Raw genomic sequence first — 112321 nt, 5'->3', positions numbered from 1 at the left:
TCTAGATGCAGCTTCCTGTAACTCGGCCCTGTTTTAAATTCTTTTCTGATGACCACCCCAGGCCTATTGTTGAGATCAGCTGTTTTTGCCTTACAGACCCTTTGACCCTGAGAATACTCAATGCCCATCAGCACAGCTGTTCAAGCTGTTGTTACAGAAAATGGCCGCAAGTCAGCAGCATTACTCAGTCCCATGCATTTCCCACATCCCTGTCATTTCTGTGTGGTTTTATATTGGAATAGAAGTGATTTCTGATTTTATGTGTGTTTCAGGGGTACAGGAACTTGATAGATTCATGGATGAACACTTATCTATTCTCTTTCAAGTTCTTGTTCCCAACTAGGTGATTACAGTGTGTTCAATAAACTTCCACCTGCTATTCAGTAGGTTGTTTTTGATCATCTACTGGATATATATATGAGTGTCTATGTTAATTTAAATCTCTTAATTTACTCCGCCTGTACCTAGAGATTGAGGGCTCCTGCTGAGGGCAAGAGGCACTCCAGGAACGTCGTGGGGTCACACTGCCTGCTGCATCCTCCCAGGACCCTAAGCCCAAAAAAAATCCAGCCTTGGGACCCAAGCCTGCCTGGTCTCTAGAGATATGATACCAGCCAAAGTGACCATGGGATGAGGGAAATAGAGTCAGCATATGTTTCTACATTTATTGTGTTTATCCAGTTATTTGAACCTGCGTATATAGGTGAATTACAAGGCAGTGGGTGGTTGTTTTTTTTTTAATTCATAGTCACTTGATTCACTCACACATTGATGTGTATATGCTATATTTCAGGGACTGTTCCTATACACATTATGACCAAAAATGGAGTGTCATTCCTAGTGTTACCCAGTAGGTCCTTGTGGCTTATGTTCTGAATAGTAATGTGCATATATTAGCCAAGTAGCTTATTTCTATGTGCCCAACACCCTTCTTCTCTGCTAACAGTAAGTGAGATGAGTTTTTTCTAATTCTTTGAACTTTTTATCTTGACTCAAAAAGCTCCTGTGTATCCATTTTTAGATTCCACATAGAAGTGACATCACACTCTGTTTCTCACTCCTTGTCTCTCTTACTTCACTTGCTATGATCATCTCTACCTTCTTGCCTGTGCCTGAACGTGGCATTGTTTCAGTCTTCCTTATGGTTGATTCATGTACCATTGTATATATAGAACCCATTTTATTTATTCATTTCTGTGTCCTTGTACACTTAGGTTGCAGCGGTGTCTTTCCTTTGGAAATCGGTCCAGCAGGGATGGCATGGGTACCCTGTCTTCTATAATGTTTCTTTTCCCAGACTGTGTGCCCAGGCACGTGACTGCTGTTTCCTCAGGCACCTCCATGGTTCGTTTTCTAAAGATCCTCCATATTGTTCTTTCTAGTGGATGAACCAATGGAGATTTTTAGTAATCCATCCAAATTAATTTCTTTTTTTTTTTTCAAATTAATTTCTTGATGGGAATTTCTATTCCTCAACTTTTCCCATTTTTATTTTGCTAACCTTTATTCTTGATTATTATTTCTTGTGTTTGTAGCCATCTATCCACTCCTTCTTTTTCAGTTGAGGTACAGTTGATTCACATTACTCTATTTGCTTTGGGATACAACAGAGTGATTCAGTATTCACATGGAGTGAAGTGAAGTGAAGTGACAGTTGCTCAGTCGTGCCCGACTCTTTGCGACCCCATGGACTATACAGTCCATGGAATTCTCCAGGCCAGAATATTGGAGTGAGTAGCCTTTCCCTTCTCCAGGGGATCTTCCCAACCCAGGGATCGAACCCAGGTCTCCCTCATTGCGGGTGGATTCTTTACCAGCTGAGCTCATGGAATATATACCATTTAAAGATATTTCAAAATCACGGCTCTGTTTCTCTCTGCTGCATAATATATCCTATTGTTTTTATTACATTATACATAGTGATTTTTATTTCTTAATTTCTTCTTCAATCTGGCGACACCCACAACCAAATCCCCACAGGTATCCAGGTATTAGTTTCTGGATTTGTGAGCCTCTTTCTGTTTCACAGATAAGTCCATTTGTGTCTTATTTGAGATGGAAATTAAATGTGATTTCCTATAGCCGTTTTCTCTATGTTTCTGACAACCTTGCCTTAGATGAGAGTATGTAAATAAATTCTCATGAAAGGAGTATAATTTTCAGGAATAGTATAATGTCAAATGGACTTTTCCCATCTTTCAGCCACAGAGTTTCTGGCCTGAAATATGAACTTTTCCATATTTCAGCCCAGGAACTTGGGGCACAGGGAACTTAACCAAGGTATAGTTTACTTACAGTTACCTGCACAGATCCTAAGTATGATTTGAGGCGTTTAGGCAAATGTGAGAACCCATGTCACCTACACCCCATCAAGACCTGGAATATTTCAGGGACTTAGCTGGTGTTCTAAGGGCTAAGACTCCACACTCCCAACACAAGGGATCTGGGTTCAATCCCTGGTCAGGGAACTAGACCCCACGTGCTGCAAATAAGAGTTCATGTTTTGCAACAAAGATGGAAGATCCTGCGTGCCACAACTAAGACCTGGCACAGCCAAATAAATAAATATATATATTTTAAAAAGACCTAGAACATTCCAGCATCCTAAATAGTTCCCTCCACACCCCAGACAACTGTTTTCCTGATTTCTAGCACTCTAGAAATCACGCCTTTTCTGAAACTTCATTGAGTTGGTCGTACATGAGGTGTCTTCAGGGTCTGGCTAAAGAGCTGTGACTTTACAGATGTACAGTGTGAGGTAAGAAAGTTTGTGTTCAGTGAAATTTAAAACTTTTTTTGTTTTTTACTTGAAACATAAACACCTTTATGGATAGATGTATTGGTATCTTCCTTGGCAGACATGGAAGGGTGAGATGTTTAAAAACTAAAGATCTTGTACTTTATTTCTCAAAAGTAATTTAACCACCTTGACCACCTATGGGTCCTAAAAATGGTGATTTGAAACAGCATCATTGGGACTTACCTGGTGGTCCAGAGGTTAAGGCTTGTGCTTCCACTGCAGGGAGTATGGGTTCCGTTTGGGGAACTAAGATGCCACAGGCTGCATGAAAATGTTAGTCACTCAGTCATGTCCAACTCTTTGTGACCCCATGGACTGTAGCCCGCCAGGCTCCTCTGTCCATGGGATTCTCCAAGCAAGAATACTGAAGTGTGTTGCCATTTCCTCCTCCAGGGAATCTTCCCGACCCAGGGATTGAACCCACGTCTCTTATGTCTCCTGCATTGGCAGGTCCGTCTCTTACCACTGGCTCCACCTGGTCACATCTAGAGGCTTTTATAAAAGGATTTCAGCTTAAAATAAAATGAATAAGATATATTAAAACTGATACTTATTTCTCACATTTCAGAATATTTTCTTATGTGTTGCTAAAAGAAATGTCTCAGGATTTTAGGTTTTGAGTCATCCTTTTAGCAACAGAGTATTAATTACTAGATGCAACCTTGGGGACAAGCAATCACCTATTTCACTTCCTACAAATACTTGTGTTTTTGCATCCATGTTGAAATGGCTAAAGTTTTCTGAATTCTCTACATTTCCTTTAATAAAAACCCTACCAGTAGGTAAACTACTATTCTAAAAAACGTAAAATAAAATGTGACTATGTCGGACACGACTGAGCAACCTCACTTTCACTTTTCACACTCATGCATTGGAGAAGGAAATGGCAACACACTCCAGTGTTCTTGCCTGGAGAATCCCAGGGACTGGGGAGCCTGGTGGGCTGCCGTCTATGGGGTCGCACAGAGTCGGACATGACTGAAGCGACGCAGCAGCAGCATGGCTTTATACAAAAATTTGTTATGATCTAACATAGTGATATCTTTTGAAGCATCATTTGTGAAAACCTTTTTATTGTGAACTTTCTGTCTGGTTTCTTTCTCTCTCTTTCAGAATATTTATTTATTTAGCTGCACCACGTCTTAGTCGCAACACTAGGGCTCTTCAGTCTTCTCATTGTGGTATGCAGAATCTAGTTCCGTGGCCAAGGATCAAACCCTGGTGCCCTGCACTGGGAGTACAGGGTCTTAGCCACTGGACCACCAGGGAATACCTCATGTTTGCTGAGTTTTGACAGATGCACACATCTGTAAAAGAGATCTAGAACCTGCTTGCCATGGCCCTGGTTCAGTCCCTGGTTGGGGAACTGGGATCCCTCAAGCCTCTGGGCAGCCAAGAAGCAAAACAAAACAAAACAAAATATTGTATCAGGTATTATGACTAATCTAGAAATAATATATGTATCATTTGTGTATAAGTTATAGGCCATACTACAACTTATAATACTATGCCATTTTATATAAGGGACTTGAGCATATTTGGATTTTAGTGTGTGCAGGGGTCCTTGAACCAGTCCCCTGCATTATAGGATGACCATGAAAAACCAGAGTGTCAGGGATTATTAAAATAGGTGGAAGAACAAAGTCACATCCATGTCCCTCATTACTAAGAGGTGGCCACCAGGGCCAATTGCACCAATTACCCACCTGTAGCCATGGGTACCCACTCCAGTACTCTTGCCTGGAAAATCCCATGGACGGAGGAGCCTGGTAGGCTGCAGTCCATGGGGTCGCTGGGAGTCAGACACAACTGAGTGACTTCACTTTCACTTTTCACTTTCATGCATTGGAGAAGGAAATGGCAACCCACTCCAGTGTTCTTGCCTGGAGAATCCCAGGGACGGGGGAGTCTGGTGGGCTGCTGTCTATGGGGTTGCACAGAGTCTGACACAATTGAAGTGACTTAGCAGCAGCAGCAGCCATGGGTAACAGAGAAGATGACTCTGCTTGCTTAATTCCACAAACACGTTTATTAGTTTACAGAACAAATAGCCGCAAGCTAGGACAGTCTCCAGGCTCACCCAGCAGGCTTTTCCTCTCTTCTCCTTGGCCAGAACTGGTCATGTATGTGCCTGGTCCCTGAACCAATCAGTGGGCGAGTCACTCACACTCATGCAGATAGCTTCTGTGATCTTAGGTCTTAATTTCCAATTAGCAGTTATTTTATAAACTGTTGATCTTACTTTCATTCCCTGGATTTATATTTTATGTTGACAGATAAAACAAGGCAGAAATTACATAAGTTGTAATAGGATCTTCAGAGACTTACAGTTCATCAAATGATAAGAGTAAAATTATACTTTAGGTAGGGCATTTACAAAGCAGGATTCTGCAAATTTTTTCTGTAAAGGGCCAAAGAGTAAATATTTTTTGACTTTGCTAAGCATAACATCACTGTAGCAACTACTCAAATCTGCCCTGGAAGCTGGGTAGCAGCCGTATTACCCTGTAAATGAGTGTGTGTAGCTGTGTACCAATAAAGCTTTATTTACAACCAGGGGTGATGAGCAGGTTCTGGTCCTCAGGGAGGTTGAAGTTTCGAGGACAGCCATTATGCAGTTGTGTTAGAACTAAATTAGAAATAACAACACAAACTCCCAATCTTTGAAATTTATTATTTCCACCTGACAACTGAAGTAGCCTTTAATGTTTTCCACCACAGATTTATGTGCAAATAGAGAAGAGTCCCAATATTGGCTCAGTGGTAAAGAAACTGACTGCCAAGCAGGAGATGCGGGTTGGATCCCTGGGTTGGGAAGATCCCCTGGAGGAGGGCACGGTAACCCACTCCAGTATTCTTGCCTAGAGAATTCCATGGACAAAGGAGGCTGGTGGGCTACAGTCCACGGGATCGCAGAAGAGTCGGACATGACTGAGCAATTAAATAACAACAGCTTAATATCCCAATGCAGCCTTCAGGATTTTCCCCACCCAGAGGAATAAGGGCTCTTTGGAGACTAGCTGGTTTTATGTTTCAGGGCAGGCCAGGTACATTGTGGGCCTGGGGTATTTCACTGCCAGAAAGAAGGGGTGCTTCTCCAAGTTCTGGGGTGCTGAAGGCACACAGGAGCCCACTTAATGGTATCTCTCATCAATACTGATGAGTTAATGACCAATTCAGCTACTCAAATCTGAATGCCATGAATTCATAATTATCCTCAAAGACAAGAATCAAGATTTTTGTTCTTTTTGAAAAAAAGAGATTTATTTTATTAGGATTTTTGTTCTTTATGAAGCTGCTAGTTCAGTATTCACAGCCTGATTTTATTCTGATGAACCATTTTTAGCATCCCTACATAAAAAGACTGACATCCCTGTACCACATGATCTGTATTCATGATCCAGCTGTATCTAAAGATTTTCTCTATGTGTGTGCTCAGTCGCTCAGTTATGTCTAACTCTCAGTTATGTTTGACTGCATGGACTGTAGCCCACCAGCCTCCTCTGTCCATGGAATTTTCCAGGCAAGAATACTGGAGTTGGTTGCCATTTCCTACTCCTGGGGATCTTGTTGAACCAGGAATCGAACCCATGTCTTCTGGGTCTCCTGCATTAGTAGCTGGATTCCTTACCACTGAGCCACCTGGGAAGCCCATAAAAAGATTCTACTCTTTGTAAAAAACAAACAATAGAACAGATAGTAGATACAGTATTAATATTGGTTAGTTTGGGATTTAATATAATGGATGAAGCACACGTTCTTTTCTTGAAATTTTCTGGCAATTCCAAGTTCTCTCCTTTATTTATATATTATGTTTAGAATGAAAAAATAAATCTTTGCAAAAATTTTATCTACAGGTTCAAGATGCCTTTGTCTATGGTTATCACATGGTTTGCTTGACCTTCAGGAAATGTCTCACCCCAAGGAGCAGAGGATGGTAAAGTGGGATTTTATAAAAACCTAGAGCCCAATGCTGGGAGTACATCCTCTGAAAAGCCACTGGTAAAATCTGTAGTGCTGGGTCCTCAGCCCCCAAGGGTAGAGGTTGTCCTCGGGTAAAGGGGACTGACTTTCAATTGTGGGAAAGATATGGAGGGCTTTAATCATTGCCTACCAGACACCTGGCTTAAGTTGGGAGGAGTCTATATTCTAAAAAGAGTAAGGAAGGTTAGGTGGTTTGGGCTGAGGGTACGGGTTGTCTTGGAGGGGGCTGGGCAGTTTTAGGTAGCCTTGGAGGAGGAGGAGGAGGGACTGGACTACAGTGCAAACTTGGGGCCCCTTGTTAAAAAATTATTATGAATTTCAAGATGGTGACAGCAAGTGCAGGGGCTGCCCGTGAAGCCGGCCCCTGTGGAGACTCAGGGTTCAAAGTCTACTTTGGATGTAAGAACTGGCCGGGATTCTGGCAGAGACTGGACGCTGAGGTGGAATTTCTTGCCTATGGCTCTCCTGGGTGTCCAAGGTCCATGATCCACAGGCAGAAGTCCTTTCTCCATGGGGGAGACCAGGCTCTAGACCCCTGGGGGGTCTCCCAGTCACTTTTTAGATGCTAAATTGCCACAGGTGTTACTGAGGTCTTGTGTTCAGCTAGGGTCTGGCAAAAACACCCTTATGCCTCCCTCTCTACCCAGCCCCTGCCTTCTGGGATATTAAACAGAGTACCCACCCCCGACTCCCCATTCATCTTCCTGACTCCTGAGTCACTGGTCAGCCTCCCTTCCTTTAGGAAGGCCTCCAGGCTCCCCCTGCACCCCTGAAGTCATATCTTCTGTCACATTCTTCAGGCTGCATCTCCAGGTTGTGACCCCCAGGTTGCTCAAGACACCCTGTTTTATGGTCTAGCTGCCTGTGTCTCTTCTTCAAGGCATTAGGGCACTCTGACATTGTGGGTGCAGTTAGCTGTTTGTGGGCTGCAGCTCTGTGGACACCGGGCAACTGAGACCTGGCTCAGAGGAGGGACCTGTATCTCTGTTGATTCTGGGATGCACAGCCCTCCCCTGCATTCAGTACTCCCCCCACTGTGGGGTCCCTTCAGCTGACCACCTGGGGTTGGGGCTAAGGTCCAGGGTCCCAGCTATGGGGTTTGGACTCTGGAGTCGGGTCTGCATTTGTGTTTGGGGGGTCATGGGTCAGAGACTGGGATCTGGGGTTTAGGGACTGGAGTTGGGGTCTGAGTTCTGGCGTCCCGGGTCTGGAATCTGAGGTCTGGAGTTGGAATCCAGAGCCTGGGTTCTGAGGCCCAGGATGTAGGAGTGGAATTACGAGGACTGGGGTCTGAGGTCTGAGGCCCCTGAGGTTGAGGATCTAGGATCTGGGCTAGTGACTCCAAATCTGAGGTCAGGGTTTTGAGGTTTGAGGTCTGGGGTCACAATTTCTGGATCTGGGACATAGAGTCTGAAGTAAGGGGTCTGGGTTTAGTACCCGGGTTCTGAGGTCCAGGATCTGGGATCTGCGGTCTGAGGTACAGGATCTAGAACCTGGGGTCCAGTGTCTGAGGTAACAGATCTATAACCCGGAGTTAGGGGTCTGAAGTACAGGATCTAGAACCCGGGGTTGGGGATCTGAGGTAACAGATCTAGAACCCGAGGTCCAGCGTCTGAGGTAACAGATTTAGAACCTGGGGTTGGGGGTCTGAGGTACAAGATTTAGAGTCTGGGGTCGGGGTCCCAGGACTGAAGTACGAGATCTAGCACGTGGGGGGGTCCCACGTCTGAGGTCGGGTCTCTGGGGTCTAGGCCCAGGGTCTGAGGTACGAAGTCTCCATGGGCCTCTGCTCGCCCCCGCCCCGCCCCTCCCTCTCCCTCTCCCTCTCCCTCTCCATCTCCCTCTCCGGCTCCCCTCCTCTCCCCTCCGTCCCCCATCTCCTCGCTCCTCCCCTCTCCTCCCGCCCCTCCCCCGCCAGGCCCGCCCCGCCGGGCGCCGCACCGACAAGATGGCGGCGGGTGGGAGCGGCGGGCGCGCGTCGTGCCCGCCGGGGGTCGGCCCGGGCGCGGGGGGCGGCCCCGGGCCCAGCGCCAACACCGCCCCGGCCCCCGGCAACGCGGCCGCCGCCGCCGCCGCCCCGGCCCCCGCTGTCCCCGGGCCGCCCCCGCCGGTGTCGGTGTCGGGGCCGGGCGCGCAGGCCGCGGCGGGCGGGGAGCGGGCGGCCGAGGAGCCGGGGGCGGCGGCGCTGCTCCGCGAGCCCGTCTACAACTGGCAGGCCACCAAGCCCACGGTGAAGGAGCGCTTCGCCTTCCTCTTCAACAACGAGGTGCTCTGCGACGTGCACTTCCTGGTGGGCAAGGGGCTCGGCGCGCAGCGCATCCCGGCGCACAGGTGGGCCGCCGTCCGGGACCGCCGCCCGACCCGGGACCGGGTTAGCACCGAGGCCCGCCCCCCGGGACTCCGTCATCCCCCAAGACGCCGCCGCTTCCCGGGACCCGGTCATCCCCAGGACTGGACCCCTACCCCCACCCCCTCCCCAGGATTCAGTCATTCCTGGGATCCCGCTCCCCGCCTCCCCTCAGGAAAACCGCCAGCCCCGGGGACCCAGCACCCGCCATTCCTGGATCCCCTGCTGTCCTGGGGGCCTGCCCTTCCCCACCGCCCCCGGGCCCCAGCACCCTTAAGGCCCTGTGACCCTGCCAGGCCTCCGTCCAGCCCGGACTTCCAGATAACTAGCCATGGTCCGCTCCTGCGACCCCTGCCCCTCCACCCTCATTGGAGTCTCCTGGCTCTATGATCCCTGACCCTGCACTCATGCCCGAAATCTCCCAGGTCCGCAGACCTCTTTCACTTGCTGCATCTCTGTGACCCTTCAACCCCTGCCAGGCTGGCCAGCCTGGCCAGCCGTAGGACCGCCAGAGACCCTATCTCCTTCCGCCTCTTCCATCTCCTTCCCCTCCTCCACTGGGGCCTCACGGGCCCCAGTGATCTTCTCCCCTGAGTGCCCCCTCCTTCTGGGGCTGGGATCCCCCAGAGCCCCGCTAGACTCCCACCTCGTGAACCCCAGACCCTCATAACCCCCGTTCCCTGACACCGTACATCCCAGGTCTCCTCTTGAATGGGGTTTTCCTTGGTGCAGGCCCACACCTCTGCCAGGCTCAGGGGTGCAGCCTCCAGGCTCAGGGGTGCAGCCTCCAGATTCCTAGGTGGGGCGGGGCTGTATCAGAGACCACCCTGCCCACTGCTTGCTGGGGGATGCTGGGAGGGTTCTGTTGGGGAAGGGGGCTGGGGGTTCTTGCAACTCTGCCTGGAGAGTCCCCAGCCCGCTGTGAGGGTTGTCTTCACCATTCAGATGTCTGGCTTTTACTTGGCCTGTGTTTTTGAGATTCTTCTCTCTAGCCCTTTCTTGGTTATTTATGTGCAACTGGGACTAGATTCCTGCCCGAGGGAGCTTCCAGGCCGGTGAGGGGGTCCCCAAGACCTCCTGGGGCTTGTCCCTGCCCTAACCCTCTCCCCTCCCCTGCGAACTCCCCGTAGGGGGCTGGTTGCCTTGTGACCCAGGAGCCCCCAGCCTCCGTCATGCCTTTCTTGTTTCATATTCCTGCTCTGTGGATCCTCTTGATGGAAGGTTCTAGTTCCTTTTCTTTTCAGCCTTTGGGTTGTTATTTCATGTGCATTGTGAAATGTTACCTACCGCGAACAGGTGCATAAGTGACCCTGGGCTCTCCTGGGCCTCAGTTTCCCTCCACCCCTATGACCTGGGACCAACCATTAGACACTTCCTTCCTGGGGCCACTGGGAGGGTGGACCCTGTGACCAACCAACCCTGGGACTAACCAGGTCCTATCACAGTGCCCGGGCTCATTCTCCACACAGGCTGGCCTCACAGGCTGGTGGGGATGTAACCCGGTGCTCCAGGAAACACTGGAGCATTGCTGCTGGAGCACAGACAGGAGTAGGGAGAATTCCTCACAGCCTGTGCCCAGCTCCAGGCTGACCTCACCCCCGCCTCCCTCCTGGATGGGCTGCATTAAGGGACTGGCTTGTAAGGAGCAGATTGAAACCCCACCTTGGGGAAACCCAGCAGATGCCCCCTTAACCATGTGGCTAAGTTGATGGTCCTGGGGGTGTCAACACCCCCAGCAGGAAAGAGTCCTCCCCCTGGTGTGCTCCACCTCCAGCCCTGAGTCCCAGTGTCGTGGGTTGATGGTGGCCCCCAAGTTGTGTCCAAGTCCCAAGGCCCAGAACCCATGAACAGGACCTTATTGGGAAAAGGGTCTTTGCAGATGTGATTAAGAGTTTCAAGAAGAGATCATCCTGGATAATCTGAACGGCACTAAATCCAAGTGTTAAGTGTCCATGTGAGAGACGTGGAGAAGAGGGACCAGACAGAGACTGGAGGGACGTGGCCACAAGCCACAGTCTGCCCGGGGCCCCCAGAAGCTGAGAAGGGCAGAACCTTGCAGGGAGCACGGCCCTGATCTTGCACCTGCAGCCTCCAGAACATGAGATTCTCTCATCACCCAATTTGCAGTAATTTGTTAGAGAAGTCCCAGGAACCAGTCCACCTGGAGAAAATAACCAGATAAACCCAGTGGGGCGTGCCTCAGGACCAAGACACCGGAGGGTCCCCAGGACAGTCCTGGGAGGAGCCCGAGGACACAAGTAAATGCCACGTGGGATCCAGAAACAGTGCCTGGGGTGGGAAGGGTGTTAGTGCAGAGCTGGTGACTGCTGAACCGGACCTGAGCTTACTTCACAAAGCAGACTGAGGGCAGGGCTCGTGCTAACTTCCAGAAAGGCTGTGGGGCCTGCAGCCACCATTTCCCAGGATCCAGGCTTGTGATTTCAGGCTGGGGCTCAGAATGGCGTGGACTCTGGGTGAAGGGCGACCTGGTGCATGGGGCGCAGGAGGGCCTGGCATATGTAATGGCAGAGGGGCCAGCTCTGGCCAGGGCAAGCTCAGGCCTTGTTCAGAGTCTGCCTCCCACCCCCATCCCCTCTCCACTGTACTACTTTTTCATCGCTCTTTTTCCTTCTAACTTTCTCTGTGATGGCTGTCCTTGGCTTGCTGTGAGCAGTGTCTTGCTGCTCTCCCTCCTGCCAAGCCCAGGAAAATGCCTGGCACACTGGGTGCTTAGGAAATGCATCAGTCCAATGTCTATACTCACAGGGCTCCCTCTGAGGAAGCACTGAGCATCTTCAGGGTAGCACTGTACAATTTGATTGCCCCACGTTAATATCTAAAATACCTTTATTCACATATCACTGGAGACTTAGCAGCGCAGAGATGTCCCCAAAGTACAGCAATCTCTGTGTGTGCTTAGCTAAATAGCACGTTTTTTAGTGACTGTGGCTTTATGGTGGATATGACAACTGCTGTGGCTGTTCTTCCCAGTTTTGCTCAAGACTTTTTGTGAAGACTTTTTCAGCTCGTCTCACACATTTAGCTGTTTCAGGATCAGTTACCCATCTGTCTATCCCTTCCTCCTGTCCATCCCTTGCTCAATCAGCAGTCTCTGAAACGGTGCTAACAAAAGACATCTCTTTCCCTGGAATTTACCTTCTAGCACAGTACCAGCAAATTTTTGTAAAGAGCCAGACAATAAGTAGTCTCAGTAGGCCACATGGTCTGTGTTCCAACTGCTTAATTCTGCTGTAGCAGTATGAACACAGCAAAGACAGAAATGAATGTGCATGGCTGTGTGCCAATAAAACTTTATTTACAAAAACAACTGGTGGGCTGGATTGGGTCCAAGAGCTGTATTTGACCAGTCCCTGGCTCAGTGGTTCCCTATAATCTTTTTTTTTTTTTTTTCCCTATAATCTTTAGAATCAGTTTGTCAAATGCTAAAGAAATAACTGGAGGGGTTTGTCTTAGCAAAGATACCAGGTTGGGAGAGCTGACAGTTCAGAATACAAAGTATGGGCACATGTTGTCTCTCCATTTATGTATGGTGCTTTTGTGTTTCCGTAGGGAAGTTTTGTAGTTTTGGGTTTTTTTTTTTGGCCACACTGCCGGATTTTGGGATTTAGTTTCCTCTCTGGGGATTGAACCCAGGCCCCCTCAACAGTGAGAGTATGGAGTCCTAACTACTGGACGACCAGGGAATGCCCAGTTTTATAGTTTCTTCACATAGCTCTTGTGTGCAAGAGCTATGGCACTCCACTCCAGTACTCCTAGCCTGGAAAATCCATGGACGAAGGAGCCTGGAAGGCTGCAGTCCACGGGGTTGCTAAGAGTCGGACACGACTGAGCGACTTCACTTTCACTTTTCACTTTCATGCATTGGAGAAGGAAATGGCAACCCACTCCAGTGTTCTTGCCTGGAGAATCCCAGGGATGGGGGAGTCTGGTGGGCTGCTGTCTATGGGGTCGCACAGAGTCGGGACACGACTGAAGCAACTAAGCAGCACATAGCTCGTAAACATTTATTGCTAGGTGTTGTTTTTGTTGTTGTTGTTTTTTCTGTTGTGAGTAATTTCTCCGTTACATACTTCCTAGCTGGTTCTTGCTGGGAAGCTGTGGGGCCTTGCACATTTATTTTTATCCACTGGAATGATTTCTTTCTGAATCCTCTTTGGTGTTAATAGCTGTTCCATTGATTCCATGGTCCAGTGCTGTCCAGTAGACTTTTCTGTGACAATGGGAATGTTCTAGATCTGTCCTCTCCAGTCCTAGCCTCTAGTCACACATGGCTACTGAGCACTTGAAATGTGGCCCTCACAACTGAGGAACCAAATCTTTTGTTTTCTCAGCTACACCACATGGCTCGAAGCATCTTAGTTCCCTGACCAGTGATTGAACCTTCGACCTCAGCAGTGAAAGCATAGAGTCCTAACCACTGGCCTGCCAGGGAATTCCCAAACTGAATCTTTTTTTTTTTAATCTATTTATTCTTGGCTGCCCTGGGTCTTTGTTGCTGTGTGGGCTTTTCTCTAGTTGCAGCGGGCGGGGGCTACGCTCTAGTTGCCGTGTGCGGGCTTCTCATTGCAGTGGCTTCTCCCGTTGTGGAACACAGGCTCTAGTTTTGCCATTTGTAGAAATCGCATATAATTAAAATGACAGAATGTGTAGGTTTTGATCTGGCTTCTTTCATTCAGTGTCTTATTTGTGAGATCTATCCACATCCTTGAATGGACAGCTCATTTCTTTTTATTGCCAAAGTAATTCATCTTACTGCTGAATCCCATTGCATGGATGGACCACACTTTGTCCATTCACCAGTCATATGGGTTATACGGGCATACAGGTTAAACAGGTTATTTCTAGCTTCTAGCTTTTCATTATAAGGAATAATACTGCTATGAACATTCAACATTTGTGCAGAAATCTGCATATGGAAGTACTACTGTTCCTTTTCTCTTGGGTAAATACCTAAGGGTCAAATGTTGGAACCGCAAAGTAACACTTACATGTGACATTTTAAGAAACCGCCAAACTGGTTTCCAAAGTGGCTTCCCCATTCCCCACCCGCCATGATGCCCAAGGACTCAGTAATGTCTTTGGCCTCATAGGTGAATTGGAAAATGTTCCCTCCTCCTCTGCTTTCTAGAAGAATATGCAGAGGGTTGGTGTTAATTTCTTCTGGGAATGGGCTTTTCCTTGTGGGGAGATTTTTTCTTTTTCTTTTTTTGCTGCACTGTGGAGCTTGTGGGATCTTAGTTCCCTAGCCAGTGATCGAACCTGTGTCCCCTACAGTGGAAGCTCAGAGTCTTAACCGCTGGACCACCGGGAATTCCCTGTGGAAAGATAGTGTGTTTTAATTGGTTGTGTTGGGTCTTCGTTGCTGCATGAGGGCTTTCTCCAGTTGTGGTGAGCAGGGGCTGTTCTTCATTGCGGTGTGTGGGCCTCTCGCTACAGTGGCTTCTCATTGCAGAGCACAGGCTCTAGGCACGTGGGCTCAGTAGTTGCAGTGCATGGTCTTTAGTTGCCCCACGGCATGTGGAATCTTTCTAGATCAGAGATTGAACCCATGTCCCCTGCACTGACAGGCAGATTCTTATCCGCTGTACTACCAAGGAAGTCCCAGATTTTTAGTGACTAGTTCACTTGTTATTTATTTGTTTAGATTTCTCTGTCTTCAGTGAGTGTTGGCAGTTTGTCTTTACAGGAAGTCATCCATTTCCTCTAAGTTGTCTTTGTTGACATAAAGTTGTTTCAAAGTTCTTTTACCATTGGTCTTAGTGATATTCCGTTTTCATTTCTGATTTTGGTAACTTGTGTCTTTTTGCTTGATCAGTCTAGCTAAAATTCTAGCAGTGGTTTAAATTTTTTTTTTCCCCTCAAAGAATGACCTTTTGGTTTCATTGATTTATCTCTATTTTCCCATTCCCAGTTTCATTAACTCCTGCTCCCACTTTACTGTCTTCTTTGTTCTTTGGGCTTGATTTGCTGTTTTCTAGATTCCTGGGATGGAAGATTGCCTTGCTGATTTTATTTTTTATAAATTTTTGATCACTCTGTGTGTGTCTTGTGGGATCTTCATTGCCTGACCAGGGATAGAACCTGGACCCCGGCAGTGAAAGTGCCAAGTCCTAACCACTGGATTCCCAGTTAATTCCCAGAAGCTTAGGTTGCTGATTTTAGATCTTTATTTAATGGATACATAATGTTTACCCCAAGCAGTGTTTTAGCTGCATTCCTTATAGTCTGATGTGCCCTGTGCATTTTTGTTCCGGTCAAGATCTTTTCTCATTCGCCTTGTGTTCCTTCCTTGACCCATGGGTTACTTAGAAGTGTTGTTTCATTTCCAAATGTTTGGGAATTTCTCAGAGGTCTTTCTGTTATTGGTGTATAATTTTAATTCCTCTGTTTGGAGAATAAGCTTTGACTTCTTTCAGTGCCTGTAAGTATATTTGTTTGACCTTGTACTTGGTCTGTCCTGGAGAATATTCCTAGAGCGTGCCTTCTGCCATCACTGGGCTGAGGGTTTTGTTTGGGGAGTTTAAGAAATCCCCAAAAGAAATTTATTTGGCTGTGTCAGGTCTTGTTTGCAGCATGCGGAATCTCTAGTTGTGGCGTGCAAGCTCTGTAGTTGTAACATGGGGGCTCAGTTTCCCCATGGCCTGTGGGATCCTAGTTCCCTGACCAGGGATCCAAACTGAGTTCCCTACACTGGAAGGTGGATTCTTAACCCCTGGACCACTGGGGAAACCCCTGGGCTGAGGGTTTCGTAAAGGTATGTTGGTGGCGTTGTTCAGTCTGGCTGTTTGTCAGTTGTGAAGAGTGAGGTGTTGAAACCTCCGGTGGAAACTGTTGGATTGTCTCTTCCGCCTCTTTATGCTTAGTTTCTCTTTGTGTGGTTTGGGACTCAGTTGTGTGTTTGTTTGCGCTGTTACCTATTCCTGTGTACTGACCCTCTGTTCATAGGAAATGTCCATTTTCCAGTAACATTCCCTGTCTTCACATCTGTCTTGTCTGCTGTCAGGGCAACCACTCCAGCTCACTGGTGCTTTCTGTCTGCAGGGTATGTCTTCCCTCATCTTTCTCCTTTCACCCCCTTCGTGTGTTTAATGTAAAACTTCGGAGCCTGTGCTATCCATCTGTCCCATCTCTGGTGACGTGAGCCTTGGCCGCAGGGCAGGTTTCTCCACTGGGATGTCCCTGCCATCCCCTCGTCATCACCCTTCTCTCCTGAGGGGTGCTCTGTGTAGACATCCCCTTTCCCCTCCTCCTTTGCCCGCTGTTGGAGTATGTGTGGATGGTGGTTCTAGCTGGAAAGAGTTGTTTTACTCTGGCATCTGCCATATGGTGATTTCCTATTTCCATAACTCCTTCTCCATTTGTTAACTGGGATTCTGAAAGGAAAAACTGTCCCTTCCCCCTTGCTCACATACCTCCTCCATTATATATTTATTTCATCATGGACTCACAGTTGTTTATCTTTTGGGTCATTGTCCGGTATGAACGTTACTGTCCCAGATTTGGCCACTGGAAGTCCTTACAGTTAGCTCAATTCCTTTTAACACTGGTGTGTCATGTCGGGAGAATGTCTTTACTTTTTGGCCCCACAGGATACCAAGCTCATCTCATCCTTCCCCTCCCTCAGCCCAGGAATCAACCATTTCTCCATTTAGTGGAAAATGGTATTTAGAAACCAAGATACAGGTGCTGGGTGTGCTCACTGCTGCTGGGGTATTGTTGTTAAGAGACCTTCTTAGCAGATAGAGCGAGGAAATATACCAACACACAACCTCTATTTCTGTGTCTCTGTCTCCATCTGTCCATCTAGTCTGTCCATCCATCCATCCATTCACCCACCTAAAAGCCAGGAGATCAACTTGAGTCCCTCTGACTCTGGCTCAGCCTTGGAGAGTTCATCCCAGCCTCCCTTCCCCTCACCTGTAACTCTCTTCTCCAGTTCTCAGAACCTGGCTTTCATTCTGCACATGTCTGCTTAGTGGCACAACATGTGTAGTTTCAGAGCTGCTTTTCCTCTCCTGTGAAAAATACTTTTTCTGCATAAAGCACAGTATTTGTATGCAGTTCTTTTGGCCTTTAACCTGTTTCCCAAAGCTGCTTAGCTGGTCTTTCTTCCCTGTCCCTTCAGGGTAGTGTGTCATTCTTTCTTTCTTTTTAATTTTTAAGTTGTAAAATACACATACCATAAAATTCACCCTTTTAACCATTTTTAAGCGCACAGCTTGGTGGCACTAAGCATATTCATGTTGTTTGCAACCATCCCACCAAAACTCTGTCCCCATGGAACACTGACTCCCTATCGCCTTCCCCAGCCCCTGGCCCCACCATCTTCTCCCTGTCTCTTGTGGATCTGACTCCTTTAGGGACCTGTGAGTTGAACCAAACTCTGTGTTCTTCTGTGTCTGGCTTCTCTCACTGAGCATCATGTTCTCAACGTCTGTTCGTGTTGTAACATGAGTCCAAATCTCCTTCTTAAGGTAACTAACACCCCTTGTATGGACAGACCACTTTGTATGGATGACGTGCTCACTGCTCGTCTGTCATCTCTTGATGGACACTGGGTCGCTTCCATCTTCAGGAGTCTGTGGATCATGACATGCTGAATACTCATGCACAGGTTTTGTGCGGATGTGTGCGTTCACTTCTCTCAGGCACATACCCTGGGAGTGGCACTGCCGGGTTGACAGGAACTTCATGTTTCGCCCCCTGGTGAACCACTGGCCTGTCTACCACAGCTACACACCTCATGACCCCCGCCCCTGTCACCCTGCTTGAGGACTCTGATTTCTCCACATCCTCAGCAGTTCTCGTCATTGTCTAGGTTTTTTATTCTAGCTGGTGGTCCAAGGGGTAAGGTCATGTCTCATGGTGGGTTTTTTTGTAACTGATGCTTTTGCTTTGATACTGCATTTCCATCATACTTTCTCATTAATTTTTATCTTGCAGAGGCTTTTGACTCTTATCACTGTAAGTGCGTGCGTGCGTGCTCAGTTGTGTCCGACTCTTTGCGACTCTGGACTGTAATGCACCAGGCTCCTCTGTCCATGGAATTTTCCAGGCAAGAATACCGGAGTGGCTCATGGTGGTTTTTTTTTTTTTTAAATTTATTTGGCTGCATCGTATCTTAGTTGCAGCACTCAGGATCTTCATTGCCTCATGTGAGATCTTTGCTTGTGTCGCATGGAATTCTAGTTATGGTGCACGGGCTCACTAGTTGTGGCACGTGGGCTTAGTTGCCTGGGGCGTTCAGTTCAGTTCAGTTGCTCAGTCGGGTCCGACTCTTTGCCACCCCATGAACTGTACACACCAGGCTTCCCTGACCATCACCAACTCCCGGAGCTTGCTCAAACTCAGGTCTGTCGAGTCACTGATGCCATCCAACCATCTCATCCCTTCTCCTGCCTTCAACCTTTCCCAGCATCAGGATCTTTTCAGATGAGTCCTTTCTTCGCATCAGGTGGCCAAAGTATTGGAGCTTCAGCTTCAGCATCAGTCCTTCCAATGAATATTCAGGACTGATTTCCTTTAGGATTGACCGGTTTGATCTCCTTGTTGTCCAAGGGACTCTCAAGAGTCTTCTCCACTACCACAGTTCAGAAGCATAAATTCCTAAGCACTAAGCTTTCTTAATGGTGTAACTCTCACATCTATACATGACTGCTGGAAAAAACCATAGTTTTGACTAGATGGGCTTTTGTCGGCAAACTAATGTCTCTGCTTTTCAGTATGCTATCTAGGTTTGTCATAGGTTTTCTTACAAGGAACAAGCATCTTTTAATTTCATGGCTGCAGTCACCGTCATCTGCAGTGATTTTGGAGCCCCTCAAAATAAAACATGTCACTCTTCTATTGTTTCCCCATCTATTTGCCATAAAGTGATGGGACTAGATGCCATGATCTTTGTTTTTTGACTGTTGAGTTTTAAAGCCAGCTTTTTCACTGTGTTCTTTCACCTTCATCAAGAGGCTCTTTTTAGTTTCTCTTCACTTTCTGCCATAAAGGTGGTGTCATCTGCATATCTGAGGTTATTGCTATTTCTTCTGGCAATCTTGATTCCAGCTTGTGCTTCGTCTAGCGTGGCATTTTACATGATGTACTCTGCATATAAGTTAAATAAGCAAGGTGACAATATACAACCTTGACATACTCCTTTCAATTTGGAACCAGTCTGTTGTTCCATGTCCGGTTTGAAGTGTTGCTTCTTGGCCTGCATACAGATTTCTCAGGAGGCAGGTATGGTGGTCGCTATTCCCATCTCTTTAAGAATTTTCCACAGTTTGTTGTGATCCACACAGTCAAAGGCTTTAGTGTAGTCAATGAAGCAGATGTTTTTCTGTAATTCTCTTGCTTTTTCTATGATCCAAAGGATGTTGGCAATTTGATTCCTGGTTCCTCTGCCTTTTCTAAATCCAGCTTCAACGTCTGGAAGTTCTTGGCTCACATAGTGTTGAAGCCTCGCTTGGAGAATTTTGAGCATTACTTTACTAGCGTGTGAGATGAGTGCAATTGTGTGGTAAACACTCTTTGGCATTGCCTTTCTTTGGGAGTCCTGTGGCCACTGCTGAGGTTTCCAAAGTTGCTGGCCTATTGAGTGCAGCACTTTCACAGCATCATCTTTTAGGATTTGAAATAGCTCAGCTGGAATTCTATCACCTCCACTAGCTTTGTTTGTAGTGATGCTTCCTAAGGCCCACTTGACTTCATACTCCAGGATGTCTGGCTCTAGGTGAGTGATCACACATCGTGGTTATCTGGATCATTAAGATCTTTTTTGTATAGTTCTTCTGTGTATTCTTGCCACCTCTTCTTAATATCTTCTGCTTCTGTTAGGTCCATACTGTTTCTGTCCTTTTTTGTGCCCGTCTTTGCATGAAATGTTCCCTTGGTATCTCTGATTTTCTTGAGGAGATCTCGGGTCTTCCCCATTCTGTTGTTTTCCTCTATTTCTTTGCATTGATCACTGAGGAAGGCTTCCTTACCTCCTTGCTATTCTTTGGAACTCTGCATTTGGATGGATATATCTTTCCTTTTCTCCTTTGTCTTTTACTTCTCTTCTTTTCTCAGCTATTTGTAAGGCCTCCTCAGGTAACCATTTTGCCTTTTTGCATTTCTTCTTCTTGGGGATGGTTTTGATCACCACCTCCTGTACAATGTCATGAACCTCCATCCATAGTTCTTTAGACACTCTATCAGATCTAATCCCTTGAATCTATTTGTCACTTCCACTGTATAATCGTAAGGGATTTGATTTAGGTTATACCTGAATGGTCTATGGTTTTCCCTACTTTCTTCAATTTAAGTCTGAATCTTCCAATAAGGAGTTCAGGATCTGAGCCACAGTCAGCTCCTAGCCTTGTTTTTGTTACTGTTTAGAGCTTCTCCATGTGGGATGAATCAAACCTGCGTCCCCTGCATTGGTGGGTGGATCCTTAACCACTGGACTGCCAGGGAAGTCCACTCATAGTGGTTTTGATTTGCCATATTCATCATCATGGTTTTGAGGATGGACGGAGAGGTGGGGATAGGAGACTCCTGGCAGGAGGCCAGTGAGGGGCCTGGTGGGCAGGGCTGCAGGTGGAGATGATCAGACTCCCCTGGACCCAGTTGCTCTTCCAGGCCTGAAGTTTGTCACCTTGTCCACCAGGAACACTGAGGACATGTATACCCCACCATCCTGGGCCCTGCACAGACACACCAGGCCCGGCTGGTCTGCCTTTTATGTCCTGCCAATGAATTGTCAGGGATGGTTTTCCCCATAGGAGATCAAGATGCTCTGTTGTATCTAGGAGAAAGGAGGAACAGGAAAGCATTGCATATATGGATTGTGTGTGGGGCTGAGGACCCAGATGCCATGATGAATGAGTGGGGCTCCAAGGACACAACAGGGCTGGCAGCTGAACAGGGCATGGGCATCCTGGGGTGGCCAGATGGTGGGGCAAACCACATCAGTTATCCTCTCTTGGAACCCAGAAGTCTACTATGGGGTATGGCAGGGCTGTGCTCCCTCCAGAGGCTCCTCCAGCTTCTGGGGTCCCAGGCATCCTTGGCTCTTCAGTCTCTGCTTCCCTCATCATGTGGCCTCTCCTTGGTGTCTTATTATAAGCCATTGCGTCAGGGCCCAGCCTGGATGAGGGTAGCCTGGGCTTAGCAAGTAACATCCACAAAGACCCTGTTTCCAGACGAGGTCCCATCCTGACATTCCAGGGGGATGTGACTTTGGGGACACTCCTTTCATCCACTGCATTTAGCTTCTCACCTGGCTCCCATCTCTGTCCTGGCCTTTGGAGTGCTGTTAAGCCCTGGGCAGGACTGGGGGCCAGACCAGTGCCTGGCAGAGCTGGGAGCACACATCCACGATGGAGGAGTGGGTAGGAGCAGGGGTGGACGGGCTTCTTTCAGGGAGTGAGGGATGCCTGGGTGGGGTTTTCTGGGCGCTGTGGGGAGCGTCACTGGGCAGAGAGAAGCCGGGGAGTGGGCTGTCACTGCTGAATCCAGAGATTTTGCAAGGGGGTGGGTGCTCGGAGCCCTGCATGGGTCACAGTAGGACCCAGGGAGCAGGTGTGATGCAGGCATGGTGGCTTGCAATCCAGAGAATAGGGCTTTGCAGGGGGCTGTCCTCTTTGGGGGAGGCTGTCATGGGGCAGGCCTGGGGACCGTGAGTACACAACTGGTGGAACCCTGAGGCCCCCGAGGCCACTCACATCCTAACGCTCCCTTGGCCTCGACACCCTTCCCCACAGACTCAGCACGGTCCTAATGTTCTCTCCAGGCCTTCCCTGGCAGCCTGACCCTGGGGGATGTGTGTAGAGCAGTGGAGTGAGTGAGTGGTTGAGCAATGGTTGAACAAGTGAATAAATGAATGAGTGAGAGAATGAGGGAGTGACGTGGTTGAGAGAATGAGGGAGCAAGTGGTTGAATGAATCAGTGAGTGAACGAGTGAGTGAATGAACGATGAGTGAGTGAATGAATGATGGAGGGAGTGAACGAGTTGGGGGGTGCCTGAGCTGCCTGTGGCGTGTGGAACTGGCAGAAAGCTGTCGTCCATGCAGCCCCAGGGAGATGGTTTTGCATCTGTGCCCTCTCACTGTTGATCCACAGGAGCTAACTTCTCAGTCCTCAGGGCCTGCCTTCCAGAAGCATCTAGGGCAGGATGCTCTGGGCAGGGTGTTACTACTGCAGGGATGCTCGCCATCCACATCCCAGGGCCTCAAGAGACCCCAGGCTTGGGCAGTTGGGGACTGGTGGGTCTCACAGAGGGTAACCAGGTCTTCTCTGACTCCCTAGGTTCGTGCTGGCTGTGGGCAGCGCTGTCTTCGATGCCATGTTCAACGGGGGAATGGCCACCACGTCCACCGAGATCGAGCTGCCCGATGTGGAGCCGGCTGCCTTCCTGGCGCTACTCAAGTAAGACCTTCCAGGTCCTTCCCACCCAGGGGTAGGACAGACATACCTGATGGTTAATTAATAGAGCCCTGGGGACATTGCCTCCAGAGTCCCAGAAGCGACTCCCTTGAGATTTCTAGAACTCAGCTTCTCAGTGAGGGGTGGACTCTGGACATCCCCCACCATTTTCATATTTTGCATTTTTTGTGTCAAAATATATTTCACATACTGTTCAACTCACCCTTGAAAGTGTACAGTGTACTATTAGTGGCATTTAGTTTTTCCACAGAGCACGCAGCCACCACCTCTTAATTCCAGAACAGTCCATCCCCAGAACCGCACCTTCCCCAGCCCCTGACAACCAGGAACCCACCCTCTGTGTCTGTGGATCGGCCTGTTCTGGACGTTTCCCACCAGTGGACTCACACCCTGCGTGTCCTGTGTCCGCTTCTCTCACTGAGCATCGTGGTTTCAGGTTCACCCGCGTGTTGGTGAATCTCCCAGTTTTCATTCCTTGTACTCAAAGAGTTTTTAAAGAAATAGCCTAACGTAAGGATTTTTAATTCAACATATATTTTTTCTTTCCGAGTTTCAATTTTTTTTCTCAAGGACTTTAAAACAAATCTAGTGATTTGGGGTAGAGGTGCTACACACAGACTGCAGGAAGCCGAGGAGGCAGCACCCCCAAGGAGGCAGCACCCCCGTGGAGGCAGCACCCCCGTGGAGGCCGGCGAGCTCTGTGGACCACACGTGTAGCCTGAAGGCTATCCTACATGGTCAAACAGCTTTTTAAACGTGGAGTTTCCTTTTTTGCCTTTTTTGTTGTTGGCCTCAGGACATGGGGGACCTTAGGAGTTCCCTGACCGGGGATCAAACCTGGGCCCTCAGCAGTAGAAATGCAGAATCCTAACCTCTGGCTGGCCAGGGAAGTTCTTTTCCCTTCTGATTATAAAAATGGCATTGATTCACACAAAGAGAGAGGGAGGGAGAGAAAGAGAAAAGAAAAAGTGGAAGAAAATGGAGTGGACCTGCCCCGCTCTGAGCACCATGGACAAGGCCTTGCCTGGCCGGTCCCATTCATATCCAGTCCCATCTGTGTTCTGCGCTCCCAGCCGCCTGCCCCAACCGTGTCATCTTCTCCCCTCTGGTATCCACAGTTACCCTCGGATGTAAACCAGTTCCTGTTAGCTCCATCTAACCACGCTGAATTCTGCAGGCTGACCACAAACAACACTTGGTGGAGTAATCTCACTTCTGTCTCTAGGCAGCTTTTCAGACCAGGGTCCACAGGCTGCCTGCGAGAGAGGGCAGGGGGTGCTGCTTCCACTGCTGCCTGCTGATCCTGCAGAAGCGGCCTGGAAGAATCTGTAAACTGTAGGCAGGGCTGAGTGCCAAGAAAAACTTATTTACAAACCAGGTGGTAAAATTACAGTGAGCTGTCACTTCACACCCACCAGGATGGCTATTATCAATATTAAACAAACAAGTTGTCTCGAGGACATGGAGAAATGGGGGCCATGATGCACTTCTGGGGGAATGTGAAATGGGGCAGCCACTGTGGAAACAGTCGGAAGATCCTCACAATCTAAACATAGAGTCACCATATGCTCAGGCAATCCTACTCTGGGTACAGATCCAAAAGAAGGGGATGCAGGGGCTTGAAGAAAGATTTGCACACCCACGTTCACAGCAGCGTGATTCACAACAGCCAGAAGGTGGAAACACCCCAGCTGTCATGAACAGATGAGGGATGAAGAAGGTGTGATCCATCCACATGCTGGAGTATTACTTGGCCTTCAAAAGGATTCTGACACTTGCTCCAACATAGATGGACCTTGAGGACATGATGAAATAAGCCAGATGCAAAAGGACAGGTACCGTCTGATTCCACTAACAGGAGGTCCTAGAGGAGTCAGATCCAGAGACAGAAAGTGGATGGTGGGGCCAGGAGCTGGCGGAGGGGCGGGGAGTCAGTGTTTCGTGGGGACAGAATTCCAGTTTGGGAAGCTGAGAAAGTTCTGGAGATGGATAGTGGGAATGAATGCACAATGAAACGAATGTAACTAATGCTACTGATGGTCAAAATGGTAAATTTTATGTACATATTACCATAATTTTTAAAAATTAGAATGTCTATTTTTTAAAAAGACAAAAAAAGTGATAGATTGCAGTTGGCCAAACCCTCCCTTTAGTCTAAGCTTGGTGAGACATGGGGTGAAAGGCTGTTCTGTCTCGTCTCCATCTCTGTGTCTGTCTTTCTCTGTATATGTTTGCTGTTTCTCTTTCTGTCCCTGGGTTTTGATGACCACGGCTGTTCCCCTGAGAGGGTGGACACTACCTCCGTTGTATGTGAGGGGCTCACCTATCTGCTCCCACATGTCCTGGTCTGTTCCAAGGTCCCCCTCAGCACTGCTGACATTGATGGCCATTCTGTCCCTGACCCCGCCAGATCCCTGCTGCTTCTGTGTAGGCTTCCAGTGCGTTCTGGGGGTGCTGAGTGCCAGGAGAGGGGGCACCTTCCAGGAACTTGCTCTTTGGGCTGTTCCAGTGGGTTGGGCTTCCACCCTTGCTCCCTTGTACTCCCGCTCTGTGCCTGTGGATGACACTCAGGTGGTTTCCTGTGCATTGTGCTGCTGTGAACACACATCATTTCTCCTGCATACCCAGGGCCGCCCTGAGGTGCTTCCACCAGACGGGCCAAGGGCTGCTTTCTCAACTCTCTCCCTGTGGTTTTGTAATCGACCCCACTTCTGACCCACACAAAGAGTTGGCCTGAGGACAGGTGGTCACCTCGGCCACCATATCTGCAATTCCAGCTGGCACTTCTGGTCCCATCAGTGGTTGAGCTTGAGCTGGCTGTGGCTGGGCCAGAGGGTTGTTCAGAGGGTTATGGCCCCAGGGCAAATCCCATGCTGCCCACAGAGGAGTTAGAGGCTGCCTGCTGTGTAGATACGTTCCGTGGGTATCATGTGGGTAGTTTAGCTCCGCTCCTTTTTCCTGGTAACTGCTTTTGAGGGGTCAAGTCCACAGGTCAGAGGGCAACTGGTGCTGGTTTGGATGGTTCCTTGGGCCGGTCTGGAGGGTGAGGGCAGGGAGGCTGTCCTCACACCCGCCTCTGCCCCTAGGTTTCTCTACTCAGATGAAGTTCAGATCGGGCCTGAGACGGTCATGACCACGCTGTATACTGCCAAGAAGTACGCAGTGCCTGCTCTTGAGGCCCACTGTGTGGAGTTCCTGAAAAAGAACCTGCGGGCTGACAACGCGTTCATGCTGCTGACGCAGGTGCAGGGCTGGGATGCAGGGGGCAGGGCAAGGATGTGGGGGAGGGGAAGGCGTGGGACCTGCTGGGGCATAGGTGCGGAGTCTGGACAGCGATATAGGTGGGTGAGGATGCCGCCGCTGGGGCAGGAGAGGTCGGGTTGGTGCATTTGACTTTTAGGTGTCTGCTAAATCTTGTGGAAGGGTAAGTTCCTCCCTCACTGTACCCTGCACCCTGCGGGTGAGTTTCCCTGGTTACTCTTGCGCTCCTGTGGACGTTTTGGTGCCCTTGTGCAGGGCTCAGGTGTGGGGAGAAAGGTATTCCGTTACTAAGTTAGAGGGGCACGTCTGAGGCTGTCTGGTCCCACTGACTGTGGCGGGGCTGGACCACTGAGAGGCCGGCTGGGATAGGGCAGCACCCAAGTGTAGTTGTGGCTCTATGACCCCTCGCTGCCGTGGTGTCTGGGCCCCGGCACATCTGCTGAGTTGCTCTCGAGTGCTAGAGCCTGGGCTGTCATATGGGGACTGTTCCCAACCATTTCCTGAGAGCTGCAGCCACGTGGGGCATCCTGGCCTCCTAGCCCAGCCCCAGGCAGAGCACAGTGCATAGGGGTGTGGGTTTGGGCTGCCCCACAGCTTCCCGGGCATCCCTGGGCCCCACCCTGTGCATGAGTTCTCATATTAGGGGCACATCTCTGCAGTGTCCTGTGGGTCCTTCTCTGCCTTCTCCCCAAGGCTCCTGCCTGACCTGGGGAGGACTGGGCCCACCTCCAGCCTGAACCTCTCAGTATCCTGACTTTTGAGGTGCAAGCCTGCCCTTCCCCCGCCCCCATCCCCAGACAGTGGTTACTGTGAGTCTGGGACCCTGGAAGATGATAATCTCTGGGCTGCTGCTCGGCTCCCAGGACTTGAAATCCATGCCCAGTGTGGAGCCAGGGTTCATGTGACTGGGTGTTGACATGGCTCTTCTCTTACTGCCCTCCCACTCTCCAGGCAAGACTTTTTGATGAACCACAGCTTGCCAGCCTATGTCTGGAGAACATTGACAAGAACACGGCTGATGCCATCACAGCTGAGGGCTTCACGGACATCGACCTAGGTGAGGCACACTGGTCGCTGCCCAGGGGCCATCAGACCTCATCCCCGAGGTGGGGCCGCGCCCGCTGACAGCCCCTCCCTGCAGACACACTGGTGGCGGTGCTGGAGCGGGACACGCTGGGCATCCGAGAGGTGCGCCTGTTCACAGCCGTCGTCCGTTGGTCCGAGGCTGAATGTCAGCGGCAGCAGCTGCAGGTGACACCCGAGAACAAACGGAAGGTTCTGGGCAAGGCGCTGGCCCTCATCCGCTTCCCACTGATGACCATTGAGGAGTTCGCTGCAGGTAACAGGGGCACTGACAAGGAGTGTGACCCCGAGTGTGAGTCATGTGACCCTCAGCCTGGCCACAGTGGGTCAGGCGCCAGCTGTGTCCGTGTGAGAACAGGACTGGGCTTGAGACCCTGATGTTGGAATGACCCCCAGAGGCCAACCATCCTGAGTCCCCACATCTCAAGTGTCCACACACGTGTGTCTTGAGTGTTGCAGATCCCCAACAGGGGCTCATGTCCGGGGGATGGGCTGTGGCCTCCGGGTCTTCCATGAGCCTATGAAGGGCTGAGAGGTGTCTGGAGCCATGCTGCAGGGCTCAGGTTGGGACTCAGGCCTAGGCGGGGTTGGCCCTGGCCCTACCTCCTGCCCCATGGGGACCCTCCAATCCTTTGGGCCGTGTGGCAGTAGCTGCCAACTTGGCACCCTCCCCCAGGGAGGCTGGGCCTCCCCTTTGGGTCATTTTCGTGGCTGATGCCAACCCTGGTCCTGGAGCCACACTGGCCTGGGAGGTTCTGGGTGGAGCTCTAGCCCACAGCAGGTGCACCACGTCCTGTCTCCCAGGTCATGCTGCTCCTATTCCCGCTCTGGTTCAGGGTCTCCAGATTGAACAGCGACAGCAAACAGATCATTTTCCAGTGTGTCTGCCATGCAGTGGCGGGGAGGCACTTCTTCTATGGGTCAGCTCTCTATGATCAGAATCTGACTTGACCAGGTGACCTGTTTTATCTGGCAGTCCCTGGTGGCACAGCAGAACTTGGGTACAGCCTCAGAGGCCGTCTCTGGTACTCTGGGGCTCACTTATCCATCAAATACTTAGCACTTCCTCATACCAGACCCTGGCAGCACCACAGTGACGGGGCCGTCCTGGGTGCTGTGGGGTGTGGAGCAGCCTCCCTAGCCCCACTCCCTCCATGCCAAGAGCCCCGCTTGTCTTCTTTAAGATTTTAATTATTTGGCCGCGTTGTGTCTTAGTTGTGGGACGCAGGATCTTGCATTTCGGTGCATGGACTCTGGTTGTGGTACACAGGCTCTAGGGTGCAGGCTTCAGTAGTTGCAGGACATAGGTTTTCTGGTTGTGGCACTGAGGCTTGGTTGCCCTGTGGCATGTGGGAACTTAGTTCCCCAACCAGGGATTCAACCAGAGTCCCCTGCATTGCACGGCGGGTTCTTAACCACTGGGCTGCTAGGGAAGTCCCACCCTTATCTTGATGATCACGGATATCACAAACATTGCCCAGTGTTCCCTGGGGAGCTGGGACCTCCAGGTGAGAGCCCTCAGCTATAGTGTTGAGCTGTCCCAACCTAAGATGCCTGTGTGAGCCTTGCAGGATTCCTCTTTCTCCAGCCCTGCTTGTCACCCTGAAATAGCTCTCCTCCTGGTCCCTCAGCCCACCTGGTTTCCAAAGCCCCCCAGGGTCTCAGGTCTCCTGGAAGTACCACCCTCCAGCCTTTCTTGGCCCCCTCGCCCCTCCTCCCATGAGGGTCCCCGGGCTGGAGCACCCGCCCCCCACACGCAAGCTCTTGGGGGTGTGTGCCAGACCTGGGCCTTGTCCTTCTGCTATGGGCGGGACCTCTGGGGCTTTGGCTGTTCGTCACTCAATTGTGTTTTGGAGAATTTTCCTGCCTCTTCTATTCCCCTTGAAAATATAGGAAAGTAGAGAGAAGGTTGGGAAAATGTCCCCCAAAGACTACCGTGGCTGTGTGCGTCAGGACTGAGGTCACAGGTGGTTTGCTTTCTGTTTTCTGTGTAGAGATTTAAAGAGCGGTTCCTGTCTGTGTTCAGTTTTGTATCTTATGTGCTCCACAGACATCTCTCCCCTGTTGCTGCAATATGCGTACATGGGGCTACCGGGTCTGTGAGCCAGGCCATGGCTGACCTGCCCCAGAAACGAGCTCAAAGCTGGTGAATGAGCGATTCCTGTAAAGGAGGGCAGTGCCATCTAGGCCTGTTGCAGGCACCTTGTCCTGCCACAGGTGGTGGGCAGGGCGGGTGTAATCCTCCCGCCCTGTGGCCCAGGAGACCCCAGCACACTGGTCTTCCCCACCAGAAGCTCCTCTGAGTTCTTGGGTTGCTGCATCTAGGCTCCCACCTCCAGAGTCTTCCCCAGCTCCAGGACTGTCTTGGGGCCAGCACCCCCGCATCTGTAGGTGCCTGGGGTAGACAGGCAGGGGCATGAGCTCTGTGGACCCATGGTGTTCCCCTAGGTAGTCCCTGAGGAGGTCAGGAGACCCGAGTAGCTGAAAGGGGTTTTGCCCAGTTAGCTAGCACATTGGAGCATTGGCCCCATGTCAACCTGGGACCGCTCCCCAAACGCTCTTGGAAGGGCCATTTCCCCCTCACTAACACTCCCCCCCTGCCCCCCCGCCCAGGGGCTGCCTGGACCCATGACAGTTTGCAGAGAAAAGAGGCTGGGTCTTATGTCTTGCCTTCTGGTGTCTTTGTGCGCTCACGGTTTGCCCCATCCTTCCCAACTCCCTCCTGTGCCCACAGGGCCCGCGCAGTCGGGGATCCTGGTGGACCGTGAGGTGGTCAGCCTCTTCCTGCACTTCACCGTCAATCCCAAGCCACGTGTGGACTTCATTGATCGGCCACGCTGCTGCCTCCGCGGGAAGGAATGCAGCATCAACCGCTTCCAGCAGGTGGAGAGCCGCTGGGGCTACAGCGGCACGAGCGACCGCATCAGGTGGGCGGGGCAAGTCTCATGGGCAGGGCAAGTTGTGGGGCGGGGCCTAGTTGGGGCCTCCCCATGGGGAGGGGCAGGGCCTGGTTGGTGGAGGTCACTCAGCATCTCCTTCCTCCGATGCCCTCAGGTTCTCGGTCAACAAACGCATCTTTGTGGTCGGCTTCGGGCTCTACGGCTCTATCCATGGGCCCACAGATTACCAAGTGAACATCCAGGTCCTGCCCCTACCTCTGGGCCCTGTCCCTCCAGATCACCCCTTCCTCTTCTCGCCCCTTCTTCACATCCCACCCCTCTTCCGCTAGTCAAGGGGGGACCCAGGACCATGCCTCTCTACCCCCACCATTGGCCTCCTCCTTTCAGGTTAGCTTAGTCCTCACATCCAGGCTCCGTGGGGTCCTGTGGGTGGGCACCGGGTTGGGGGCACCGGGGTGAGCTGTGCCCGGCTCTGGCCCTTAGATCATCCACACGGACAGTAACACGGTTCTGGGCCAGAACGACACGGGCTTCAGCTGTGACGGCTCTGCCAGCACCTTCAGAGTCATGTTCAAGGAGCCGGTGGAGGTGCTGCCCAACGTCAACTACACGGCCTGTGCCACGCTCAAGGTGTGCCTGACCCCACCCCACCCAGGCCCCTGACCCCAGAAACCTACCCCAGGACCCCAACCCTGAACCTGACCCCCAGCCCAGACTCAGGGTCTCTGAGCCCCACCCAGGACCTCGCCTCCCAGTTTACTGCCCACCTCTAAGGATGTGAGGCTGGGAGGGCACAACCTTGTGTCCTCCTTTGGAGGCCTGCTGCGCACACTGGGTGGGCCCTGAGCTGTGTTCTTATGCAGCACATCCTTGCGGACCTGCTGGGTCCTCCCCACAGGGCCCAGACTCCCACTATGGCACCAAGGGCCTGCGCAAGGTGACCCACGAGTCGCCCACGACGGGGGCCAAGACCTGCTTCACCTTCTGCTATGCGGCCGGGAACAACAATGGCACATCGGTGGAGGACGGCCAGATTCCAGAAGTCATCTTCTACACCTAGGCCACTGGCCCGGCGCCCCCCAGCCCAGGCAGGCCGCCTGGCCCCACTGCTGTGCCTGCCGCCCACGCTGCTGCCCCCCACAGGGCCAGGAGGGCTCCTCTCTGCGTGCGGTGAGCTGGCTGCCTATTCCAAGGTGATGGAGGGGTGGGCAGGGCGGCAGAGACAATCCCCCTCAGGACTTGGGGGGCAGGGTCAGCCTAACCCCGCCCTGAGCAGAGGGTCCGCCCGCCCACCACCCCTGCAGCCCCACTCAGGGTTGGTGTAGGGTGTTGCCTCCTGTTTGTTTCAGCTGCACATGGCAATGCATCCTGAATTCCTGTTTCTCTGGTAGGAGAGCACGTGCGGGGCCGTAGCTGGCATGGGGGGCTTGTGTGCCTCTGCTCTGTTCACTGGGGAGGCTCAGGCCCCCCAACCTGCCCGAGAATGAGGGCTCAAGCCCTCCCAAGGTCCTGCAGGCCGGCTTCCTGCCAGGCCCAGGCCCTGCCCCTGGGCCCAGTAAAGGACCATCTGTGTCCAGCCTCCCTGGACGCCCCTCCCCGCCCCTGCAGCTGTGGACGCGGGCGGCAGACCGGGTCTGCCTGGGAGGGGCCATGTTGCGGGCCAGCCATGGTGGCCACGTCCCCACTGGCCCGCCTGCCCAACCTGTAGCCCCACTCCCAGCCCCCAGCAAGTACTCTGCCCAAGGTGCTGGAGGGTGCAGCCCCTACCCCACCCCCATGCTTCCATCTGGAGCCTGTGTCCTCCCCGAAGCCATGGAAGGTGTGTCTGCACACCACACCCCAAATGTTTTTGTTTTTTTTTTTAAATAAAGGAAAGAAACGTATAATCCCTGAGACATGTGCTGCTTCCAGTGTGATGGGGTCCTGGCAGTGGAGCCAGACTTCTCACCTTCAGGGCATCCAGATCACATGGGGGCTTGCCCTGGGCTCCTTCTGGAGCAGCCAAGAGTGTCAGGAGCCCCCCCACCCCCACCCCCTGAACCAGGAATCTTGTTGGCAGGGATGTAACCCAGAGTGGCCGTGCTGGCTCTGCCCAGGGGGGTGTCCTCCTGCTTCCACAACCCATCCTGGCCCCTCCTGTCCAGTGAGGACTCTTAGGGATGAACCGGACCCAGGACCAGGCTGGCTGCAGAGACTCTGAGCCCCTGAGCTCCAGCCCTTGGGCTCCTCGTCACTTCCTGAGACCTGCCACACTGTAGGCAGACCCCAAGTGAGGGGTCCATGGGGCAGGGGACCAGGCCTCCCACTGTAGCCCCCAGAGCAGCCTGTCCTGGGGCCACTACAGTTCAGGACAGAAGGACAAATGGTGTCAGCCTGGGGCACCCACAGGTTGTGGGCATGCCAGGAGTAAAGGCTGGGCAACAAGCCGGTGGGCTCATTAGAAGGGGTCCCAAGATGGCTGTGCCCCACTCCCAAGGCGTGTGGCTATTCAGGGTCACAGTGAGCTGCTGTGACTGTCTCCTGCCAATGGAACATGTGGCCTGCACTCTGGAGGAGGACCGCAGTGCAAGCTCCCTACAGCAGTGCACAGATACGAAGCGAGAGACAAAACCGAACAGATCTACATGTACTTCAGAAGCTGGAGTTATCAGCGTTCCTCGACATGATAAAGCCCATATATAACAAGTCCAGAGCTTACACCATACTCAGTGGTGAGAAGCTGAGAGCATTTCCTCTAAGATCAGGAACAAGACAAGGATTCCCACTCTTGCCCACTCTTATCCAAGAAGGTTTTGGAAGTCCTAGCCAGAGCAATCAGAGAAGAAGAAATGAAAGGGATTCATGTTGGAAAAGATGAAGTAAAACTGTCACTATTTGCAGATAACATGACGCTATACATACATTACCAGAAAACTACTAAAGCTCATCAATGAATTTGGTAAAGTTGCAGGATACAAAATTAATTTACAGAAAGCTGTTGCTTTTCTCTAACAATGAAATATCAGAAATTAAGGAAACAATCCCATTTACCACTGCACCAAAGACAAAATACCTAGGAATAAACCTACCTAAGGAAGCAAAGACCTGTAGGCCAAAAACAATGAGAGCCTGATGAAAGAAAATGAACACAGAAACATGCAAAAACATAGCATGTTCTTGCACTGGAAAAATCAATAGTTAAAATGTCCGTATTACCCAAGGCAACCTACAGATTCAGTGCAATCTCTTCCAAATAACCAATTGCATTTTTCATAGAACCAGAAGAAAAAATTTTAAAATTCATATGGAAACACAATCCTGAATAGCCAAAACAATCTTGAGAAAAAAGAACAGTAGAAATCAGAACACACTCATAACTTCACACACTACTACAGAATACAGTCATCAAAACAGTGTAGCACTAACAAAAAGACATGGAGCAACAGAACAGGCTAGAAAGACCAGAGAGACCCATGCACTTACTGTCAATGAATCTATGAGGCAAATGGACTTCCTTGGCAGTCCAGTGGTTAAGACTCTACAATTCCACTGCAGAGGGTATGGATTCAATCCCTGGTTGGGGAACTAAGACCCTGGATGCCATGCAGTGAGACTGAAAAATAAAATATGCTCCCCAGGTGGCTCTAGTGGTAAAGAACCTGCCTGCCAATGCAAGAGACTTAAAGAGACACGGGTTCAGTCCCCAGGTCAGGAAGATCCACTGGAGGAAGGCATGGCAACTCACTCTACTATTCCTGCTTGGAGAATCCCATGGACAAAGGAGCCTGGTGGGTTACAGTCCATAGGGTTGCAAAGAATCAGATGTGACTGAAGCAACTTAGCATGGATGCATATATATATATATATATATATATATATATGTATGTATGTATGTATGTATGTATGTATGTATATGTATGTATGTATGTATGTGAGGCAAGGATATACAATGGAGAAAAGACAGTCTCCACTAGTGATGCTAAGACCTGACAGCTAAATTTAAAAGAATGAAATTAGAACTTTCTCTAACATCACATATAAAATAAACTCAAAATGGATTAAAGACCTAAATGTAAGACTGGATAGTATAAAATCCCTAGAGGAAAACATAGGCATAACACTGACATAAATTGCACCAATAGCTCTTTTGGCTCCCCCTCTTAGAGTAATGGAAACAAAAGTAAAAATAAACAGATGGAAACTAAACTTAAAAGGTTAAGAAAGTCACTCTGTCATGTCCACCTCTTTGTGACCCCATAGTCTGTCCATCTAGTCAAGGCTGTGGTTTTTCCAGTAGTCACGTATGGATGTGAGAGTTGGACTAGAAAGAAAGCTGAGCGCCAAAGAATTGATGCTTTTGAACTGTGGTGTTGGAGAAGACTCTTGAGAGTCCCTTGGATTGCAAGGAGATCCAACCAGTCCATCCTAAAGGAGATCAGTCCTGAATATTCATTGGAAGGACTGATGCTGAAGCTGAAACTCCAATACTTTGGCCACCTGATGCAAAGTACTGACTCATTTGAAAAGACCCTGATGCTGGGAAAGATTGAAGGCAGGAGGAGAAGGGGCTGACAGAGGATGAGATGGTTGGAGGGCATCACAGACTCAATGGGCATGAGTTTGAGTAAACTCCAGGAGTTGGTGATGGACAGGGAGACCTGGAATGCTGCAGTCCATTGAGTCGCAAAGAGTCAGACACGACTTGAGCGACTGAACTGAAGTCTATAGCCCACCAGGCTCTTCTATCCATGGAATTCTCCAGGCAAGAATGCTGGAGTGGGTTGCCATTTCATTCTCCAGGTTAAAAGCTTTAGTACAGCAAAAGAAACCTTGAACAAAATGAATAGGCTGTCTAGCCTATGGATTGAGAGAAAACATTTGCAAACAAGTGACATATAAGGGATTAATTTCCAAAATATGCAAACAGCTCATACAACTCAGTATAAAAGAAAAAAAGGGCCCAATCAAAAAATGGGCAGAAGCTTTAAATAGACATTTCTCCAAAGAAGACATACATATGGCAAAAGGCACATGAAAAGATGCTCAACATCACTAGTTATTAATACTAGGCAAATGAAGATCAAAACTATGAGGTATCACGTCTCTGATCAGAATGGCCATCATCAAAAGGTCTACAAACAGTAAATGCTGGAGAGGGGGTGGAGAGAAGGGAACCCTCCTACACTGTTGGTGGGAATGTAAACTGTTGCAGCCACTATGGAGAACAATATGGAGAGTCTTCAGAAAACTAAAAATAGACAATCCCACCCCTGGTCATCTATCCAGATAAAACCATGCACCCCTATGTTCATAGCAGCACTATTCACAATAGCCAAGATGTGGAAGCAACCTAAATGTCCATCAATAGGTGAGTGGTTAAAGAAAATGTGGTACATGTATGCAATGGAATATCACTCAGCCATAAAAAGAATGAAATAATGTCATTTGCAGCAACAAGGATGGACCTAGAGATTATCATACTAAGTGAAGTAAGAAAGAAAGACAAACATCATTTCACTTATATGTGAAATCTAAAAAATAATACAAATGAACATATTTACAAAACAGAAACAGACTCACAGATGTAGAGAACAAACTTACAGTTACCAAGGGTAAGGATGAGGGGTAGGGATAAATTGGGAGTATGGGATTACCTACTTAAAGCACAGGAAACTATCTAGTATCTGTAATCTATAATAGAATAATCTGAAAAAGAACATAAGTGTAACTGAATCACTTTGCTGTACATCTGAAACTAATACAAAACTGTAAGTCAACTGTACTTCAAGAATAATTTATCTCCTGCAAAGCATGGTCTCTGGCTAAAGTGGAATCACACTGGAATCAATCACAGGATAAAAACAAGAAATCCCCAGATGTTTGTTAACCAACTCCTTGACATAAACATAGGCTGAAACAGAAACTATATGGAAATAAGGAGCTATTTTGAACTGAATGATACTGTGATTATAACATACCACAATTTGATGATCCCACTGAAGCAGAATTGAGAGGGATGTTTATACTTTATGCATAGACTGGAAAAGAAGGTTTATTTTTATTATTGTTGTTTGGTTGCACTGTGTTACTTGTAACATCTCAGTTCCCTAACCAGGGACGGAAACCAGGCCCTGATAGTGAGAGTGCTGAGTCCTGACCACTGAACCAACTGGGACCTCCCAATAATAAAAGTTTAAAATCCACGGTCTAAGCTTTCATCTTAAGACACTAGAGAGTTAACAGCAAGTTCCACTCAAAACAGGAGAAATAACAAAATAATGAGGCTGAAAATGAAGCAGAAAATGAATGAAATACAAACCGTCAGATGGCTCTTTGACAAAAACACAGCAAAATGTTTCTTTTTGTTCATTTTTTGTTGTTGTTCATTTGTTTTTAAAGAGAGATAACACATGACTAATACCAAAAGTGAGAAAGGGCCACCATGACAGATCCTACAGACATTCAGTAGATAGTAGAAGGGGTTCAATTTCTGGACAGGATATAGACTGATGTGGCAGACCACAGCTTTAGCTGGTTATAAAAAAACTAGAAAAAGAACAGACTCACTACAGGAATCATATATATGTACAGCCACAGTGGAAAACAGCATAGAGGTTCCTCAAAAAATTTGAAACAGAATTACATACTCTGGCCACCTGATGCGAAGAGCTGACTCATTGGAAAAGACCCTGATGCTGGGGAAGACTGAAGGCAAGAGGAGAAGGGGGTGACAGAGGATGAGATGGTTGGATGGCATCACCAACTCAACGGACATGAATTTGAACAAACTCTGGGAGATAGTGAAGGATAGGGGAGCCTGGTGTGCTGCAGTCCATGGGGTTGCAAAGAGTTGGACACAACTTAAGTGACTAAACAACACCAACCAGCAATCCCAATTCTGGGTATTTATCCAAAGGAAATAAAATCAGTTGTATTAAAGAGACACTCGCACCCATGTTCGCTGCAGCACTATTTACAACAGCCAAGACATGGAAACAACCTCAGAAACAAAGAAAATATGATATATATGTTGCAGATACATTATAATCACATTATTTAGTTAGAAATCATTCCTAATTTGCATACAGCAGAAATACACACATACGCATTATTCAGCCTTAAAAAGAAGGAAGTCTTCTTGCAATTTGCAACAACTTGGATGAACTTGGATGACATTGAGTGAAGACACAGAAAGATTAACTACCGTCTGATCTTGCTTATGTGTGGGACATATTAAAGGTGAAATCACAGAGTTCAGTTCAGTTGCTCAGTCGTGTCCAACTCTGCGACTCCATGAACCGCAGCACGCCAGGCCTCCCTGTACATCACCAACTCCCGGGGTTCACTCAGACTCAACGTCCATCGAGTCAGTGATGCCATCTAGCCATCTCATCCTCTGTCGTCCCCTCCTCCTCCTGCCCTCAATCTTTCAGGGTCTTTTCAAATGAGTCAGCTCTTTGCATCAGGTGGCCAAAGTATTGGAGTTTCAGCTTTAGCATCAGTCCTTCCAATGAACACCCAGGACTGATCTCCTTTAGGATGGACTGGTTGGATCTCCTTGCAGTCCAAGGGACTCTTAAAGTCTTCTCCAACACCACAGTTCAAAAGCATCAGTTCTTCGGCGCTCAGCCTTCTTCACAGTCCATCTCTCACATCCATACATGACCACTGGAAAAACCATAGCCTTGACTAGACGGACCTTTGTTGGCAAAGTAATGTCTCTGCTTTTGAATATGCTATCTAGGTTGGTCACAACTTTCCTTTCAAGGAGTAAGCATCTTTTAATTTCATGACTGCAGTCACCATCTGCAGTGATTTTGGAGCCCAGAAAAATAAAGTCAGCCACTGTTTCCCCATCTATTTGCCATGAAGTGATGGGACCAGATGCCATGATCTTCGTTTTCTGAATGTTGAGCTTTAAGCCAACATTCCTCTTTTTCATTCCTCTTTAACTTTCACAGAGGCAGAGTGTAAAACAGTGATTGCCAAGGGCTGGGGCTATGGAAAAGGGAGATGCTGGTCAAAGGACACAAACTTTCAGTCATAAAATGAGTAAGTTCAGGGATCTCAACTACAGCATGATGACCGCCGTTGATGATACTGTATTTTACACTTGAAACTGGCCCAGAAAGTAGATCTCTCATCACACACACAAAAAAGTAACCACGTGAGGTGATGGATGTGGTAATTACCTTGACTGTATGCGTCTGTATATTAGATCATCGCATTGTATACCCTACATTATAATAATTATATATAATTTAAAATATATCGATGAAACATGGATGCTAAGAAATCGAGAAGAACTAGATTCCAGTGAGGAAAGAGCCCCTTCCAGGTGAGTGGCCCCCAGCAGCCTCGGAGGAACTGGGCACTGCTGGGGCCGTATGGGCTGGTGGGACAGCCCGGACCCTGGAGGGGCTAGAAGCACTGCCCAGGTTGTCTCCTATGGGACCTTGCCTTGCGCTGGGTGGGGAGTGCGTGGGGGTGAAGAGGCAGAGTGAAAAAAATGTTCTTTTTCTGCTATCACGCAGGAGTCGCAGGTCAAGACAGTGAACGTCAGGACACCTGGACTAGAAAGGAAGCTAACTTGGGGAAGTGCAGCCAGTCAGCCAGCTCAGCTCCTGTAAGGGCCCCACCCCCCACTGCTCTCTGGTGCAGATCTATCTGGCAGATCATCCTCATACAGTGCTTGGGATGTGGTAAAAATTTTGATACAATGAAGGAGGAAAATGTTATCTGAAATGAAGAAGGAACAACAGCTGGTAGGAGCAGACCTACAGGGGACTCAGATGTTGAAGTCAGTTGTCAGGGATTTTAAAAATTTCTGTAATGAATCTGTTAAAGAATATAGAGGAAAACAGCAGGAGGTTGAAAAGATGGAGGATTTCAACAGAGAAATGGAAACTTTACAAAGAAAGAAAAGGAAGTTCTGGGACTAGAAAATACTTAAGCAAGATTTAGAGAATGTGGGCAGCTTACAGGCAGACACAACAGAAGGGGGATGGATGTCTTTGAAGACAGGTCGAAATTACCCAAATGGAAGCCCAGAGGGAAAAATCAGGGGAAACAGGCGGAGTGCGAGAGACCTGTAGGATCACATGGAAGTCCTACATACAGGCAACTGGATTCCTGGGGGGAAAAATAGAAAACATGAGCAAAACAAATATCTGGAGAAATAATCATAAGAAATTTCCCCAAACTGATGAAAAATATCAACCCACAGATCTAAGAAGCTCACCAAATGGTCAGAAGGATAAGTAGAAAACTTGTCATACAGATCAATAAAAAACACACAAACCAATCAAAAAATGGGCAGGAAAAAAAGACCTACGACATTTCTCCAAAGACAACATACAGATGGCCAACAAGCACATGAAAAGATGCTCAACATTCCTAAGTATTCAGTTCAGTTCAGTCGCTCAGTCGTGTCCAACTCTTTGTGACTCCATGAATTGCAGCATGCCAGGCCTCCCTGTCCATCAGCAACTCCCGGAGTTCACTCAGACTCACATCCATTGAGTTGGTGATACCATCCAGCCATCTCATCCTCTGTTGTCCCCTTCTCCTCCTGCCCCCAATCCCTCCCAGCATCAGGGTCTTTTCCAATGAGTCAACTCTTCGCATCAGGTGGTCAAAGTACTGGAGTTTCAGCTTTAGCATCATTCCTTCCAAAGAACACCCAGTACTGATCTCCTTTAGAATGGACTGGTTGGATCTCCTTGCAGTCCAAGGGACTCTCAAGAGTGTTCTCCAACACCACAGTTCAAAAGCATCAATTCTTCGGCGCTCAGCTTTCTTCACAGTCCAACTCACATCCATATGTGACTACTGGAAAAAACATAGCCTTGACTAGACGTCTGGACCTTTGTTGGCAAAGTAATGTCTCTGCTTTTTAATATGCTATCTAGGTTGGTCATAACTTTTCTTCCAAGGAGTAAGCATCTTTTAATTTCATGGCTGCAATCACCATCTGCAGTGATTTTGGAGCCCCCAAAAATAAAGTCTGACACTGTTTCCACTGTTTCCCCATCTATTTCCCATGAAGTGATGGGACCAGATGCCATGATCTTCGTTTTCTGAATGTTGAGCTTTAAGCCAACTTTTTCACTCTCCACTTTCACTGTCATCAAGAGGCTTTTTAGTTCCTCTTCACTTTCTGCATAAGGGTGGTGTCATCTGCATTATCTGAGGTTAGTGATATTTCTCCCGGCAATCCTGATTCCAGCTTGTGCTTCCTCCAGCCCAGTGTTTCTCATGATGTACTCTGCATATAAGTTAAATAAGCAGGGTGACAATATACCACCTTGACGGACTCCTTTTCCTATCTGGAACCAGTCTGTTGTTCCATGTCCAGTTCTAACTGTTGCTTCCTGACCTGCATACAGGTTTCTCAAGAGGCAGGTCAGGTGGTCTGGTATTCCCATCTCTTTCAGAATTTTCCACAGTTTATTGTGATCCACACAGTCAAAGGCTTTGGCATAGTCAATAAAGCAGAATAGATATTTTTCTGGAACTCTCTTGCTTTTCCGATGATCCAGCAGATGTTGGCAATTTGATCACTAGAGAAACACAAATCAAAACTACAATGAGGTACCATCTCATACTAGTCAGAATAACATGAAAATGTCTACAAATAACAAATGATGAAAAGGATCTGGGAACCCTCCTACACTGTTTCTGGGAATGCACATTGGTGCAGCCACTGTGGAGAGCAGTATGGAAGTTCCTTAAAAAAAGAACTTCCCTGGCTGTCTAGTGGTTGGGAATCTACACACCAGTGCAGGGAACACTGGTTCGATCCCTGGTCTGGGAGGATCCCACATGCCAAGGGGCAGCTAAGCCTAAGCACCACAAGTACCGAGTTCAAGCTCTAGAGCCCATGCTCCACAACCAGAGAAGCCACCACACCACAACCAGAGAGCAGCTCCCACTCCCACAACTAGAGGAAGCATGCACAGCCCAATACATAATTAATTAAAAAAAAACTAAAGAAGAGCTGCCATTAGATCCAGCAATTCCACTGCTGGGCGTACCTCCAGACAAAACTCCAATTTGAAACGATACATGTACCCCAATGATCATAGCAGCACTATATAATAGCCAAGCCATGGAAGCAACCTAAATACCCACTGAGAGAGCAACGGATAAATAAGATGTGGTACAACTGGCTATACCCGAATACAAAAAAGTTTTTGGTGTTAAAAAAAAAAAAATGCCATAAAAATAAAGATATGGTACATACATACAGTGGAATACTACTCAGCCATAAAAAGGAATGAAATAATGCCATTTGCAGCAATATGGGTAGACCTAGAGATTATCATAATAATCGAAATAAGTCAGAGAAAGACAAATACCATAAGATGCCACATATATGTGGCATCTAAAATATGACACTGATGAACTTATTTACAAAACAGAAATAGACTCAAAGAAAACAAACTATGTTCATCAAAGGGGATGGAGACTGATGGAGAAATAAGTTAGGAATTTAGTATTAACAGATACACAGTGGGATATATGAAACAGATAACAAGGACCTACAGTATAACACAGGCAACTATATTCAGTATCTTGTAATAAACTATAATGGAAAAGAATCTGAAAAAGAATACTTATGTTTATATATATACACACACACATATAATTGAATCACTTTGCTGGTACATCTGAAACTAACACTAAATCAACTACTCTTTAAGAAAACAACAAACCTCACATCTGAATCAAATAAATTTAAAACTAAGATAAAACGCACACAGGACAAGAAAGGACACATTCCTTTGAAGGAGACAGTGCCCACTCAACTCTCACTGGGAATGATGGAGCAGCATCTTCAAAACGCTGAGGCCAACAAAGTCACACCCAAGCCACCTGCCGAACCAAAGTTCCATTCCCAGCAAAAATACCTCCTGCTGATGCAGGTGAAATAAAGGTATTTTCAGGCCACCAAAAGGTGGGAGAATTTGCTGCCAATGAACTCACACCATGGGCATTTTATAGGAAGCTCTTCAGGAACTCAGAGAGAACCTCTGGTAGATCTGCAGGAAGCCTGACCATGTGGGTAAACACACAAAACTCTTTTAAAAATGTGACTGAAAGACTTGACCATATAAAGCAAATATGACTACAGGGGAATCATGGGCTTATATAATGTCAGAAGTACAATAAATGGTAAACAGCACAAAGCAGGTCTAAGTGGGAATGGGCCAACAGCATACAGGTGGTCTTCTGTTCTGCAGTTGTTCCCTGTTTATAACAAAAACTGCCCTGTGAACCAACGCCTCTAGGGCTCCATCACCACAGGGCTGGGCTGGCCTCCTCTGCCTGCCCTCCTGACAGCACCATTTCCACTTCCCCATGACACAGAGATGGCCTCCATCACCCCACTCCCCCATGCCCAGTCAGGCAGAGCTGACCTTGAGGCCTCAGGGCTGAAGAGACGCCTAGGACACACATGGAAGCCTCGGCTCAGGGTTGTTTCACCAGCTTCCAAAAAGGCTGCAATGCCAGATCTTCCGGCCTGGGAGTACGATGCTACAACTTCGCCCTCAGGCATGATTAGTCGTCACCTTTAAAACCCAGCTGTCTTGTGAGGACATGTCTTGTGGGTGACTGTCCTCTAACTCACAGTGGAGACTCCAGGCTCTACCTGGAAAAGTTCCCTTCAGCAGCAGTTTTTTTTTTAATAATTCATTTTTATTTTCAGCTGTCCTGGGTCTTCAATGCCTTGCGAGGGCTTTCTATAGCTGCAGTGCGTGGGTGCTTTGCATTGCAGTGGCTTCTCTTGTTGCAGAGCGTGAGCTCTAGGGCACATAGGCTTCAGCAGTTGCGGCTCCTGGGCTCTAAAGCACAGGCTCAGCAAGTGTGCTTAGTTTGCAGCTCACAGGCTTAGTTGCTTCAGGGCATGTGGGATCTTCCTGGAGCAGGGATGGAACCCGAGTCCCCTGCATTGGCAGGCAGTTCTCTGGCTGCTCACTGCCAGCGTTCTCTTCACGCCCTTCTTCTCCTCCCCAAGCCTTTTCTCTGATCTTCCTTGGAGCCTCACGCACCTTAACAGTTTACTCTTTGTTTCTAAATGAAAATTTCACTTATTTTTACCTTTGCTTCCCAAATCTGATTGGCTGGTTCTGGGTCCGGTTTTTGTGTCTGTCCTTCATGTTTGAATTTCTGATCCTAGGTGGTTTCACATCTTCCACTGCTAGGAGAGTCTTGTCCGTCTCAGGTCCCATGTTACATTCTGGGGAGCCTAGGGCTCCCGGCTGTGGGGATGCGGGACCTCTACCCATCTTAGCTGGCTGCTCCCAAGGCCCGGCAGGGGTGGGCGGGAGGCCAGGCTCTGGAGAGGCTGGGCACATTACTTATTTCATGGGCAGGACATTGCATGCCTCGGGGCTTCCTCATGTTGTCGTCAGTGACTTGGGGTCCCTGTGAAGCTGCTCCAGGAGCCGCTACAATCTGGGTCAGGCCAGCGTCAGAGGGCAGCATGGCCGGATCTTAGTGAGGGCCCACCTCCTGGCCTGCAGACGGCTGCCTTCCTGCTGTGTCCTCCAGATCAGTGGTCATTCTTCATCTCTGTATAGGGACCCTGGCCCCATCCTGGGGGCCCAATCTCCTAAGACCAACCCCACTGAGGGTTTGGCGCAAACTCTAGGCCCCCAAGAGGGCGTTTCCTCAGCCATCCCAGGGCTCCTTGCTTTACTGCAGGTTTCACTGGAGACCCAGCCATCCAGACACTGGCTGAGGCCCTTCTGCTCCTGGAAGGGAATCCGTCTGAGTGGGGGTTTCAAGTGGACTTGTGTAAACTGGGGCAAAGTTCCCCACTCTTTACGTTTGTATTTGTGGCTCCTCTATTCTCACTGTTATGTAGTTAACTGATTTTCCACTTGCCCCATATAAACCAACCCGGTTCTTATCTCCACTTCAGTTCTCTTACCTTGTTTCCCACCTCCGTTTCTTCTGAGCAGGGCGTTGCTACTCCCTGGCTCCCTCCCCAAGTCGTGCACCTCCTTTCCGGACACCCAGTGGTGCCTGTCCCTTCCCAGACACACCCCTCTGACAGACTGGACACCACGCTGGCAAGTGTTTTCATTTTCCTTTATTTTTTTTAAAAAAGCCCCTAAGTTCTATGGCTTCCAGGAAGCATCAGAGAAACGGAAGTGCCATTTCTGTACACTTTGTAAAGCCAGACCTAGACGCACGCACCGCGAAGACGCCCCAGCTGCTCTGCCCGCAGCTCGCAGCCCCAGGGGACCACTGGGACCGCACTGACGGGGCTGCCCGCTCCACACACACCTGCGGGGCTCAGACGGGCTTTAAGGCGCTTGTCTCCAGGCTCGGCCGGCAACGCGGAGCGACACAAAAAGCCCACACACGCGCCGCCCACGGGCCTCGAGGTGGCTGCCCCCAGCCCAAGTTCAGGCCGGCGGCTCCACCGACAGGTGCACAGGACCCCTGAGGGCCGCGCCTGCCGGCCCAGGCTTTGGTGCAGCATTGTGGTTGGGGGCCGCCCCCACCCCGCCTTCCCTTCCAGTCTGGGGAGGCCCAGGGCGGGCTCACCCCCGGCAGCAACGCCCCGCAGCGCCCCCTCGAGAAAACGGCCTTTGGATCGAGGGAGACAAGCTGGACTTTATGACACTAACGGGCAGGCGGCGGTGCCGGCGGCCGCTCTACTCACTCAGCAGACGCGGGCGGGGGCGCAGGGCAGGGCAGCCGCTGTGGTTTCTCTTTTCCTTGTTTTAAATAGTTAATGCTCTCGGAGGGGAGGACTAGACACAGGTGTAGAAATCTCGGCCAAAGTCTTATGTGAAGGTCGTGACCCGGCGCAGGGGGCAGCAGTGCTGCCGGCCTGCAGTCTGCGTCCGGCTGTGGCCAACGCGGCCATGGACAAGCTGGCCCCGGGGGGCTGCAGCGGGAGGATTCGGGGGTCACTGCCCTGGGGTCACTTGTGTCGCTGTAGCGATTTTCTCTTTCTCCTTTTGAAGAAACAGCAGCACCTGGAAGGGGGACGCAAGGCTGGAAGGGGGCACAAGCTGCGGAAGGGGTGAGGGTGGAGGAGGAGGAGAAGGGTGAGGACCCAGGACATCCCTGCTTCCCGTCCCTGCCTCGGGCCTTACTTTGTGTCGTCAGCCACCTCCACCTCTGCAGGGGCTGTGATGGGGGCGTTGGAGTGCCCGGCGGTGGGGTCGTCGGCATTCAGCTCCCCGTTGGTGGAGTTAAGTGCCTGCGGGGGGCGGGGGTGGGGAGTCATGTAGGCCCCGCCTGACACCCCCACCCCCCTACACACACACACTTTGGTGCGGTCCTTGGCCCGGCACTCACCTGGTTTTTGCTGTAGAGCAAGGCTTTCTCTCGAACCTGAGGCTGCGCGGGCAGGTCAGAGTGAGCCGTGCCGATGGGCGTGGGCTGCAAGGGAGCCAAAGGCAGCTGAGGCTCAGCTGGGGGCCCCTACCAGCCACTCTCACCTGCCAGGGGCCCCTCCCGTGCCAGCCCCCCTCCCTCCACGTACCAGGGGCTTCCCGGCCCAGTCGTACTCGTAGTCAAACACGAAGCCGCTGCGGTCAAAGAGATCGGTGAAGAGCTTGCGCAGGTAGTCGTAGTCCGGCTTCTCGAAGAAGTCTAGGCGCCGCACGTAGCGCAGATAGGTGGCCATCTCCTCTGCAGACACCAACAGGGATAGTGGAGGCCCGGGGCGGGGGCACCGGGCAGGGGTCTGCAGAGCACGGGGGCGGGGGTACGTGGGGAGACGATTCTCACCTGGGAAGCTCTCACAAAGCACCTCGATGGGAGTGGCCCGCTTTGTGTCCCCGATCTTCTGGTAGCGTTCCTTGAGCGTGTCGGCCTGCGGGGGAGTGCAGTCAGCACCTTGGCCCCCCCGCCCACCCGCGGGAGACCTCCCACCTGCCCACCCGGCCTGACCCACCCACCTTGAGCCCCTGCCAGGGTAGGCTGCCGCGCAGGAAGTACATGAACATGTGGCCCAACGCCTCCAGGTCATCACGGCGACTCTGCTCTGCGGGGGACAGCAGGTCAGCTTGGCCCTCCCAACCACCATCCCCTGCCCGGCCCACACTGCATTCACTCACCCTTGCCCAGGTGCGTGTTGATGCTCATGTAGCGTGCCGTGCCTGTCAGGCTCTTGTGCTCACGGTACGGGATGTGCTTCTTGGTCTCGGGGTCGATGTACTCCTTGGCCAAGCCGAAGTCGATGATGTGGATGGCATGCTGCCGCTTCGTGCCCGGCCGCCCCACTAGGAAGTTCTCTGGCTTCACATCGCGGTAGATTAGGCTCTTGGTGTGCACGTACTCCATGCGCGTGATCTGCCGGTGCGCGGGCGGTAGGTGGGCCTCAGCCCGCCCTCTGCGCCCCCCACTTCCGCCCCACCCCGCCCCTTCCGCCCCAGCCCGGCCCGCACCAGCTGGATGGCTATCATGAGCACCGTCTTGAGCGTGAACGTGCGGTCGCACAAGTCGAACAGGTCCTCTAGGCTAGGCCCGAGCAGCTCCAGCACCATGGCGTTGTACTTCCCGCACGGGCCGAAGTAGTAGACCTGAGGGACGCCCTCTGCGGATGGAGGACACAGACTAGCGCGGTGCCCAGGCGGGCTCCCCCGGTTTCCCCACGCCCGGCCCCGGGGTACCTGCGGCGCTGAGCTGCTTGTAGAAGCGGTACTCCAGGTGCAGCTGCGGCGCCCGGGACTTGATGGGCTCCTGGGAGGGACGAGAGGACGCATGGGCGGCACGCAGGGCGCAGGCCTGCCCTCCTCCCGCCCCGACCCTGGCCAGGTCCATCGGGACAGCTGCCGCTTGGGGCTAGGGGCAGGGCTTGGACTCACCAATTTGATAGCTACGTATTCATTTGTATAGAGATTCTTTCCTGTGGGAGAAGCAGCACGTCAGGCCCGCGGGACTTCCAGCCCACGAGACAGCGCACCACCCACCCCTCCAAGGGGCATCTCCTGTTCCCCTCACAGCCCTCCTTATGCTTGTCCCCTCCTTTCCCGGTCTGGGAGGGAAAAGGATGCCCGCAGGGGCTCCCCCCGGCTGTGAGCACCCCCACCCATCCCCGTCCCCAGGCCAACCCTGTATCCGCCCACTGGGGGCTGCTCCCCTGTCCTCAGCGGGATCCTTCCCGCCAGCACGCCCACGCACTCCAATTTCTCCCATCTGGAAGAGTGAACACAGAACAGAGTCCTGGTGACCCCAAGGCCTTCTTTAGCTCCGGAGACCTGGAGGAGACATCCATACCACCCCACGCCCCGTCTCTGTCCCCAGATGCTCTCTGAGCCCCCATCCACCAAGCCATCTGACCAGCACTCTCCCCTCTCAGTTCTAGGGACCCTCGAGGGCGCCCCCCAGCCCGCGCCCTGCCTGTAAGTCCAGACGTCTGTTGGACAAGCCCCACCCCCTCGCCGTGGAGCAAGGGTCCCAGGCCGAGCCCCTTCCCCAGCCTGAGGCTTGCCGCACAAAGCCGATCGGGAGGAAAGTAACCTGTATCCTTGGCTTAGAAACTGACATGCCTGGGGCAGGAGGTCTCTCGTAGCCCCTCACCAGCCACCTGGACCTCCAGGTGTGCATGGAGAACCAGCTACTGTGCTCAACCTCATAAAACTGCAAACACAAAAGCTCCAGAACCCCTGCCCTGGCCAGCTTTTCACCTGCTAGTTCCCATCCTTGGCTGAGCCCCAGACAGCGCCCAGGGGTGGCGGCCTGTGTGCACACCCAGCAACCTGCCGCACCCTCTCTGCCCCTCCCAGCACCAGCCGGCCACCCTCTGGGGCCTGAGTGCTAGCAGGCCCCATGGTGTGCTGCGCCCCCAGGAGACCTCACGCTGAATCCCCCCGCTGCTGCACCTTGCTTCTGAGACGGTCCAGCATGGGAAGAGGCCTCAGCTAACCCTCCATCCCCCTGCAGTGGGACAGTGTGAATGACCAAGGTGCTGGGCCCACCTGCCCCACCCATGGGGTGCGTGAGACACCGGTGTGTAGGACCACACAGGCAGAGGCCAGGGCCCACATGCCTGTCAGTCAGCTCCCTCCTTCCCCCATTCTGGGTCTCTCATCACTGTGGCCCCCGCCTGGGGTCTTCGGCTCAGCCCCTGCTCCTCCAGGGCCTCGGTTTCCGCTATGGTGCACAGTCAGGTGGTCAATTTCCCCAGAGACCTGACAACATGGCCCCCAATTCTGCAGAGGAATCACGCCTTGGGAATTAACGTCACAATGCGTTTAGTGCTCAGCATAGTGCGCATACCACCTTCGTTAGGTTTATCCTGGAGGCACCTGGAGGGTAGATTTTTAAATGTTTCTTTTCCAACTGTTGCTCCAAAGGAGAAATACAGCTGATTCATGCTGGTACACCCAGCAGCCTTACTAAACTCACTCCCTCCTGTTTACTGAGCAGCTACTCTGGCCTCCGCACACGGACAGTCAGGCTGTCTGGATGGGTCATGGTGTTTCTTCCTGTCCCATCTTTCCACATTTGGTCCATTCACTGCTGCTGTCGGGAAAGGGTACCCTCTGGGACCCCTCCTGCAGCCTCTATTCTTCCATTCCGATGAGTAAAAGACACCCGTGGGCAAGGAGAGAAAGCCTCCATCTAGTCCTGTTTGTCAGGTTTTGAGTAAAAAACAGGCATGCCTCATGTCCCCCAACATTTTATTATGAAAGCTTCAAATACAGCAAACTGGAGAGCCGGGTGCGCAAAGCCTGCACCCTTGCCACCAGGCGCATCAGCTCGCGGTCTGTTCCACTCTGCTGCACAGCTGCACGGTTGTCACCTGTTCATTCTCAGATGCGTCTCAAAAGTTGTAGACCTCAGTCCCCCGTTTCCTAAGTACTCCAACCTGCAGGCCACCTTTAGTCTGTACTTAGTCCCTGTCTTTCCCTTGGGAAGCGACATTTATCATTGAAGAGCCCTGCATCTGATGAGCTCTGTGCCACCCCACCCCGTCAGGACAGAGCGCATCCCACTCACCTCCCAGAAGAGGCCTTCCTTCAGCAGCGCATCACTTCCTGGCCAGGTCTGCTGGCTTGCCCTGCCCTCCACACCCCCAGTCGCCTGGCTGCTGGCTCCTGGGAGGTGTCTGTTTGGATCTCACGCCCAGTTTTAATTGTACCACCTGTCTTCTGACTGAGCCATACCCTTTTCCTGTGCCATGGACACTGGCATTTTGTCCAGGGGTGCTCTGCAAACAGCACCTCCCAGTACGCAGCTCACCTGCTCCTGCTCTTAACAACACTTCTGGACGTTTAAACTTCGATGATGTCTAACTGGTCCCTTCCAGTAAATGGTAGTCTTATTCTGTCTTGTGGTAGAAACCTCATGTTTTGCCATTTGTGAGCTCCGGGGTTCAGCTGAGTTGAAGGTGAATGTGTGATCTGTGCACACGCACACATGCATGCGGGCATCTGAAGTCTGTGGTTACAGTCTCCCCATGGACCTCAGGTATTCTGGGCTCGGCAGAGGGTGTGAAGAGTAACAGTCTGAGAGGCATGGTGAAGAACAACTCAGGCGGGACACTGTGAGCAGAAGGGAGATGCCAGGGGCTGCCCAGGGCAGGAACAGGGTGCAGGCACTGCATCCAGGGCATGGAGACTCCCCGAGCTCCCCTGCATTCGGCTGAAAACCCAGAGAGCCCATATATTGGGAGGGGGTGACTCCCGCCCTTAAATAAAGTCTGCTCTTGGGCCAGCCTATCAAAGCTGCAAGCCAGCCCCTCATGGGTTCAAGATGAGTCCCCAGGATGAAGCATAATCCAGACCTCACGGGTGCTATCCACGTTGTCCAACATATGATCAAACATCAGTACACATGTGAAAAACGGGAACAGGACCGTAAGAAGGAAAAACAGAATCAAAGGGACCATAGACACTGGCGTTTAAAATAGACACTGCAGACGGGAACCCTCCTACACTGCTGGTAGAAATGTAAGGTCGTGCAGCCACTGTGGAGAGCAGTATGCAGGTTCTTCAGAAATCTAAAAACAGAGCTGCCGTATGATCCTCCAATTGGGCATATATCTAATGAAAACTCTATAAATTCAAAAAGACACATGCACCCCAATGTTCACAGTGGCACTGTTCACAGTAGCCATGATAGGATGCGGAAGCGACCTAAATGCCACGGACAGATGAGTGGATACAGAAGATGTGGTACATATATACAATGGAATACTATTCAGCCATAGAAAAGAATGAAACAATGCCATTTCCTGGTGGTACAGTAGATAAAAATCCACCTGCCAATGCAGGGAGCACAAGTTCCACCCCTGAGCCACAGTGACTGAAACCATCCGCAACGAGAGACGCCACCACAATGAGGAGCTAGTGCACCGCAAAGAAGAAGAGCCCCCGCCAGCCTCAACTAGAGAAGCCTGAGGCAGCAAGGAAGACCCCACAGGGCCAAAAATAAATTTTTTAAAAAGATGAAAAAAAAATGTCTGTATGTGTAACTAAATCACTCTGCTGTACGGTAGAAGTTAATACAACGTTATAAATCAACTATATGCCAATTAAAAAATGACTACTTTAAGTAAATTCAAGAATTAAAGGAAAAGATGGGCAAAATTAACAGATGGAAATAACAGGAAAAATAAGAGGAATCAAATGGAAGTGAAAAATATCATGTATGAAATGAAAATTTCAGTGGATGTACCTAATATATTACAGATGCTGCAGAAGCAAAAAAAGGGTGAACATACAATAAAGAAATGCAAGCTCTCCAGATTGAAGAAAGAAAACAGACTAGGAAAAAACTCAAAGGAACTTGAGGGACCTGTGGGCTAGCATCAAACACTCCTGACAGGCTTCTCAGGTGGCTCAGTGGTAAAGAATCTGCCTGCCAATGCAGATCCCTGGTCCAGGAGGATCCCACATGCCACAGCAACTGAGCCCATGTGCCACGACTGCTGTAGAGCATGCACCCTGGAGCCCGTGCTCTGCAATAGAAGCCGCTGCAACGAGAAGCTCACACACCGCAACTAGAGTGTAGTCCCAACTCAGTACAAATACAGAAAACCCCACACTGCAAGAAGACCCAACACAACCAAAAAGAAACAATTAAAACAACACTCCTAACCGTATGTGACTGGAGTATGAGAAGGAGAAGAAACTGAAGTAGAAAAAATATTTGCAGAAATAACGGCACTCCTTTCCCAAATTTAATGAAGAAGGAAATGGCAACCCACTCCAGCGTTCTTGCCTGGAGAATCCCAGGGACGGGGGAGCCTGGTGGGCTGCCGTCTATGGGGTCGCACAGAGTCGGACACAACTGAGGCAACTTAGCAGCAGCAGCAGCAGTGCAGATCCTACAAACTCAATCCCAAGCAGGATAAACAGAAAACCATACCTAAACAAGGCAGAATCAAAATCTGAAACCAAAGACAAAAAGAAATCTTTGGGGGCTTCCCTGGTGGTCCACTGGTTGGGACTCCACTCTGCAATGCCGGGGATACCAGTTGATCCCTGATCAGGCAAGATCCCACATGCCACGGGGCGACTAAACCTATGTGCCACAACTACTGAACCCACGATCTCAAGCCTGAGAGTTGCAAATACTGAGCCCTGCACACCCTAGAGCTTGTGCTCTGCAACAAGAAGTCACTGCTACGAGATGCCCATGCACTGCAACTAGAGCAGCGCCTGTTGCAAGAAGAGAAAGCCTGTGCCCAGCTTCCTGAAGACCCAGTGCAGGCCAAAAAAAAAAAAATGAAAACAAGACAAACGATACACAGAACGAGGCTCGGCATCAGTCACTGGGGAAAAGCAAATGAATTCCATATTAGGCACCATTTCACACCCACCGACAAGCTCAGAATGGAAAGCCAGCAACCTGAAGTGCAGAGGCGGCTGTGGGACATCCAGCGCTCTCCTGTGCAGCCTGCAGGGTTTAAAGAGGTTCCCGGCTCCGGAAACCAGTCTGGTGGTCCCTCATAAGCACTTACACTCTAGAAGAGCGCCCTGGGGCGGTTTTATTCACAACACCCCAGATCTGGGCACCGGTCCCTAAGCAGGACGAGAGGAGAGAGGAACCCAGAGTCACTTAGGCAGGCGCAGGCAACCAAGTGACTGAGCAGCAGGGGCGGGCGGGGGTGGGCCCGGGAGCCGCGCTGACACCGCTGGCGCTCCAGCCCCGACCAACCTTTACACACGAAGGGCGCAGCACGCAACACATCGGTGTTCTGTACCTGGGTTTCGGAGCAACAACAGAACCTGGATTCTTAAAAAGCATTTTTCTGCTGAAATTACCCAGACCCGTGCGGTTCAGGCTGCCGCCCCAAATGCCAAGGGCAGGACCCAGGGGTGTGAGTGCATGCGCGTGTCCGTGAGAGCAGGTGCACATGCTCCATGGGCAGCAGGGCTGGGTCTCAGCCCCTGACGGGCAGTGAGCGGTGCAGGCCAGGCTGGGGGGAACCCTTGGGAAGTTGCAGGGGGGGATTCCTGTGTCTCCCCCGCCCACACCCCTGCCATCAGCAGCCTGGCCCCGCCCTTGAACCTGGAGCCCTAGAGCCTAGGCGGCAAGGCTCTGCTGGCCCCACTCCAGCGACCTCGCAATCTGCCAAGGTGCAGACTCTAGCCGGGCCTCCACCCAGCCCCATGGGGCTGCCGGACACATTTGACACTGGCAACAACAGCCACGAGCTGGGCAATGACCACTAGACAGGGACTCGGGATCGCCCAGAGCGATATATCCCAGCATATCCCAGGATATGCCCCTGGTCCTCTGCTCTGCCCCATCGGGTACCATGGGCCAGGAGCCCCCAGCACAACTGCTCCTTCCCAGGGGGGCAGAAGCCCCACGCACTTACCTGTGTCCCATCCCCACGACTCCCACCACCCCTGGGGCCCCAGACGTGATCGCACGGGGCTCACCTAGCCGGAGCTCCCCGAAGTTGCCACAGCCTATCTTCTTCCCGACCCGGAAGTTGGGGCCCACCATCAGGACCCCCGAGCTGGTCCCCGAGCTGCGGACGCTGTGGCTGGCCCGACCGGCGGCCTTGGACATTCTCCGGCCCTCCTCCGACTCCCCTTTCCCTCCTTTCTTGTCAAAATCCATAAGTTTGTGGTACCCTGGCCTCTCCACGGTGACTCAGCTGCCGTGCAAATCTGGCTCCACGGAGACCTGCGGTCGCGGCGGCTCTTCGGGGCTAACACCCCATGGCGCCCGGCGCGCTCCGGCTAGTGGGACGCGGGCGCACACGAGGGCCTGGCCGCAGCGCTCATCTCGGTGGCCTCCGGGTCGCACATGGGGGGAGGACTCATGCTGCTGACGGGTCCCGGGGGCTCAAATCTCGTGGCTCTCGGCTGGAGGAGAAACAGAGGCCCGGGTTAGGAGGACACGTGCCTCCCCATCATGCGCCCCGAGGTCCAGAGCACAGCTTGGCCAGACCTGGGACTGGGCGTTCACTGCTGGTGGAACCTCCTTCTGGAAAGATCTGAGGCACTGGTGCAACCTGGAGCCTTTTGGGGGCTGAGGGGTGGGAGGTTCAGGCCTCTTGAGAATCCCACATGCTGCCTGCCCCTGCCCCCCCAAGGACTGCAGGATGGCTGTGTGGGCAGGGGAGATGCCCAATCGAGTGATTGAGGTGCCACCCCCCGCACGCGGCACTGAGCCCTCAAAAGAGGACAGACGCAGAGCAGTACATGCAGGGGCCTCGGAGACAGGCCCCACCATTGACATGGGACTCCAGAGAGGCCCCTCCCTCCCCCACCCAATGTCCAGGCCTCGTTCCAGGAGCTCGTGACCCTGTGGTTAGGTGGGTGACCCGCTGCTTCGGGACAGAAAGCAGGCAAGGAGGGGCTGTGGAAAGCAACACCAGCCTGGCTTCACTTGGCCCAGCAGCCCCCTGCCTTGACAGGGCTGGCTGGGCACGTGTTGCTGGGGTGAGTCCGACCTGGCCTCGCCAGTACAAAGCTGGGGTTGTGGGTGGGATGGCAGGCACCCCCACAGTCCCCCAGGTTGCAGGAGAAGCAGCCCAAACCAAGGGGTGCAGACACATGGGGCAGGTGCCCTGAAGCAACCCAGGCTGTGTCTGTGGTGTGGGCTCCTCCCCCCGCACCCCTTCCTACAGTGCCCTGCATACCAGTCACCCTGTGTCTCGAGAGAGGAGGGTCTCCTCTGCCAGCCATCCCTTCTCTCAGCCACAATCACTGCACCCTCCAACAGGCCTTCCACCACCTCCTGTTCTCTCACACCAAAGTCACAAAAATCTCTCTAGAAAGAAAACACTAGCATCCTCCTCTAACACCTCCCTAGCCCTCCTAGGGCCCAGACTGGCCACTGTGAGGCTCACACCTGTGCCCCTCCCTACCAGGCACTCAAGGGCGGGCACCTGGTGAAGGCCATGCCCACTTAACAGCCAAGGTGAGGGGAGGCAAGGCCAGAGCCAGCTCCTGCCCAGAGGGTAGGGCGGACCAACACCAGGGCCCTGAGGCTTCAGCAGGATCAGCTCTGTAGAGCCTGGTGCCCCAGCCCCTAAATGGGTGCTCACACAGCCTCCAGCGCTGATACATGGAAGGGCCAGGCAGCCCCCTTGTATCACTGACGGCACAGGTGCCAAGAACAGGCTCCAAAGGGGGGACCCCCTGGCCACGTGCCCAAAGGCAGGACCTACAAGCTGGTAGGGCTGAGGCCAGGGTGCTCACACACACGTGTTACAAGCCCGTCCCCGCTCGGGCACAGCCCAGGAGAGTCCCAGACAGGCAGGAGCCCAGGCTTCAGGCCAAACCTCACTGCTTACAGCCGGCAGCGCCCACGCTTCCCAAACACATGAACAGCGTGTACAGACAATCCGACCCCAGCCAAGACCCGCGCACCCAGCTCCACCACTGCTCGGGTTCCTGGCGGCCACATCCGCCTGTGCTAGGGCCCAGCCTGGGGCCTTGTGAATGCGGCTCTTACCACCAGCAGCATGTGCCGCCGCCTGAGACCAGTGGCCTGGCACCTGTGGACAACACACCCATCACTGGGCTCAGGGGCGCTGGCCTGGCCAAGCAGCTGCTGCTCTGCCTTGACCTCCTATCTCCAATGGTTGCACTGTGGGAGACTGGCCAGAACCACTGCAACGCCAAGGGGGATCAGACAGCCCGGCAGGAGTGACCAGAGGGAGGGAGGGGCCTGACGGAGGAGCTGGGGGCTCAGGACAGAGCAGGCTGCCCAGGACAGAGCAGGCTGCCCACCCCCCTGCTCCACGGGCTGGCCTCCACCTCGAGGGGCCATGCTGAGCCCCATTTGCCCACAGTTCCCTGTGGGGGGAGGATGTTCAACCTCAAGGATCTGGGAGTTAACTGTGAACAGCTGCTACAAACTTATAAGGAAATAACTATATTAAAAACATTAATATGCAGTAGAGAGCAAACGACTAATAGGGACCTACAGTAGAGCACAGAGAACTCTACTCGATACTCTCAATGACCTATATGGGAAAAGAATCTAAAGAAAAGTGGGTATGTGTAAACCTATAAGTGGTTCACTTTACTGTATACCTAAAACTAACACAACATTGTCAATCAACTCTACTCCAATAAAATTTAAAAGCAGACAAAACGGCCAGCAAGCCCACTGGGGTGGAGACTGAATGCTTAGTTCTGAGCCCCTGGGACATCTTTATTCACATCTGGAGACGATGACCACAGGGGGCTTACAACCCCTTCCAGAGAGGACAGATCAAAGGCTCTTACTAGACCTTGGTTTCAGAGAAGGCAATGGCACCCCACTCCAGTACTCTTGCCTGGAAAATCCCATGGATGGAGGAGCCTGGTGGGCTGCAGTCCATGAGGTCACTAGCAGTCAGACACAACTGAGCGACTTCACTTTCACTTTTCACTTTCATGCATTGGAGAAGGAAATGGCAACCCACTCCAGTGTTCTTGCCTGGAGAATCCCAGGGACGGGGGAGCCTGGTGGGCTGCCATCTCTGGGGTCGCACAGAGTAGGACACGATTGACGCGACTTAGCAGCAGCAGACCTTGGTTTATGCTTGCAGAGTTGTGCTACAATCACCTCTGGTTCCAGAATGTTCCATCCCCCAAAAGGAGGCCTGGTCCCATCAGCAGTCACCTGCCTCAGCCCCTGACAACCAGGAACCCACTCTCTGTGTCCGTCTATCAGCCTGTTCTGGATGTTTCCCACCAGTGGGATCACACCCTGCGTGTCCTTCTGTGTCTGCTTCTCTCACTGAGCATCGTGTTCTCAGGGTCTGTCCACGTGGTAGCCATTGTCAGGGCTTCTCTTCTTTCCGTGGCTGAGGGATGCTCCTGGGTGTGGAAGGACACACTCACCCATGGAAGGACACCCAGCTGTGTCCACTCTTGGGCAACAGTGAACAGAGTGGCTACAGTGCTTCTGCACAAGTTTCCAGGAGGCCACGTGCTGTCCCCTCCCAGGCACTACCTACGGCTAGAATGGCAGGGTCAGGTGGAGGCTCTAGCTTAATTGCTGAAGGAACTGGAGGCTGCCTCCCGTCAACTGTCCTGCTCCCACCGGAGCTCTCCACTGCCTCGGGGTGGTTCTGATCTGCATTTCCCCAATGGTCCCGCTCCACCTCCAGATACACGCCTTCCCTAGCACTCCCTGCCCCCATCCAGCACTAGACACACTCCTGTGAATCACTCACTGCCTGTGGGAACAGCACCCGCAGGGGATGGGCTAAAGGGCTGAGGGTCTTCACAGGGAGGCGGGACAAGGGCCTTCCCACCTTGGGAGGAGGTGAGCCCGGAGGCCAGAGTGGAGCCTGGCTCAGAGCAGCTGGACACCTGACTTCATGGGAGCTTGTGCCCATGACTCGGTAACACGCCAGTGTGGGATTCCAGCAGAGCGAGCCCATGCCCTGCAAACATCAGGGTACCTCCTGCTCCCAGATATCACACCTGCATGGGTGACCCTCCTTTCTCTGAAATCCTACCAGATTCCACAAGTGGATACCAAAAGCCCCCTACCCCCGGATGGACACTCAGAGGTGGTTTCCTGCCAGATTTTTTTTCCTGTTGGAAATTAACTAAAACACAGGTCCGTGCATGCACCCCCACCCACAAAGGTGCACCAGAGGGGGCCGGAGAGCCCACGGGAAGCTCAAAGACAGCAAGGAGACACCAGCATTCTCCTGTCTCCTTGCCCGAGGACACTGAGGGCACTGCCACCAGGTGCCCCTGCCCACGAGCGGCAGAGGGAGAGCCAGGGAGTGTATGGCTGGGGCAGGACACTGCAGGCCCTCACCCAGGGGATGGAGGAGCCATGTGTGGAGGTCTGGAGGGACAGCAGCCCAACCAGGAAGACCAAACATGGGAACAAAGTAGGGGAGGGGAGGGCTGGAGACTGGGGCTCGACTTCCTGGCCAACAAGATGTGGGTGCATCCGCGTCGATGGAGGAATGGTGGGCAGGGGCACCCATTCTTGCAGTCCCCATGCTGCTGCTGTGACCTACTCATCCCACACAGGCAGGGACTGAGGTCTGGGTCCCACTTTGTGCAGTTTTTATGGGGCAGCATCACCAAACATCACTCTGCCCCGACAATACACACAAGGAACCCTCCAGGAGACCTCACTTCCCTGTGCCCCAACCCCAACTCTCCCAGAGGCCCTCCCCGGTCAGCAGCACAGGGCACCCAGACCCCTGGTGTCCTGCCCTGAGACTCCATTCTGAGCTGTGACCCCTGGTCCAGGCGGGTCATGCTCTCAGCCCCACCCCGAGATCCAGAGCGGCCTCGGCACCTCTGTCTGGCCTCCAGCTGCAAACCTTTCTGAGCCCACAGAGCTGCCTTCTGAAAGCCGCAAAGCCAGGAGGCCTGTGCCCTCGGGCTGGCTGGGAGGTCTCTGGGTGCAGGACGTGAGGCCCAGGGCAGGGACTCTGCCCCCGCAGCCCCTCCTTCAGCACTGCCTCTGGGGACCCCGGTAAGGCCCAGTGCCTACTGTAAGTGAGCCTTTGCACCAGGAGCGCCATGCTGGCTCCCATGCCGTGTCCCTGGGGTCCGGCGAGCAGCACAGGGACAGCGACCAGGCCTGAAACTAGAAGCTGTGGTGGGTGTGCTGCCCCAGCCCGGCCCCCCAGCCCATATGGCCCTGGCAAGACACCAGAGGCCCGACCCATCCGTCAGGCTCTGGACAACAAGGCAGGCGTGTGGCCACCACAAGGTCACCACCTGCAAGGGACAGTGGCCACCAGGAGACGGGTGAGGAGTCCAGACCCTAACCCTCCCAGAGACAGGACGCCAGTGCCTACTCACCCCGTGAACAGCAGCTACCACCCACCACACCATAGGGGTCTTCCTGGGTCCTCTCTCGGGACCTCAAGGGGGACGGCCAGAGCGAGTCACCCATTGGCCTGACGGGTGCAGGAACGACAGAGTGGACACAGGACTAAAAGTGAGCTAAACGCTGCCAGGAGCCGGAAGTCGGTAGGTGCCCCGGCCCACCTGGTGAACCAGGAAGCGGGTGTGTATGATGTCAGCACAGGCGCTAAAACTCATGGGGGGAGAAAGGGAGCCCAGCCCTACACCTGACCCGAAAGCAAGCCAGTCTCACCCCACCAGCATGGACCCCAGTTCCTCCCTCCCAAGGGCACCCGGACTCACTCCTCGCTCAGGGAAGGCCCCCAGGGGTGTGGACTCTGCTCAGGCCCTCGTGGTCAACTTAAGCCCCAGGCAGGCAGGGCTCCCAGCCCACCCCCAACCCCCCCAGCGACCCCCGGCCTGCCTTCCAGCTCAGGGGGCTTACCTGCTGCGTTCTCCTGGGGGTCCTCCATCTTGTCAGGGCCAGGCCCAGGCCCCCTGGCAGGGGCCCCAGGAACCCCCTTCTCTGACCGTCTCCACCCAGTGATGTCACAGTCCCCACTGACATCATGGGCACAGCCCTGGGCCAGAGTCAGGATGCATCTGGAGCAGTGGCAGCAGCTTCCCTCCTGGGGGTGGCCCCACCACACACTGCGGGCTCTGCCGTGGTAGCCACCCGGGAAGCGCAGGGCTCTGGGACGACCCTGGCCACAGCCTCCCTCAGGCACTTCCAGACACACACGTCCCCCTCCTCAGGCTGAGCCTACTGACTTGTATAGGCAGGGCCTCCCTCCAGGAGTCACCCAGGCCCTGGGCCCGAGAAGCCACGAGAACCCCAAGTGCCAGGTTGTGGCACCTACGCACCACTCCCTGAAAGGGACTCAGGCTCTGGAGATGCGCCAGCCAGGGGGGCCGCAGCCTGGAAGCCTGAGGTCACTGACAGTGTTACAGCAGAAAGAAAGGGACTGGGCCGAGAACGGGGACCAGACCCCAGGACAAGGCCAGCGTCCAAACAGTATCAAGCAGAAACGGTTCACGACATAGGATTTACGACAACGGAACACAACCCTAGATAAATGGGAAAGGAGGGAGCACCCGCCAGGCAGGGGCTGCAGCAAACCTGAGGGAAAGGCCCTGTGCGAGGACATGCAGGGTTCACTGAGAAAGGCAAGGAAGACGGTCAGAGTTCACGCTCGGGGTCATGAAGAGCAGGTGTGGGCAGATGCGCAGGTTCAGCCAAGTTACAGACGAGCCCAGAAGGATGTGGGACTCTGCACTTTCCTGCAGCTTTCCACGGACTTAAACACGTGCATGTCAAACCCCTCGGCCCCTTTCCAGCACGCAGCAGGCGCTTCCATGGTGGGGGCGGGGTTGCTGGACATCAGGAATGGGTGGGGCCAGGCCATGGGCTTGCTGGAGTGACCAACAGCTCGCTCCCTGGGCGCACTTGAAAGCCCCCACAACTGAGAGCTAAGAGAGGGATGTGGAAAAGAGGGATCGGGGAGGGACACAAAAGGCGCTCAAACGACGCATAACGCCTGGTGAGAAGGGACAACTGAAGGCACGGAGCTGGGGCTAGGCGGCCACACGGGCCACAAACGAGAAGACAGGTACACATACAGGAATGGCTGTACTCCCACAGAAGGGCTGGCGACTGGCAGAGCCCGGGGGCCTGGGGCAGAGAGGACGGGGGAAACGCGGACCCTGGCTGAGGACGATGCACCAGGACCAGCCCATCAGCTGCGATGTGAGTGACACTCAATGGAGGTGTGACCCACGGGGACCCCAAACTGACCCACAGACTCGCTATAAACCTAACATTGCTCTGAAACAAGAGTCTATTTAAAAAACAACCTCCACCACCTCTGGCAGCACCCCCCAGACCACCTCTCCCTCTACACGGTGCGAGGTGGGCACACTCCTGCCCAGGACCTTTGCACCCGCAGCCTAGCACCCGCCCAGCCCCTCGGCCTCCACCAGAGCACTCGCCATGCCACCAGTCCAGCAGGCACCCGTCCCAGGGACACAGTGGGCGCCAGGCAGGAGCACAGCTGCTCCTTGGCATCGGGGTCCACAATCCCCAAAGCAGAGCAGGGAGGCCAGGTGACACCCTGGCCAGAGAGAAAGATGGAGCCCCAGCTGAGCACGGGGAGGGGACACAAGCCCTGAAAATGATGGAAACGTGGACTCTGGGGCCAGATGAGGGGGAGACGCCTGATGACCTCTGGAATCCTGGCTGGCCTCTGCTAGCAGGTGCAAACTCTCCTGAGCTCAGAAAGGTGGAGAGGGGAATGGGAGAGCTGGGCTGGACCACCCTCCAGAGTGTGTAGCCTCAGCCCAGGGCAAGGGGCTGTGTGGGCAGACACATTAAAGACATTAAAGGGCCAGAGCACCTGCAGACCCACCAGAAAACCACATGCCCTGTCTCCCCGTCTTACCGGAGCTGGCCGAGCATCACTCATCCACCCAGCTCCCCTGCTGGGGGAGATGGCTCCTTTAGTCTGGACAGGTCCTCAGAGATTGGCACATCCTAGACAAGGACCCAGCCCCTCTGCTCAGGACTGATGGTGGGGGGAGGACCAGCACCCGCCTACCACATGGGATCCCGTGTCCCAACTGGAGCCTCCCCAGACCTGGTGCAGCAGGGAGAGGGCCAGGCCAAGGCACAGGAGCACAAGCCCCCGGGAGGATGGCTTCACTCCTGTGGGGGAAGCTGGAATGGTCTCTCTCCCCAAGAAGGAGGAGACCCACGGCCACTCCCAAAGGGGGTTGCGGAGCACAGCGAGCAGCCAGACCTGCCTGTTACACACCCATGGTGTATGGGGGTTTGGAAGGACGTCACTGACGCGTGAACAGTGCCCACCGCCTGATTCTGAGTGAGTTCTCAAAACTTTCCCACGCTTGGCCGAAACACCCATTTTCCTCAATGTGTGCGTGTCTTTTGCCCCTGAAAAACACCGACGACGGGATGGGATCTACAGTAACACGCGGCCAAGGCACCTGGCCCCGTGGGGCTGCAGTCCCTCCCGGCACCCAACAGGCCTGCTCAGAGGGGCACCAGGATGGAAGACCCCGGGCTGGCCTGGGGGTCTGAGACGCCAAGGGGCAGAGCCGCCCTGGCCCAGGTCCTCTGAAGGGCTGGCGCTCCAGAAACTGCAGGGCAGCGGGAAGACGGTCTTCCAGAAAATGGCCAGGGTTCCCAGGCCTGGAGGAGGCAGAGACACTATGACCAAGGGTCGGACCCTATAACGCAGGACAGGACGCAGAACCTGGAGAGGGAGCCTGCAAGGACGGGGACAATCAGGACCCTCCTCCACAGCAGGTGGCACAGAAGACGAAGCAGCCACTGTGGAAAAGACAGCAATTCCTCACAAGAGTCACCACTCGATCTCCTCAGTATCCACCCGCGGGAACCGAGAACACATCCACACAGACCCGTGTGCACAGCACGCAGGCATCCACAGCCGCTGGACTCACGACTGCTACGCGGCCCACACAACCCAGTGAACACACGTGTCCCTCCACACGGGAGTGTCCTTCAACCAAGAAAAGGGGTGACGCCCTGACATTCATTACCACATGGAGGGACCCTGAGAACACGATGCTCAGTGAGGGCAGCAGACACAGAAGGACCCACAGGGTGTGAGTCCGCTGATGGGAAACATCCAGAACAGGACGATCCACAGACAACATTGTGGGGTAGTGGTTCTCAGGGGCTGTGGTTCTTTTGGGGTGACAGATGTTCTGGAATTGATTCTGGTGATAGTTGCACAACTTGTGAATACACTAAAACCACCGAGGTCTCCTCTCCAGTGAACTTTACGGTCGGTGAGGTGTATCTTAATTAAAGCCAGTGTAGCATGTGGCATCACAATAAAGCTGTCAGGAAGGGCGTGGGGCTGGGCGCGCGGCCCAGAGCAGGGCTCCTCTGTCCAGTGTGGGTCAAAGTCCGACCCTCAGGCAGCTGCCAGAGCCACACCTCCCACTCCTGTGACAGATGCGGTAACCATTTCAGACAGGAATCAAGAGGTGTGCACCCACAGGAAGAGAAGCCAGGGAGAAGGCGGGGAGGGGAGGAAGGAGAGCTTGGTCCTCCCCAGCAGCGCTGGCCCAGGCCGAGGGGACACAGAACTCACCCACTGCTCGCCCAGCGCTCTTCAAACTAGCCAGGGCGGCCACCCGGCTCATGCTTACCCGCACCCACCCCGGGCTGCCCTCCCCACCCGAGCCACCCTGCTGGCCTCTGGCCCGTCTCTATCCATGAGCTGGCAGCACTCCAACCTTGGTCCCCCAGATTGGCCATGAGCTGGGGAAAAACCCCTGGCTGAGAGGCTGCATCACAATCACCAGATGCCCCACCTGCCCCCAGATGCTGGCTGGAAGGACCACCACCGGATCGCAGAGGTTCCACTCCAACCCACCAGCGCCAATGCGGCCCTGAGCCCCAGACGGACGGGAGGAGGACGCCAGCCTACGGTGGCCAGACGCAGATTAAACACCAGACGCCCAGCAGACAACAGAAGGTCAGATAAGCAATGAGTTAACCTTTACTGCAAGTGTGTCCCACATGCCACCCGGGGTAGTTTATGCCAGGCGACTTTCGACCGTTTGTAGGAACTACAATTGCGCCTGGCGCCCCACGCTTTATCAGCAATATCTGGCCACGCCTGACAGCCGTGCCGACAGCCTCCCGGCAGGACTCAATCCCCAGGGCCCTGATGTTTTTCTACTCAAGCTCTGTATTTGTTAAAATAGAGTGTTTCCAATGAAAATTTAAGCTTCCAAATGGTGATAAGCCACACACACCCAAATATGAAGGATGTAAACTATCTCAACAGTAACCTCTCACACCGACGACGTGTTTGACCGTTTCTCAGATACCCCAAACTAAATGAGATAAACAGGTCACCTGTTTCTTTCTACTTTCTAACCAGCATACTGCCCACCATCCACGTAGCTCTCATCCTGTCCGTATTGGGGGCAGGGGCTGTGGGTCTTGACAGATATGTCTGCCTCCAAAAGACTCGGGACCACTTCCCCCCAGGGCACCAGCATGACCATTTCTGACTGGGAAGTCGAGGCCAGGGTGTGAGAGGCGCCAGGCATGCCCTACAGCCTGCCTGGGTTGGGGGCACAAGTTGGGGGCACAAGCCAGGGGCACGTGGGGACTAGCCAGGCTGGAGCTTCTGGGCCAAGGGTCTCATCATAGACTCCCCGGGCCGGCCACACAGGAAGCCCCAAAAGCCCAGCCACAGCCTGGAGACCAGAAATAAACCAGGAGGGACCGTGCGGGTCACCCTTGGGCCAGCAGGAGAGCGGCCCGAGGCAAGAGCAGGGGACACTGCCCTGTGGGGGGACCTCAGCCAGCCACCACGTCCAGTCCACAGGAGCAGTATCCCTCCTGACTTGCTTCCACAGACTTCCTGCTCCCGAGGGCAGAGGCATGGGGCTTGTGGAAGCCCAGAGACAGGCTCAGGGAGGCCCTGAGATGGGCACCCGCAAGCCCCTCAGCTGCAGCTCACTGCGCACTGCAGGCTGGTGGGAAACGGCGAGGTGGGTGCTCACTGGACCCGACTGCCTTGACTTGACACCGGGCAATGCCTAGACATTGTCCCTATGTGGCTGCCCTCGAGAATGACCTGCTCCAGCACCCACAGGGCAGAGGGGACAGACCTGGCCTAGAGAGCACGTCCCTGCCTACAGCTTCAGAGGAAACAAGCCCATGTCCCGGGGCCGGCACGGGGAGGGAGGACTAGGCCTGGGCAAAGAGCCCCACAGCTGCTCCCTGCTGGTGTGAGAGTAGAGGCCGAGGCAGGGCACTGGCGGAGGACACAAGGGGTCCTGAAAGCTGCCAGTGCCTCAGGTGAAGCCACACAAGCAAAGGGCTGCCAGGCCAGTGGGTCTCCGTGGGCGACTCCTAGCACACGGTGTGATATGGTTCCTATAAGATGCCAGGCTCCCAGTGTGGGCCCTGGAATAACCCCCAAGCCAATTCTAGAACCCACAAGGAAGGGAGCCCTCAGGGCTCTGCACTCTAGGCACCAACCCCATCCCTCTGTTGCACCCCTCTTCTCTCTCAAAGCCCTTGGTCTTCCCAGAATTATCTCCCTTGGATTCTTCATCTCAGCCTACTCCCCATCCAGGTGCCCCACACGCAGCCCCGCTGGGTCACCCACCAGGCTCCCAGAGAGCCCTGCCACGTGCCCATCAGCTGGGCCCTGGGACTGCAGTGAGCACGAGGGTCACTGAAAACTCTCATTGAGGTTCCATGGAGGCTGTGGGTCCCACAGGGAGTGACACTGCCCTGCAACCCTGCCCTGCAACCTGGGGTGGGAACAGCCGGACCTCCAAAATGGGGATCATGCTGGATCACGCCAGGGGTGATGTTTAAGCACAGCTTTTTAACACTCTGAGGTGTGTCATGAACCAACACAAAGTCGTGATGCATGAGGTGTATCTGTTTCTACCTTTGAACAGTGATGCCGTGACCCAGGACGACACAGGACACTATCTGCACCTGGGTGCCCCCGCCCTCCACCTGCTGGAGAGACTTCCGTTGCCTTTCCATTCACGCAGAGGCACTGCCAGCGGGGGCACTGGCGAGAGCAGCCCTGCCAGTGGCTCAGGCGCAGGGACACCTGGCTGGCGCCGACGCACGCACTCACGCACACACGTGCGCATGTGTTCTGCAGGCTAGATCTATGCAGCGAGGGGAAGGGCTCGCCCTCCTTAATTTAAGCTACCTGGCTTCTGCCACTCACTGAAAGGGACTTACAGGAAAGCTGCAGACACCTGGGCAAGCCAGATCAGTGGACCATCCTGGGTGCCGAGGGGACACGTGGGGTTCTGAGAAGGAAACGCCGCCATTACCCCCTGCCTGAGAATCCCACCGGCCATCTGTATGGACCCCCACATCACAAGGGTATGTAGGTTCTGCCAGGAGCTCAGTGGAAAATGGGCAGGACTGAGGGGCTGAGGCCAGAGGAGCCGGTCTTCCCACCCTGAGCCTCTTGCTCAGGCTGCATCCAGTGGGCAGAGAGGGTCCTGAGGAGCACAGGCCTTGGCAGAGTGAAGGTCCTCCTCCTGGAGGTCACTTGGGCCTCGCTTACTCATATGTAGAAAGGGAGCTTGGGGACTCGCCCAGCAAGGCCCCCAAGTGCCCGAATAGGGTGGGGCAGGTGCAGAACTGCTCAAAGTGGGACCTTCTGCACCACCGGGCCTCGTTTCCTGACCAGGCAACAGAAAGAATCCTGACTCGTGGCTTAGCGCGCACCTGCTGCCTGGATCACAACAGCAAGGCCCCCATTCAGGTACGACAACCCCAGAGAAACACCCAACACTGATGGTGACCACAACCCAACCCACACATGCAGCTCCTTTACAAAAGCCCTTTCCAGGGAAACCAACGGTTCCCCCCACCACGCTGACCTGCCCGACGCGCCCCCAGCCCTGCTGCCAGCTCCCCCCCCAGACTAAGGCCTTGTAAAGCCTCTCTGTAAGGCCTCTGTGGTCCCGGGGGGAGGGGGGTAGGTCTAGAAACTTTTTAAGACAGAGACCAAGCCCCACAAGAGCCCTGAAGAGAAACGCTGCACCTCTGAGGCAGCCATGGCAAGTCCACCCGACGAGGCTTTCCTGGTGTCCCAGGCTGTCCAGGAGACATGCCCTGTCCCCAGGTACTGCCTTGTGGGGGCTGGGCCCTCCCTGAGCGCTACCCACCAGTAGATCCCCAAGGCTCAGGTGGCCCTGCAGCTGTCCGGAACACCTCTCAGCTGGCTGGCTTCCCTGGAGCTGGGATGAACAGATAGGACGCGTTCAGTTTATTAAAAAAAAAAAAAAAAAAACCTCACCTACTTCCTCTTGCAACCCAGAGGTAATTACTAGGTAGTTAGAAGGAGGAGGTGGTTCAGATGGAATCAGAAGCCACAGTTCAGAGGAGTCTGTGCTCACAGGACCTGCTGTCACAGTTCAGAGCCAGGTGACTAGATGCCTGTCCCCAACCCGCCTCAGAGAAATGACAGAGATCCAGAATCAGATGGGAAGGCCTGACAGCAGGGGGGTCAAAAACCAGAGCCCTGCCCAATGCCTGCTGCAGACCTTGGGGTGTTGCCTATAGCTGGGGTGGAGGTCCAGCCAGCTCCTTCCAGATCTCCTTCCCTCTCTCCACTGCCAGATGCAGCAGACACAACTGGCCCCCCGAATCTGGGAGCTGCCCCCCACCAGCTAGATTCCCACCCCACACTCACCACCCCCATTCCATTCCTCAGAGGCTGGGCCACAGATACCACCGCAGGGGTTGAACTAAACATCTGGGGCTCAAGAGACAATAAGATGGGCCAGTAAAGTCTTGTCTAGCCCTGTGTGTGCTGCTGAGGGAGCTATAGTCAGCCTGCCCTCCCACCCCCACCCCAACCTCTGCCTGCAGAGCCCAGAGGAGGCCACAATTCAGTGGAAACACAGCAGATAAAAACAAACTCCTGGCAACGACCACAAACTTCCCCCAGCAGCTCAGTCTGCTCCCCTCGGGGGCCACATCTAGCCCCCCAGCGGCTACCCCCCCTTCCCTATCAGAGCCATCCTCCCCCTCAGATTCGTGTTTCCCCACTCATCCCTCACACCCTGAGCCAAAGGAGCCCCTGGGGGGGGGGGGGGGGTCAGGAAACGCCAACTGAGCCTGTCTATGTCCCTCAGGGCAGGGACGAAGGTGCCCAGAAGCCCCTCAGGATGGATGTGTGGGCACTCCCAGGAGCTCCAGACACTGGCCCGGCCTGGAGCCCCCTATTGAGGGGACTGGGGAGAGAATGCTGGACTCCACCTACGTGCACGGAACCCTCCAGGCCGTTTCCTGCAAACAATGCCATCCGGAGGCCAAGGGAATAACCCAGCTGCCCAAAGCCGGCCCAGGACGACGCCCCGGACGTCAGAGCAGGGCTTTCTCTCAGGCCCCCAGCCCGGTCCTGAACGCCTCCCCTGAGAAAACTGGGGCAGAGGGAGCAGGGGAAGCGCAGGACAGGGAGGGGGTGGTGTGGCTGCCGGGCACGCAGACGTCGGCCCCCCCCTCCTTCATCTGAAGTGTTTCCGGAAAACAAAGCCGGTGGCGAGGGCGGAAGGAGGAGGCGCAGCCCGGCGAGCGCCGGGAGTTCCTGAGCGTCCCACAACAGGTCCCCCAGCCCAGACCCCTCCTGCTGTTCCCCTTTCCTGCCCGCAGCTCCCCCAACATATCTGCAGGGCCACAAAGGGGCGAGTGTGCGCGCCAGCGTGGGGAGGAGCGACGGGCCCAGCGGAGAAGGCTGGAAGGGTGGGAAGCCAGGGGGAATGGGCAGTGGGCTTGAGCACTGGGGGGGCAGTGAAGGAGGGAGGTGGGGTGGGGCTGAGGGAAGGACAGGCCAGCAGTCAGGAGTGACGAATCCGTGGAGAACACTGAGGTCTGGAGTGAGGGAACAGTAGAGTGTGGAGAGAGAAATGGAGGAGGAGGGGAATAGTGAGGTCAGTAGTGTGAGGATCTGTAGGGAGTGACAAGTGGCAGGACCTGAGTTTGGGAGTCACTGGCAACGACAAGGTCTGGAGTGCAAGGGGGTGGGAATGAGGAGTTGGGTCGACAGTGTGGGGGTCACTGGGCTGTAGGGGCAGTTGGGGTCGCCGTGGGGGGTGCAGTCGGGAGTGCAGGGCTTCACAAGAGCAGGTCCACATTGTGGGCGTCTGCGAGGTCCGGGAGTCCGAACTGCGGGGAGTAGGGGGTGCGGGGTCTGAGGAGTCTTCGAGACATATGAGCAGAGGGTCTGGGGGTCCGCGGGGGTGGGGCCGCAGGGCCAGGGCGCGTGTCCGCCGCCGCCAGCGAGGGCGCGCGCGTCGTTACCTGACAGCCTCCGCCGCGGCCGTGGCCCCGGGGCCGGACTGGGCGGCTCGGGCTCCCTCAGCAGCGCTGCGCGGACCCCCGCTCCGGACCCTGTTCGCGCTCCGGCTCTGGCTCCGGCGCCCGCCTGGGTCCCCGCTCCCGCTCCCGCGCCGCCGCCGCCGCCGGCCTCCGCATGTTGGGCGCGGGCAGTCCCCGCCGCGCGGGCGCCCGGCTCGCCCCGGTCTCGCAGCGTCGCCCGCGGCCCGCGCTTACGCCGCCAGCGTCGCGGGGGAGGGCCCGGCGCCCACTGCGCAGCCGCTGGAGGCCTTGGGGCGCGCACGAGACGTCACCGAGGGCGGGGCCGGGGCGGCGCGCCCGCCGCTTTGCGGCAGCGGGTGACGCCGCGCGACAACCGCCGCGCTTTGCGGCCGCTCCGGGGTGGCCGGGCCACAGCCCGCCGGACTACAGGAGGCCCGCGGCCGTGAGGACACGCAGGGGCTGAGAAAGAACTGGGGCCGAGAAAGAACCGGGCCCAGTCCACCCTCCCGGGGGGGCGGGGCTCCCGCCGCCGCCGACCTTGGCCCCCCCCACCGTTGCTATGGTGACGCGTGGCCGGTCGCTCCGACACCGCCCCACCGCGCTTCTGTGACGTCAGGGTCTCGCCACTTGACGTCACGGCCGGGCGGCTCCGCGGGGCGTGGTAGCGCGGGGACCCGCCGACTTCCGGGGCGGGCGGCTGGAGTCGGGTTGGGTGGGGCTGGGAGCGGCGAGGGTTGTAGGTGATGGGACGGCGGTGGGTCGGTGCTTCTCTGCGTCGTAATAAGCGGTGACGTCAATGAGCCAAGGAGGGGGTCACCCAAGGTCCTGGTCCAGCTGGGCCTTCCGGCCGAGCAAGGGCCCTGGCACGCAAGCTGGCATTCAACAAGTGTGGTCTGCAGAGTGCTGGCTCACGCACCGTGTCAGTCAGGGGCGACTGGCAAGGGGCCCGCAGTGAGACCCTGCTCCACCTGGAGCCTCTTCCTGCGGGGAATTTTTTACGGTGGAGGGAGACTCATCCACTCTCGTCTTAGTATTTAAGTGCCTGCTAGCGGCTCTCGGAGAAGGCAATGGCACCCCTCTCGAGTACTCTTGCCTGGAAAATCCCATGGATGGAGGAACCTGGAAGGCTGCAGTCCATGGGGTCGCTGAGGGTCGGACATGACTGAGCGACTTCCCTTTCACTTTTCACTTTCATGCATTGGAGAAGGAAATGGCAACCCACTCCAGTGTTCTTGCCTGGAGAATCCCAGGGACGGGGCATTCTGGTGGGCTGCCGTCTATGGGGTCGCACAGAGTCGGACACGACTGAAGCGACGTAGCAGCAGCAGCAGCAGCAGCGGCTCTGAGACCAGAATGGTGAACTAGACTGTTGGCATGGCTTCCCAGTGGGTCCTCAGTCCTGAGCCCGGGGAATAGACAGGACAGAGACTAAATAGACATGACAGTTTCAGGTGGTGTTATAAGGTGGCTTGGAGCAGAATGACCGAAGGGCAGACCTTAAAGGCCAAAAGCTAGATGTGGCACATGGAAGGAAGATTTCCGTGGTCTCTGATTATCGTCCTGCTGTCCCGCAGCCACAAGCGGGGAAGGAGAATTAAACCTGAGGGGAAAGGAGGAATGGCAGAGCTGTAGAGCTGGTTCTGCCCCACTTCTCCTCCTTCAGCCCCCTTGTAATGTCGACACCTCCAGGAAGCCCAAGTCACGTCCCCGTGTTGTCCTTTCTCAATTGCTCCTCACCCTCTCCAACCTGAACCTACCTTCGTTTCAAATCCACCTCCTCCACCAGCCATGCTAGACCAGGGACCACATTTCTTGCTCACTGCTGTGCCCACACACAGTATAAACTCAGTCTGTGTGGTCACCATGTGTGGTTCATTTGTTATGAACGAAACAACCGACGACTCTAGGGTCCTTCCAGATTCTGGAGAGCCGGGAATTGTATTTCCTCAGACTTCCTGGCCCCATCTGTCCTCTTCTCTTCACTCTTTGACGTTCAAAAAAAAAAAAAAAAATCTGCTCTCCAGTGCTCAACTCCCAGAAGAGCAGGGGGCATGGTAGCCTCTCCTCCAGAGGTGTTTGAGCCTTAAACTTGAGCACCAGCCTTGCCTCTGTAAAATGCACGGTGGCTTGTGCAGATGAAAGACTGTAGAAAAAGCCACAACTGGGGTTGGGCCAGCCAGAGGCTGTCTCACTGTGGGTAGGTAACTGACCCCTTCTGGTCCTCTGCATCTTCATTTGTAAACTGTAACTAATGATACCCCACTCCGGTACATCATGGGAATCCATAGGTTAGTGAATAAAGAACTGCCAGCATAGGACCTTCTGCCTCACATGGACATATATCTAATCACCTAGGATCTGTAAAAAAGCAAACAGGTTTCAAAGCTTCCTCTTTTTTTAACCCACTTCAAGTGCAGCCCACATGTTCCTGCTTCGTTTCGGCTTTGATCATGGGGACACCATTTGGGAAAGTTGGGATAGGAAAAAAAACCTTTTGGGGCTCTGACAAAATAATAACACTGTAAAGAAGATGAGCTTGTCTCCCCATTGCCCCCATCCCTCAAGGGTAAGTCAAACAACATCCCAGCTTTCTAATAAATCCCAGACATCTGTGGATTTCAGCAAGAGACAAACAGGAAATGCTCTCTTCTGTTCCTTTTACCCATGAAAGAGGCAGGTCTATGGAAACATCCCAGGATAGGTTCAGGGCTGCATCCTGGTTGTCCAGCTCCAGCACACAAACACAAGTTGGGGGGCCACGTGCTTTTGTTGAACTGAATGGAAATAGCCCTCCCTATGGCCAGGTCTTTCCCCCAGTGGGGCAGGGACTTGGACACAGATATTCTCATTTTTGAAATGTGGAAAGTGAGGCTTACAGAGCCCAAGTAAAGTGCCCAGTGTCTCCCAGAACTGACCTCCAATTCAGCTGCCCTCCAGCAGAGGGTAGAGGGTGGGCCCAGCACCCCCACCCCAATCCCAGTGGCTGCAGGGGAGATCTGGCAACATAAGCTAACCAGTGATTGGTATTGTGAGCTACGGAGCGTAAAGCAAGGTCAGAAGACAAGAGGCTGTGCGGAGCAGCCATGAAAACTCTGCACTTCCACTGCAGGGGGCACTGTTCTGCCCCTGGTCAGGGAATGCTGCATGGTGCAGCCAAAATAAAAAGAGAAACCAAGGCCTCAAGGATGTAGAAGCTCCTGGGGCACTTCATTCCAGGAGTCTACCCATCATCCTCTGAGAACAGCCCCAAGCAACCAGGTCTGTACCATGTGACTACCCCACCATCTCTGATTGGCTCATGAGCCAATCAGCGTCTCCTCTAGGGACTGGTCAGGAAATTGAGGCCAAAGGATCTGATTTGTGTGAAATATGTCCCAGACAATGGCCTTCTGCCACTGCAGGGTCGCCATTGTTGTGATACAGTGTAGGCTGACCAAGCATCTCAACTTCCCCGGGTCTCCTGGGACCCTGACTTCTCATTGCTAAGACCTGAAATCCCACCAAACTAGAAAGGCTTAGTCCCCTGAGCACAGGACATACAGTGTCCTACTTGTCCCCAAGGGGGGTCCCCATGAGGAACTCTTTTGCCCCACTCTTAGAGGCCGAGGTCTGGGCAGATAAAGGCTTGGATTTATTGTTTAGTCGCTAAGTCATGCCTGACCCATTTTAGCACCCCCAAAATTCATATTCCACCTGAAACCTCAGAAGGTGACTTTGCTTGGAAATAGTGTTTGCTGATGTCATCAATTAAGATGAGGTCATGCTGGATCATGCCTCTTGATGAGGGTCAAAGAGTAGAGTGAAAAAGCTGACTTAAAACTCAACATTCAAAAAACTAAGATCATGGCATCCAATCCCATCACTTACTGGCAAATAGATGAAGAAAAAGTGGAAACAGTCACAGATTTTATTTTCTTAGGCTCCAAAATCACTGCAGATGGTGACTGCAGCCATGAAATTAAAAGACGCTTGCTCCCTGGAAGAAAAGCTATGACAAACCTAGATAGCATATTAAAAAGCAGAGACGTTATTTTGCTGACAAAGGTCGGTCTAATCAAAACTATGGTTCTTCCAGTAGTCCTGTATGGATGTGAGAGTTGGACCATAAAGAAGGCTGAGCCCCAAAGAACTGATGCTTTCAAATTGTGGTGCTGGAGAAGGCTGTTGAGAGTCCCTTGGACAGCAAGATGAAATAGTCAGTCCTAAAGGAAATCAACCCTGAATATTCATTGGAAGAACTCATGCTGAAGCTTCAATACTTTGGCCACCTGATGTGAAGAACTGACTCACTGGAAAAGACTGATGTTGGGAAAGATTGAGGGCAGAAGGGAGCGGCAGAGGATAGCATCATTGACTCAATGGAGAGGAGTTTGAGCAAACTGTGAGAGATCATGAAGGACAGAGAAGCCTGGGGTGCTGCAGTCCATGGGGTCACAGACACCTGAGGCCAGATCACTCCAGGGTCCAGGCTGTGGTCCTGCCCTCTCACCACGCAGGATGCTTCAGAGGATGGTGTCCTTTTAGCATCTTTTGGTCCTTACAGCAACCTTTGCTCACACCTGAACAGGGTCTGACTCATGGTCCCCAGTCACCCACCTGCCAAGGTCCAGCCCCGGCTGATCCAGGGTATTCGCCCACCAATGCCACGGGCATCGGCCAAGTTCCCGTAAATTAATTTACTCTGAAGAATCAACTCCAGTGACCTCCAGGCTGCCTCAAGAAAGGCGCCCAGCTGACCTGTTGGGTGAGCAGAAACCATGAGGCAGTGGAGAAGACATTTTGGGTCTAGTTGGTGATAGCTTAGGTCACAGGAACAGAGATGAAGACTGACCAGGCAAGCAGGCGTGTCTAGGGGTGGCCAGAACAAAGCACCCTGAATGGGTGATTTACTCTCCCCTGGTTCTGGAAGCTAGAAGTTCAAGGTTGAGGTGTCTCAGTGGTGTTCCCTCTGAAGGGGGAAGTGAAGGCCCTTTGAGCATCTGGCAGTTCTCTGACCCTGGCTGCATCACCCCCTCTCCAGCGGCGTTCTCCCAGCCTCGGTGTCTGGGTCCACACTTCCCCTTGGATAAGAACACCAGCCATCCGTCCTGTGTTGGGGCCATCCCACCCCAGTCCCATCTGAACACCCATGTGCACTCAAGGTGACCTGTCCACGTCCTGCTCAAGCGCAGCCCCTCCCCTCAGGGGTCCTGCTGAGGATGCTCTCAGCACAGCCTCCCCTGTGGGAAGCCCTTCCTCCCCAGCAGTGTCCACCACCATCATGAACATGGCTCTCATCCATCCCAGGGCCCTGTCCCCCATGGCCAAACCCCTCGCTGCAGCCTCAGCTCTTCCTGCTCTGAAAGTCGTAGTTTTCCTGGACAGGCTGAGCAGTGGCCCCACATCCTAAAACCTGGAAACTTCCCTGGAATCAGGATCTTTTCAGATGTATTAAAGCTTAGGATGCAGCTGAGGTCATGCTGCTGTGGGGTGCACCCCAAACCCAAGGATGGTTACCTTGTTCTACTTTTATTTTTTTTGGCCATGCTAATCTTAGTTCCCTAACTACAGATCAAACCTGCGTTCCCTGCACCCCTGCAATGGACGCATGAAGTCTTAAAACCACTGGACCACCAGGGAAGTCCTCAGGGATAGTGTCCTTGTAAGAGACAGAAAAGTTTGTGAGAAAAGGCAAAGCCTGGAGCCACTGGGGGCTGAGAGAGGCTGGAAGGCTGCTGCCCTGGGGCCTGAAATGCAGTCTGGCCACACCTGGATCCAGAACCAGGCAGGATCAATCCTTCATTTAGGCCCCAGGTCAGTGGTCCCATCCCAGCCACCCCAGCAGACAAGCTACCTTCTTGACCTGGCCTCCATCCCCTCACCTCCACCCGGTCCTGTGTCCCCTGTATCACCTCTGAGTCCAGGTTGCAGATCCCCTCCCCCAGGCCCACCTGGGCCACCCATCCTATCTGCAGCAGACACTGTTCATCCTCCAGGTGCTCCTGCCCACCAACCTGTGTCCCCCACACCAACGGGCAGCACAGCCCCCACAGCCTCCTCGTCTCACTTGTGGATACTCTGGGGGCAGCTGTGACGGAGCATGGCGGACTGCACCCACCCATGTATCCCCTCTAGTTTGGGAGGGCAGAGGCCAAGATCAAGGGACCGCCTGCTGACCCTCAGCTTTTGGAGATCACAGCCAACCTGGGCTTATAGAGGCCTCACCCCAACTCTTCCTCCACTTTCATGTGGCCCCTCCCCACGTGTCTGTGTCTAAACACGCCCCCTTGTGAGGCCCAGTCCTGCTGCGTCAGGATCACCTGCTCCTGCACGACACTCCCTTAACCACCCCTGGAAGGATCCTGTTCCCAGTAAGTCCTGCTCTGAGATGTCGGGTCAGAACCGAATATGAACTTCGGGTTTCAGCATGCAACAGCCCCTATCAGCATGCAAAGGACCCCTACTTTGGGTCCTTTCTCTCTGGTCATCCGCTGCCCTCCCCCGGTGTCTGTGGAGTGACAGATGCACTGCCCCCATTCCGTGTCTACATGGGGTGTCCACTCTGCCACCAGGGCCCCCCGAGAGTCAGGTGAAGGCCCCTGCAGACCAAGCTGCTCCTACTCCAGCCGCTTCTGTCCTTGTGTCTTCTTCACACCAAGTGGTGCTGGTATTTCATTTTCTGCAAATTTCCTTTTTCAAGTGAAAGCTGTTGAGCGTGAAGAGAACATGACTGAAAGCAAACAAGGGAATGACCCCAGGGTGCAAGGATATGGCCGCCGGCTCCTCTGTGGTGGGTCAGGGCAGGGGCCCCAGGCAGGGCGGCTGGCAGCATGGACAGGACTCAGCCCAGGTGCACAGCATGGTCCTGGTTTATCCCTCCCGAGGCCACAGGAACCAGGATCCATGGGAGGAAGGCCCTCAGAAAGCTCTCTTGGAGGCTCACCTGATGCACAAAGGATGTCTTTATTTCCTGGATATTTTCACGTAACAAAAACCACAATGCACAGTGAGGTGCGGGGGCGGGGTGGGTGCTGTGGGCGCACCCTACTACCAGCTCAGCGCCCATCAAAAGCAGCACCCCAGAGAGGGGATGCTTGGCCCCACCAGGAGCGTGACGCTAACCTCATCACAGGAGGTGGCCTTGGGGATGTGAAGGAACCTGGTTTCCCTTCTGGGCCCCAGACCCCGGTGCTCTCGCAGCCGTGGCCACTTTCATGCACCACAGGGCATTCAGCAGGAGTAGCCAAGCAAGCAGGCATAGGGAGCAGCCTCGGGGAGAGACCCAGCGGCCAGTGGGACAGGAAGTACAGCTTGTCCCGAGAGCTGGGCGGCTGGGAGCCAAGGGGCAGTGTCAGGGCACCCGGGGCCTGGCCCACGAGGGCTGAGGACACTGGGAGGCGTCTCTGGCCCTTCCCCTCACAGAGGTGCTGGCTGCTTATGTGGGAAGGAGAGGGCAGGGATTCAGATTCCTAGTAAGGCACGGACTTATTGAGTCTCCCTCGTTCTTGTCCTTCAGGTTGGTGACTCCAGCTCCTGCCCCGCAGCAAGGGAAGGGCTCCACTCTCAAGAGATGCAGCTGTGTGCCATCTGTTTCCAGCGAGGCAAGCTGGCGGCTCCCTCCCCCTCTACCACAGGCTCTAATGAGGCTCTGCCTGAAGGTCCCAGTTCTGAGACCCCACCATGGGACAAGCGTGGCCCCAGACAGGGAGGCTGGAGGCAAGCTGCCAAAGGACGACAGACAGAAGGGGAGCAGTAGTTCCTATCATGAGACTGAGGAGGTGAATCAGCCTCTGGGCCTCCCTGTGGGCTCGCCCACTAGAGGACCAGCCACTCACCACCCAGGCCCTCAGCCTCCCACCAGACACAGAACCCTGGTGCCTGGACAGCCTCCCTCTTCAAGTCACTGGGCCAGGAGCGACTGCCTGGACAGAGGCTGTGAGGGGTGGACCTGGGCTGGGCCCTTCTCCATGTCATCAGTTCTGAGAGGGGTGGCCTGGTCAGCCCCCTGCGACCCGGAGGGAGAGGGTGTGGCTGCAGCACAGTGGACGTCGCCATGGCAAACGGTGCTCCAGACTATGGGGGGGTATCCTGCCAGATGGCAGTGACCAGACAGCTTCCGGGCAGAGCTACCGAGGAGACCTGCCTCAAGAATGAGATGAATGTGGGTTCGGGTCGCCGAGAGCCCCTGAGCTGCCCTCTGAGCTGCGGGGGGGCCTCACCAAACCCAAGGTGGTGGGAGTGGACGGTGAGGGGTAGGTGGGCTGGCGGCAGGTGGGCAGCAGGGCTGCTGGCTCCCCCTAAGGCCACTGGCCACCACTGGCCGGGTAACTGGGCACGGTGGGGTACTCGGGCAGGCTGTTCCCCGAGAAGTTGTTGAACTGGGCCTCCCTGGATGGCGGGTTCCTCCAGGTGCCCGTGCTCCACTCCGTCTGCGCCTTCTGGAAGCTCCCACCGGTCCCTCGGTAGATGCTGTGCACCTGCGGGGGTGAGGATGATGGTGGGGAGGCCACTCAGCTTGCGTGCAAGGAGGGGCTTTTCTTAACCGAGCATGACTAACATGACAACACTTGCAAGAACTTTAGAAAACATGCAGAAGCTGAGGCGGGGGGCTCTGAGGGCCATGCCTACACGGTGACTGCTGCCGGCTTGTCCCCAAGGGTCTCCACTGTCCCAGCCAAGCCCAACACTCGGCACAAGTGCTTCTTCCAGGGAAGGGGCTCTTCTGGGGCAGGTCTGAGGCCTGGCGACTGCCTGGTGACTCCTCTCTCAGCCACATCAGACCCGGGACCCCCAGATCACCAAGGGGGTGACATCATTCTCTTCAATGATGTCCTCAGCAGAGGCCTAGGCGGATAGGCCACTGCCCTCGCACCATCCAGGAAGCCGGGCTCCTCAGATGTGGGGCTGGGCTGTTTCTGGAAGTCTGGCAAATCCCGTAACTGAATTCATTTAACTTGAGGCTCCTGACCAGCAAAGCTGACGGTACTGTCCTTTCCCACCAGAATTCGTCTTTCTTTCTTCCCAGTGAACTCCCAAACCTGGGATGGTGCAGGGGACCCCAACAGGGTGGCCCTACTCTGGGGAGCCTGCTTGGCTTGGAAGCCCCTCCCTTCTGCCCTGACACATCCCTGCCGGAACCACAGCCACCTTGTGTGGCCTTCATCCTGGCCTCTGGCCAAGTCTTCCAGGGTCTGTTCTGCACTGGTTATCCCCCAACCCCCTTCAATCGTCCACACAGTCAGGAGGCTTTGGAGGCAAACATGGGGGGAGCAAGTACCCCTCTGTCCTCCCAGACAGTCCCAGGACCAGCTGAACAGCCCAGGCCTGGAAACCTGAGAAACAGCTGGGACCCTGCAACAAGAAGGCTGGAGGGACCCAAAACCCAGGCTTCAGGAGTTGCTGGCCAGGCTGCAGCACAAGGCAGGTCCAGCCTCCCCAAGCAGGCTACCAGGCACATGGCCAAGAAGGTCACCCCAGGAAGGCTGGACAGGTGCACTGTCAGGCATCAGTCTCTATGTGGTCCCAGGACAACCCTCGTGTGGCCAATGCCCCAGACTACAGTGCACATGTTCCCACTGGTCCCTCAAGGCATCTGGAGCAGGGCCGTCCAGGGAGTGGCCATGATGGTACAGTCAGGGCCAGCCTTTCAAAGCCTGAGCGCTCAGTATGAGGGCAGTGCGATGGATGTGAATTTTCAGTTTTAGTTACTTTCACTTAATTTGGGTTTAACTGTAACCAGTAGCACGTGGCCAGTGGTGGCTGAATCAGCAGTGTGGACAACCCTCCAGGACACACATGCTGGGGGCTCCAGCAGACACCCAACCACCCCAGTGTGCAAGTGGTTACCCTTGGCCACACGGCGCTGTCTGCCCTCCTCCCTGGAAGTCTACGTGGGCAGGAAGGCAGGCAGTCGAAGGCCCAGATCGCAGAGAGTCTGCCCTGCTGTCAGCACTCACTTCACTCGCCAGCGCTTGGCCTCTTGCTCCTAAAACAAGCCAGGACGAGTCCCAGGGCTGGGAGGTCAGAGAACAGGATGTGAGGGAGGAAGTGAAACATCCCGGGAGCTGGAGGACTCACCTTCATGATCATGACAGCCATCATGGCAGCCGACATGGAGAACATGATAGCTGGGAGCAGCATGACCACAGCGGCCCCGACGCTGGTCTGGAAGAAGCCAATGGCTGCCAGCCAACCACTGCAAGAGAAGAGAACATGTGCGGGAGCCAACAGGACCGTCAGATGGGCCCACTACCTCTCATATATAAAGAGCTCCAGCAAATCAACAAGAAAAAGGTAACCCGCCAGCAGAGACATGGGATTCTCATGAGGACTACCATGGAGCCAGTATACTTAGGGAGTGATGCTTAACCCACCCACAAAGACGTGCAAGTCAGACAGAGGTGTCGTTCTCACACCACTGTCCTGAAACATGTCGTGCAGAGGACAGAGAAACGAACCCTACTCTGTCAGTTTGGGCTGCGCCCTTTCTGGAGCACAATGGGGTCTGACCCATAACAAGGCTTAAACATTCATTTCCTTCTCCCTCAACTGTTTTACTCATCCAGTGTCTGTAACGAGGACAATCTGAGGATGATCTAAACATCCACTAGTTGGGCAAAGCATGAACATCAGTTACACTAAGAAGGTGTGAAAACAAGAGAAAGTTGAAGGTCTGGGGTAGATCCTGAGCCAGCACGTGGAAGAACATGAATCTGGTGTCCAGGCAGGCCAGGGGTGGGGTGGGGGGGAGGCAGGAAATAGAGTTCTTTTGAGAATGTTTTTTCTTAGTGAGTAACAAAACCACACAGTTCAGGAAGCTTAGAAAAACACACAATAGACACCTCTCTCCTGTCAACGCCACTCCCCAGCCCAGAGGGAACTGGCATCCCTCATCTGCTAGTTCACTTCCAGAGAGTTTATAGAAACATGTGTAGGGGATTCCCTGGGATCCAGGGGTTAGGACTCTGTGCTCTCACTGCCAGGACCCAGGTTCAATCCCCTGTTGAGGAACTAAGATTACACAAGTCACACAGCAAAAAAAAGATAAAGTGTGTGTGTGTGTGTGTGCATGTGCATGTACACAGGTATACAACCTGCTGGACATGCACACACACACACACACACGTGGACAGGCCTCGCCCCTTTGTGAAGCCAGGAGGGACGTCCTCGCGTACAAATGCACACTGCTCTGCACTTTGAGGGAGTGTAAGCACAGCTGGGGGTCTGGGAAGATGACAGACCTGGAGATAAGGGGGATGGGACGAGGGTATAAGGTGTTCCCCCAGGGCCACCCAGCCAGGAGCTCAAGGGGCCAGAGCCAGGGAGATGCGGATGCAGCCTGCAAAGGCCAGGGGCAGGTCTGGGAGCTCTGATGAAGGTTCAAGAGTTACCATGTGGCCCAGAAATTCCACAGCCAGGCATCCACCAGAGAGAACTGAGAACACGTGTCCACACGGATAGGTGTACACAATGCACAGAAGAACCACCAGCAACAGCAGAAGGGCAGAGAACCCAAGAGTCCACCCACAACAAATGACACACACACTGCGTCCCACCAACTCAGCCACCAAAAGGGGCAAAACCCTGACACTCGCTACCGTGTGGACGGACCCTGCCAATACACTTGCTCAGTGAGAGGAGCAGACACAGAAGGACACAGAGGGTGTGAGTCCACTGATGGGAAACGTCCAGAACAGGCCGATCCACAGACACAGGGAGTGGGTTCCTGGTTGTTAGGGTATGAGCAAGGGACTGCTCACGGGGATGGGGCTTCACTTTGGGGTGGTGGAATGTTCTGAAACTGGAGAGAGTGATGAACCTACACCCTTGTAAACACACAGAACCACTGAGTCATGCACCTAAGCAGCTGCCTTTCTGGGCTGGGAAGGCACCTCAAGGAAGCCCCAACCGTGGAAAGGACTGGCGGTGGGGGCCCCAGTCACAGAGGGTGCACACTCCACCCCACCTGGAGTCCAATGTGGACCAACCACAAAGGCCAACTGTTAACAAGCCGCAGGGACCCCAAGGGGAAGGCCTGACATGGTAGCGCTGTGGGTGAGGGCACTGTGCCCACCACATCCGGTGGAGGCAAGGGCATCAGACGGGTGGGGAGGCAGCTCGGGGTGGACACTCTACCCCAGATCCACAAACTGCGAAGAAGCCCCATGTGAACAGGTCACAAGCAGGCAGGACAGACAGGTCTGAGCCTCTGTGGTCACTGTTGCTTCCTAGTGTGAAGCAGCACTGTGGTCTTTTACACATAAGACGTCTCACAGGTTTTAAAAGGCCTTCTGAATGGACTGACAGGGAAGCGTTCACCCAGCGGATGGTGGAAGTCTGGGGCCAGCAGGGAGGGATGGATACCCAGGGCCCAGGACTGGCCAGGTGTCCCTGTAGCTCCACAGCAACCGTGGACCCCCATGCTGTCCACTACCCCCTGGAGGGGACTTGCGGGACTGTGGCCACCTGGACTGGAGCAGGTGGCTCTCTAGAAGGCCAGCCCTGCCAACCTGTGGGTTACATGAATTCGGACCCCTGGGACTTAAGATGAAAAGTTTGTTTCAAATCACTGAACATTTAATAATTCACTATAGCAGCAGCAGACACCTCATGTGTTAACGAGTGCTAAGTCACTTCAGTCGTGTCTGACTCTTTGTGACCCTATGGACTGTAGCCGCCAGGCTCCTCCGTCCATGGGATTCTCCAGGCAAGGATACTGGAGTGGGTTTCCATGCCTTCCTCCAGGGGATCTTCCCAACCCGGGGTTGGAACCCACCTCTTTAATGTCTCCGGCATGGGGCAGACGGGTTCTTTACCACTAGCACCATCTGGGAAGCAATGGAAAATGCCTCTCCCAGATCGTGGGGCATGGCCCTTCCAGCTGCTCTCTGACCCCGGGGACACACAGCTGGACATGCCTGCCAGGTTCTCCTGGGGGCTGGGTGACTGGCACGAGAACCACTGTGAACGGGCTGCCAACCCGGCACCTCCCAGGATAGGGGGTTTACAAGAGCGATGAGCAGACTTCACCCTCGTCCAGCCATTGGCATTTTGGTGTCCTGGCCACAGTGTTCAGCCTGAGCTCACATCTGTCCTGCACATGACACATGTCCCCATGGCTGACCCCACAAGCTTACCACGCGCCCCATCCCGAGAACCCGACGGCCTGGATGATGGTCAAGATGAACTGGGCTCCGAAGATGAAGAAAAACGCCATGAAGTTGAAGGAGCTGTCGGATCTGGAGGGAAGCCAATGGCTTTGTTACCAATGCTGGAGGAGAGGGCGGGGCCGAGGAAGGGCCCAGGCCAACTGGGCAGGATAGCCCTGCCCCACCACACCTCCAGTTCCCGCCCCCAGGAGGAGGACAACCCTGACACGCTCCTCACCGGAAGGGGATTTAGGAGGCCCCACTACACCGAAGGACCTGCCGGTACCCTAAGGTCAATCTGATAGGTTCCTGGTGGGTTTGCGATGCCCTGCTGCCCTGGACAAAAGAGGCTGCAAGGGGCTCACATAGGGAGGTCAAGCAAGGGGAGACCTGGGATGGAGGAGGGCCGGGGACCTCGCGGCACAGGGCTGCTCCCGGGTTGCCCCCGAAGCTTTCGGGGGGTCCCCATTCTTACACACAGTTGCTGGAATCAGCTTGGGACCTGAAGCCACAGTGCCCCTTTCGCTTCAGCACAAGTGGACAGGTTTCTGGTTCTTGTCTCCAAAGGGCCCCAGGGGCCCCACCTGACTCCCACTGAGGGTCTGGGATTAGGGGCCACATGGAACAGACATAGCACACGCCTGAGTGCCGAGGGCAGGTTTGCGGTGAAAGCCACAGAGCAAGATTCACAGTAGCCAGAAGGGGGCAGCAACACCAACGCCATCCACAGATGATGGAGAAACACCACTTGGTTCCTGCACACATGGGAGCATCAGATACCCAAAGGGATGAAGCCCAGACACTCGCTACCATGTGGGTAGGGCCTGAGAACATGATGCTCAGTGAGAGAAGCAGACACAGAAGGACACGCAGAGTGATCCCACTGATGGGAAACGTCCAGAACAGGCAGATTCACAGACACAGAGAGTGGGTTCCTGGTTGTCAGAGGCTGAGGGGTTAGGATGGTGCTAATGGGGATGGGGTTTCTTGGTGGTTTGTTCTGGAGCTAGACATGCTGGCTGTCCAGTCTTGTATAAACACTAGAAACATCGAGCTGTTAAGCAGGTGAGCTGAGTGGTATGTACAGTATGTCAACAAAGTCATTAACAAAACAGGGAGAGATGGATGTGGCTTGTGGACCCCAGTACACAGTGTCATCCAAATACGAGAGGCAGGCTCACACCCGGGCCAGGTGGCAGCTGCAGATCAGGGTACACCCCTCTCAGGACTTGGCCCGGAGGGGGGCGTGCACAGTGAGGTCACCTGCTGTTGTTTCTGAGCCAAATGTCAACCCCAGACCCTCCCCAAGGGCCCCTGGAGGGTGGGAGCCACCCCAACTCACCGGAAGGCCTTGTAGGCAGGCCGGAACCAGCACACGTAGCCGCAGGGCGAGAAGAGGAGCAGCCAGAGCAGAGCCAGGCCAAAGTTAGCACCTGAGCCACCCGCGATCCACCAGGCCAGGCAGGCAACGAGGTTGACGCCCAGGGTGGCACAGTAGACTAGGGGAAGGAAGGAGAAAGAGGGCGCTGAATGGGACACCCCCTACTGCTGGGGTGTGGCTCCCATGAGCACAGAGACCTTGGGGCCAGAGAAGGGCCTGGGGGGCCCAGCTCTGTGCAGCTGCCCACCTGCTCCATCCACTCCGGACAGGAGCTCATCAGTGTGTGTACTCAGTTATGTCTGACTCTTTGCAACTCTATGGACTATAGTCCACCAGGCTCCTCTGTCCATGGGATTCTCTAGGCAAGAATACTGGAGTGGGTTGACATGCCCTCTTCCAGGGGCTCTTCCCAGCCCAGGACTGAACCCACATCTCCTGTGGCTTCCGCACTGGCAGGCAGGTTCTTTACCACTGAGCCATGAGAGAAGTTTGTCGGTAAGCTTTATTACTAAACCCTCAGGCTCCCACCCACCAAGCTCAAGACAAGTCCTGGGCCGGGCCTGTCCCGGGCCTGGGTCTCTGGGTGGTGCACCCCTCCCCCTGACTCACACAGCCACAGGCGGTAGATCCTCTTCACCAGGACCTGGTGCTCAATAGGGATTTCGTCAGAGAAGTTCTGGTAGAAGCAGGGCTTCAGAGGAATGAACTTGGGCAACGGGGGGAAGTTGTTCTCCTTTCCTGCAGGGACAGGGGTGCGGAAAAACTCACATTGCAGTCAGCTTGTAGTGGCCCTAGGGCTGTGCCCATCTGCTCCTGGGACCTGTGGATACATCACCTCATGGGGCAGAAGGGACTTTGCCAGAGGGATTAAGCTAAGGCCCCTGAGATGGGATGATCCTGGACTCTCTGGGGAACCCAGTGCCATCACAGGGTCCTTATGAAAGGGAAGGGGTTGGGTCAGAGGCAGAGAGACGGGAGATGCTGAGCCATTGGCTGTGAGGATGGAGGGAGGGGCCGCGAGTCAGGGATGCAGCACCTCTAGAAGCTGGAAAAGGGGGGAGCCGGTGCTCCCTGAGAGCCTCCAGAGGGACCAGCCCTTCCCACACCTGGATTTAGCCCTGTGGTACCCATGTGGGACTCCAGACCTCAGGACTGTCAGAGAACAAATTCTATTTACTTACTTATTTATGAACTTAGTTTCTGACCGCGCCACACAGCATGCAGGATCTTAGTTCCTCCACCTGGGATTGAACTCACACCCTCAGCACTGAAAGCAGGTAGTCCTAACCACTGGCCCTCCAGGGAAGTCCCAGGACAAATTTCTTTCAAGTATCTGAGTCTGTGGCAATTTCTTACGACAGTCACAGGGATACGTGAAGATTCAACAGCAGGGTCCACACATATCCACACTGTTGACTTCAGGGCAGGTTGTGGCACTTGGGACGTGGGAACCCCCTGGGGTTGCCATTACAAAGGACCACAGGCTGGGTGGCCTGATTGGACAGAGGTCTGTCCTGGCTCCGTTCTAGAGGCTGGACAATCAGATCCAGTGTCACAGGGCCACATTTCCCCCCGATGCTCTGGGCGCCCCAGGGTTATGAACCCGTCCCTCCAGCTCTGCCCCATCCTCCCTGCTTCCCTGTGTCTGTGCCCCTGTCTCCTCCATCTTAGGATGTCAGTCCCACTGTTATCTCAGGGCCACCCTGCTCCAACATGACTTCATCTCACAGCCACACCTGCCATTAGGTCCTCTTCCTGGAGTCTGGACTCCATGGGGTTTTTGTTTTCTTGGCCTCACTGCGAGGCTTGTAAGATCTTAGTTCTCTGACCAGGGATGAACCCAGGCCCCCAGCAGTGGAAGCTCAGAGTCTTAACCACTGGACCACCAGGGAAGTCCTGGGACTTCCTGTTTTCCAACATGGAACGCTTCCGTCTTACATGTGGGGCCCAGGGGCCGAGCTCATCTCTGTATGGTCCCTTTAGCACCTGTGCCACCTTGGTGGGCCGTGGACAGACTTCATAGCACAGTAACAAAGTGCTGCCCAGAGCTGCCCACTTGGGCTCCATGTCCGAGCAACTACACAGGTGCCCCCTGGGCTCTGCTGGCTGGGCCAGATGCTCACTGTGCGGACTTGTCACCCTGTTGTCCAATCCAGTGGCCAGAGCAGCCCCGACTCCCATCCCAGGAGGAGAGCGAGGCTGTGCCCCTCCTGGGGTCACAGTGTGCTCAGCCGCCCGGGGAACTTTCCAGATGGCCAGAGAAGCCAGGATCCCCCACTGCGGGGCGCGGGTGGGACTCACCTGACATTTCCGCTGCGAAGACAGGGTGGGAGTGGAAGCCTGCAGCCACCTGGAGGGGAGACAGGCACAGTCAGGGGGTCTCTACAGCTGCAGGGCGACCCCAACACCACCTGCGGATCCAGGGGCCACTGCAGTTACTGCCCTAACTACCAGAGCATCCACAGGGGTCTCTGGGCTCTTGGCTCAAGGCCAACCCAGCCCCACATGTGACCCCAGTCACCACCTCGTGTCAGAGCCCTCCACCCCCACCCCGGGCAGCTTGCCACTGATGTGGGGGAGGCATCTGGGTGGAGGGTCCCAGTGACCCACCACTACTGCCCTCCTGCCCGTCCTCCCCCAACTCCCCCACAAAAGTGAACGTGTTAGTCACCCAACCCCCAAACTTTCCCTTTGTCCACGGATGGCTCTGCATACTTCCTATGGCCACAAAGTCTCCGAGTCACCAAAAACTGAGTCCACACTCATTGCAGTGTGACCTCAGGCAAGTTACACAACCTCTCTGGTCCATGGCTTTTGCCCCTATGAGCTTTGCAAGGCCAAGGACCCCACTGCAACCCAATTGAAATGCCTGGGGACAGGCCAGGCACCCAGCGACCCTGCCCAGGAGCCCGTGTCATGGAGCAGCCCCTCAGAGGAGGCACCACAGAGGTGCCAGTTGCACAAGGACCTAGGAGGCAGACATTACCTTCTCCAGGAAGCGGGGCAGGCAACGTGGCCACACCTGGTACCCAACCAGCACAGCTGAGCTTGAACAGCCCCCAGCACTGGGCACTGGAGCAGGTGCAGAGCCCCTTGGAGGGGGTCCAAGGGAAGGATCCAATGACTGAGAGTCTCCGGGTCCACCCCCGGCCCCCAGCTCAGAGAGTGCCTCCCCTGGGACCTGGAGCCTGGCCCAGCCCAGCCCTCCTGTCGCAGGCCCCACCGGCCATCTACCACTCTGGCTCCAGCAGACCCTCTACCTGCCCAGCCCCCATAGGCAAGGAGTAGCCCTGGGACGGGGGCTCAAGGCATGGATGTCTCAGGGGCCTGCAGCACACACATTTGCTGCTTAGAGTCCTGCACACATGGGTTCCAGGGCTAACCACTCCAGGGCAGGCAGACCCCCACCGGCCCCTCCAGGGACCCTCTGGGCACCTGGGAAGGATGGGAGACTGATACACTCAGCAATATCCAGGCTGATGGGCCCTCTCCTTAGGCTCTAGCCATAGCCATCCAGACTCTGGGGCCCCTCCCTGACTATACTCCACTCAGCAGCTCACCTCCCCACGCAAATCCAGGTATCAGAGAAAATGGCCACCCTGACCCAGGGACTCTCGGCCACCGGGGCCTCATGCCTTTGTTAACAGACACCAACCTGGTTTAAGTTGTTTATTTTCACGTCAAAGCTGTTCCCTGACACCTGAGAAAAGGGGACACAACGCTGGTGACCCCAGGGGCCCACCTGGGTCTGAAGGTGCCCAGCTACTCAGTCAGCTGGACCCCCACTCCGCCCAACTTTGAGGAAGACCGTGTCCAGAAAGGGACGCCCCCCATGTGCCAGCAGAAATAGCATGAGTGTCCATGAGTTGAGACCGGGCAAAAGCCCCTGGCGATGTGAGGAATGCTAAGGAGGGTCCAGGCCAGCACCTATGCCTTGGCGTCCAGCCCGTCGGGGTCCAGTTGGCGGCACTGGGCCTCCAGGATGCCGCGGAAGGCCTGGAAGCGGTGGTTGAGGTCAGGCCGGGCATGCAGGCGGAAGCGGGTACCGAGTGCACCGTCAGGCGAGGGCGCCCCATAAAAGACACGCCGCACCCGAGAGTGGACCAGGGCCATGGCGCACATGGCGCAGGGCTCGCGGGTGATGTACAGGTCATAGCCGGTGCACACGTAGGGCAGCCCGTCCTCGTCTTCATCCAGCTTGCGCACAGAGCCGGCGCGGACAGCCGGCGCGAAGGAGCAGGCAGGGTGGGGCGCCAGGTTGTAGGCACCGCAGCCCTGGCCTCGAGCTACCAGGTCAATGCACACCATGGCAGCGTGCAGCAGGGGGCTGGCGGCGCTGCTGCAGTCGTGGCCCGTGGCCAGCACGCGGCCTGAGGCTGGATCCACCACCACCGCACCCACAGCCCTCAAGCCCTTCGAGGCTGCCTGCTGCGCGGCCCACACGGCCCGCTCCATGTGGGCCTGCATTGCAGCCCGCTCCTGTGCCGAGAAGAGGCATCCAGCCAGGGCTCGGGTCACCTGCCTATCCTCGTGAAAAGTCGTGGGCCAGTGAGTGCGTGCCTCCTCGAACTGGCTCCTGGTCAGGGGCGGCCGCACAGGCACAGGCACCAGGAAGGGCTGCCCCAGGCCACGGGTGTCCACATCCGGCCTCGGGAGGAGCTCGGCCAGCGATCTCGAGTCCCGGGCTGGCCCCGCCAGGCACAGCAGCATTTCCAGCGAGTGTGGGCGGCCGGGGTCAGGGCTGGGCCGCACCCTCTTGAGGTGAGGCTGCGCAGGCAGCGGATGGACTGCTGACACCTCCTTGAGGAGGCGTGAGGTCTGGCTCTTGTCCAGGACGGGTGCAGCATAGGCCAGCACCAGCTCCACAGCCCCAGACTGCTGCTCTGACAGAATCGGGAGGGCTTGCCATGGCGGTTCTTGCTCGGGACTCCCGGCCTTTGCATCTCTGCGCAGCTCCATGACGCTCGGGGCGGGGTCCGTCCTCAGTGGGGCTCTGACTGTGGGAGACAGAGACCGGAGCAGGGCATCATCCTGGGCCGTGGAGGGGCCTGGCGAGCTGGAGGGGTCGTCCCAGGAGTGTGCCACGTCTGTAGGCTCGTCCCACCAAGCAAAAGGCACCAGCTGTCGTGCTCTCACTCACATCTTACTAACGCCGTGTTTGCATAGAGTTTAAACCGCCCTTGTCTGGGTGTCTTTTCTGTCCCCCCCTTTTTTTACCGAGAAATGCCATGAGCAAAAATGCACACTGGATCCCAGAGACTTAATACAAAAGAGAAAACTAACTGTATCGTTAAGTCTCTTTCTGTATTCCACGGACACAGACCAACTCACTACACCACTTTATTCAAAGGCCTTGAGATCCTTGGCTCTTCTTATCCTTGGGGGCCCTGGACCCAGTTCCCCATGGATGCTGAGGGATGGCTGTGTTGACTACATGGCTGAAGTGGGGATACTCTACATGTCTCAGGTTAAATAAACGTATGATTAAGGTTAAGTTCAACCGTTTCTTTGTAGTTTCCCAAAACGTGGCTTCTACACACTTCATGTCATGTACACGTCTCGCATTATATTCCTACTGGTTAGGGCTGCCCTGGATGAGAGCAGAAATGGGCCACAGATGACCTTCACGTGGCTCCAGGGGAGCTCTGTGCCATGGCTGCAGAGCCCGATGCCCTGGCGGTATCTGGGATTGGACCAACCCCTCCCACCTCTTTCCCATGGACGAGGTGTGCTGAGACCGTGTAACAGCCTGCCCCTTACTGCTTCAATGCAGCCTACTCATCACTCCTCAGCCCATGGGCCCTGCAGAGGGCCCGGGAGGTCCTCACCAACCACTCCAGCAAACACACAGTGTGGCTGGGGGCCCCTGGGGTACCCAGGACGCCAGGGCCAGGTCAGGCCCTGAGGAGGGTCCTGGGGGTGCTGGCTGTAAATCCACTCCCAGCACACACCGTGCCCAAGGCAAAATGGCCCCCACAGCCTGCTCTAGGCCACAAAAGGCCCCACTGTCTCCTGGGCAAGACAGACACAGTCCTGTTTGTCCCTCCAAGACTGCAACCTCTGTCTGACCGAAACAAAACAAGTGACAGAGACAGGAGGCTGGCCTTGGACTGCTGCTGGTGGGGCTGCCATCCTCCAGGGAGGAAATAAAAACCACCAGGAGGCCACCATCTGGCCCAGTGACCCCACTCCCAGGTGCAGGCCCAGGAGAACTGAAACACATGTCCACACAGCCATCCACACGCACGTGTTCACAGCAGCATGACTCCCAACAGCAAAAGGTGGCTGCAGGCCCATATGTTTACTGAAAGATAAACACACAAACACCAGGTGGTCCCCTCGCACACAGGAGCGTCCCTCAGCCATGGAGAGGAGAGAAGCCCTGACACTCACTGCCTCGTGAACAGACCCGGAGAACATGATGCTCAGTGAGAGAAGCAGACACAGGACACGCAGGGTGTGATCCCACTGGTGGGAAATGTCCAGAACAGGCCGATCCACAGACACAGAGAGTGGGTTCCTGGTTGTCAGGGGCTGGGAGGTGGGGGGATGGGGGGGTCTGCTCCTGGAGACAGGCTTCCTATTGGAAGACAGAATGTTCTCGAACTAGACAGAGGTAATGGTCATATAATACACTAAATACACTAAAAAACACTAAAAAGTATGCTTTATGTGGGTGATCCCCACACTATGTGAACCGTATCCTAGTAAAGCTGCTGTTCTTTCTGGCGGCGGTGGGGAAATCTGGCAGTCACCAGGGCATGCGTGCTTGCTTAATCCATCAGTCATGTTGGACTTTTTGTGATCCCACAGAATGTAGCCCACCAGACTCCTCTGTCCAGGGGATTTCCCAGACAAGAATACTAGAGTGGGTTGCCATGTCCTTCTCCAGGGGATCTTCCCGACCCAGGGATCAAATGGGCATCTCCTGCACTGGCAGGTGGACTGTATACCCACTGAGCCACCAGGGTCACAGCACACCTCTAACACGGCCCAGACCTCGTGACTGCTGCCAGTGCTGAAACCGCTCCCTGTCTTCACTCCTACAAATGGGCTCCCCAACTCCCGTCATGACCAGGACGGAGGCTGCAGGGCTCGTCCCTTTCCAGAGGTCAAGGGACTTGCCCAGGGCCACGTGCCTGGGAGGGCAGAGCTGCGGCCAGGTGGCCAACAGCTCCCAACTCTGCCTTCTGAGCCCCGTGGTGGGGGAGGGGCTTTACAGATGAGACACAGGTTCCTCCAGGGTGACACACCCAGACTGGGAGCTGAAGCCCACCCAGAAATGGCCCCCACGCCCAGTGATTTGCTTAAATGAACCCCGGGGACCTCAGCATGCTGGGAGGCTTATCTGTTCCTCTTTTCCTCCTCAAAACCACATGTCCACCCTGCCTGTGGGCACCCCCTCATCCACCCCAACTCTGGTCACCCCACTGCCCCACCCTGTCCAAGTGCCCTGCATGCGCACCCCCTCACACACACACACACACACACTGCCCCACACCCTCCCTGCTGTGCACTTGGCTGCTCCACCCAGCTCAGGCCCTTCCCTGGGTGTGTCTACCTCCCGCTGTCCACAGCTAGGGCACCTCCTAAAGGTTCCTGTGCTCCAATGGGGTGGAGGCCAGCCCCCTCCACAATTGTTTATATTTATGGTTGGAGCTTCTGTGGCTGGCACCCACTGTCAGGGCCATGTAAGGCTCAATGGTGTGGGGAAGGTCCAGGAGGGTCCAGGAGACCAGGGAGCTGGGACCCCCCAACAGCCAGTCCCCTCACTGGGTGCCGGGGCCTGAAGCCCAGAAGGCATCAAGAACATGGGGCTTATTCAGTGAGCTGAGGCAGCCTCTGCAACCAGAGGTAGGGGCCTTATCTCACCCCTGGGTGTGTCCGGGCCCTGCCCACGTTCTCCTGGCTGAGACCAGACCTTAGGCCCAGGACAAGCTTCCCCCTCAGTAAAATGGGATCCACCACCACCCTGGCTGGGACAGAAAGTGAGAAAATCCATGAGGCTGGGCCCACCCCAGGGCACAGCTCTTCTCAGGAGCCAGTGCCCTGCGAAGGGCAGATTCCAGGAGGGTCCTCGGAGGCAGTGACCCACAGCTGGACCTGGAAAGCAGGTGAAGCAGGGTGGGGAGCCCTGAGCAGAAGGAACACCCAGTGTTGGAGTCTTGGACTCTTGAACAGTTGAGGCGGCGATGGCTTCAAATATGGTATCCAGAACTTGGCCCCGTGGAAGGGGGAAGGTGCATTAATGTCCACATCTGACAAGCTCCCCAACAAAGCAGGGTCCCCAGATAACATGCAGCATACCCCGCTAAGCGTGAACCCACATGAGCAGATGATTTCTGATTTATGTTAATAAATGTGTCTCATGGAACCTTTGCAATACTTTTATACTACTAATACATATATATATGTGCATGTATTTGTTGTTTACACAAAATTCTAATTTAATGGGGCAACCTGCCTGGTTATTTGCAAAACCTAGCCACCCTACCAGCAGGCCTTTGTGCACGAAAAATCGAGAACCATGCGCATGTCGGGTGTGGCAGACCCAAGGCCAGAATTTTAAAAAGCCTTGAAAACTCACACTTCCCTTAAGTATCAGCAAAGATTATCAATTTTTAGGGCTTCCCAAGTGGTTCAGTGGTAAACAATCCGCCTGTCAATGCAGGAGATGCGGGTTTGATCCCTGCGTCGGGAAAATCTCTTGGAGAAGGAAATGGCAACCCATTCAAGTATCCTAGCCTGGGAAATCCCAGGGACAGAGGAACCTGAGGGCCACAATCCATGGGGTCGGAGAGTGGGACACAACTGAGAGACTGAGCGCGCGCACAAACAAGACGTACAAAAGACTGGGGGTTTCGCCCTAAGCGGGCGGAAAGCTTGTAAACGGACAGCACGGAGGTACAAGGGTGACCAAGACGACCAAAGGCCTGAACACAGTGGAAGCCGTTAGGGCACGGGGTCTCCAAAACGGACGGCAGGGGCGAGCGCACGCGCAGAAGGACGACGGGCGCCGAAAGAGGGGTCCCAAAAACCTGGCCGCCCGGCGCGCACGCGCACATGCGCCCCTCCCCGCGTTCGCCCGGTGCGCGCGCACGAACCTGGTCCAGTTGGCGCCCCCGCCTTGCTCCCCACGCCGCTGGCGCCCCTCCGCAGGCGCGCCCCCTGCCCTCGCCCTCCTCGCCTTCCGCGGGAGCCTGGGTCGTAAAAGCCCGAGACCCCGGGGCTGTGTGCTTACCTGAGGAGACAGGCGGAAGCGCTGCGCTTCACCAAGTCTTAGCAACCAGCCCGCCTGCTCCGCCTCTGCCACCGCCTGGAGCCTCGGGGCACGACGGGAGCGTAGTTCCAGGGGCGGAGTCGGCGCGAGGCGGAGGCGAGGCCGGGACTACAATCCCCACAAGGCCGCGCGCACCACCGACTCATTCCGCCCCTTTCTTGAGCGCGGCTGCTGTGACCCGCAGGAGAGTGAGGCGAGCTCTAAGTTAAGGGTTCGAGACCCAGCAGGGCGGCAGGAAAAGTTGGACCCTGGGAGTCTTTTGGGAAATCAGCTGAGTGAAGATACTGAGGCATAGGGGTTCAGGCCACGTGCTTCAGTCACTCCCAAAGTGCAGTTTGCTGCTGCCACGTGGCTCCAGAGATCCTGACCCCACAGACCTGGTTAAGGTCGGCTTCCAGTTCTGGTTGGAGCCCCAGCCGACCCCGGCCTTATTTTCTCATCTCTGCAGTAGACGAAGAGGATCTGTTGACACTCCTATGCAAAACTTGCTAATTTTATGAGCAAATCCAGTTATTCATTCTAATTAGAGATTAAAACCAGAGCGTCTCAACAAGGGGCAGTTTGTCCCTCCACTCCCAGGGGTGGTTACGTGGTGGCTACGCCGGGGGTGAGGGTGGGGGGTCCTCGCATCAAACCTAGGATGTCGCTGAACAAGTGAAAGTGGCTCAGTCATGTCCAACTCTTTGCGACCCCATGGTCTATACAGTCAGTGGAATTCTCCAGGCCAGAATACTGCAGTGCTGCAGTGGGTAGCTTTTCCCTTCTCCAGGGGATTTTCCTGACCCAGGAATGAAATTGGGGTCTCTTGCATTGCTGGCGGATTCTTTACCAGGTGAGCCACAAGGGAAGCCCAAGAACACTGGAGTGGATAGCCTATCCCTTCTCCAGGAGTTTTTCCGGACCCAGGAATCGAACCGGGGTCTCCTGCATTGCAGGCGGATTCTTTACCAACTGAGCTATCAGGGAGGCCTTACAATGCATGCTGCTGCTGCTAAATTGCTTCAGGTCATGTCCGACTCTGTGCAACCCCATAGATGGCAGCCCACCAGGCTCCCCCGTCCCTGGGATTTTCCAGGCAAGAATACTGGAGTGGGTTGCCATTTCCTTCACCAGGATGCCCCCAAATCAGCCTCCCCAATTGTCCACAATGCAGGCTTTAAAGACCTTGGTTTAACCGCACTGCTAAACAAGGAGAAAAATTTGGATTTGATAAAAAGGATCCTGAAGAGGGGAATTTTAATTCTTTCTATTTTTTTCCCCTGCTCCCCTCCTTCAAAAACCAAAGAATCAAAAAACAAACAAGGAATCCTCTGGCAAGATACATCCAATGTCTGGAAGCTGGTGGCTGGAGGAGAGAACCCTCCTCCTGTAGTCCCCACCGCAGCCCAGCTCCTCAACCCTACAGGGCCCTGAGAGTCCATCCTCTGTGTTTCTCCTCTTAATTTGCAAAGCATTGCCTGGTGTCCCGCTCTATTCCTACGTGAAACCGCATCGGGGGAAGCCATTCTACTTGAAGCTAGTTACTCTCTCTTTTTCTTTTCTCAATTAAAACTTAGATTGATGTGTGCTTTTAACTTAAAAACAAACAAACAAACAAAGACATCGTTCCATCCCTGGATGGCCCACTCAAGATAGCCAAAAGTTCCTGTCTAGCTTTTTTTTTTTTTGCCACAACATGCAGTTTGTGGGATCTTAGTTCCCCAACCAGGGATTGAACCTGGACCTTTGGCAGTAAAAGCAGGAGTCCTAACCAGTGAACCTAGGGAATTCCCTGCTGATTTTTTTAAATTGCTCTTTAATTAGTATTTCGTTAAAAGCAATGCCTAGAGTTTTGCATCTAAAAAGTGGATGTCTTCAACCTATTTTTCTGCTTGTTTTAAATTTCTCAAAATGCAAAAACACACAAATAGGGATGTAAAATGGCACAGCTGCTATGCAAAACATTGTGACAGCTCTTCAAAAAGTTAAACATGGACTTACCCCAAAATATAGCAATTCCATGTCTGAGTATAGACAGGAAAGAGTGGAAAGCAGGGACTTGAATGGGTACTTGCACAGTCATGTTCGTAGTAGGATTATCCACAATAGACCAAGGATGGAAACAGCTCAAATGTCCATCATCAGATGAATAGAGGAACGAAATGTGGTCCGTCTAATGGAATATTATTCAGCCACGAAAAGGATGGAGATTCTGACACCTGCTACAACGTGGCTGAACCTTGAGGACATGAGGCTCAGAGAAGCAGACACAGAAGGACACACACTGTCTGATTCCACTCATGGGAAGTCCCTGGAGGAGTCAAATGCACAGAGACAGGAAGTAGATGGTGGGGCCAAGGTCTGGGAGAGGGGATGAGAAGTGCCTGCTAATGGGTATGGGGTTTCCTTTTGGGGTGATAAAGATGTTCCACAATTAGAGACTTCCCTGGTGGTCCAGTGGTTAAGACGCTGCACTTGCAGTGCCAAGGCCAGCAGTTTGATTCCTGGTTGGGGAACTGGAATCACAAATGCTGTGTGGTATGACCAAGAAAGTTTTTAAAAATAAAGATGTTCCACAATTAGATAGAATTGACAGTTATACACATTGTGGATGTACCTTCTCTACCACCAAACTGTACCAAATTGGTGAATTTTTTGTTGTGTGAAATTCTCCTAAAAACAAGAACAACATAAAAGAGAGGAAAAGAAACGGTCCTTGACTTCCTACCTCCTCCTGCCTTCTTTTCCTTGCAGGACAAAGACAGGCAAGATTTCTGCAGTCCTCTCTCCACAGCCTGACAGCTGCTGGCTGGCCCCCACCCACCTATCTGCCTGCAGGGTCCCCCTGTCCACAGTGATTGGTTTGGGGAATGATCTTGTGACTCAAGTTGGACCAATGAGAGTCAGCCTGGAGACTGTCAGAAATATTAATATAAGCAGAGTCACTCATGGTTCCTTAGGGTGAAAGCCTGGAGCTGCCAGGAGTTATCTTTTGCCACCCCACAGTTGATCTTGTCTAGGAGGAAGCCACAACAGAAGAGGGCAGATCCTAGAAAGAGAAGTCCATGCCTTAACAACATTGTTTAAGCACCTTGATCCACCCATACCTAATCAGTACACCCTTGGTCTTTCCTGTGGATTTGATTTGGGTTTGTGTGCGTTTGTGTGTGAGGCACTTTTTTATTTATTTTTATTAATTCTTATTGGAATATAGTTGCTTTACAATGTTGTGCTAATTTCTACTGTACAGCAAAGTGAATCAACTGTACACATACATATATCCCCTCTTTTTTATATTTCCTTCCCTTTCGGAGAAGGCAATGGCACCCTACTCCAGTACTCTTGCCTGGAAAATCCCATGGATGGATGAGCCTGGGAGGCTGCAGTCCATGGGGTCGCTGAGGGTCGGACATGACTGAACGACTTCACTTTCACTTTTCACTTTCATGCATTGGAGAAGGAAATGGCAACCCACTCCAGTGTTCTTGCCTGGAGAATCCCAGGGACGGGGCATCCTGGTAGGCTGCCATCTATGGGGTCGCACAGAAGTGCAACACGACTGAAGTGACTCAGCAGCAGCAGCAGCATACAATAGGTTCTCATTAGTTATGTATTTTATACATAGTATCAATAATGTATATATGTCAATCTCAACCTCCCAATTCATCCCACTCCCCACCTTCCCCCTTGGTATCCATACATTTCCTTTCTTTCTTTCTTTTTTGAGTCATACTTCAGGCTTTTGAAAATCAAGAGTTTCAGCTCCTAGTGTTCCTTTGGTTTTGACATGGTCCTTCATCCAGCACATCCGACAGGTAATGTGACCCTCAAAACACAATGGCAGATTAGTGTCCAGCACTGAAAGGTAGTAAAACCATGGAATCGGTTCCCAAACTGTAAGCTTAACAGCAGCAGATTGCACCCTGGAGTTAGTCAGAAGCCTGGTCAGCTGCCAGTCATTAGCCTTTCTCCTCTGCAGGGCAGGCAGTCGACAAATGTGTCCTGGGGGAAGAGAGGCTTCCCTCCAAGCCACCCTATCTCTGTGGGGCTGGGGCCAAAGTCAACATTTCTTGTGCCAAGTTGTGTGGCTTGTGTGTATCTGGCTCTTCATCCTGTTGACTTTCTGAGGTTGCTATGGGCATCTGTATGGGACCCAGGTGCTTCCCGCCTCTGTGGGGATCTTCCTGGAGATGGGTTGAGGGGGCTGCCTTCAGCTCCCCAGGGAAGGCAGATTAAAGCTGCAAGAGCCTGGAGGGAAAGTTGCCAGCCCCTGCTTCCCAGGGGTTACAGGACACTCAGCAAGTTAATCCTTACCTAGTTACCCAGGTTCTAAGAGGGCTCCGTGACTCTATCACACACACACAAGATCAGCCACCTGTCGTTGTTTAATAACTAAGTCATGTCCAGCTCTTTTCGACCCCCAAGGACTGCAGCACATCAGGTTTCCCTGTCCTTCACTATCTCCCAGAGTCTGCTTAAACTCATGTCCATTGAGTCAGTGATGCCCTACAACCATCTCATTCTTTGTCTCCCCTTTCTCCTCCTGCCCTCAATCTTTCCCAGCATCAGGGTCTTTTCCAATGAGTTGGCTCTTCACATCAGGTGGCCAAAGTATTGCAGCTTCAGCAACAGTCCTTCCAAAGAATATTTAGGGTTGATTTCCCTTAGGATTGATTGGTTTGATCTCCTTGCAGTCCAAGGGACTCTCAAGAGGTTTCTCTGGCACCACAACTCAAAAGCATCAGTTCTTCACCACTTTGTCTCCTTTATGGTCCAACTCTCACAGCCGTACATGACTACCGGAAAAATCATAGCTTTGACGCCAGCCATCTGTCATCTGGCAATTTCCCAAGCCCGGAAAACATTAGTTTCCTTTGCAAACTGAAGTATTGCAAAATTCTGAAATGCAACCCCTTTTCTCACAGCCCTTTAACCCTTAGTTTACACACAATGATAACCTACCTTGTTCTCTAAATTGCCAGGTGTCAGATGCTGAAATTAATGATGATAATTAACAGTGATTAATATTTACTAAGTGCTTGTTTGTTACAAGACACCATTCTAAACACTTTACATCATCTCCTTTAGTCTTTTCAACAACTCTGGAAGACAGCACCGCTTGCAACCCATTTTAAAGATGAGCAAGCTGATGCGATCTTCTAACCACCCATCTCTCTTTCACTGCACCTGTGTCCTTCTGATTATTTTATATTTATCCTTAGGTTTCTGTGTGCACTGCCAGCCCCCCATTACCCCCCCACCCCACTCCCCACCTCCCCCCCCCCCACCCCCGCCACTAACATCCCGAGGTCTGCTTAGTTTAGCCAAAAACAGGCCCTGGCACAGCTAGGAAGACCACAAACCTTTGTTCCTGAGTTGCAGCCATAGAATGACCTCTTCTCTTGTCAGGGGGACTGGAAATGCACCCCACCAGGCACACATTCCAACTGACCCTCCCCCAAATCCCTGGCCACCTGGGAGTGAAGTGTCAAAAAGGAACCCCATCTCCAGGTCTTCCTGTTCTTTCCTGGCCCGTTCTTTATTTTATTGTCTTTCCAGCATTTATATTAGCTGGCGATTTCTTTCTCTTTTTCTTTTTCTTTCATTTGTTTGCCTGCACCAGGTCTTAGTTGCAGCACCCATCATCTTTAGTTACCATATATGGGATCTTGGTTTCCCGGTCAGGGATGGAACATAGACCGCCTGCATTGGAAGCATGGAGTCTTAGCCACTGGACAAATCAGGGAATTCCCTAGCTGATGGTATCTTATTATCCAGAATGTCTGCTCCAAGATGGCTGGAAATTTTGTCTACTGCGGTATCCCCATTGCCCAGAGAGCACATGCATGTGAACAGGGGACGTTTGTCTTGTTATGTAAGCAAGTCCTTCCCTCACGCATCTTACCCCGCCCCTAGCCTGCACCCCTACTCCGACCCTCCAGGATCAAGCGGGCACTTTCGCCACCTACCGGCCAAAGGCAGCATGACCCGAATTCTGGGCTCCATCTTCAGGATCTGGGAATGCAGTTATTGGGTCATTTCCCCAAAACTCTCCATGCCCACTGCCCCTGGCGCCTCCCAGCCAGAAAGCAGCAGCATCTGACTCAAGGTTGCTCTCACCAAGGCAGGGGCTGCATGACAGAAGTGGATCTCGGGGCGCGGTCCCCATCACCACCACTACGGGAGATCCTTTAGAAATGCAGACACTTGGGACTTCCCTGGTTGTCCAATGGTTAAGGCTCCGAGCTTCCAACTCAAGGGGACCCCAGTACAATCCCAGGTATCGGAACTAAGGCCTGCCATTTCTCAGCAAAAAAAAAATAAAAGGAAGAAATAAAGATTCTTGGGCTCATCCTTGGACCTGCAGAATCAGAAACTTGGGGCGAGGCCAGGCCTTCTGTGTTTCAGTGTTTCAGCGAGCCCCCACGGGGGCAACCCTCCAGGCCCTGAGCAGCAATCCTCAACCACCTTTGCTCCCCAGCATTTGCCACAATTGGAGAGTGCACCTGGCCCGGTGCAGTTGGGGACCAGGGATGCTGCTCACTACCCTGCAGTGCCCAGAAGGGCCCCAATTCAGGACTGTTTGGCCCCAGTAGCAGCAGTGCCCAGGTTAAAAAGCCCCTACTATTTGGGAGGAAAAATGGAATCCGATTCAATTGAGGCCATGCTCACACCACACACCAAGGTAAATGCCAAATGGTCAGACAGCATAAATCAGGGTGGCCCCCAGTGTCTGCTTTTCCTCATCTTCCTCCAAGTTTCATGTGTATTTAGGTGTATGCAGCATCCCAAAGTCACTGCAGATGGTGACTGGAGCCATGAAAGTAGAAGACACTTGCTCCTTGGAAGGAAAGCATTGACAAACCTAGATCGCGTATTAAAAAGCAGAGACATCACTTTGCCAACAAAGGTCTGTATAGTCAAAGCTATGGCTTATCCAGTAGTCATGTATGGATGTGAGACTTGGACCAAAGAGAAGGCTGAGCGCCAAAGAATTGATTCTTTGGAATTGTGGTACTGGAGAAGACACTTGAGAGTCCTTTGGACTACAAGGAGATCAAAGCAGTCAATCCTAAAGGAAATCAACCCTGATTATTCACTGGAAGGACTGATTCTGAAACTGAAGCTCCAATACTTTGGCCACCTTATGCAAAGAAGTGACTCATTGGAAAAGACCCTGATGCTAGAAAAGATTGAGGGCATGAGGAGAAGCGGGTGACAGAGGATGAGATGGTTAGATGGCATCACTGACTTAATGGAAACGAATTTGAGCAAACTCTGGGAGATAGTGAAGGACAGGGTAGCCTGGTGTGCTGCAGTCCATGGAATTGCAGAGAGTGGGACACAACTGAGTGACTGAACAACAACAAAAACAATTTGCTAATCCCAAACCCCTCATTTATCCTTCCCCCACACCATGTTCCACTTGATAACCATACGTTTGTTCTCTGCATTAATTTTGACTTTTGTAATGTTTTTTGTTGCTCGACTACATTGTTAACCGTGGTACTTTTTTTTCTGGCCATGCCACTAGGCATGCAGGATCTTAGTTCCCCAACCAAAAATTGAACCCTTGGCCCTTGCATTGAAAGCTTGGAGTCTTAACCACTGGACCACCTCAGGAGCCCTTATTTTGATTTTTAAATATATTGAAATAAAATTGTATTTACCTCTACAATGGAGTTTTTCTGACATGACTCAAGTCCACCTCTGCAGAGAAGGATCCAGGCAAGTGAGCCCAGGGGATTTGCTGTGGTTCTTGGGCCTCCACCTGCTGGGGTCATGACTGCCAGATCTGACCTCCTGGGGCGGACAGGGAGGGGCCCTGGCTCCTTTGGCCCTACAGTTAAAAAACTGAAAAATTACTTAGGTACAATGATTAAGTTTTGTAACATGTGTATTGAGATACAATCTCAAGGCCAATACTTCACTCATTTAAATCGTACAGATCAGTGGTTTTCACAAGCTTTCGCAACCAGCACCACAATCTATTTCAGAGATTTTTATCTCCCAGAAAGGAAACGCCCCCCTCTTCATTAGTAGTCACTCTTTCCTGGACCCTGGACACAGAGCATGGAGTGGACCACAGACTAGGTCCCTGCTCCGGGAGTGCTCATGAGCAGTGGAAGGAGACAAGTAATAACCAAGTCAGATAAAATAAAGATGAGGTTGGGACTTACCTGCTGGCCCAGCATTAAGGGGAACCTGGATTTGATCCCTGGTCAGAGAACTAGATCCCACATTCTGCAACTCAGTATCTGTCATGCCACATCAAAGAGGCCAAGTGCCACAATTAACACTCAGGGCAGCTAAATACATAAATAAGTTTGGTCATTTCCAAGACTCACAGGAAGTGCTCTACAGAAAACAGAAGGTAGGTGCTGCTGCTACCCAAAGCTCAGCCTCTGTACACCGGTGCCCAGTCAAACCCTGGAGACAGAGCTCCGGGTGGAGTAGAAAGCTGCTCCATCAGTGTCTGACTCTGCAATGCCATGGACTGAAGCCCGCCAGCCTCCTCTACCCATGGGATTCTCCAGGCAAGAATACTGGCGGCGGTTGCCATGCCCTCCTCCAAGGGATCTTCTTGACACAGAGATGGAATCCACATCTCCATCGGCAGGTGGGTTCTTTACCAGTAGCTCCACCTGAGTCAGGAGATCCCCTGAAAAAGGAAACGAATGGCATTCCACTCTAGTATGCCTGGGAAATTCCATGAACAGAGGAGACTGGCGGACTACAGTCCATGGCCACAAAATCGGACATGATTTAGTGACTGAGCACTTGGCTCTGCACGTTGAAACCTGGAAGATTCCCTGGGGTTTGAGTTTGGAGAAAATCGGGGCAGGGGGAGGAGATAAGTCAGGGAGCCAGACAGCTCAGCTACTTTGGACAACCATTTGGCAGTGTGGATCAGATCTATACTCATGGGGCTTCCTCAATGGCTCAGTTGGTAAAGAATCCGCCGGCCAGTGTGGAAGACACAGGTTCAATCCCTGGTCTGGGAAGATTCCACATGCCATGGAGCAACTAAACCCGTCCATCACAACTACTGAGACCACATGCTATGACTACTGAAGCCCACTTGCCCTAGAACCTGGGCTCCACAACCAGAGCAGCCACTACAGTGAGATGCCTGCACACCGCAACTAGAGTAGCTCCCGCTCACTGCAACTAGAGAAAGCCCAAACATTGCAGCACAGCACAGCCAAAAATTAGTTAACTAATTAATTTAATTTAATTAAAGAATACAAGTACTTATATCCAGGAAAAGACTCATAGGAACTGTGTTCATAATAGCTCCAAAGTGGAAACAACCCAAGTGTCCATTTTTGAGAGCTGGGTCAAGAAATGGTGGTATGTGGGACTTCCCTGGTGGTCCAGCACTTAAGGCTCTTCACACGAAATTCAGGGACCTAGGTTCAATCCCTGGTTAGGGAACCATGATCCTGGATGCTCCAACTAAAAAAGATTCTGCATGCCACAGTGAAGACTCTGAGAGCCACAGTTAAAACCTGGTCAGTCAGAAAAAAAAGAAGTGGTATGTAATAAACAAGGTCCTACTGTATATCACAGAGAACTATATTCAATATCCTATGATAAATCACAATGGAAAAGAATATATATATATATAAATATATAAAAGAGTATAGGGACTTTCAAGGATGTCCAGTGGTTAAGACCGTGTGCTTCCACTGCAGGGGGCACAGGTATGATCCCTGTTGGGAAAACTAAGATTCCACATGCCACACAGTGACCAAAAAGAGAAAAAGGAAAAAAATGTATATGTAGGCATAACTGAATCACTTTGCTGTACAGCAGTAATTAATACAACATTGCAAATCAAGTATATTTCAAACAATCACAATTCTCAGGTCATTGTATCAGAAGAACAAGAATGCTTGTGAATTCTTGTAATCTGTATTTTGACTTAGGCTCATACAGTGCATTGAGAAAGACTTCTTTAGATAATTTGTGAACTTAATACACGTAAATTAGTAAAACTGAATGGTTTTTAACATGTTAAAAAAAAAGAAACAGTGGTTTGTTTACAAAATGGAATATTATGCAGTAAGGAAAAAGGTACCTGCCTGCTGCATGCAACCTGTTCTGCATCCCAGGGACACAGCATGGAATGGATGAATCTGGCTGGGAGAGAACAAACTGTAGGACTTCACTTAGGGAGAGTACAAAATTGGACCAAACTCATCAGTGGTGATGAAAGTCAACCACTGGTGACCTCTGGCAGGGGAGAAATTGGTACAGGGCAAGAGGGAGCTTCTTGGGAGAGGAGGGCCGAGGATGAGGCTGGCAGTGGGTCACAGTGAGCTTGTATATATTTGTGTGCAATTTTTAAGGACTATTTCTTTCTTTCCTTTTTTTTTTTTTTTTTTTTGGCCATGCAGTGTGCTGGTTAGTTCTCCAACCAGGGATCAAACCTGTGTCCTCTGCAGTGGAATCTTGGAGTCCTAACCACTGGACATCCAGAGAATTCCCAGTATATCTTTTTTTAAAAAAAAAAAACATGATTTCTGGGTGTGTCTGTGCAAGGGTTCCTGGATGAGGCAGTGCTTTGAATTGATGGGCTCCCTAAAGCAGATGGCCTTCAGTGGGCATCAACCCACATGTTGTTGACCTGAATGCAAAGCGAAGGAAAGTGGAATCTGTCCTCTCTGCCGGATGGCTGGCAGGATCACCCATCACTTCCTGTCCTTGGTCGTACAGCATCAGCTACCCTGGGTGTCCAGTTTGCAGACAGCAGGTCAGGATGGAGGGAATTCTCAATATCCATTATCCTGATTATACATCTCTTTCTGGGCAGCAGTGTATCTACATTTATATCCTCATCTATCCTATTGGCTCTGTTTCTCTGGAGAACCCTCATCCCAGCTCCCAGGCTGGTTCTCCTGCACCGTTTTGCTCTGAAACCCAACTACTGAGACCGGGCAGCCAAGCAGTGGGTGCTGGGTCTGGCTGTGTCCAAGGAAAGAGTGGGGCTGGGTTCCAGGCAGGGGTCTTCCTCAGAAAAGTCCCATGCGTGCTCCCCACCCCCCCCAACCACAATCAGCTGGGTAAGCAGCGCTATTTTCAGATGCAACCCCCCCCCCCCCCGACTTCCTTCCTTGACTCTCAGAAGCCCACTTCCTGACTAGGTCTCATTCTTCCCCACTTGGGGTGGTGCACAAAAAAACGTGTCCATGAGGGTGTTTCTCCACCAACTCCCAGACCCTGACCATGCGTGGGTCCTTTCCCCAAACCACGATGGGCCACACAACATAGAGATCCCAGCACAGAATGAAAGTGCAGATGCCCTTGGTCAAATGTTAAGAATTTCAAGACACAAGCAAATCCCTCCTGAGCTGGGGACACCAGATGACTGCAGGAGTCTCAGGCCAGGATGCTGGCACTGCCCTAACCACCTGCAGACCTCTCCCTACCTCTTGGTTTCATCAAGTTATATTTAATTGTTGTAAAATACACATACCATAAATTTGCCATCTTAACCATATTTTAAGTGCACAGCTCAATGGTGTTAAGTACATTCATATTGTCCTGCAACCATCCCCGTTATCATCTCCAGAACTTTCTCATCTTCCCAAACTGAAGCTCTGCCCACATGAAAGACTCCCCTCCCCCAGCCTCTGGCCCCACCATCTACTTCCTGCCTCTGTGGATCTGACCCCTCTAGGGACCTCCTGTGAGTGGATTCAGACAGTGTGTGTCCTTCCGTGTCTGGCTTCTCTCACTGAGCATCACATCCTTAAGGTTCAGCCAAGGTGTAGATGTCAGAGTCTCCTACCGCATTCCACTATGTGGATGGACCACATTTTTTCATCCATCAAGCCACTCATGCAGCTCCTATCTTTGGCTGTTAAAAATCACGCTGGTGTGAACACTCTTCTACAGTATCTGAGTTCTGGCTTTCATTTCTTTCAGGTCTGAACTCGAGAAACTCAAGCATGAATTATTTTTTGGCCGCACTGGATGTCATGTAGGATCTTAGTTTCCCGACCAGGGGTTGAATTCATGTTCACTGCATTGGGCATATAGTTTTTATTTCAGCTTCTCACCAATCCTAACAGTGAAACACTCCCTTGACAGAGCAAAACCAACGCAAACTCAGAAGACACATCAAAGCGTGAAGAAGAGAAAAAAAAAATCTCCCATAACCTCATCTGCCATCATCCTCCCCGTTCCCAGGGTGGCGTGTTTTTCTCCAAGTGGCACCTGGGGTTGTGTTGTTTCTTGGAGGAAGCAGCGTGAATCTTCTCCTTAGAATCCTCTGCTTCCAGGAAACCTCCCCGAAATCCCCACCTACCAGTGGGAAATGCCCAGGTACTATTTTAGTCCTGCCCATAGAGGACAATCCTAAAGGGTTGATATCCTTCCAACCCTGAAAAGTCATTGGAAGGACTGATGCTGAAGCTGAAGCTCCGGTACTTTGGCCACCTGATGTGAAGTGAGGACTCCTTGGAAAAGGCCCTGATGCTGGGAAAGATTGAAGGCAGGAGGAGAAGGGGGTGACAGAGGATGAGATAGTTGGATGGCATTATCGGCTCAATGGATATGAGTTTGAGCAAACTTTGGGAGATAGTGAAAGACAGGGGAGACTGGCATGCTACAGTCCATAGGGTTTCAGACATGACTTAGCAACTGAATAACAACACAGTGGAAACAACCTACTTGTCCAGCAGGAGGGGACTGAATACACAGCAGGGGGGCCGGCCCTGGGGTTGCATGATAGGATTGCAAGATGGGCCCAGGGGGAAGAAGTGACCATCTGGGCAGTGTTGCTAAAACCTGCTGTGTGTATCAATAATAATAATAGGGAATAATGACTTTAAAAAAAAAAATAGGGACTTCCTTGGTGGTCCAGTGGTTAGGACTCTATGCTTGCACTGCAGGGGAGGGGTGGGTTTGATTTCTGGTTGAGGAACTAAGATCCTGCATGCTGTGGGAAGCAGCCAAAACATAAAAAAATAGAATAATAAATGGGACAGTCTCTTTACACCTGCTCATAGGTGGACACAGATGCCAGGGTTTCTCAACCCTGAATTAGTTGCAGCTTGGAATAGTGGCTGCCTTGAGAGATGGGGTCATGTTTCCCAGAGAATGAGATTGGGGCAGAGATGTTTTCTGCACAACCGTACTGACCCTTTGAATTTTGAACCATATAAATATTATTTCCCATAAAAATATAAGTCGAAGTAAAGCTATTAAAAGAAAAAAAAGAAAAGACCAGCCACTTTGTAATGGTCTGCATATCTCGGTGTGCTCAGTTGTTCCATCATGTCTGACTCTTTGTCACCTCATGGACTGTAGCCCTCCAGGCTCCTTGGTCCATGGGGATTCTCCACGCAGAAATAGTCTTTTTCATCAAGCGTCAACCATAATCATTTTTTTAAGAAAATCTTTTGGCTGAACCACATAGCATGTAGGATCTTAGTTCCCAGACCTGGATTTGAACCTGTGTCCCCTGCATTGGAAGCATAGAGTCTTAACCACTGGATGACCAGGGAAGTCCCCAAACATAACCTTTTTATTTAATTTCCTCTCTTCACTTTGAGGATATTTTTCTGTTTCATCGGATGATTAACTTTGCTTCTTAAAAGAACTCCCTTTTCTCCCTCCCACCTCCCCTCTCTACTGTAAGCATTTATTGAGAACCAATTGAATGCTGAGCCCCAAACTGGGCACCAGAGTTAAACAGGAGACCAAAAGGAAACCAATGCAGATGCTTTTTGTCTTGGAGTTCAGTGGCTAGACTGAAACTTCTAGAACTTTCCAAGTGACAGACTTGTTCTCCACCTGTGCCTTCCACAATGGGAGCCCCCAGCGCTGCATGGCTCTTGAGTACTTGAAAGGACCCCATTGCAACTGAAGAAGTCCAATTTAAATTGTATTTACTTTTCATCCATTTATTTACATGTAAATAGCAGCTCAGAGCTGATGGCCTCCTTATTGGAGAGTGTGTGTGCTGTTGCTTCAGTCATGTCTGACTCCTTGTGACCCTAAAGACTATAGACCACCAGGCTCTTTTGTCCATGGGATTCTCCAGACAAGAATACTGGAGTGGGTTGCCATTTCCTTCTGCAGGGAATCTTTCCAACCCAGGGATTGAACCTGTAGTTCTTATGTCTCCTGCATTGGCAGGTGGATTCTTTACCACTATCGCCACCTGGGAAGCCCCTATTGAATAGCATCTGACTGGAGCTCACTGATCCAGGCAGGATTGATCACAGAGACAGACAGCAGTGAGCACTGGCTTGAAGCAAGGTCTTAGTTCCCTGCCCAGGAACTGAATCTGGGAAGCCTGGATGAAAATCAGAAATCCTGGCCACTACTAGTCCACAAGGGGCCTCAGGCTTAAGGCAGAGTTCCTCCTGGCTGTCTATCCCATTGAAAAATGCATTTCTCAAGGAAGCCAAAATCTGTAGAAACACTACAAAGCCTATTATTAGAGATACAACACAATAAGCTGGAGAGCACACAGAGAAACAATTTGTTTAGTTAAAGGACTTCCCTGTAGTTCAGTGGCTGAGCCTCTGGGCTCCCAATGCAAGGGACCTGGGTGCGATCCCTGGTTAGGGAACTAGATCCCACATGCTGCAACTAAGATTCTGGCACAGCCAAATAAATGAATAAATATTTTTAAAGAGCTTCCAAACATTAAAAAAAAAAAAAAAAAGACTGAAGCAAGGTAGAGATCCCCCTACACCTGGAAAAGGGTGTGAGCATCTTCCCTAATAAGGCAGAGTGCAGTGAAGAGATGATTAAATCATTTATATTCAGTAGTTCTTCAGGGTCTTTGTTTACCTTTGACCAATTACCTGGTTTATTTTTCCACACCTCACCCACCCTAGGACCCTCCCCAACATGTGGACACAATTTTTTTCCAAGATGGATTCCAGCCTAGAGGCCAACAGGGAGGCTTGAGATCACCTATTATGGGGGGGCAGCCCTTCCTCTTTGACACCCAAGGAGCTTTTCCGTACATGTGCAGTGTCTCCCTTGTCCCCAGGATGGGAAACATGTAACCTCTTGATCTTTTCCTCAAACAGGATTGCTTTTAAGACCATTGATTCCTGAGACTTCCCTGGTGGTTCAATGGTTAAGATTCTACACTCCCAATGCAGGGGACCTGGGTTCAATCCCTGGTCCAGGAACTAGATCCAACATGCCACAACTAAGAGATCCCACGTGCTGCAACTAAGACCCGGAGTAACCAAGTAAATAAATAAATATCTAAGAAATTAAAAAAGACAACATTGGACAGCCACATCTAAGATAATGAAATAAGGTTACTCTTTAATTCCATACACAAAAATAAGCTCAAAATAGATTGAAGACCTACATGTGAGACCAGACATTACAAAACTCCTAGAGGAAAACAAGCAGAACACTTTCTGACATAAACCACAGCAACATCTTTTCTGACCCATCTCTCAGAACAATGGAAATAAAAACAAAAATAAACAAATGGGACCTACGTAAACTCAAAAGCTTTTGCACAGCCAGGGAAACAATAAACAAAATGAAAAGACAACCCACAGATTGGGAGAAAATATTTGCAAATGATGTGACCAATAAGGAATTAGTCTCCAAAATTTACAAACAGCTTATGACACTTAACAGCATCAAAACAAACAACCCACTCAAAAAATGGGCAGAGGACCTGAATACACATTTCTCCAAAGAGAATATACAGATGGCCAACAGGCACATGAAAAGATGTTCAACACTGCTAATTATTAGAGAAAGCAAATCAAAACTCCAATGAGATATCACCTTACACTGGTCAGAATGGCTAGCATAGAGGGTATGGCTCCCCTCCCTTCCTCCCAGTCCCACGGTTTTCATTTCAGGATCTCAGGGACAACCTTGGAGCCTCTTGTTCTGAATCACTAGGAAATTCACGCAGAGTCTGTAGGGGGTTCATAAATAAGCCCCCCCCCCAAAAAAAAACAGAATGGCTAGCATAAACCTTGCCTGGAAAATCCCATGAATGGAGGAGCCTGGTAGGCTGCAGTCCATGGGGTCGCTAGGAGTCGGACGCGACTGAGCGACTTCACTTTCACTTTTCACTTTCATGCATTGGAGAAGGAAATGGCAACCCACTCCAGTATTCTTGCCTGGAGAATCCCGGGGACAGAGGAGCCTAGTGGGCTGCCGTCTATGGGGTCGCACAGAGTCGGACACGACTGAAGCGACTTAGCAGCAGCAGCATAAACACACACACACACACAAATACTGGAGAGGATGTGGAGAGAAGGGAGCCCTCCTACACTGTTGGTGGGAATGTAATCTGACAGAGCCACTACAGAGAACAGTGCGGATGTTCCTTAAAAAACTAAAAATAGAGCTATCATATGACCCTGAAATCCCACTCCTAGGCCTATATCTGGACAAAAACATGATCTGAAAGGATACATGTACCCCTATGTTCATTGCAACACTGTTTAAAGTAGCCTGGACATAGGAGCAACCTAAATGTCCGTGGACAGAGGAATGGTAAAGATGTGGTACATATATACAATGGAATATTACTCAACCATTAAAAAGAATGAAATAATGTCATCTGCAGCAACAAAGATGGACTTAGAGAGTGTCATACCAGTGAAGTAAGACAGAGAAGGAGAAACATTGTATGACATCCCTTATATTCGGGATCTCAAAAGCAGTGGTACAAATGAACTCACAAAACAGAAAGAGACTCCCACACTTAGAAAAGGAACTTACGGTTACCTGGTGGAGGTGGGTGCATACGTGCTCAGTCGTGTCTGACTCTTTGTGACCCTATGGACTATAGCCTACCAGGCTCCTTTGTGCGTGGGATTCTCCAGGCAAGGATACTGGAATGGGTTGCCATGCCCTTCTCCAGTGGATCTTCCTGACCCAGGGATTGAACCCACATCTCTTAGGTCTCCTGCATTGGCAGATGCAGGAGAATGGATACATAACTGTATGGCTGAGTCTCTTCATTGTTCACCTGAAACTAACATGACATTGTTAACTGACTATACTCCAATACAACATAAAATTTTAAAGTTTGGGGGAAAAAAGACAAGAGCATTGATTCCTGTGGTCACATTATTTTCCGGACAGACTGAGGTCTGTGCCAGTGGCAACCAAAAGTTTCCAGAGCCTCCCGCCATCCTCCTGAAAGCCTTCCTCTTGGCTGGGAGTTATCCTCCTCCCATGTATCTATCGACTCTTCAGAAAGCATGGGGGACAGCTGGGGACATAGTGGACAAGAGTCCGGCTCCCTGCCCTGGGGGGAGCTTGGAGCTCGTGGAATATGGGGAGGATAGATGACAAACAAACAACTCCGTAAAATGATGGCAAGTTTTCTATTAGAAAAATAAATAGGGTGTGGTAGGGACTTTGGCTGAGGGAGGTCAGTGAGGGCTTCCTAAGGAGGTGATATTTGTGCATGTGCCTGAGGAGGAGGAGGAGCCAGCCATGTGTCTATCTGGAGGCATTCTAGGCAGGAAACATTGCTTGTGAAAGGCCCTGAGGTAGGGACAAATTTGGATCATAGAAAAAGCAAGATAATTCCAGAAAAAATCTAGTTCTGCTTCATTGACTATGCTATAGCTTTTGACTGTGTGGATCAAAAAAACTGTGGAAAATTCTTAAAGAGATGGGAATAGCAGACCACCTTACCTGCCTCCTGAGAAACTTGTATGCCGGTCATGAAGCAACAGTTAGAATTGGACATGGAACAACAGACTTGTTCCAAATTAGGAAAGGAATACATCAAGGCTGTATACTGTCATCCTGCTTATTTAACTTATTATGCAAAGTACATCATTCGTGATGCTGGGCTGGATGAACCACAGCTGGAATCAAGGGACAGCACCCTAGAGCACACAGCTGAGGGAGGGGGCAGCTAGGTCCTGGGCAGGGGATCAGAGAGAACCAGCTAGAACCCACCTCTGGACAGTGTCCAGTCCTGATCCTGAGTCCTCTCCCAGCAGCTGACCCCAGGGAATGGGGCCTTGCGGAAGGACTCTCCTCTTTTACCTTCATTAAGAGGCTCTTTAGTTCCTCTACACTTTCTGCCATAAGAGCGGTGTCATCTGCATATCTGAGGTTATCGATATTTCTCCTGGCAATCTTGATTCCACCTTGTGCTTCATCCAGTTTTAAGAAAAGACTGACTTAAAACTCAACTTTCAAAAAACTGAGATCATGGCATCTGGTCCCATCGTTTCATGGCAAATAGACAGGGGAAATCATGGAAACCGTGACAGATTTTATTTTCTTGGGCTCCAAAATCACTGGACAGTGACTGCAGCTATGAAATTAAAAGACACTTGTTTCTTGGAAGAAAAGCTATGACAAACCTAGACAGCATATTAAAAAGCAGAGACATCACTTTGCCAAAAAAGTTCTGTATAGTGAAAGCTATGGTTTTTCCAGTAGTCATGTATGGATGTGAGAGCTGGCGGTAAAGAAGGCTGAGCACTGAAGAATTGACACTTTCAAACTGCGGTGTTGGAGACGACTCTTCAGTGTCCCTTGGACTGAAAGAAGATCAAACCAGTCAATCCTAAAGGAAATCAATCCTAGATATTCACTGGAAGGACTGATGCCGAAGCTGAAGCTCCAATACTTTGGTCACCTGATGCAAAGAAGTGACTTATTGGAAAAGACCCTGATTCTGGGAAAGATTGAAGGCAGGAGGAGAAGGGGATGACAGAGGACAGGATGGTTGGATGGCATAACTGACTCGATGGACATGAGTTTGAGCAAGCTCCGGGAGATGGTGAAGGACAGGGAAGACTGGAGTGCTGCAGTCCATGGGGTCGCAAACAGTTGGACACAATGTAGTGACTGAACAACCAGGGACAAACTTCTCAAGGGTGGCTTGGCTGGGGCAGAGAGAGCAAGGGCAAAGAGGTGGGGAAAATGGGCCAGTAGGTGCTGGGCAACACCAAGCAGGTGCTTTGGGAAGGGAAGGTGTTGGGACTGACCTTCAGAGACCTTGGGGAATTCACAGCAGTGCCTTCATCTTTTCTGGATGCCTTCTGGTGGGTGGGGGAACTCCGCAGGGGTGGGGCAGGCCCCATTTGGGTGGGGACTAAGCCTATCCCCTCCTCCTGGCCACCCCCTCACACACACACAGATGTTCCCCTTGGGGCATTTCAGTCCTGGAGAAGCTGGGCTTTCAGGTGTTGCAGCAGCTCTGGCCCTTTCTAGCCCAGGGGAGGAGGGGAAGATAGGGCTGTGGGGTGGGGGAGTGTGGAGGAAGGCTGTGGACAGGCCTCTTCCTGTTCTGGCACAAGGAAATGGAAGGAGCCTGGCTTAGGTGTGACATTTGGACCTCAGGAGGACAGCTGATGCCGGGAGCCTTGAGGGGACAGCTGAGGCAGGGGCGTGTCCAGGCACCCAGGGACAGCCCCCTGGAGCACACAGCTGAGGGAGGTCAGCTAGGGCCTGGGCAGGGGGTCAGAGGGAACCAGCTGGAAACCACCTCTGGAGAGTGTCCAATCCTGAGCCTGAATCCTCTCCTGGCAGCTGACCCCAGGGAATGGGGCCTTGGGGAAGGACTGGCCAGGGAGGCCTATCTCTGCAAATGAAGCTGAAAGTTAGATTCTCTGGGGGAGGACGGGGAGCCGGGGCTGCCTGTAGCAGGTGGGGCGGATGTTGAGCTGCGATAGGCTGGCCTGGCCAAGGCCGAGGCTGTCCCACTAACTCACTGTCCCGCTTTGACTAGGCACTGTCAGCCTCCAGTTTTTCTGTCTTCCTCCCAATCACTCCTCAGAAAGGCCTGCCCTGACCGCCCGGGTCACCTTTAGCCACACTGCCACTTTGTTTCCAAGCCTCATTCTTGTCCATCTGCTTTGCCTTCAGCTGTGTCACCAGCCGCTGTCTCCCTGCCCGCAGGGTGAGCTGAATGGGAGACAGTCGGAAACCCTAATATTTTAATGCTCAATGAAAAAGCCTAATGTGTGTGTGTGCTCAGTTGTGTCGGACTCTTTGCCACTGCATGGACTGTAGCGCCAGGCTCCTCCGTCCATGGGATTCTCTAGGCCAGAATACTGCAGCGGGTTGCTATTTCCTCCTCTAGGGGAATCTTCCCGACTCAGGGATCAAACCTACATTGCAGGCGGATTCTTTACCACTGAGCCACCAGGGAACTGGTGATGGGGGTGGGGGTGGTTGGTTGAGGGGCGTGGGGAGGGGGAGCCTAAAGTGATGCAAAAGGACCCATGATGAACAACACATAAAGATTTGAAATAAAGGCTGAATCATCCCAGCCAGGGGCCTGCTGTTACTGCTGCTGCTAAGTCACTTCGGTCGTGGCCGACTCTGTAGGATCCCATAGAGGGCGGCCCACCAGGCTCCCCCGTCCCTGGGATTCTCCAGGCAAGATACTGGAGTGGGGTGCCACTGCCTTCTCCAATGCATGAAGGTGAAAAGTGAAAGTGAAGTCGCTCAGTCCCAAAACTTTGTTTTTTTAGTAGTGCATTAAAATAGTTCTTATGTTGACCACTGAGGTTTTTGTTCTGTGCTAAAGCGCTTCAGTCGTGTCCGACTCTGTGCGACCCTATGGACTGCAGCACGCCAGACTCCTCCGTCCATGGGTCCTCCAGGTAAGAATACTGGAGTGGGTTGCC

At 52.8% G+C, this 112321-nt stretch overlaps 4 protein-coding genes and 1 long non-coding RNA gene across 10 annotated transcripts; 2 read left to right on the top strand and 3 right to left on the bottom strand.

Annotated features, from left to right (window-relative positions):
* Nucleotides 1–8699: 8699 nt before the first annotated feature.
* On the top strand, nucleotides 8700–31701 carry BTBD2 (BTB domain containing 2). Its single transcript, XM_070793574.1, has 9 exons — nucleotides 8700–9115; nucleotides 22434–22553; nucleotides 25658–25814; nucleotides 26784–26889; nucleotides 26974–27171; nucleotides 29650–29842; nucleotides 29970–30057; nucleotides 30299–30445; nucleotides 30714–31701. The coding sequence occupies exons 1-9, from the start codon at nucleotides 8733–8735 to the stop codon at nucleotides 30873–30875; spliced, it is 1554 nt and encodes a 517-aa protein (XP_070649675.1). The 5' UTR covers nucleotides 8700–8732; the 3' UTR covers nucleotides 30876–31701.
* Nucleotides 31702–36795: 5094 nt separating this feature from the next.
* On the bottom strand, nucleotides 36796–68130 carry CSNK1G2 (casein kinase 1 gamma 2). Of its 5 annotated transcripts, none has more exons than XR_011567668.1 (12): nucleotides 67913–68053; nucleotides 52666–53097; nucleotides 46633–46673; nucleotides 46438–46507; nucleotides 46213–46361; nucleotides 45883–46117; nucleotides 45724–45809; nucleotides 45554–45638; nucleotides 45331–45454; nucleotides 45119–45202; nucleotides 44914–45020; nucleotides 36796–44793 (listed from the first exon to the last, which is right to left on the bottom strand). XR_011567668.1 is itself a non-coding variant. In XM_019964896.2 (12 exons), exons 2-12 carry the CDS (start codon nucleotides 52847–52849, stop codon nucleotides 44739–44741), a joined length of 1245 nt encoding a protein of 414 aa, XP_019820455.1. In that variant the 5' UTR covers nucleotides 52850–53097; nucleotides 67913–68053; the 3' UTR covers nucleotides 36796–44738. The 5 variants fall into 5 exon arrangements, 4 of the variants coding, with proteins under 4 accessions (XP_019820455.1, XP_070649677.1, XP_070649678.1 ...); XM_019964896.2 differs by having other exon boundaries at nucleotides 45306–45454; XM_070793576.1 differs by lacking the exon at nucleotides 52666–53097 and having other exon boundaries at nucleotides 45306–45454; nucleotides 67913–68130.
* On the top strand, nucleotides 64439–67425 carry LOC139184154 (uncharacterized). The gene is made up of 3 exons (XR_011567669.1): nucleotides 64439–64981; nucleotides 65295–65369; nucleotides 66748–67425. It is a non-coding gene; the product is annotated as an uncharacterized lncRNA (long non-coding RNA).
* Nucleotides 68131–74853: 6723 nt separating the features above from the next.
* Nucleotides 74854–91789, bottom strand: SCAMP4 (secretory carrier membrane protein 4). Of its 2 annotated transcripts, none has more exons than XM_070793572.1 (7): nucleotides 91680–91789; nucleotides 84740–84788; nucleotides 83048–83176; nucleotides 82400–82556; nucleotides 81046–81147; nucleotides 77987–78104; nucleotides 74854–76386 (listed from the first exon to the last, which is right to left on the bottom strand). In XM_070793572.1, exons 2-7 carry the CDS (start codon nucleotides 84744–84746, stop codon nucleotides 76207–76209), a joined length of 693 nt encoding a protein of 230 aa, XP_070649673.1. In that variant the 5' UTR covers nucleotides 84747–84788; nucleotides 91680–91789; the 3' UTR covers nucleotides 74854–76206. The 2 variants fall into 2 exon arrangements, with proteins under 2 accessions (XP_070649673.1, XP_070649674.1); XM_070793573.1 differs by lacking the exon at nucleotides 91680–91789 and adding an exon at nucleotides 91543–91673.
* ADAT3 (adenosine deaminase tRNA specific 3) lies at nucleotides 86168–89856 on the bottom strand. Its single transcript, XM_070793571.1, is given in 2 exon segments — nucleotides 86168–87430; nucleotides 87433–89856. Coding segments are annotated over 2 exon segments (1101 nt in total). The 5' UTR covers nucleotides 87469–89856; the 3' UTR covers nucleotides 86168–86365.
* Nucleotides 91790–112321: the final 20532 nt, after the last annotated feature.

This window comes from Bos indicus, chromosome 7, assembly GCF_029378745.1.
Source record: "Bos indicus isolate NIAB-ARS_2022 breed Sahiwal x Tharparkar chromosome 7, NIAB-ARS_B.indTharparkar_mat_pri_1.0, whole genome shotgun sequence".
Lineage (NCBI taxonomy): Eukaryota > Metazoa > Chordata > Mammalia > Artiodactyla > Bovidae > Bos > Bos indicus.
Note: the sequence above shows the minus strand (reverse complement) of the source record. Positions and strands in the feature narration are given on the sequence as shown.

Coding starts and splice junctions, on each gene's coding strand:
- SCAMP4 (XM_070793572.1), bottom strand. Junction 82,557..83,047: donor GATCTACCGCCTGTGGCTGT/GTGAGTCAGGGG, acceptor TCCTTCCCCTAG/TCTACTGTGCCACCCTGGGC. Junction 81,148..82,399: donor CCTGCCTACAAGGCCTTCCG/GTGAGTTGGGGT, acceptor GCTTCCCTCCAG/ATCCGACAGCTCCTTCAACT.
- BTBD2 (XM_070793574.1), top strand. CDS start 8,733: ATGGCGGCGGGTGGGAGCGGCGGGCGCGCGTCGTGCCCGCCGGGGGTC. Junction 27,172..29,649: donor CATTGAGGAGTTCGCTGCAG/GTAACAGGGGCA, acceptor CTGTGCCCACAG/GGCCCGCGCAGTCGGGGATC. Junction 30,446..30,713: donor CGGCCTGTGCCACGCTCAAG/GTGTGCCTGACC, acceptor TCCTCCCCACAG/GGCCCAGACTCCCACTATGG.
- CSNK1G2 (XM_019964896.2), bottom strand. CDS start 52,849: ATGGATTTTGACAAGAAAGGAGGGAAAGGGGAGTCGGAGGAGGGCCGG. Junction 46,508..46,632: donor AATACGTAGCTATCAAATTG/GTGAGTCCAAGC, acceptor CGTCCCTCCCAG/GAGCCCATCAAGTCCCGGGC. Junction 46,118..46,212: donor TCATGATAGCCATCCAGCTG/GTGCGGGCCGGG, acceptor GCGCACCGGCAG/ATCACGCGCATGGAGTACGT.